Genomic DNA, 144179 nt, shown 5'->3' with positions numbered 1-144179 from the left:
TCTCCTGTTTATCACATCAGCCAGAATTGGTTTCCATTCCTTGCAACCAAAGATCCCTAATTTTTATACCCCCAGAAAAGTGGATGGCTCAGCTCTAGCTGTCTTGGGTGAAGGTGCTGGAAAGAAAGACCTATTGGGATATCAAAGGAGTAAGTACATAAATTACTATTGGTAAAACTTAATTTGTCATATTTACTTCCTTTATGCAGGAGACTAGAAACACCCATCCTCAGGCTTTGCTTAGAAATTGGACAACATGGGTAGCCATGAAGTTGTTCATGCTGGAGACACTGGGCATAGGCAGACAAAGGTTGCATGCATGGGGTATTCAGGAATCTGCCAATAGGCTCTTATATATCTTCACAGATTCTAGATTATTTGAAATAAACCAAGTCTTGTTATGACAGAAGCAATGCCCTACCCATGCTCAGCCTGCCCCATAATGTCTGAGATGATCAAGGGCACCATTTGTGGACAGAGTCCATTAATCAGGAATCTCAAGCTCTGGAAATCTCTGAGGGAGAATGTCGGGGGGACCTTCTGGCTCTCAGGTCTGGGTGACTAGTGACATGTAATTTCACCATTACTAAGATTATCATAAGCATATCTTTTGTGTCCCTTGCAACCAACATAATTCCCAGGTTGCTACCCAAGCTGAGACTACCCAATCACCCCACAAAGAAATGGCAGATGTTGTTTTATTGGCTACTTGGCAACTGTTATGGACTGAATGTTTGTGTCCACTACAATTCATATATTGAAGGCCTAATGCCAGATACGATGATAATTGCAGATGGAGCCTTTTAGATGTAATTAAGGATCCAGAGCCTTAACCAAAAATTGAACCCTGCCAGACCTTGATCTTGAACTTTTCAACCTCTAGAACTGTGAGAAAATAAATGCCTGTTGTTTAAGCCACTCCGTCTACGGGGCTTTGTTATGGCCAGCCCAAGCTAAGGTGCAGCCATTCCCTTTCTTTCCTAACAGCATCCTAATTTGGTAATGGTTGAAACCCCTGGCAACAGAACCCCAGAGAGAAATAGTGATTTGTCTAAGGCAATCATCATATTACCTCCTATTCCCCTTTTTCAGCAACAGGTTTAGGAGGAGGCATGTCAACCAGTCATAGTCAATGAAACCCAAAAGAAAGTTGGCTAGGGATAAAAAGCCATTAAAAGTCCTTTTTCCTCTGCTCCTTGCTCCTTCGTTTCTCTTGTGCAATTGGAACTGCAGCAGCCATCTCATGGCAAGGAAGTAACACATGAGAAGAAAAGCTAATATCCTGATGATGGTGAGGCCGAGAGTGCTTAACAACATTAGTGACCCATTCAACCAACCTTGGGGCTGCACATTGAATATGCAATAAATGTTCTTATTGTTCAGACTTGCTAGTCAGCTTTCTATTGCAACCTCACTGATAAAGGAATGCACCAGACTTCTCCTAGGCAGGCTGAATACCAAAAGGCCTTTATCCAATGTAAGGCTATACCATTTCTCTAGGCCCAAGATACAGCTTCTTGGCAAGTGTGTCCTTCTACATTGGAGGCAGAATGCCCTAATGGTTAAAAACTACAGTTTTGGAATCAGATGCCTGGGTTCAAATCCTGGCTCTTTAGCTTATCAACTATGTGACCCTGATAATATTAGTTAACCGCTCTGTGCCTCAGTTTCTTCATGAAAACCTTTCCCCCTGCCCCCCCCAAGATAGAGTTTCGCTTTTGTCACCCAGGCTGGAGTGCAGTGGCACAATCTCGGCTCACTGCAATCTCCACGTCCCAGGTTCAAGCGATTCTCTTGCCTCAGCTTCCCCAGTAGCTGGGATTACAGGAGCCCACCATCACACCTGGCTAATTTTTTGTATTTTTAGTAGAGATGGGGTTTCGCCATGTTGGCCAGGCTGGTCTCGAACTCCTGACCTCAGGTGATCCACCTACCTCGGCCTCCCGAAGTGCTGGAATTACAGGCGTAAGCCATCACACCTGGCCAAAACCTTATAAACATCAAACGTGTGTTTATCATGGTCTGAGCCTAGAATCCAAGTCAGCATTGACATACAAACACAAAGTCTATTTGCCAAGTTTTAAGAATAATAATAGTATCTACCTTGTAAGGTTGTTCTGAGAATTAAATAACTCCTGTAAAATGCATAGCACTGGGTTGGTATATAGCCTAGCATATAATAATCACTCAAATGTTAGCTATATCCCATGACAGAAGATGAGATACAAGGTCTCCAGTATTTAGTGGACAATAATGTCCAGCATGGATTCCAACCCTTGATTGTACAAATTGAGAAATCAATGGAGCCTTCTGCTCTAGTACATCTTTTTTTTTTTTCTTTTTGAGATTGAGTTTCTTTTTTTTTTTTTTTTTTTTTGAGACGGAGTCTCGCTCTGTGGCCCAGGCTGGAGTGCAGTGGCGCGATCTCGGCTCACTGCAAGCTCCACCTCCCGGGTTCATGCCATTCTCCCGCCTCAGCCTCCGAGTAGCTGGGACTACAGGCGCCCGCCACCACGCCCGGCTAGTTTTTTTTGTATTTTTAGTAGAGACGGGGTTTCACCATGTTAGCCAGGATGGTCTTGATCTCCTGACCTCGTGATCCGCCCGCCTCGGCCTCCCAAAGTGCTGGGATTACAGGCTTGAGCCACCGCGCCCGGCCGGAGTTTCATTTTTGTTGCCCAGGCTGGAGTGCAACGGCGTGATCTCGGCTCACCGCAACCTCCGTCTCCTGGGTTCAAGTGATTCTCCTGCCTCAGCCTCCCAAGTGCTAGGATTACAGGCATAAGCCCCCGCGCCAGGCCCCCTTTTTTTTTTTTTTTTTTTTTTTTTTTTTAAGATGGAATCTAACTCACCTAGGCTGGAGTGCAGTAGTGCAATCTCAGCTCACTGCAACCTCCGCCTCCTGGGTTTATGTGATTCTCCTGCCTCAGCCCCACTAGTAGCTGAGATTACAAGCATGCACCACCACGCCCAGGTAGTTTTTGTATTTTTAATAGAGATGGGGTTTCTCCAGTCTGGTCTCGAACTCCTGAGATCCTCCCACCTTGGCCTCCCAAAGTGCTGGGATTACAGGTGTGAGCCACTGTGCTTGGACCTGCTCTCAAACATCTGAGGAGTCTTATTTACAAAGGAAGTGAAAGCTCAAGGTAAAGATAGGAATATAGTTTGAAACATTCAGGCATAATTTCCACCTGTTTGTCCAGGAACATTACCCACCTCTTCTGATAGGTCAGTCACCAACCACAAATGTTCATTAAGCTGAGACTCTGGGGAGCCTAATTTGGAACAGATCTACAGTACAATGAGTAGAGAGGCCTTGAAGACCTGAGAGAGTTGGCTCAAATTATCATGCCCATCAAATTACCTTGATGGCCATGGATCATCTAGGGTTTCATGAATGCAAACATAAATGGCTTATAGCCTGGAAGTTATCCTCTATATTGATGGTTCTTGACCAAAGTGACAGCACCTCCTAGAGGAATGTTGGAAATTTGTGGTGTTATTTTTGGTTGTCACAGTGACACTATTAGCATTTGATGGTCAGGGGCCATGAGTGTTAGACATCCTACAATGCACAGGACAGTCTTGCAAGACAACGGATTGTCCTACATCCCCCATGACTTTATAATATCAAAATGGACATTCATGTATAAGTAAGATATGTTTTTAACAATCTGAGCCTAGAATCTAAGTCTGCTTTGACATATAAACACAAAGTATTTTTACCCAGTTTTAACATACTCTAGATTTAAAAGGGATGTCATTATTGTATAAATGGAAGAGTGATTGTACTGTACTCTGTTTACCACTTTTAGCACATATTGTTTTACCACTTCAAAAAAATCACATCATCACTATGTAATTAAGAGCCTTCAGCCGGGTGCAGTGGCTCACACCTGTAATCCCAGCACTTAGGGAGGCCAAGGCGGGCAGATCACCTGAGGTCAGAAGTTCGAGACCAGCCTAACCAACATGGAGAAACCCTGTCTCTACTAAAAACACAAAATTAGCTGGCGTGGTGGCTCATGCCTGTAATTCCAGCTACCCAGGAGGCCAAGGCAGGAGAATCACTTGACCCTGGGAGGCAGAGGTTGCGGTGAGCTGAGATCGCGCCATTGCACTCCAGCCTGGACAACAAGAGCGAAACTCTGTCTCTGTCAAAAAAAGAAAAGAAAAGCCTTTTTTTTTTGAGATGGAGTCTCACTCTGTCTCTCTGTCTCCCAGGCTGGAGTGCAGTGGCTCAATCTTGGCTCACCACAACTTCTACCTCCCAGATTCAAGCAATTCTCCTGACTCAGCCTCCCAAGTAGCTGGGATTACAGATGCCCGCCACCATGCCTGGCTAATTTTTGTATTTTTAGTAGAGATGTGGGTTTCACCATATTGGCCAGGCTGGTCTTGAACTCCTGACCTCAGGTGATCCACCCACCTCAGGCTCCCAAAGTGCTGGGATTACAGGCATTAAGCCACCATGGCCGGCCAGGGCTGTTTCTTTTTAAGTAAGCTTTAGGATGAAGTAAACACACATACAGAGAAATACACAAATCATGAGTGACTATTTAATGAATTTCTATAAATTACCCATTTCTTACCCAATTTAGACATTTATAAATTAAATGTTATAAGTTACCCATCTCCTCGGTTGGACCCTAATACTATCATCCCCTTTCCAGCCACTTCCCACCCACTATCCTGACTTAAAACAACAGAGATTAATTTTGCTTAACTTTAGAACTTCATGTAAATAACCATCCATAATCTTTACTTATGTCTGGCTTATTTTTTTTTTTTTGGGTGAACATTATATTTGCAAGAATCATCCATGCTGTTGCATGTAACAGTAATTCATTCATTTTCGTTGCCAATAATATTCTATTTTATGAAGAGAATAGCTTATTCATTTGACTATTGATGAATGTGTTAAGCTGTTTTCACACTGCTGTAAAGATACTACCTGAGGCCAGGCACAGTGGCTCATGCCTGTAATCTCAGCACTTTGGGAGGCCAAAGCTGGCGGGTCACTTGAGGTCAGAAATTCGAGACCAGCCTGGCCAACGTGGTGAAACCCTGTCTCTGATAAAAATACAAAAATTAGCCGGGTGTGGTGGTGCACACCTGTAATCCCAGCTGCTCGGAGGCTGAGGCACGAGAATTGCGTAAATGTGGGAAGTGGAGGTGGAGGTTGCAGTGAGCCAAGATCGCGCCACTGCACTCCAGCCTGGGCAACAGAGACTCCATCTCAAAAAAAAAAAAAAAAAGACTACCTGAGACTGGGTAATTCATAAACAAAAGAGGTTTAATTGACTTACAGTTCCACATGGCTGGGGAAGTCTCAGGAAACTTACAATTATGGCAGAAGGCAACAGGAAGTAAGCACCTTCTTTACAAGGTGGCAGGAGAGAGAGTGCGCTCAGGGGGAAACTGCCACATTTAAAACCATCAGATCTGGTGAGAACTCCCTCACTCTCACAAGAATGGCATGGGGGAAACCACCCCATGATCCAATCACCTCCCACCAGGCAGCTCCCTCGACACATGGGGATTACAATTTGAGATGAGATTTGGTTGGGGACACCGAGCCAAACCGTGTCAATGAACATTTTGGTAGTTTCCAATTTTGAACTGATAGGAAGAGTTGCTCCCATGAATGTTTGTGTACTTATCCTTTGGTAAACATATATACACATTTCTGAGATAGACCCGAGAGTAGAATTGCTGGATCGTAAGTATGCACTGCTGAGTTTTAATGGACTCTGCCAAAGAGTTTTCCAGTGGTTGAAACAATTGGCACTCCCACCCCAGTAATAACTTGCTCCACACTTTTGTATTTAGACATTTAAATTTTTTTTTTTTCTAACACCATGTCATAAAGAATATTGTCTAAGTGACTTTGAGATGTTGCTATGTGAAACTACGAAGGTGGGAGTATGGCCACCCCAGCATAGAGTTCCTGTTCCACATCATGTATGAATGTACTCAAGGTTGGGTGCCACTTAGTGGAATTGGTGGCAAGTTCTAGGAGAAAGGCCTTGGCTGAGTCACAGCCAAGGGGCTCTGTCTCATACAGAGGATGATTCACTCCATGCCCCTCCTAGTAGAAGGAGAGGTTGTTCAAGTGCTCCTTGCCTTCAGCCCAGTCAAGGCAGCTGGAGTAAGGCAGGGCTGAGTGTGCACAAGTGGAGGAGTCTGGAGTAGGCAGAGGAAAGGGAAATGAGGGGGCTGTCTGACAGCTAGAAAGCAGATTCAAGGTAGGTGGGAGTGGGGGAAGCTAGGGTACAATGACTATATTTCTAAGATGTATGCAAACCACACGTACTCAGAACTAGGTTTTTATTGAAAACTTGTTCATCATACAGGGAAAACGTTTCCCTAACCATCACAAAAGGGCACATAATGAAAAAATAAAGTCTTTTTTACCTCTTAGATTCACAGTTCTCCAGGCTATTTCCCCTAAGACAGGCACAGTCCCTCCAGAAGCAGTCTGTATTTACACAAGCGTAAACACAGGTATCTTCAATAAGTTATTCAATTTCTTTAGGTGTCTTAGTCCCTTTTGTACTGTTATAACATAATATCACAAACTGTCTAATTTATTATAATGAGCAGAAATGTATTGGCTCACAGTTCTGAAGGCTGGGAAGTCCAAGATCAAGGTGCTGGCATCTGGGCTTCTTGCTGCGCCATCAAATGGTGGAAGGCAGTATGCAAAGAGAAACTGTGTCTTCACATGGTAGAAATGTGGAAGAGAGAGAATCCACTCCCACAGGCTTTTTTTTTATAGTGGCATTAATCTATTTATGAGGGTGGAGCCCTCAGGTGGGCTTAAACACCTCCAATTAGGCCCTACCTCCGTATACTGTTGCCTTGGGGATTAAGTTTCCAACACATGAGTTTTAGAAGGGACAAAAACTGGGCTTCAGCATCCTTATCCTTAGAATGATGAGGCTGGGCAGGACATTTCCCAAACTTACTTCCTGGTACGAATCACTTGGGAGGACTTGTTTAACATGTAATTTCTCCAACCAAAAGCCCTGGGATTCTGATTTAGTGAAAATGCAGTGGGATTTAGGAATTTGTATAATTGGAAGAATCTCTAGGTGATTATTATTATTAGGAATTTGGAGAAACACTGGATTTAGAGAGTCTCTAACAGTTAAAAATTTTCAAAAGCCTGTAATATTCTGCCCTTTAGAAATCCTAATGTGATATTATGTTGTAGAAATCAGAACTAATGAAGAAAGAAGAAAGGTGCCTTTATGGGAGCATAGTAAAATGACTGAAAGCCATCATGTGGGCCCTTTTCCTATAACAGTGGGGAATGTTGGCCCCTCTCCTTGGTCTTGTTGCTTTTGCATGCATGGAAGTTTGTAATGGTGATTTAGTTTGCTCTGATGACATGGACTCAAGGAAAGGAGCATCTTTTCCGGGCAATTCAGTGAAGATTAGAGAGACTGGATCAATCCAGAGAGGAATGTACGGGACTTCTTCTATAAAAGCTGGGAAGTAAATGGAGATGGCTACAGACAACACAAGGCAGTTAAAGCCTTCCCCAGGGTTTGGCTGGGTTTTAATCCAAATCTCAGCTTGAATGGATAACGTGACCCAAACACTTGGAACTTAGGACTAGAAATGTAGCCCACTACAAAAGGACTTCTTACAGCTGAAAAATCTCTCAAATAGTGCAAACAATCTCTCACGTAGATGCATTCATTTCCCTACATGGACTGTACCTTTTGTAGGGCCTTCCCTGGCTTGAGTGTGTTTGTGGGCACAGGCACACATATGTGCATGTGCACATCTGCATGCATGTGTATGCAGGCTGTATTAGGCCATTCTTATGTTGCTATAAAGAAATACCGAAGCCTAGGTTATTTACAAAGAAAAGAGGTTTAACTGGCTGATGCTTCTGCAGGCTGTACAAGAAGTGTGGTGCTGGCACCTGCTTCTTGTAAGGGCCTCAGGAAGCTTTCAATCATGGTGGAAGGCAAAGGGGGAGTAGGCATGTCACATGGCGAGGGCAGGAGCAAGAGAGGGAGCAGGGAGGTTCCACACACTTTTAAACAACCAGATTTCGTGATAACTCCCCATTGTCAGGATAGCACCAAGCCACTCATGAAGGATCTGTCCCCATGACCCAAACACCTCCCACCAGGCTCCACCTCTGATATGGTTTGACTCTATGTCCCCACCCAAACCTCATCTTGAATTGTAATCCCTATGTGTCAGGGGAACCTGGTGGGAGGTGATTAAATCATGGGGCAGTTTCCCCCATGATGTTCTCCTGATAGTGACGGAGTTATCATGAGATCTGATGGTTTAAAAGTAGTTTCCCCTGCTCTTTCTCTCTGTCCTGCTACCATGTAAGACGTGCCTTGCTTCCCCTTCACCTTCCGCCATGATTTTAAGTTTTCTGAGGCCTCTCCAGCCATGTGGAACTGTGAGTCAATTAAACCTCTTTCCTTTATAAATTACCCACTCTCAGACAGTTCTTTATAGCAGTATGAAAATGAACTAATACAGAAAATTGGTACTGGGATAGTGGGGTACTGCTATAAGGATAACCTGAAAATGTCAAAGTGACTTTGGAACTGGGTAAGAAAGAGGCAGAGGCTGGAACAGTTTGGAGGGCTTGGAAGAAGACAGGAAGATGCAGGAAAGTTTGGAATGTCCTAGAGACTTGTTGAATGGTTTTGACCAATATACTGATAGTGATATGGAAGTCCAGGCTGAGGTGGTCTCAGATGGAGATGAGAAATTTATTGGGAACTGGAGCAAAGGTCACTCTTGCCATGCTTTAGCAAAAAGACTGGTGGCATTTTGCCACTTCCCTAGAGATCTGTGGAACATTGTTTTTTGTTTGTTTGTTTTGTTTTGTTTTGTTTTGAGACAAAGTCTTGCCCTGTCACCCAGGCTGGAGCACAGTGGCCCAATCTCAGCAAACTGCACCCTCTGCTTCCCAGTTTCAAGCTATTCTCCTGCCTCAGTCTCCTGCATAGCTAGGATTACAGGTGTGCACCACCACACCTGGCTAATTTTTTGTATTTTTAGTAGAGACAGGATTTTGCCATATTGGTCAGGCTGCTCTCAAACTCCCAGCCTCAAGTGATCCACCTGCCTAAGCCTCCCAAATTGCTGGGTTTACAGGCATGAGCCACCACGCCCAGTCAAGATCTGTGAAACTTTGAACTTAAGAGAGATGATTTAGGGTATCTGGCAGAAGAAATCTCTTTTTTTCTTTTTCTTTTTTTTTTTTTTTTTTTTGAGACGGAGTTTCACTCTTGTTGCCCAGGCTGAAGTGCAATGGTGTGATCTCAGCTCACTGCAACCTCTGCCTCCCAGGTTCAATCAATTCTCCTGTCTCAGCCTCCTGAGTAGCTGGAATTACAGGCGCCCACCACTCCACCCAGCTAATTTTTTGTATTTTTAGCAGAGACAGGGTTTCACCATGTTGGCCAGGCTGGTCTTGAACTCCTGACCTCAGGTGATCTGCCCACCTCAGTCTCTCAAAGTGCTGGGATTACAGGCATAAGCCACCACTCCTGGCCAATTTAGGGTATCTGGCAGAAGAATTTCTAAGCAGCAAAGCATTCAAGAGATAACCTGGCTGATTCTGAAAGCATTCAGTCATATGTGTTCACAGAGAGTTTATCTGAAACTGAAACTTATGTTTAAAAGGGAAGCAGAGCATAAATGTTTGGAAAATTTGCAGCCTGACCATGTGGTAGAAAAGAAAAACACATTTTTCTGGGAAGAAATTCAAACTGGCTGCAGAAATTTGCATAAACAAGGAGGAGTCGAATGTTAATAGCCAAGACAATGGGGAAAATGTCTCCAGGGCATGTCAGAGACCTTCACAACAGCCCCTCCCACAGGCCTGGAAGCTTAGGAGGGAAAAATGGTTTCCTGGGCCAGGGCTTGGCCCTGCTGCTCTGGGCAGACTCAAGACTTGGTACCCTGGGTCCTAGCTGCTCCACCTCCAGCAGTGGCTAAAAGGGATCAAGGTACAGTTTGGGCTGTTGCTTCAGAGGGTACAAGCCCCAAGCCTTGGCAGCTTCCACATGGTATTGGGCCTGCAGGTGTGCAGAAATCAAGAGCTGAGGCTTGGCAGCCTCTGCCTAGATTTCAGAGGATTTATGGAAATGCCTGGATGTCCAGGCAGAAGTATGCTGCAGGGTCAAAGCCTTCATGGAGAACCTCTACTAGTGCAATGCAGAGGGAAAATGTGGGATTGGAACCCCCACATAGAGCCCCCAGTGGGGCACTGCCTACTGGAGCTGTGGGAAGAGAGCTGCCGTCCTGCAGACCCCAGACTGGTAGATCCACCAAAGCTTGCACTGTGGGCCTGGAAAAGCTGTGGGCACACAATGCCAGCCCATGAAAGCAGCCACAGGAGCTATACCCTGCAGAGTCACAGGGGTGAAGCTGCCCAAGGCCTTGGGGACCCACCCCTTGCATCGGGTGCCCTGGATGTGAGACATGAAGCCAAAGGAGATCATTTCAGAGCTTTAAGATTTTATGACTGCCCCATCCGGTTTCAGAATTGTATGGGGCCTGTGGCCCCTTTGTTTCGGCCAATTTCTCTCATTTGGAACAGGAACATTTACCCAATGCCTGTGCCCCCATTGTATCTAGGAAGTAACTAACTTGTTTTTTGTTTTACCGGCTCATAGTGGAAAGGACTTGCCTTGTCTCAGATGAGACTTTGGACTTTGACTTTTGGGTTAATGCTGGAATGAGTTAAGACTCTGGGGGACTGTTGGCAAGGTATGACTGGTTTTGAAATGTGAAAAAGACATGAGATTTGAGAGAGACCACAGGTGGAATGATATGGTTTGGCTGTGTCCCCACTCAAACCTCATCTGCAGTTGTAATCCCCACATGTTGTGGGTGTTGAGGGAGGGACCTGGTGGAAGGTGATTGGTTTCCCCCATGCCATTCTCATGATAGTGAGGGAGTTCTCAGAAGATCTGATGGTTTAAAAGTGGCAGTTTCTCCTGCTGTCTCTCTCCTGTCACCATGTAAGATGTGCCTTGCTTCCCCTTCGCCTTCCACCATGATTGTAAGTTTCCTGAAGCCTCCCCAGCCATGCAGAACTGTGATTCAATTAAACCTCTTTCCTGTATAAATTACCCAGTCTCAGGCAGTTCTTTATAACAGTGTAAAAACAGACTAATACAACCTCCAACATTGGGGATTACATTTCCACATGAGAATTTTTTTTTTTTTTTTTTTTTTTAAGATGGAGTCAGCCTGTCTCAGGCTGGAGTGCAGTGGCACAATCTCGACTCACTGCAAGCTCCACCTCCTGGGTTCACACCATTCTCCTGCCTCAGCCTCCCGAGTAACTGGGACTACAGGTGCCCGCCACCACACCCGGCCAATTTTTTTGTATTTTTAGTAGAGACAGGGTTTCACTGTGTTAACCAGGATGGTCTCGATCTCCTGACCTCGTGATCTGCCTTCCTCGACCTCTCAAAGTGCTGGAATTACAGGTGTTAGCCAACGCACCCAGCCCCATGAGATTTTGAGGAGACAAACATCCAAACTATTTCACAAGCTAATTTCCACAATCATTACTGAAAGATTCTTGTGTTTTTACTTAGTTTTGGTGGTGTTGGGGGAAGGCAGGGTGCAGGCTCTAAAGAACCAGCATCTATTTTTTCTGTTATTCCTGACATAAAGAGGAATAAGGGCACTTAATTTAAGTTTATTTTGCCAAGTTGGGAGTTGTTATTACTCACACTGATCATCAATAATAAATATATACGATGAAATGGCTTTGGACTGGAAATCAGATATGTCTTGATGTGGCACTGCCACTAAGGAGCTATGTGACCTTAAGCAAGTAACTTACATCTCTAGACCTGATTCCTTGTGTAAATAATGAAAGTGTAGATTAGGTGGTACCTGATTTTGCTTATTCTAAGGTGTACTTTTTTCACATTTTAATATTTCTGAACTTGGGATGCATCTTATAATCAATGGGTGTCTCACAATTATTGGCAGACTTTTCTTCTTGGCTGCCTTTACAATCTACAGCATATTAGATTCAATTAAATACTGTACTTAGCTCTATGAGTAGCTACATAATAAAGCCTTACGTTTGCACATTAATATAATACTCAGCCATCTTCCAATTATGTTCTAAATACTCATTCATGCATTTCTAGAGGACCCCAGATTGGTGGTTTTCAACTTTGGCTTCCCAGAGAAGAGGTGAGCTGATTCTTAGAAAGGAAGTGTCACTTACCTGGCAGGCAGAAAGGAATGAACAGAAGAGGCAAAAGGAGGAAATATGCGGGAAGTCACAAAGATGTAGAAAAACAAGACACATTTGGAAAATGTCAAGTGTCTTGTATGGCTGGACAACAGAGTACACATTGCTAGCTAGCAGATGAGGCTTTAGGAGGACATAGGAACCAGATTGCAAGGGTGCTGGGTAACATCCTAAAAAGTTTGGATTTTTATCCTCAGGGTTAAGGGTGCTGAAGGTTTATAAACAACGAGGAAATCTATCTGGATTCACATTTGAAGTTCAGGAAAATCACTCTGGTGGTATGGTAGATTGTCATTTAAAAGGATGAGGGAGGCCGGGCACGGTGGCTCATGCTTGCAATCCCAGCACTTTGGGAGGCCGAGGCGGGTGGATCACAAGGTCCGGAGATTGAGACCATCCTGGCTAACATGGTGAAACCCCGTCTCTACTAAAAATACTAAAAAATTAGCCGGGCATGGTGGTGGGCGCCTGTAGTACCAGCTACTTAGGTGGCTGGGGCAGGAGAATGGTGTGAACCCAGGAGGCGGAGCTTGCGGTGAGCCGAGATTGCACCACTGCACTCCAGCCTGGGCAACAGAGCGAGACTCAGTCTCAAAAAAAAAAAAAAAAAAAAATGGTGAGGGAAGTAAGATGAGTTAAGAGGTTATTGACGTATTCAGACGAGAAATGATGACAGCTTTAACTGCCAACTGGTAGGAAAATGAGGGAGAAGAAATGAAGCTGAAAGATATTCATAGAATGTTGACCAAAGAGATGCAGAATATGAGGGAGGGATCAAGGATGATTTCCAAGGCTAAGCATGGGGGCTCATGCCTGTAATCCTGTCACTTTGGGAGGTTGAGGTAGGAGGATCACTTGAGCCCAGGAGTTTGAGACCAGCCTGGACAACCTAGGGAGACCCTGTCTCTACAAAAAAATTTAAAAATTAGCCGAGCATGGTGGCTGCACCTGTGGTCCCAGCTACTTGGGAGACTGAGATGGGAGGATGGCTTGACTCTGGGAAGTCAAAGCTGCAGGAAGTCCTGTTCACACCATTGCACTGCACTCTACTCCAGCCTGAGTGACAAAGACGGACCCTGTCTCCACAAAAAAAAAAAAAAAAAAAAAAAGGAAAAAAGAAGTATAATTCCCAGGTTTCTAGACTAGCTGCCTAAATGAACAACAGTGCCATATAAAGTTGGGGCCTTGAGAAGAGGGTTTGAAAGGCCAGAGGAGTTGTGTTTTGCTTATGTTGATTTCGGGGTGCCTGAGAGAAATATGCAATTGAAGATGTTCACAAAATAAGTGAAAAATAAGTCTAGGTCTCAAACAAGTTTAACTCTTACGACATCTTTAGGTAAAAATACTTCTATTTATTTGCTCCTCAAAATCTACATTCCACCATTCTCCACCCTTCTCTGTGTCCTGGGAGGCTGAATTGTATGGATTACAGAGGCTTCTTGTTAAGGTTGGCCAATTTGGAGCTCTGGCAGATCAGAGAGAGAGAGAAAGAGAGAGGAGAGTCAGCTTGAGGTATTTATTGTCTCCTGTCTCCCTCCCTCCCAGGTCAACAGCTCCTGTCTGGTGGCCTTCTCCACACAGCTCTCTCAAGAGTTCCTCAACTTATCCCTTCCCTTGATCATTTACGCCAAATTGCCCAATTTGAATATACTTTCTGTTTCCTTTTGGGGTCCTGGTTAGTACAGTATAATGTACCAGGAGTGGCTAAGGAAGAAGAAATGGAAAAAATAAATTGGTTTGCACACATATTTAAGAAGTGCATGGCACTTCACCTTACCCAGGGGAACAGGAACATGAATAGTGCCAGGCATTCAATGGTATCACAGTTTCTCACATCTGACTGGTGGGTGGCATGAGATGAAGTGAAGGGGTAGGACAAGGCATTGGGAAATCAACTGACTCCAACTGAGAAAATACGTTGTCATTCAGAAATCTTCAATGGCAGTTTTGACAAAGTCCCCCATCTCCTATGAGGTCACAGGGAAAGAATGGCTGAAGATCAACTTTAGGGCCTAACGGTTAATGGTAAGAGTTGCAGAGTTTCAGCACTAATTAAAAGCTGAATGTTGACAAGTGTTTAACTAAGGCTAGGACACCAGTGGGGGAAGAGTGGAACCTTGAGACACGGGATGGGATGGGACCTATGGGAAGAGATAATCAAGGCTAAGAATTCTGAACCCCAAGTCCCCTATACCACCCTTGGTTTCAGAGCCAGCCTTCCCTGCACAAAAGCCCTTTAAGGCTGTATTTTGGGACCGCTGCCTTATCAGCCAATGCCTCTTCTGAGGACCCACATCCACACACCTTATTCCCTCAAGGCACAGGGCTTGGTGGACATCTTTGGATTTTTTAAAAATCCTTTGGCCGGGCACAGTGGCTCATGCCTGTAATACCAGCACTTTGGGAGGATGAGGCTGGTGGATAATCTGAGGTCAGGAATTTGAGACCAGCCTGTCAACATGGCAAAACTTCATCTCTACCAAAACTACAAAAATAAGCTGGGCATGGTGGTGCATGCCTGTAAGCCCAGCTACTTGGGAGGCTGAGGCTGAGGCAGGAGAATAGCTTGAACCTGGGAGACAGGGGTTGCAGTGAGCTGAAATCGCATCATTACACTCCAGCCTAGGCAACAAGAGTGAAACTCCATCTCAAAAAAAAAAAAAAAAATTTCGTCTCTCCCCTCCCTCTGATCTTTGGATTTTTGAGGTAATATGGACCACATTTGGGCATGCTGCTGTAATCCACTTAGTGGACAACTCATAAGGCTACAGATTTTGAGTGTAGTCAGTTAAACAAAGACTCTGAAGCAAGTCCAGGCTGTCATCCCAGCTTCCCTGTCACTGGGCTTTATAACCCAAGGATACAGTGGTCCTGGAAATTTCTGTGTCAGCCAAAGATGCTATATGTAGCCCCTAGCATGCCCCAACAGGAAAATCAAACACAAATCCCTAAGGTTTTGGAATTGGAGGACCATGTCTGCCAATGAATATTCTTCCACTTGAAAAGTAGCTTTTAAGAGGCTCCTGAGCCCTTGTAGAGACTTAACACCTGAATCTGGGACCCCATGTGCCTATGAAAACTGCCCATCATGAACTGAGTATTCATGATAGGTAGTTAACTCACAATCCATCAAATCATATAATTAAACATGCACAGTAGCATTCCAAATAGAAGTGATCATGTATGAGACCAGACTGGAACAGCCCAGAAGGCACCATAAACTATCACAAGCAGGTGGCCCAGAAGCCCATGGTACCTGTTCCTTGTACCTTCCTCCAGCCATCCTTACACCCTCATGGGGAGTTCCCTGTGGCCAGTTAATGAAAGAGGCAGACAAGGAAGAATCAAGGGCCTCCATCATTGATCAATCTGCATGGCATGTTGGTATGAGCTGAAATTAGACAACGGCTACCTTACTGCTCCACTCAAGGGGGCCCTGAAATATAGTGGTAAAGGACAGGGTTGGGGGAGGACACTTTATTATCTACTTCATGTGTAAATAAAGATAGGCTGAGTACGGATCTGTACTTACAAATGGGGACTGGCTGGTGGGTTGTTAACTGATCAGTACCTGGGAAAGAATTAGGCTAGAAAATTGTGACAATAAGATCTGGAGGGTGGAAAGTACATGAATGGACCTTTCAGAATGGTCACAGAATGTGGAGCTATGTCTTATACATCTTAGGCCCTCAAACCTAAGAATATGTCATCTTACATGGCAGAAGGAACTTCGCAAATGTGACTAAGGATTTGAGACGGGAAGAGTATCCTAGATTATCCAGGTAGACCCAATGCAATCACAAGGATCCTTTTTTTTTTTTTTTTTTTTTTTTCAAGACACAGTCTCCCTCTGTCATCCAGGCAGGAGTGCAGTTGATGCAATCATAGCTCACTGCAGTCTCAAACTCCTAGGCTCAAGCAATCCTCCCACCTCAGTCTCCCATGTAGCTGGGACCACAGGCACATGCCACCATGCCAGGCTAGTTTTTTACTTTTTGTAGAGGCAAGATCTCACTATGTTGCTCTGGCTGGTCTTGAACTCCTGGGTTTAAGTGATCCTCCCGCCTCCGCCTCCCAAAGTGCTAGGATTACAGGCATGAGCCACTGTGCCTGGCCACAAGGATCCTTATAAGAAGAAGACAGGATTGTCAGAATCAGAGAGAGATTTGAAGATGCTATACTGCTAGCTTTAAAGAAGGGTTCATGGCTGAGCGCACTGGCTCACACCTGTAATCCCAGCACTTTGGGAGGCCAAGGCAGGTGGATCACCTGAGGTCAGGAGTTCAAGACCAGTCTGACCAACATGGTGAAACCCTGTCTCTACTAAAAATACAAAAAATTAGCCGGGCTTGGTGGCAGGCACCTGTAATCCCAGCTACTCAGGAGGCAGAGGTAGGAGAATTGCTTGAACCTGGGAGACGGAAGTTGCAGTGAGTGGAGATTGCGCCACTGCACTCCAGCCTGGGCAACAGAGCAATAGTCCATCTCAAAAATAAATAAATAAATAAATAAATAAATAAATAAATAAATAAATAAGAGTTCATGAGCCAAGGAAGGTAGGCGATCTCTATAAGCTAGAAAAAACAAACAGACAAACATGCATCCCTGGGAGCAATTTGGTTTTTTTGTTTGTTTTCCTGTTTTTTGAGATGGAGTCTCACTGTGTTGCCCAGGCACAGTCTCGGCTCACTGCAGCCTCCACTTCTCAGGTTCGAGCAATTCTCCTTGCCTCAGCCTCCTGAGTAGCTGGGATTACAGGCACCCACCACCACACCTGGCTAATTTTTGTATTTTTAGTAGAGAGGGGGTTTCTTCATGTTGGGCAGGGCTGGTCTTCAACTCTTGACCTCAAGTGATCCACGCCCCCCGCCCCTCAGCTTCCCAAAGTGCTGGGATTACAGTGAGTCACCATGCCCAGCCCCTGTTGCCAATTTGATTTTAGCCCAGTGAGGCTTCTAAACTACAAAATTGTAAGATAATAAATGTGTGCAGTTTCAAGCCAGGAATTCTGTGGTGATCTTTCACAGCAGCGGTACGAAACTCATATGCCATGTAAATGCCCAACAGAGAGTGTTCCCAGTGGAGGGGGCACTCCATCAATCAGGTGGGCAGACGATTTGCTTTACAGATGGCAGTCAGCCTTCATTTTTTTCTCAATTAGCAATAATCGCTCCTCCGATAAACCCCATTGTCTATGATACTGCCACTGCATAAAGCTAGCCTTTTTTTATTTTTATTTTTATTGTTTTGAGACAGAGTCTCATTCTGTTGCCCAGGCTGGAGTGTAGTGGTATAATCTCTGCTCATTGCAATCTCTGCCTCCTGGGTTCAAGCAATTCTCATGCCTCAGCCTCCCAAGTAGCTGGAATTACAGGCATGCACCACCATGCCTGGCAGATTTTTAGTATTTTTTGTAGAGATGGGGTTTCACCATATTGGTCAGGTTGGTCTCAAACTCTTGGCCTCAAGTGATCTGCCCACCTTGGCCTCGCAAAGTGAGGTAGGATTACAGGTATGAGCCACCACGCCTGGCTGCAGTTAGCCTTTTAAAAACAATTTTATTTTAAATAGAGACAGGGTCTCACTCTGTTGCCCAGGCTGGTCTTGAACTCCTCGGCTCAAGTGATCCACCCTCCTTGGCCTCCCGAAGCATTGGGATTACAGCTGAGCCACCATGCCTAGCAACAATCAGCCTTTTTCCCCAGCCACCTTAGTGCTAGCCTGATGGGTTCATGTACAAAATATGTATTTAGTTTTTAATCCTCTTGTCAAATTATGAAGTTAGTACTATTATTATTTTTCCTGTTTTGTAGATGAGACCAGGGCATGAGAAGGTTAAGTAAATTGGCCAAAGTCATATTGTCAGTAAGTAGTAAAACCAGGATTTGAACATAGGTCATCTGACTCTAGTACTATATTATCCAATATGGTAGCTGCTAGCCATGTATGGGTTTTTAAAATTAAATTAAATTAAAATTTAGTTGCTGTCACACTACCTCCATTTCAAGTGTTCAATAGCTACACATGGCCAGTGGTTACCACATTGCACAGCGCAGAGAGAACATTTCTATCTTTGAAGAAAGTTCTATCGGATAGTGTTGATCTAGAGTGTGGGCTTTAAACCAATATGTTCTTCAGCATCTCCCATTGATAATCATATCAAACTCTAAATCAGGTCACAGTGTGGCTGAGACTCTTCTCCAAGCTACTAAACAGCTACTCCTATGGCTGCTTTGAGTCCTGTAGGTTCTTCAGGTTCCTATGAATATGTTACTGACACAAAGAAACCCTTATAACATTGGTGTTGGGGGTTCAAGCTTGGCAGCAAATAGCATGTGCTAGAATGTCAAGGGAGCTCCAAGGACTAAAATAGGTTGGCATCTGCATTTGTGCCTGGTACCATGTCAGATGGTACTTGGGGGAGGCAGAAGAAAGATATTAAAGACCTATATCATAAAACCGTTGCCCTCAAAATGTGGACACAAGACTAACTTCATTCATCCCCAAAATATTTATTAAGTGCATACTGTGTTCTAGGAATGGTTCTCTCTTTTTAATATTTTATTTTTTGACACAGCATCTCACCCTGTCACTCAGGCTGGAGTGCAGTGGCATGATCTTGGCTCACTCCAACCTCCACCTCCCAGGTTCAGGGGATCCTCTCACCTCAGCCTCCTGTAGCTGGGACTACAGGTGTGTGCCATCATGATCAGCTAGTCTTTGTATTTTCTGTAGAGACAGGGTTTCGCTATGTTGTCCAGGCTGGTCTGAAACTCCTGAGCTCAAGTGATCTGCCCATCTCGGCTTCCCAAAGTGCTGAGATTACAGGCATGAGCCACCATGCCCAGCCAGAATGGTTCTCGGCATTGGAAATTCACTGGCAGATAAAACAGACGTGGTTCCTGACTCTGTGGAGTTTATGTCCTTTCCTGGGGGAAGAGAGATACTGAGTAAGAAATGACCAGTCTGATGAGTGTTACAAAATGGGAACTATAGGATGCCTTGGAATGAAATAATTAAAGAACCAATAATGTAAGTGCTCTAGGAGTTCATAAATGAAAAATAGCCATGTGCACTAAAACTGGAAACACAAAGGTGACTCCAGTGACCCACCAGTAATAGGACATGTTCTTACTTTAGGCAAGTGTGAATCTTCACAAGATTTTTAGCAGGGTAATGACATGTTCAGAAGTGTTTCAGGGAAGCAGTATGTCGCAGAGGTCAGGCATTCTGGAAACAGGTAGGTATAGTTTAAATCCTACATTTGCCACTTATTACCCTTGTGAACTCACTTTCACTATCTCTAAATGGGATAATCATAATAGTACCTACCTTGTAGGTTTTTGTAAAGAACAAATGAGACAATGCATTATAATGTACACTGTTATTACTACTACTTTTTTTGTTGTTGTTGTTACAGAGTCTCACTCTGTCGCCCAGGTTGGAGTGCAGTGGCACAATCATGGCTCACTGCAACCTCTGCCTCCTGGGTTGGAGCAATTCTCCTGCCTCAGCTTCCTGAGTAGCTGGGATTACAGGTGTGCGCCACCATGCCAGGCTAATTTTTGTATTTTTAGTAGAGATGGGGTTTCACCATGTTGGCCAGGCTGGTCTTGAATTCCTGACCTCAGGTGATCCACCCTCTTCACCCTCACAGAGCACTGCGATTACGGGCATGAGCCACCGTGCCCGGCCTTATTTATTTATTTTTTTAATCTTAGATCCTTAATCATTGTGTAGAGGATAGATTTGAGAGGATTAGATTCTTGGGAAGAAAGACCAATTAGTGGGCTGTTGAAGTAGACTTTGGCAAGAGATGAACTAGAGTGGTGGTTGTAGAGAGGAAAAGAATGTCAGATATTCAGAGAGTTTGGAGGAAAAAGGTATACCAGCAATTCCACTCCTAGGGATATACTCAGGAGGACTGAAAACATCTGTCCACACAAAAACTTGTGTATCAATGTTCATAGTAACGTTATTCATAATAGCCCAATAATGGAAGCATCCCAAACATCCACCAACTTATGAATGAATAAATAAAATGTGGTATATCCAAACAATGGACAATGAAATTTGAAAACACTGAAAGAAGCCAGACACAAAAGGCCACATTATTGTATGATTCCATTTATATGTCCAGGATAGACAAATCCATAGAGACACAAAGTAATTTTGCGGTTGTTAAGCATTGGGAAGAGGTAGAAATGGGGAGTGAGGGCTAACGGGTACAGGATTTATTATGAGATGATGAAAATGTGCTTACAATGAGCCGGGCTCTGATCTAAGAGCTTTACATCTAGGAAGTCTTTAACCCCTACCAACGATCCCCTGATGAAGATACTACTTTTACATCTCTATTTACAGAGGAAGAAGAAAAATGAAGCAGAGAGATTGTGGCTGAGGTCACAGAGCAGAAAGTCACAGAGTGTGGATTTGAAGTCAGGTGTGTCCAGCTTTAGAGTCCTTGCTCTTATTCATCTCACTATACTCCTCTTGGTATAGAGTAGCTAGTATCATATCCTTTCTGGCTAATTTATCTGTATTTTATCAAGGTCTTTCAGGATACCACACCTTGACTCAAAGGTGTGACAGAAGACAACTATTATAGATGTATTTTTGGTGAGTTTAGGGGCTGGCTTTCTCAGGCTAGCTCTACCTTGTGGCTAACTGACTGCCAATGACATTTCCTAGTTTACTTTCAGATCCTAATTGAGTTTCATAATTATGACTCTGAGGCACTACAGGTTCTTGAACTACCTTCTGAATCATGAAAGAAAGATTAAACTATGCGCAGCATGGTTCATTCATTCCATAAGTACTTACTGGGTGCCTACCACCAGGCACCCAATATTGGCAACCTGCCCTCATGAAGCTTATAGTTTGATGAGAGAGAGAAATATATATTAGTCATATAATCACACAGTAAGTATAAGATTGCAACTGTGACAAGGACAACTAAGAAGAGATGTCTGCTGCTCTGAGAGCATAACAAGGGTTTGACCCATCAAGGTCACAAGGGGTTGACTGAGTTGTGATCCCCAAGAATGAGGGTAAACCAGGTAAAGGGAAGAAGGGAGAACATTGTAGGCAGGGAGAACATGCAAAGCCCCCTGGTGGGATGGAGCATGGTGAACAGGAGGCCAAGGTAGCTGCGATAGAGTGAACAAGGAGGAAGATGCTGAAAACACAGGTGAGCCAGGCCACAGGGTCTTGTGGGCCACATGGAAGAATTTGCTTTATCCTGGGAGATGAAAGCACAGAGGATTTGATCAGATTTGCATACCGAACCAGTTCTGGACATGAAGGATGACAATCCCTATTATAATCGGTTGCCTCTGGTCAAGTATTTCATCTTTAATTGTTGACCCAGAAGACTATATACAGCCATGTTGCCTACACCAGGAACTCTAGAACATAAACTCTTCCAGGGCAGAGCCACCTACTTTTGACTTGCAGGTGTGGCTTGCACAGGGCATTCACTTACTAGAAGGCTGATTTTAAAAGACTGACAATTGGCCTGGCATGGTGGCTCACACCTGTACTCCCAGCACTTTGGGAGGCCAAGGTGGGCAGATCACTTGAGGTCAGGAATTTGAGAACAGCCTGGCCAACATGATGAAACCCTTCTCTACTAAAAATACAAAAATTAACTGGGTGTGGTGGCGCATGCCTGTAGTCCCAGCTACTTGGGAGGCTGAGGTAGGAGAACTGCTTGATCTTGAGAGGGGGAGTTTGTAGAAAGCTGAGATCGCGCCATTGCACTTCAGCCTGGGTGACAAAGCAAGACTCTATCTCAAATAAATAAATAAATAAATAAATAAATAAATAAATAAAGGACTGACAATCATCTAGCCTAGTTCTTTTTACATCAAAAAGCTAGGTGTTAGGCCAGGCATCGTGGCTCACTCTTACCAGTAATCCCAGCACATTGGGAGGCCGAGGTAAGCAGATCGCCTGAGCTCAGGAGCTGGAGACCAGCCTGGGCAATGTGGCGAAACTCCATCTCTACAAAAAATACAAAAATTAGCTGGGCATGGTGGCGTGTGCCTGTAGTCCCAGCTACTTGGGAGGCTGAGGTGGGAGGATTGCTTGAGCCCAGGAGGTTGAGGCTGCATTGAGCTGAGATCGCAACACTGCACTCACCCTGGGCGACAGAGTAAAATCCTATCTCAAAACAAAAAAGCTAGATGTCTTACATAAATGCTGCCTCATTTAAACCCCACCAGAGTCCCGTCAGGAAGATGCTATTGTTATTCTTGCCGTATGGGTTTAGATAGGTTAAATAACACGTTCAGGTTATTCCACTACTAGATGCCCAGGAAAAATATTCAAGACCCCTCCAAAACTCCTTCCTTAAAGAAGCCCAAGTCAGGGGCAAGTAGGCACTGTACTGAAAGGCTGTTTCTACCGGCTGCATCTTTGAGAGTGCTATTGTAAATAATTTTCACTACTGCCACACCTACTTTGACCCCTAAGAACCAGGAGAGAGGCCCCATCTTCCTCTTTCTAGTTATGTGCTTGCTCACTGGGGTGTGCCAGCAGCACGCCGGCCTCCAAAGTCCTGCCAAGCAACCAAGCATAAAACTGGCCTACACAGACTCTTTTTAGGCAAGTAATTAACACCTGTCTTTTCTTCTCCAGTTTTATTCAAATAGCCTAGTAATAGAGCCGGTTCATCAAAGCAGTTACAGTCAGTGTCTTGAAGCTTGACTGCTCAACGAAGTTCAACGCAAAGTACCTTTAAAATACAGTTCTAATGTCCTACGTGTAGGAGATATTTCTTCCTACCAACATCCCTGGAGCACAAATAACTTTTGCCTGGGAAAATATCAGTATTCTCAAAAATAATGACACTGACTTTTCTCCAAGGTTCTACATTTTCTCTTTTTGAAATGAATAACAGGACAAATCAGACAGGTTCTGAGAGCCTGTACTTTTGTAGGAGGCGTGGGGAGCAAGGTTGGCACAAGAAAGAATTGAGGCATTGTTTCTGCTCTGGCACAAGAAAGTAGGACAAAGCCCTGAATTTCATGGGTAGGTTCTGATTCACCCTTTGCATTTCTTTTTCTTTTTTTTTTTTCTTTTCCTTCTTTTTTGGTTTTGTTTTTTGTTTTTTTGGTTTTTTTTTTTTTGTTTTTTGGTTTTTTTTTTGAGACGGAATCTCACTCTGTCGCCCAGGATGGAGTGCAGTGGTGCGATCTCAGCTTACTGTAATCTCCACCTCCCGGGTTCAAGCGATTCTCCTGCCTCAGCCTTCTGAGTAGCTGGGGACTACAGGCGCGACGTTTTTTTTGTTGTTTTTTGTTTTTTTTCTTTTCTGAAACCGGGTTTCACCATGTTAGCCACTGACCTCACCTCGTGATCCACCCGCTTCGGCCTCCCAAAGTGCTGGGATTACAGGTGTGAGCCACAGCGCCCGGCCAGCATTTATTTTTAACGTTCATATCCAACAATGAGGAGAGATGAGGAGCAGGGAGTCGGGGGGATGGGCATGGAGAAGGTAAGGAAGAGGTGAAATGCAGGCAGTGGGTATGCATTGATGGAAGACATGAAACAGAGAAGGAAAGAGAAACTAAACCATCAGAAGAGGAACTGGAAGAGGAAAGAGAATGGTTGAAAATGCACTGAGAAACTAAAGGAAAAACAGCGAGAAAACAGAGGGAAAGAAGAAATGCTTACATGGGAGCAAGTACTGTTATGTCCTTACCACGAAAGATCTGGCACGTGATCTGGTCTCGCTCTCACTTGACTCCAGCCAGACTGATCTCGCTCTTGAACATTCCTGCATCTGGACCCTTCTAGTTGCCGCTCTTCCTGCAGGCATCTCCCAGGCCTGTCCTTCTTCCTTCAAGTAGTCTCCTTAACCACACTCTACGTGAAATAGCACCTCCCTTATCCTTATTTTCCTTACTCTGCTTTATTTATGCTTGAAGCTCCAGTCACCATCAGACAGACTTTCTGTGTTTTGGCTACTGGCTGTTGTCTGACATATACCCGCTCCTAGAACGTAAACTCCACGGGAACAGGGACTTTGTTTTATTCCCTGTGGTATCTCCAGCACCTACAACAGTGAATGACACCCTGTTGGGTGACCGATATACGCCGGATGGCTCAGGGCGTGGGTGCAGGTCGGGGAAAGGGTATAGCAAGAGGTGTGTCCGGGAGGGATGTTTGGGGTGTGCTTTTAGTCCAACAAAAAAGCACTTTCTATCCTTTTTCTATTTCTCTCCTCTCCTTCTCCCTCCCTCCGCACTTCAGAGGTTGGAGAAAAGCTGCGGGAAAGCAGGAAATAAGGAAAAATCCTAAATTGTCCAGCTCGAATTCCAATGAAAAATTCATGAGCGAGGAAGACAGGGAGACAGAGAATAAATGCACACGCAAAAGTGAAGGAAACCAGTGGAAAGTAAGGAAAAAGGCGACAGACGTCACTCTCTCTGGTCACGCTCCCCGACTCCCCCGAGGCCGGGCGAGGCGCTCCTGGCACGCGCCCCAGTCGCCCGGCGGCCGCGCGGCGTCAGCACCACTTCAGAGAGGGCCAGGCCCCTCTTCCCCCGCGGGCTTACCCGCACCCGCACCGCCGAGGCCCCGGCAGCACGCGCCCAGGGCAGCCGCGAAGTCGGCGGGGACTACAGCTCCCAGGATGCCGAGCACGGGCGCGCCTGCGCAGTGCGGCCGGAGGCGGCGGTCTGTTCTCCGCTGAGGAGGAGCGGGGCAGAGGAGGGAGGCAGCGGGTGAGAGTTCAGAGTTCAGCAGCAGCAGCCCGAGCCCATGATTCCCATATGCCCTGTAGTTTCTTTTACCTATGGTGAGTCTAATGTGGCCCGCGAGGCCTCTGCCCGGCCCCCTCCCTGGCCCCGGGCAGCGGGGAGGCGCGGGGGTTGGGGCAGGCTCCGGGGAGGAGGCGGCGGCCGCCACCCGGGCGTGCGAGTGAGTGAGGGAGTGCGAGGCGGGAGGGGGAGGCGGCGCGGCCGCGGCCCAGGCCCCGCCAGGGCTGCTCTCACGGCGCCTCTCTCTCTCTCCCTGCGCTCCCTCGGCGTCTCGGCTTCTCTGCGTCTCTCCTCCCGCCATGGGACCCGACTCTCTGTGCCCGCCGCAGTGCCCAGCCGGCTGGGGGAAGATGCCAAAATGGCGACCGGCAACTACTTTGGATTCACCCACAGCGGGGCGGCGGCGGCGGCGGCTGCGGCCCAATATAGGTAACGGCACCCTGCCTTCTCCCTGCTCGCCCCTTGCTCGCCCCTCGGCCCGGATCCGGTCGACGCGACGCCCCCGCGTCCGTCCCCGGCCAGCCCAGAGCTCCGGCCCGCTGCAGGCCTGGCCCGGCCCAGCCCAGCCCCGCGGCCTCTCCCGCCCAGCCCCGCCTTGCCCGGCCCGGCCCGCGGCGGGGAGCGGCCCCCAGTAGGGGGGAGGTAGAGACGGCGGAGGTGTAGGGACGTGGAGGCCGCAGGGCCCTTCGGCGGCCCCTTAACTAAAATGGCCTCCTGCGGCCGCCGAGCGGAGCCGCCACCGCCGCCCGGCAGGCCCCCCGGTCCCCGCCTCTGCGCGTCCAGCCCCCACCTCCCATCTTCTTCCCACTTGGAGAATGGAGAGGGTGGCCGAAGGGACCTCACGGGGAGTGCCGTGTCGCAGGTCCACTGGCTTCTCCTGCGACGCTTCTCTGCGTCGTCGCCTGGTGCTTCAACCCCCGGAGCCCAGATAACGTGTCGTTGTCTCGGGTACCTTCTCCTCCGTCTTGGGGCTTCTTCCCCAGACGCTCCATTGCTAGCGAGTCCTGCTGACAAACTGCGGGTGTCACTGCTTTCATCTGGTTCCTTTAGTTTTTCCTGCAACGAGAGAGGTTCACATACCAACCACCTGTACATTGTGTAGTTCTTAGACTGGAAAAGATGTGCGAAGTTTCTAGTGCTGGTAAATGAGTGCACAGCCTTGTTTGAGCTATGGAGTTTAGGCCCCAGGTAGGCCTGTCATTCTCCTTGCGGGGGTCTTTCCCCTGCGGGGAATGATGGGGAGGGAAGAAGATGAAAGTGAGATTGTACTGAGTCATTGTAATGCACCGGATGAAATCCCTACCTTAAGGGAAGCTCTCATTTCTGAAGTCTGTAGTTCGTTATACATCTTATCAAAGACAAACACATACACAACGCTGGATTTTTAAATTGTTACTTTTGAGTCAGTCTAAGACTTTCGGTTCAGGCCATAAGCGCACACGGCTCCTGCGTGATGTGCTTTTTATGTATATTAGATGTTGGTTAAACCCAGGCAGTTTTTTTCATCTGATTTTCTTCAGGAGGCACATTGTTTAATGGAAAGGGCATCATTGGGAGCCAGAAGACCCGAGTTCAGTCTCTTTTGCTCTTGATTTGTTGTTGTTGTTGTTGTTGAATAAATAATTTTTCTTACAGAGAAAGGGTATATCTCGAACTCTTGGGCTCAAGTCCTGCCTCAGTCTCCCAAAGTGCTAGGATTATAGGCATGAGCCACCACACCTGGCCTCTTTTGTTCTTGATTTTATGACATTGGGAACATCATATAGTTGGGTTTTCATTTCCATCATCTGTAAAACGAGATGCTGGGCAAACTATCTTTTTGGGCTGAAACTTGTGGTTTTGAGAAACCAAGTTACTGTATTCCATGGCATCCTAAGATGCCATTTGTTGTAAAAGGTACCATTATTGTATGTAGTACTAAAAAAAAAGCTGCCACTTAAGACACTGCTTGAGACTCCATTAAGAGATGTCAAAATGTATAAATGTGCATCATATTGGTGAAACTAGCTTTTACTAATTGTTTAATGCTATGTGGCATTTTACAAGTGTTTTTTCATGAGGCCTGCATTCCAGAAAAAGCACCGAGATGACAAATTATAGCAAAATCTTGGAGCATTTCAAGTATTAGCAAATCTTTTGCTTACAGTTTTTGATAATTAAACAACTGAAAAAGTTTCAGCTACTTTGATGAAACTTTTTAGGGCTTTTAAAAAATTCAACAGCTTTTGGGGTACAAGTGGTTTTTGGTTACATGGATGAATTATATAGTGGTGAATTCTGAGATTTTAGTAGGGCTAATGATTTTCAAGGAGAGAAAAAAACTATCTTTTTCTGAGAAGAGATAGCTAATCAGCATCTGTGCCATAAATCTGCTGGCAAGTACTAGTGTTCCACCTAGAAAATATTGTATTTAACCATTAAAATTTTACTTGTTTTACTCAGGTTTTTTCTGTTTTCCTAATATGGGCTGAGTGATAAGATTTGTTGGATTACTAACTTTATTTACTGTAAAGTGGTGGGTTCTTTGTGGCACTTCTGAAATTTTTTTTTTCCTAAATGTAGACCTACAGATAGAAATGAAGGAAGGAAATGCTGATTTAAAGATAATAATTTTCTGATAAAATATGTGATTGTTTTATCCCAATATAGGGAACGGTGACAGAATTTGTTTCTAATAATTTTTTTTTTTTGGCCTTGAAACTCAAAAGTTTAACAACAGTCCAGGTGACTAAATAGATTAAATGTACATCTGATGAGAAAAGACTAGTCTTTTGACATTACTTATATTGCTAAAACTTGGACACTCTTGTACATAAGGCCTTCTGTATAAACATAGTACATGAAAATATCGTTTGCATTTAATGGCAAGAAACCAGGCCCAATAATACTGGGAATTTTGGCAAGGAAGATGAATAACATTAATAACAAAAGCACATGCACAAAGTATGGTGGTGATGCTAATATTTCTTCCTGGCTGGAAATAATTATAATGGAACTTTTAGAGATGGAAGACCGAGGTCTGCTGTACTAATATTTTTTCAAATTTGAAAGATCTCAAACTCAGGAAAACCTTAAGTACAGTTCACGCCTGAAAACATATGAAGTTTTTTTTTTTTTTCCCAGTCAAATTTGGATAGAAAATAGAGTATTCATGAAGGGCCAACTTTTTGTATTCGCAGGTTCCACAGGGCCTACTGTGGGACTTTATGTATGGAGTTTTGTATACATAGCGGTCCTGGAACCAATGCCCTGCTTATATTGAGGGATGACTGTATTTATGTGTGAATGATGTGATTTAATTGCTTCACCTATCAATGAATACAGATAAAGTAAGCATCCTACACCTAAATGTAATTCCAGAGGCCAGGCGCAGTGGCTCACGCTCATGATCCCAGCACATTGGGAGGCTAAGGCGGGTGGATCACCAAAGGTCAGGAGTACGAGACCAGCCTGACCAACATGGCGAAACCTGGTCTCTACTACTAAAAATACGAAAGTTAGCTGGGTATGGTGGCAGATGCCTGTAATCCCAGCTACTCCAGAGGTTGAGGCAGGAGAATCGCTTGAACCCAGGAGGTGGAGGTTGCAGTGAGCCGAGATTGCCGCCACTACACTCTGGGTGACAGAGACAGACTCCATCTCACAATAAAATAAAGTAATTCCAGCTCTTAGTTTTCTTGATTACAGCTCTGTAAGGTATTTGATTAAATTTATTTTAGATTTAGACTTTTTAGCTTGTTAATATTTGAAATTCATAATGGCACACTAAAGATCAGGTTCTTGAAGATGTTATAAAGAACTGTAATAGTGAATTTGTCAAGTATGGCTACTGGTAACTTGTAGATTAGTTACCATGTTTTTAATTTGTGTTAATGCACATTAGACAATTTTGTGGTAAGCATTTCTCAGTCTTTGTGTTCTAAGTCGCATAAACTATGGAATGTTTTTTTTTTCCTATTCCGTATTTTTTGTTTTTTTTGTTTTTGTTTTTGAGACAGAGCCTCATTCTGTCACCCAGGCTGGAGTGCAATGGCGCGATCTTGGCTCACTGCAACCTCTGCCTCTCAGATTCAAGTGATTCTCCTGCCTCAGCCTCCTGAGTAGCTGGGATTACAGGCATGCGCCACCACGCCTCACTAGTTTATGTATTTTTAGTAGAGACAGGGTTTCACCATGTTGGCCAGGCTGGTCTCAAACTCCCAACCTCAGGTGCTCTGCCTGCCTCGGCCTCCCAAAGTGCTGGTATTACAGGCATGAGCCACCGCGCCTAGCCTTGTTTTGTATTTTTTTAAGTCAAGTAAATACGCCAGTTAAGTATTTTTATGTGTTTACATGTTTACGTTTCTGATAGTGTATTAATTTGAGGGTGCACAGGAGAAAGCAGATTTCAGACGTGGTGAAAATGTAAGGATGGCTTCATGGCCAGAAGGGTTAGGTAAATAACCTGTTAGAGTAGAGTACCTTTTTTGTTTGAGGAAATGTACTTACATAAATCTAGTTTTATTTTAAAATAAATCTTGGGGAAAGAACTATTATGACAGTTCTAAGGACTTTAGGGTAGCAAAGAATATGAGGAAAGATAATTCTCAGCAGAAAAAACTTCCTAATAATTTCATAGGATCAAAAATCATTTTTTCAAGTTCTTCATTGACAATGATAGAGAAGTTCTGATAGGAATTCTTCAGTTTTTGAGGAGAATTTGTGGCATATACATTTATAAAAGCGTATGTAATAAACATTATAAAATAATCCATTATATCCCACAATTAATGGTACATTAACCCATTTCTTTGAGGGTGTTTTGTTTTGTTTTTTTAAAGACATGGTCTTGCTCTCTCACCTAGGCTGCAGTGTACTGGTGATAATAGCTCACTGCAGTTTGGAACCCCTGAGCTCAAATGATCCTCCTGCGATGGGCTTCCAAGGTGCTGGAATTACAGGTGTGAGCCACTATGCCCAGCCTCGTTGAGATTTGTAAACAGCCACTTTTTCTTTACTTATACTTTAGAGAAACCTTGGACATAGCAGTAAGTAGATTTTGACTATTGCTGGACCTTAAGCATCTGCCAGTCAAAAGAAGGCATCTCATCTAAGGATTTTGAGATGTCTTAGGGACTTCTGTTCCTAAAGGATGTGATAACTTGGGTAGGCTAACAGTAGCTTGGATAGGTTGATAAGCTAATGAGTTTTCCTTTTTTCCTTTTTCTTTTTTCCTTTTTATTTGAATGTAGTGTTAAGAATACTGTGTCTTGAATTTAGGAAAGAGTAAAAGTAACACTAGTAAGGCAGAAAAGGATTAAACACTGAGAAAGTAAAAAAACCAGGTGAACAGGTTTTTGAAACCAACCTTGGTGATGGAAATTTACTGGCTTTACCAAAAAAAGAAATACTGCAACGGCTAATAACATCAATCCTTCCATTGTTGAATCAGAGACCTTAGGATGTATACTGCATGGATAAGCTAGAAATAAGATAATTTTCTTTCCAAAAGGATTGTTACTATTACACTGATGATATAATGGCTATTACTCTTAATAGAGTAGGGTGAGCCAGAATATCCGTGTATAGAATAGGTATCTGCTTGAGTATGCTTTTGTAAACTGCCTTATAGTACACTATGAACAAAAGGACATAACTTTGGAACTAGATAGTTCGAATCCCCAGCTCCATCCCTTCAGGCACCCTCAACTTCTCTAAGACTTGGTTTCCTCATCTAACTTGACTTAAGTTTAAATATAAAATTTTCTAGCCTAGTGCCTGATTATCAGTAGGCATTCCTACCAATACTATTTCTGGTAGAGATTTAAGTAATAATAATTTAAGGGTTTTAGAAGGATTCCTTGGTTAATATCTATCATATATTTATATAGAGTTTCATAATCTCACAGTAAAATGTTTTAAAAGTAAAACATTTGGGCCAGGCGCGGTGGCTCATCCCTGTAATCCCAGCACTTTGGGAGGCGAGGCGGGTAGATCACGAGGTCAGGAAATTGAGACCATCCTGGCTAACATGGTGAAAACCCATCTCTACTAAAAATACAAAAAAATTAGCCAGATGTCATGGTGGGCGCCTGTAGTACCAGCTCCTGGGGAGGCTGAGGCAGAAGAATGGCATGAACCCAGGAGGCGGAGCTTGCAGTGAGCCGAGATCACGCCACTGCACTCCAGCCTGGGCAACAGAGCGAGACTCCGTCTCAAAAAAAAAAAAAAAGGTAAAACATTTGGAGTCCTCATTACTAATAGAAAAAGAAGGAAAGTTTCTATTTACAGGTAACATGATTATTACGCTTGTCAGGCAAAAATGTGAGAACTAGTAAGAGTACAGCAAATTTTCTGGATCTACGATTAGGCAAAGGCCAGGTGCGGTGGATCACTCCTGTAATCCCAGCACTTTGGGAGGCCGAGGTGGGCAGATCACCTGAGGTCGGGAGTTTAAGACCAGCCTGACCAACATGGAGAAACCGTGTTTCTACTAAAATTAGGCAGGCGTGGTGGTGCATGCCTGTAATCCCAGCTACTCGGGAGGCTGAGGCAGGAGAATCGCTTGAGAGCCAAGATCACACTATTGCACTCCAGACTGGGCGACAAGAGCGAAACTCCGTCTCAAAAAAAAAAAAAAGGCCGGGCGCGGTGGCTCAAGCCTGTAATCCCAGCACTTTGGGAGGCCGAGACGGGCGGATCACGAGATCAGGAGATCGAGACCATCCCAACATGGGCTAACATGGTGAAACCCCGTCTCCACTAAAAAATACAAAAAACTAGCCGGGCGAGGTGGCGGGCGCCTGTAGTCCCAGCTACTCGGGAGGCTGAGGCAGGAGAATGGCGTGAACCTGGGAGGCGGAGCTTGCGGTGAGCTGAGATCCGGCCACTGCACTCCAGCCTGGGCGACAGAGCAAGACTCTGTCTCAAAAAAAAAAAAAAAAAAAAAAAAAAAGAAAGAGTCAGGTAAAGTCAGTAGCATTCTTGTTTCATCAATATTGAATTAGATTATTAAATTTCAAATAAGTCCTGTTTATGTATAGCCACCAAACCTATTCAGTAAGCAGGAATAAAACAAATGAGATATTCAAAACACAGAGGAGAAAATGCAATAGGATAAAAAAGTCATAAAAGATGACAAAGATGGACTGTGTTCACGAGTGAAAAACCAATGCCATCAAATTATTATCTCCTAATCTCTGTATATTTAGTGTTACTCCAATAAAAATCTCATAGGATTTTTGCTATAACTTGATAAAGGGATTTTAATGTATATAGTGAGGAGAGTGATCAGCTAAAAATATCATGAAGGTCTTGCAAAAATAAGGAAGGACTTGTAATATCAGATACCAAAATATTATTAATAGAAAAATGTGATATTGGTACAGGGATAGACAAATAGATCATTGAATTAAAGTAGACATCCCAGAGATAGACATGCTTATATAGGTAGTTGGGTTAGAATATATATCTAATATATATCTGTTTAAATAGATGTGTATATTAAAAAAAAAATCAGCTGCATTATTACTCAGAGACATAGATCATCAGGTTAATCAAAAGACCATTCAGGCTTTTAAATGTTGTAATTGATGAAGTATATTAGAATTATTTGGATGGATCTTTAGTCTGCTTATTAAAGGTACTTGTCTTTTAATTGTCCATGACACCACTCTTGTCAGAATACAGGATTAGAGTGATTGTTCTGAGTGTATCATTTCTTAGTATTTCATGAAAGCCATGTACAGTACAGCTTTTATTCATACAGAGATAAAATGAATGAAATAAACTTTGGGCTTTTTTGTTTTATTTGAATATTAGTCTTGTATATTAAAGTGCATTTGTAGGGAGTAATTCACTTATTTAATATTTTATGAGCATCTACAATATGCATAGTCCCTGCTCTCAGGGAGTTTATACTTCTGGGGTATGAGGGTGGAGACAGATGCATCTACAAATAACTACGCCATTATAATAAAGTTTAATGAAATACTAAAATGGGAAATTGGAGGATTTTGACTATGGAGTTTGAGGTAGACTTCGTGTTCTTTCATTCTGAAAATCAAGGGAATGTCATTTTAGACAAAGGAAAAGTATTGAGCCAAGACAAATATCTGGATTGCGTGATATAATAGAGACTGGTTTGGCTCTGAAGTCAGACTACCTGAGCTGAATCTGGCTCCTCCTATTACCTGCCATGTGACCTTGGGCAAACAGTCTCTTGTTAGTTTTTTGTCTATAAATTGAAGATAATAAATTTTCTTTGCCTCATAGGAAAACTGCACATGTAAGAGGATAGTTCAATGAAATGTCGTAAACCCAATGTACCTGTGTAACTTGCACTTAAAACAAAAACAGAACATTATCAGTATCCCAGTAGGTTTTTACATTCTCCATTGTATTGTTTTGAGGATTCAGTATTATTTGTAAAGTGGACCTGGCAGTGACTCACACCTGTAACCCTAGCACTTTGGTTGGCCTAGGCGGGAGGATTTTAATCCCAGGAGTTTGAGACTAGTGTGAACAGCAAAGCGAGACTCCGTCTCTATTATTAATAAAAGAAAGAAGAGAAGAAAACATTATTTTTGAAGTGTTGAGAACAGTATCTGGCATATATTATATCCCCACCATTATTCAGTAGGTGGCTGGTGAATATGGATGAAAACAGAGAAAGTACAGTGCCTGGCATATATCAAGCATTCAGTAGACATGTTTTGAATTATTTATAGAAAAATAATACAACTGTGGGGCCGGGCACGGTGGTTCACACCTGTAATACCAGCACTTTGGGAGGCCGAGGCAGGCGGATCACAAGGTCAGAAGATCAAGACCATCCTGGCTGACACGGTGAAACCACGTCTCTACTAAAAATACAAAAAAAAAAAAATTAGGCAGGTGTGGTGGCGGGCTCCTGTAGTCCGAGCTACTCCGGAGGCTGAGGCAAGAGAATGGTATGAACCGGGGAGGTGGAGCTTGCAATGAGCCAAGATCGCACCACGGCACTCCAGCCTGGGCGACAGAGCGAGACTCCGTCTCAAAAAAAAAAAAAAAAGGGAATACAACTGTGGTTACCAGCTTTAAGGTAGGACCAGGGAAAGAAATAAATACTTGGTGAACAGAGAGCCAGGAAAATTTAGGGTCATGAAAACCAAAAGATGATAGCGAGGTCATCAGCTTTAGAGATGCTGGATTAGGGATTTAGTACAGTTACCAAATTACTGGTGTAATTTTAATGAGTAGCCTTTATAGGGAAACTAGAATCTCATCACTTGGAGCTACAGAAAAAATAGCATAAAATTTTACTTAAAATAAGTTTGTAGTCTAGTGTTCACATAAATACTTAAGAATTCCAGAGGTCACATGGGCTTAAAGTATTGGGAAGCACTGTGATTGAAATCAATCAAATGAAAATAAATTTTCGGAATTCATATTTCTGGGAAAAGCTATAGTATAAAATACACTACTAGTACGGTAGTCAGCATTAAATGGGCAAGGCATGTGTTTGAAAATAGATTTGAAGAAATATGACACTTTTTTATGGGAGAAACAATAAAACTGTTCAAATAATAACCATGTAGATGAAAGCAAAGAGTGCTGTGATTTATGAAAGTGGCTTTATAGCTTCTCTTACTTCCCCAATCCTGCCCATTCCCAGACCGTTTTATGCTATAAGCATAATGGTCTCTATGAAATGTAAATTTAATGATAACACTCTTCTGTTTAAGTTACTATCAGAATATCTGGTTATCCTAGTTTTATAATTAGAAGTCTGTAATGCTTCACCCACATTTATGAAATTCACACACATCTGAAAATATTCGTAGTAAGCTTTTAAAATCTTGACAGTAAAAATTAAATTGACAGGTTAGCTTTTTTCCCATCTCACTCAGTGTGAATATTCATACCTTTCCTTGAAGAAATGTTAATACTTTTGAGAAATGATGAAGGATTTGTTTTTCGTTGAGTATAAAAAGTTAAAGAGGTTGGATGTGGTGGTTCATGCCTGTAATCCCAGCATTTTGGGAGGCTGATGTGGGTGGATTGCTTGAGCCCAGGAATTCAAGACCAGCCTGACCTCAAGCAATCCACCCGCCTCTACAAAAGTTAGCCCCTTATCATGGTATACGCTTGTGGTCCCTGCTACTCAGAGGCTGAGGTGGAGCATCACTGGAGCCTGCGGAGGTCGAGGCTGCAGTGAGCCTTGATCAAGCCACTGCACTCCAGCCTGGGTGACAGAGTGAAACCCTATCTTTAAAAAAGAAAGAAGGAAAGTTATAGAGCACTTCATTTTAATTAATTTATGGTATCCGTCAGGCTTTATTGTACCCAATCAATAGTTTCTTTTTTGAGTAGTTCTAGTTAGAAGAATTGACATTCCATGACCTTTATTCTTTCTTAGAGGCCTTCCAAAGAGCAAAGAAAACATTCCCCTTCTTTTTCAAAATGAAATAAAATTCATCCTGTCTAGCAAGATTTACATCATGGGATCTTAAACATTTTGCTGTTTTATCATTTTATGAATTATTTCCTCTATCACGTATTCCCAACTATGTTAAAGACAAATATAATTGGAAAATGAAAGAATGTTGGAATCACCTACAAGGGTGGTACAGTAGTGAAATAACTGGATGATACTGCATTGCCCAAGTATCATATCTTCTTTCAAGAAGCTAAGAAGAAAGTAGAGATACTAATTTCATAGTTGGCTTTTAGTTTTCCTTCAACACAGTTGAGAATGCAGAATTGTTCATTCTCTGCCCATACCAGCAAAGGAGAAGAAAGTTGACACAGGAAAATGTTTCCCAGTTATCAGATATCATAAGATGAATGCCAAAAGCACCACTCTAGACTAATGATAATGTTGAAATTGTGTAAGCAAAAAATCTCGGTCTGCAAGTCTTCAGCTGATAATGTCCTACATGAATTTTTCAAACTCAATCAATAAATAATATATTTCTAAGGAATAAAAAAGAAATATGCCATTCTCATTCAGTTCGTCATTCACTAGAAGGGACTTCGTTATATAATATAATTGTGACAAGAACCAGAACATCCTATTTTGCTAAGCAGATACTTGGCATAATTCTTTCATCTTTTTGTTGTTGTTTTGAGACAAGGGTCTCGAACTCTAGCCCACGCTGGAGTGCAGTGGCACAATCTTGGCTCACTGCAGACCTCTGCCTCCCAGGCGCAAGTGATCCTCCCTCCTCAGCCTCCAAGCATGTGCCACCATGCCCAGCTTATTTTTGTAGAGATGGGGTTTTTGCCGTGTTGCCCAGGTTGGTCTCAAGCTCTTCGATTTAAGCAATCCGCCTGCCTTGGCCTCCCAAAGTGCTGGGATTACAGGCCTGAACCACCATGCCTGGTGAATTCTTTCATCTTTTGTGAAGTTTGTGGAGTAAAATATACTTGATATGGTTCATTAGTGGACAAGTGCTGAAAACAGATGCTTTATACAAAAGGGATTGGAAAAAAGTAGTTGGTGTAGAAATGAGTTATTAGATTAAACATTCCAAATCTAAAATTGAAAATGTTTTGCAGTTATGGAGTAAAGAAGATGGCCATCTCTTTAACAAAATATGAGCCATCAGACGTTTCAGAAAAAAATTTTTATGGATTGTATTTTGACCCTGCAAGTGCAGGAAGAGGAACCAGAGGTAATGATGAACTGCAATAGAACATGTTAGAGATACATTTCAAATCTGGAGTCAGCATTTGTGAGATGGGCGTGTTCCAAGTTTGTGCATCAAAATTGAGCATTTAGCTGTGTTTAGAGAACATGGTCCATATACCTTTGAAATCAGGGCAATATGGAATAAAAATTTGGGCTTACTATAATTTTTTAACTACTGTAATTCTTATTTATAAAAGTTTCTAATAGTTCTTTTTCATTATGCTTTATTTTAATGGAAATTATTTGTTAAATGACTGTAATTAAAATAACTTGAAAGATCCAGTAGACGCAGATGGGAAATGGTGATAGCTGTCTCTCCTGGTGAGTTAAAGATTACAAGAAAATTAAGAACTTTCATACGACATTTAACCACCTCCCTCTCTTGTGGTCTACCATTCTCGTGAGTTGGTAGGAATTATAGGATAAGCTATCTTATTCTAGTTTTTAAGAAGAAAGCAAGCGACGGGGCACAGTGGTTCATGTCTGTAATCCCAGGACTTTGGGAGGCTGAGATGAGAAGATTACTTGAAGCTCGGGAGTTTGAGACCAGCCTCGGCAGCATAGCGAGACCTCATCTCTACAAAAAAAAAAAAAAAAAAAAAATTAGCCAGGCATGGTGGAGTGCACCTGTGGTCCCAGCTACTTAGAAGGCTGAGTTAGGAGGATCACTTGAGCTGGGGATGTTGAGGGTGCAGTGAGCTGTGATTGCACCACTGCACTCCTTCCTGGGCAACAGAGTGAAAAAATAAAAAGAAGAAATGGAGCCTAAATTTAAATTTCTTCTAAAATTCTATGGTAATAAAATTATTATTATTATAACGTTGTAAAGATAATGGGAGCATGACATTACAACATCAAGAATAAGGAATAGCCAGGTGCTGTGGCTCACACCTGTAATCCCAACACTTTGGGAGACTGAAGGGAGAGGATTACTTGAGCTCAGGAGTTTGAGACCAGCAATATATAAAGAACTCTGAAAACTCAACAAAAGTCAAATAACCCAATTTAAAAATTGGCAAAAGACTTAAATAGAAACTTTACCAAAAATGACATACAGATGACCAAAAGGCATATGAAAAGACGCTCAACATCACTAATTATCAGAGAGACGCAAATCAAAACCACAATGAGCCATCACCTCACATTTAGTGAGCTATCTCCTACATTATAGTAAACCCAAATTTTTATTCCGTATTGCCCTGAAGGATAAATGAACCATGTTCTCTAAATACAACTAACTGCTCAACTTTGATGCACAAACTTGCAGTGGCGAATCACAGCTCACTGCACTCTCAACATCCCCAGCTCAACATAGCGAGACCCCCATCTCTACAAAAAATTACCCGGGTTTGATGGCAGGTGCCTGTGGTTCCAGCTACTCAGGAGGCTGAGGTGGGTGGATCGCTTGAACCTGGGAGGTTGAGGCTGCAGTGAGCCACTTTTATACCACTGCCCTCCAGCCTGGGTGACAAAGTGAGACCCTGTGTCAAAAAAAAAAAAAAAATTGCTGGGCATGGTGGCACACATGTGTAGTCCCAGCTACTACTCAGGAGGCTGAGGTGGGAAGATCACCTGAGTCCAGTCTGCAGTGAGCCATGATCTTGCCACTGCAGTTACTGGGTAACAGTAAACCCTGTTGCATTAAAAACAAACAAAAAAAGGAATAATTAAAATTGCTTTGTCTTTGGGGTGATTCTGTGAGGAAGTTTGACTTTTTTTTTTTTTCAATGTTACACCAAATTTAAAGACATTTAAATGTCAGTAATTTCGTAGATACGTAAAATGTCACAATTTGACCTAGAAAAGTCCAACACTGTTGAGCATTAAACTTGGACTAAAGGGAAGGTCAGATTGTGTTTTGTGTGCCATGAAAAAGAAATGTTTCATCAGTTACTTTGCTGTTTTACCCAAAATTGAAACATGCACACACACAGTATGTTTTCTAAGGTACGAAAAGCACATCTAATGTGAGTAACAGAAGCTGTCTGTGTTTTCTTCAGATTTTTCCCACTTCATTCTTTATAACTGCAGAAATACAGTATTCTGTTTCTGCCTGGTAGTGGTTCCTCTAGAAATTTAACATGACTGTTTCACTTAGTCTAAAGTTAGTCATTAGTTTTATTCCCCTAACCAATAGACTTAAAATGCCTTAAACTTGATCAGTCCTCCTGATTTTGTGCTCTTGTTATACAATAGCTCAGATTTTTTTTTAACCCCATGACCAATTACTGTTGGACACAATTATTTGTTTTATATGGTGATTATTTGTTTTATCAGTGATTATTTAAGTTTACCTTCATATTTACCACTCTTTTTGCTCAACATTCATTCATTCTGAAATCATTTTTATTCTTAATTAAATCTTTGAGAATTTCCATTACTGTGAGTCTAAAAAACAGGTTTTTCTCTTTTTATCTTTTTTTGAGACAAGGTCTCACTGTGTTGCCCAGGCTGGAGTACAATGGTGCAATTTCAGCTCACTGCAGCTTCAACCTCCCGGACTTAAGCAATTCTCCCACCTCAGCCCTCTGAGTAGCTAGGATGACAGGCAAGCCACCATGCCTGGCTAATTTTTGTATTTTTTAGTAGACAGAGTGTCACTGTGATGCCCAGGCTGGTCTCAAACTCCTGGACTCAAGAGATCTGCCTGCAATAGCCTCCCAAAGTACTGGATTACAGGTGTGAGACACCACAACCAGCCTGAGATTTTTTTTCTTAATCTTAAAATATCTTTGATTCTCCCTCCTTGAATAGTCATCACTTAATCTCTGTAGGCAGTTTTTTCCCTCTGGCTGCTTATAAGAGTTTTTCTTTATCTTTCATGTTTATGGTTTCATTTAGATATATCTTAGTGTGAATTCTCGTTTGCTAGGGTTTCTTGGGGCTCCTGAATCTGAACATTGTTATCTTTCATTAATTTTAGGGAATCTCTGACATTCTTTTTCTATATTCTCTCCTAGTCTTTCTCTCCATTTGTAATTCCAATTAGATGTAAGTTACCACTTTTTATTTTATCTTGCAAGTATTTTAACCTCTTCAATATTTTTCATCTCTTCCTCTCTCTGTGCATTCTGGGTAATTTTTACAGATAATTTTCTTATTCACCAGTTTATTGCCAGCCATGTCTAATTAGTTATGCAATAACCTTTCTGAGTTCCTGACTATAATTTGTCAGTTGATTTAGTTTTAGAAGTTCATTTGGTTGTTTTTGACCCATCCATCTTGTTCCTTAGTCTGAGTTTTGACAATCTCTTTTACTTCAAGTGTGCTTACATTTTGTATCCAATAATTCTAATGCCTGTGGTCTTAAAATTTTTTTTTTTAATTCTGTAAATTTTTGCTTATAGTAGTGTATTTCGCTTGGGTTTTATCGTGATTTTTTTTTTTTTTTTTTTAAATAGGGTCTCGTTCTGTCACCTAGGCTACATCCCAGTCAGCGTCACCCAGGCTACACCACCCATGATTGCAGTGGTGCAGTCGTGGCTCATTGCAGCCTCAACCTCCTGGGCTCAAGCAGTTCTCCTGCCTCAGCCTTCAGGACCCCACCATACCTGGCTAATAAGACAAAAAAAATTTTTTTTTAAAGGCAGGGCCTCCCTTTATTGACTAACCTAGTGTCAAACTCCTGGCCTCAAGTGATTCTCCCCCTTTGACCTCCCAAAATGCCAGGGTTACAAGCATGAGCTACTGCGCCCGGCCTCTTAGGATTTTTTTGATTGAGGTTTCCTGTTTGTTGGGATGTTATTTGCAGCATTTGCAGAAGAATATGTATTTTGTGCCACCTGGAAGCACTGTTAGCCTAGAGTTACACAGGTTGAGTATTTTCGGGTTAGACTTGCTCAACGGGTAAGTGTAATGCAAATATTCCAAAATCAGAAACGTCTGGTCCCATGCATTTTAGATAGTAGATAGTCAGTCTGAATTAAACTAACTTTTTGGGTGGGAATTTGCCTGGTCAGATAATGTAAATTCTAGAGCCCAAACCTAGGGGAAGACTGTCTTGTACCTAAGAACTGTCAGGAAAGTCTTTTCTCTTCTTCACCCATGCCTGGCTAATTTTTGTATTTTTTAGTAGAGACAGGGTTTTACCGTGTCTTGTGCCTAAGAACTGTCAGGAAAGTCTTTTCTGTTCTTTACCCAGAGCCAAGACTGAGCTAGGAAAAAGGTTCCTTACAGTTCTCTCTTAAAGATGGAAGAAGAGCACAATGGCTCAAGCCTGTAATCCCAGCACTTTGGGAGGCCGAAGCAGGCGGATCACGAGGTCAGGAGATCGAGACAGTCCTGGCTAACACGGTGAAACCCCATGTCTACTAAAAATACAAAAAAATTAGCTGGGCATGGTGGAGGGTCCCAGCTACTCAGGAGGCTGAGGCAGGAGAATGGCGTGAACCCGGGAGGCGGAGCTTGCAGTGAGCTGAGATTGTGACACTGGACTCCAGCCTGGGTGACAGAGCAAGACTTCGTCTCAAAAAAAAAAGATGGAAGAAGACTTTTTTCTAATTCACTTAACTGTGGTGGTTCGTTTGGGAGCCCCAGAGTTCTAAACTGTTGCTTCCCAATTCTTCCATGTCTCTGCTGACACAGAAAGTGATATTTGTTCGGTAGCTTGCTGTACAAACTGAGAGATTGGAGTCTTGGGTAAGGGATATTGCAGCTGCAGACAGCAGAATCGGGGCCTCCCTCAGGTCACTCATGCACTATGCATTCTCCCTGAGAACTAACACCAACATCTGGTGGGAATCTTTGCTTTTGTACTACTCAGAGTGTGGTAGGCAGAGTGATGCTGCTCTGTGACTTCTCTTGTTACTGCCTCATAAAAGGTATTTGTAGGATAATATAAGTCAACCAATTGCTAAACATACTGTAATTGTTTGTTTTGAGACAGAGTCTCCCTCTTCACTCAGGTTGAAGTGTAGTGGTGCAGTCACAGCTCACTGAAGTCTCGAACTCCTCCTAGGCTCAAGTGATCCTCCTGTCTCAGCCTGTTGAGTAGCTGGGACTATAGGCATGTACCTACATGGTAGGCTAATTTCTTTTTTTTGAGACAGAATCTCGCTCTGTCGCCCAGGCTGGAGTGCAGTGGCGCGATCTTGGCTCACTGCAACCTTTGCCTCCTGGGTTCAAGCGATTCTCCTGCCTCAGCACCCCGAGTAGCTGGGACTACAGGCATGTGCCACCATGCCTGGCTAATTTTTGTATTTTTAGTGGAGACAGGGTTTCACCATGTTGGCCAGACTGGTCTAGAACTCCTGACTTCTGGTGATCAGCCCACCTTGGCCTCCCACAGTGCTGGGATTATAGGTATGAACCACTGCACTTGGCCACACAGAGGTTTTTAATTTTGATGTAGTCTCATTTGTCTATTTTTAATTTTTTGCCTGTGCTTTTGGTGTCACATCCAATAAATCATTGCCAAATTTAATGTCATGAAGCTTTTTCCCCTGTGTTTTCTACTGAGTTGTGTTGTATAGTTTTAGCTGTTACATTTAGATCTTTCATCCATTTAGAGTTAATTTTTGTATATTTTGTGAGGTGAAGCTCCAGCTTTTTTCTTTTTCATGTGGATATCCAGTTTTCCTAACACCATTTGTTGAGAAGACAACTCATTGAATGGTCTTGGCATCCTTGTCAAAAATTATTTGACTGTATATGCAAGGCTGTATATCTGGGTCCTCTGTTGTATTTCATTGGTCTATATGTCTGTATGCCAGTACCACACTGTTTTGATTATTATAGTTTGAAATTAGCGAGTGTGAGACTTCCAACTTTGTTCTAACATTTTAAGGTTGTTTTGGCTATTAGGGGTCTCCTGAGATTCCACAGGAATTTTAGGATAGATTTCTTTTCTGGCAAAAAAAAAAAATCACTGGGATTTTTATAGGAATTGCATTGAATCTTTAGATCACTTTGGGTAGTATTAACATCTTAACAGTAGTTTGCCTTCTAATCCATAAACATGGGATGTCTTTCCATTTATTTGTGTCTTTAAATCTTTCAGCAGTGTTTTGTAGTTTTTAATATACACATTTTTCAACTCCTTGGCTAGGTTTATTCATAAGGTTTTTTGTTTTGTTTTGTTTTTTCGTTTTTCTTTTCTTTTCCTTGTTGTTTTTTGTTTTTTTTTTGTTTGGTTGGTTTTTTTTTTTCGTTTTTTGAGACAGAGTCTGGCTGTGTTGCCCAGACTGGCATGATCACAGCCAGCTGCAGCCCTGACCTCCTGGGCTCAAGTAATCCTCCCATCTCAGCCACCCAAGTAGCTGGGACTACATGCACATGTCATCATGCCCTACTAATTTTTTTTTGTATTTTTTGTACAGATGAGGTCTCACTATATTGTCCTCCCACCGTAGCCTCCGAAAGTGCTAGGATTACAGGCGTGAGCCAGCCACAGTGCCTGGCCCAAGTTTTTTATTCTTTTTGATGCTATTGTAAGTGGAATTATTTTCTTAATTGCCTGTGTATTGTTAACGTATAGGAATGCAACTGATTTTTGTATCCTATAACTTTGCTTATTTCATGTATTAGTTCTAACAGTTTTTTGTGGAGTGTTTAGTGTTGTCCATGTATAAAATGATGTCGTTTGTGAACAAATGGCTTGATCTTTTCAATTAGGATGCCCTCTTTTTTTTTGAAAGAGTGTTTCTTTGTTGTCCAAGCTGGAGTGCAGTGGCACAATCTCAGCTCACTGCAACCTCTGCCCCCTCGGTTTTTAAGCAGTTCTCATGCTTCAGCCTCCCAAGTAGCTGGGGCTACAGGTACATGCCAGAATATGTGGCTAATTTATTGTATCTTTATTAGAGACGGGGTTTCATTGAGTTGGCCAGGCTGGTCTCGAACTCCTGGACTGAAGTGATCCACCTGCCTTGGCCTCCCAAAGTGCTGTGATTACAGGCATGAGCCACCAGCACCTGGCCTAATTTGGATGCCTTTTGTTTTTCCTGCCTTATTGTTTTGGCTGGAACTTAAGTACTATGTTGAATAGAAGCAGTAAAAGCATGCAGCTTTGTCTTCTTCCTGATCTTAGAGGAAAAGCTTTCAGTGTGTCATCACTGAGTGTGAGGTTAGCTATGGGCTTTTCATAGTTTTTATTATATTGAGGTTATTTCCTTCAGTTCCTAGTTGGTTGAAGTTTTTTTTTTTGTTTGTTTGTTTTTAATCGTAAAAGGATGTTGACTCTTGTCAAATGCTATTGAGATGATATTTGGGTTTTGTCCTTCATTTTATTAATGTGTACTACATTGATTTATATGTTGAACTTGTCACTATATTTTAAACTGTTTAAGAAAACAAGTGTTGTAGGGAGTGGATGTGATGGATAAGAGCACATACACACTGGGGCCACACTGCTTAGGTTCTGGCTTTTGCTCTGCCACTTACTAGTGATTTCATGATATCTTGGGTTTAGATTAAATAATTTTCTGCTAGGTTTCTATTAATTATAAACCTTACTTTGCTGTAATTAGTAGTTTTTATCAATGAATTAAGCAATTTCATTTTCCTGTTGCATGATAGAAACTTTTTGTGTAAAGGGATAATAAATAGAGACCAAGAAAATGAATGGTGAATAACCATTATAGACTCCAGGTTAATGGTCTGCATCATGGAATGAAGATTCTCAAACTTTTGGGTTTCAGGATTCCTATAGCACTTCTAATTATTCAGAACCCCAGAGTTTTTGTTTATTTGGGTTATATTGATATTTACTATATTAAAATTAGGCTTGGCGCAGTGGCTCACGCCTGTAATCCCAGCACTTTGGGAAGCCGAGGCGGGTGGATCACCTGAGGTCAGGAATTTGAGACCAGCCTGGCCAATGTGATGAAATCTGTCTCTACTAAAAATACAAAAATTAGCCAGAAGGTGGCAGCTGCCTGTAATCCCAGTTACTCAGGTGGCTGAGGCAGGGAGCACTGCTTGAACCCAGGAGGCGAAGGTTGCAGTGAGCTGAGATTGTGCCACTGCACTCCAGCCTGGGCAACAGAGTGAGACTCAAAAAGAAAGAATAAAACTATTATACATTAAACAAAAATATGCTTATGAAAAATTAGTTTCAAAAACAGATGAGAGGCATTGTTTTACATTTTTGCAAATCTTTTTAATGTGTTAAATTAAGAATATTGATTCTAAAAATTTGCTTTTGCATTCAGACTGTTGCAGTAAATTATATACGAAGGCAGCGTCGCTTCACACCAGTGTATAATTAAAAAGAGAACAACCTTGTGTGGACCTCCTGAAAGAGTATCAGGAACCCTCAGGGGGGTCCCTGGGATCACATTGAAAACCACTGTTGTATACAAGTTAAAAACTCTGACTTTCAAAGCATTCTGCTTTTATTTCTTTTGGTACTAACCTCCACATCACTGAATAGTATTCCTCTTTTGCTATTTTGTAATTTATCAACTTTATGCATATATTTTTATTTCCTACAATCACAGTTTAGGACTACATTGCATATGCTCTCTTCTCATTTCTTCTCTTCCCAAATTCAGACTATGTCTGTTAATTTAGACAGTATACTCCATTTCTAGTTCCATCAAAGCTAGACAGTATATCAGTACTCTGTACCTTTTAAGAATTCTTGAAACTCTTGTGCTTCACTTCTCTTTCCCTACTTCACTCCCCAACTTAATGTATACTCTTATTTGTGATAACGTTTACATTATGTTCTATAATCATAGTTTATCTTCTCTAATTTAGGTTGATTCTAAAACTTTACAGCAAAAACTTTTATCAGTAGTAGTTATTGTGGAGCCTAGTACCATTCTATGATTATGATTTCTAATATGTTCCATTTTACAATCCTATACCGCTTATTAGAAAATCTTCCTAGGCTCAAGTTCAAATGGATTTTTTCCTTTTTTTCATACCATACTGATTACTTAACTATAAAGGCTTTTACTGGGATCATGCCTTTCTTGAGCAGTTTACATTTCCTGAATTCATTCATTACCTTTTTTTTCTTAATCATGTTGTCATTTATTAAAATTTGTCTAGGCTCCCTGTCTACTGGCTCTGTGCCCAGTCCCCTGTTTTTCTGGATATCTTTCTCTGAGAGGCTTCTGTCATTCCTCTAATTCCAGTCTATACTCACTGCTCTCTGGGCCTGCTGCCACAGCTGCTGACCTAGGCTTTCATCTTTTTGCAGGATCCCGTGTTTTCTTGGTTTACTTTTTGTTTTAGATGGGATACATCTTCAGGTAGCTTGCTAAGAAAAGACGTTATAGTAGGTAAACTCCTTGCATCCTTGAATGGTTAAAAAAATCTTTATTCTGCCTCCATAGTTTGGCTGGGTACAAAATTCTACATTAGTAATCATTTTCCCTTGAATTTTGAAGATAATACCTTGTCTTCTAGCTCTAGTGTTACCAGTAAGAAGTCTAATTTTCATTTAGTTGCTGGTGCCCAGTTTTTCCCTCTCTGGAGACAGGATATTTTTGTCTTGAAAAGTAAAATACTATGTCTCTAGGTTTAGTTTTTTCACTCTGTTTTGCTCTCTGTGAGCCTTTTGAATTTGAAAACATGGTTCCCCTCAGGAGTGGGAAATTTTATTTCTTAATTTTTTTGATCTGTTTTTTTCTTTTCTGTCATTCCTTCAGGCTGTACATTGGGCCTCCTAGACTTATCCTTTCTTTTACATTTTTCGTATATTTATCTTGTCAATTTCCCAACTGTATCTTCTCTTCTAGGTAGTATAAAGTTCTTGTTTTATAGATACAAATTTGAGTTTTCGAAAATTCTCATCTGTTGCCTTCATGTGTTCATTTCCCACATGGTCATTGTTGCGTGTTTTGGCAGTTTATAATAGGCTTCCTTCCGATATGTGGTGATTTGTGTTGTCTGTTGATTTTTTAAAACTTTTTAAATTAAAAAAAATTTTTTTGAGACAGGGGTCTCACTCTGTTGTCCAGGCTGGAGTGCAGTGGTGTGATCTCAGCTCACTGCAACCTCTGCCTCCTGGGCTTAAGTGATCCTCCTGCCTCAGGCACCCAAATACCTGGGACTACAGATGCATGCCACCACACGCAGCTGATTTTTGTATTTTTTGTAGAGATGGAGTCTCAAACTGTGTTGCCAAGTGTGGTCTCAAACTCTAGATCCAGCCTTTTTGGCCTCCCAGAGTGTTGGGATTACAGGTATTCCGTGGCCAACTTGACTGTTATTTTTTTAAGCAATAAGATTGCCTGGAAGTCTTGGAAGTCTTATTTTTTGTAGTGAGTCCCTGGCTCACTGTTTTTTTTTTTTGGTTTTTTGTTTTTTGTTTTTTTTTGTAAATAGGTAAGGAGCTGGCCATTTCTTGAGTAAGAATGTAGGGTGTGTGTACTCTGTAATAATTGCTTTACATACTTTGTTTTCCTGTTTCTCCTCAGGGAAAGTACTCTTCCATTTATATCTGACGCTTGAAGTGTTTCTTGGCTTCTTTTTCTTTTTCTTTTTCTTTTCTTTTTTTTTTTTTTTGAGACAGGTTGTACTCTGTCATCCAGGCTGGAGTGCAGTGGCACAATCATGGTTTACTGCAGCCTCAACCTCCTCTGCTCAAGTGATCCTCCCACCTCAGCCTTCTGACTAGCTAGGACTACAGGCACACACTACCATGTGTGGCTAATTTTTAAAAAATTTTCTGTAGAGATGGGGTCTTTCTACATTGCCCAGGCTGGTCTGAAACTCCTGACTTCAAGCAGTCCTCCTGCCTTGGCCTCCCAAAGTGCTGGGATTACAGGTGTCAGCTACCATGCTCAGCCTTTCTCATGCTTTTGGTAGAAGATAAGGTTCCAGTCCAGATAATGAGTAGGGACCTGGCTATACAGAGCAGAGTTAGACAATGCCAGAGATGTGTAAATAGCAATTGCTAAATCCACTGGCATCTTTTTCATATGGTTCCTGGGACTGGTGACTGTATAATTTATTGTTCAAACTGAGACACATAGGAGAGTGAAAAGTGCTAAAAGTAATAATTCCACCAGCAGTAGGCATTAACCAGAACATACAGTCATTCCTTCTTGAGTCTATGGACATTTAGGGTGAGGATCAGAGGCAGTATAAGAAATTGCCTGCCTGCCTAGTTGACTCAACATTCGCATCCTATTCCCACCTGCTTTTTGTCTAATAGGACATGTTTTGGGGACAGATACTAAATAAGGAGCAGTGGGATGAATAGAAAGTCTTTTATATAACCAAAATTACTCTTAAGTGGTATAGTCTGGATGTATTTAATCTTATCCTATTAGTAAATGTTAAATACACGTTTCACAGACCTGTTGTATTTTAAAGGTTTTTTTTTTCAGTTCTAGGAATTTGAAAAAGTGTGACATGTTACTGTCATTTTCATACGGATATGGAGTTGTTCCTAGAAAATGTTATTCCCAAACAAGTTTTTCACTGTTTTAATGTAAACTTTTCTTTTCCTGTCATATTGGCATATATGTAGAAAGTGTTAGTTTTATATCAAAATATGGAAACCTCATCCAGATAGAAATTATACGAGTTTCTTTGGACTCTGTTCTAAGTTTTTTTGTTTTTTGTTTTTTGTTTTCTTTTTCATATTGGACTGAAATCTGCCACCCTGTAACTTCCAACTATTGGTTCTAGTTCTGTTCTCTGGAGCAGCATGGAGTAAGTGTCTTCTATTAGAAGGCATCTATCACCTTTTCTAGACTGAATTTCTCCGGTTGTCCTCCCCTTTTTATATGAAGTTAAAACCCATATTTCTGACCTTCACATTGATTCCCTTTGGAATCTTCTAATCTAATATAAACATCCTAGTTTATCAGTGTTTTCCATAATACAGTTAAAATATAGCCCCAAATTTTAATTCTATACTGTATTTCTATGGCACTATGCACACCAGTGCAGAATACCTTGCACTGTAGCCCGTTAATCAGAGACTGAGTTAATTAGTGTAGCTTCAACATTTTTTTTTCTTTTTCTTAGCTATTCTCAGTTGTCAGCTCATACTAAAATGTGGTCAGCTAAAACCTACCAGCTAAATAACTGTTGGGGCTGTCCTTTTTCTAGTAGGTGTTTCTGCCTTAGTAATATAGCTTTATCAAGTGGAATTGAGTGTATTATTCAGAAAACCTAGAACAAGAAATAAACTTTTATATGTTAACATCTGTAGGCCTTTGGTTTTAGTGATACAGGCTTTCAATTTAAAAGTTAAAATAAACATATTGCTCTAAGAACTTTAGCTAGAAATTCATTTGATTGCTGTTTTGGAAAATGTTTTTGTCTTTGAGGTTTAAATGGTTTTAACTGCAAAGCATCTGACTTATGTCTTCTTTTACAAAGCATGCTATTATATTTTTAGAAGTAACTTTGTATAATGAAATGCTCCCTGTAAGCTGGAACATGTATCTAAAATAATAGATATTCCATTGTAGGTTTTGTACCCTAGAACAGGACTTCTCAACCCTCAACACTATTGACATACTTTAAATAACTCTTTGTTATGCACGGCTGTCCTGTGCATTGTAGGATGTGTAACAGTATCCCTGGCCTCTGTCCACTAGATGCCAGTAGCTCACATATCACCACCACCTCTGCAGTTTGATCATCCAAAATATATGCAGATATGGCCATATGTCCCCTGGGGGAAAAATTCCCCCAGTTGAATACCACTGTCCTAAAGCAACAGAAGTATTTTTTTAATCAGCTAGTCAGTAGTTTCTACCTTAAATTTCTTCTGTAATTGGGCTAGAATAGAATATTTTTCTTACAATTTCTTTGTAGAGATTTGTAAAACTACAACATAATAAAGAACTTTACATGTAACGAACACCGAAGTTCCTAATTTGGTCAGTTTTTTCTTTTCTTCCTATTACTGTTTTTTATTCTAGTTTTTAATTCCTATTAATGTGATACAATCTATGATGTGAAATGTGTGACTATATAATGTATTGAGATTAAAGAATGAAAATTACAGAGCAGTAATAAATATGATGTTGAATAGGAAGTTCATTGAGTTCAAATACTTGACCTTTTGTGGTCCAAGATTAAATTACTTAAAAATGTGCTTTTTATTTCAGTTGATAAATAGCTTTTAATTGAAGTTGATTAACTCCTGGATATTAAAATTGTATTATATTTATTCTTGTACTCCACAATGTAGCCAGCAGCCAGCTTCGGGTGTAGCCTATTCTCATCCAACTACAGTTGCTAGCTACACTGTCCATCAGGCTCCAGTAGCTGCTCACACAGTTACTGCCGCCTATGCACCAGCAGCCGCCACAGTTGCAGTTGCCAGGCCTGCTCCAGTAGCTGTTGCAGCTGCTGCAACAGCTGCTGCTTATGGAGGCTACCCCACTGCACACACAGCAACGGACTACGGTTATACTCAGAGACAACAAGAAGCACCACCACCACCACCCCCAGCTACTACACAAAACTACCAGGTAAGAAAACTACTAGTTTTGGTAGCCTTATCGTGCGGGTTTCTTTGTCCTCAGTGTATAATGTAATGCCCTAGCCATTGCTTCTCAAACTCGAGGCTTCCAAAATACACATGTACTGATAGAGAAAAGTAAATGAGTATTCCTTGGTAGTTGGGGACATACCAACCATTAAGTTCCTTGCTGACCTGGCGCGGTGGCTCACACCTGTAATCCCAGTACTTTGGGAGGCTGAGGCGGGCTGATCATCTGAGGTGAAGAGTTCAAGACCAGCGTGTCCAACATGGCAAAACCCCGTCTCTACTAAAAATACAAAAATCAGCCAGGTGCAGTGGTGCACACCTATAGTCCCAGCTGCTCGGGAGACCGCGGCACGAGAATCGCTTGAATCCAGGAGGCAGAAGATACAGTGAGCCAAGATCATGCCATTGTATTCCAGCCTGGGCGACAGAGCAAGACCCTGTCTCAAGAAAAAAATATATATATTCCTGGCAATGAGCTTTGTATTAATAATCCTTCTTCCCACCCCCCGTCTATTTGACTCTATTATTTATAGCTGTCTGTTAAAAACTTTTACATTAATTGCTAATTAAATATTTCATAGTTTACCCCACGTTTGTTTGTTTGTTACTGTTTTAACTGAAGACATAGAAAAGACTTCCCTTGTTTGTATTAGGGCATTATTCATCTGGAACACAGGTATGTCTCCTATTTTGAGAATATTTTGAGAACAGGACAAACATATTACATATTTTCTTCTTGAAACTTAGCAAAGGTGGAAGTTCTGTCCCCTTTACATTTATCCTGTAAAGATGTTCTTTTTTAATACACATTATAACAAAAATTGATCGTGCTTTTATTCATCCAGTTGCCTCTTATTCAGTCTTACAGGAATTCTACATTCTCTTTATTATGTTTGAAAACAGTACTAGATTACTACTTGCTTTAATCTGTTTTTTTGCTTGTTTGCTTTCAGGATCTGTTTTTTAAACTTTGGTCTTTCTGAACTTTCCCTGGTTTTGCTATATTCTTTCTAAAGCATAGGAATTTATGCAGTAAAAAAAAAAATTGAAATGTAAGTCAACAATATTAGTATTTGCTATTAATTTTAGGCAGGTTACTAAATGAAATTCCTTTTGAGGTGTGATTGTTTATGCTCAGAGACAGAATATAATAAATTTTGTTGTTTTTAATAGTGTCTGTGAAACCCAGTGTTTTCTGGTCCCTGCCTGCTTCTTCAGCCATTTCACCTACATACCTTTCTACCCCTCTTTACTTCATGAACTGCCAGAATTCACTCAGCTCACCTTGATCTTTCTTGAAAAAGAAATACTGAAAAGAAAGCTGGAGCAATTACAAAGCTTAGTAATGCAAGTGTTCTTTTGTAGTATTGTGGGATCCATCTTTAAGGCAAAACTGCCATACATTTTTTAATAAAATTAATGTTTTCTTAAGTATTATTTTGAAATGTTTTGGTGATTGTTCTGATTGTAAAAGTTAAACGTGCTGCTTGAAATGCTTTTGATATATTTTTTTTTTTTTCTTTTTTTTGAGACAGAATCTTGCTCTGTTGCCCAGGCTGGAGTGCAGTGACGTGATCTCAGCCCACTGCAAGCTCCATCTCCCGGGTTCCTGCCATTCTCCTACCTCAGCCTCCCAAGCAGCTGGGACTACAGGCGCCTGCCACCACGCCCTGCTAATTTTTTGTATTTTTAGTAGAGACGGGGTTTCACCGTGTTAGCCTGGATGGTCTTGATCTGCTGACCTTGTAATCTGCCTGCTTTGGCCTCCCAAAGTGCTGGGATTACAGGCTTGACCCACCACGCCCGGCCTTGATATTATTTTAATGAAGTACAAAATGAATCTTCTGTGTATTTAATTTGATTATTTTATGTTTAGGTCTGTCATGAAACTACGTATTTAGTGTTTTGTTTTCCTTTATTGCACTTTTATACAGTAAGTATATTTTTTCCTTCCTCTTGTCTCATAGCAAGATTTTCTTTCATTCCTTTTCTTTAGGATTCATACTCATATGTAAGGTCCACAGCTCCTGCTGTAGCTTATGATAGTAAGCAATACTACCAACAACCAACAGCAACTGCTGCTGCTGTAGCTGCCGCTGCCCAACCTCAGCCTTCTGTTGCTGAAACTTACTATCAGACAGGTGGGTTTTCTTAACTACATAGTTTCTTTGTAAACTATTGAAGTATATGACTTACTGTATTTTTTAATGAAGATAAGCTTTTGAGTGCATCTAAGTTCGTATCACATCATCTTAGGAGGCAGGTTCTGGACATGTCCTACTAAATGCCTTAGAGTCACAATTCATAATCATGCCTTTCTCTCCTGGAAATGTACTCCATTTCTGGACTTTCAGCCCACAATTCCATTCCTGCTGAAATAAGGTGTACAAAAGAAGCTGTGATGATAACTTCTGAACACATTTTTATCTTTGCCAGAAATGCCCAGAATATATGATATTGCCAACAAACAGCCTTAGTAACCAGTAGAGACTCTTTAATGGGCCCATATTTTTAATTAATCTTCCTCTGATCTCTAATGACAGTTGGTTCTGTTATCAGCCACCAATCATGTTAAATACAGTATCTAGGAAGCATTTTGTTTGCAAAGAAACCTGCGTATTTATAGACGTTAAAAGATGGATTTTTTTGAGAGAGAGAGATTTGATAATTTTTAAAACAAAGCTTTTGAAAAGTGGGCAATTCCTTCAATTTTTTTTTCCAAAACTGTGAGGGTGTGGGTGGAGCCTTGGCTTGGAAGAGTAGAATTGGCTTCCAGTACTGGCTTTACTGCTAATGTGGGCAAGTGATTTCTTTCACCTCTCATATCTCTGTTATCTTATCTGTAAATGAACTAGTTGACCCAAATTTCAGTAGGACCCCTTCTGTTCTAAAATTTTATGAGTCCCTTAAAAGTGGTTTTAACATGTTTTGAATTATAGTGACTATCTGACTATTCCTGCGGTCTCTCTTTTTTTTTTTTTTTTTTTTTTTTTTTTTTGAGGTGGAGTTTTACTCTTGTCGCCTAGGCTGGAGTGCAATGGTGCGATCTTGGTTCACCGCAACCTCGGCCTTCTGGGCTCACATAGTTCTCCTGCCTCAGCCTCCCGAGTAGCTGGGATTACAGGCCTGAGCCACCGTGCCCGGCCCTGTGGTCTCTTCTCTATTGATTTCTGTGTATAATAATCTATAGTAAACTTCCTGTTGAATTACCAAGCTTAAGTTGTGCTTGAGTGCTGAATTATCTAAGAGAAGATCTTGATTTAGTCTAACTCTGGTATTGACTCTGACTTTTGTAAGTTATTTAGCTCTTGGATATTAGTGTCATCTCTATAAAGTATTATCTTTTTGTGTTATGTGGATCAAATTTCATAAGCAGGTAAGTTCTGCTTGAGATAAAAATTCTACTTCGGAGGCTGAGGTGGGAGGATTGCTTGAGTCCGGGAGTTTGAAGTTGCAGTGAGCCATGATCACACCATCATAGTTCAGCCTGGGCAACAGAGTGGGACCCTGTCTCAAAAAAAAAAAAAAAGTTCTAAGGTACCTTAACTGAACATAAAATGAGCTTAGCCCCTTGATTTTGGGCCTTTTTCATAAATAACATTTATGTCTAGTGATCATTTACAAGTGATTATTAATTTAGTGATAAGCCTTCTAAGACTCTTTCAGAATATACATTGTTTTGAGTATGTCAGGCAGCAAAGAAGTTCGACAGACATCAGTGGCAGCCATTTAGGAATAGCTGCATTCAAGTTACTGACATTTGAAAAATTATATAGTTCCTTATTAGATTGTAGTTCACTATGGAAAAATCAGTAAAAATGCAGTGAATGAACAAATTTCATATGATTAAACATTGAAGTTTTCACTGTGAATTGAAATATGTACATTGTAACTCATTCTATCCTGTTTCCAGTGTTAAACCTAACTGAAGTAGACTGACTAGCGCGCGCTTGCGTGCGCGCACACAGACACACACACACACACCCCTTTTCAGAAAACCTTGTTTACTGGTAACACTGCTATTTCAGTTAGTTGTACATTTTGCCAAAATAATCATTTTGGAAATACATAGAAAGCATTTGGCAGAAGATAGTATATTAATTTATATATTCTGTTCATATTGGTAATAAGAGTTTTATACCTTTTGCTAAGGAGAAATTGCTGGCATAAAATTTATAGTTAATGATGGTTGTACCTATTCTTTCCAGCTTTTAAGGATACTGGTACAGTAAATATAGTGGCTTGCTCTTCTAATTTTCTGGTGTCTCTTTCCCACTTCAGCCCCTAAAGCAGGTTATAGCCAAGGTGCAACTCAGTATACTCAAGCCCAGCAAACTCGACAAGTGACAGCCATAAAACCAGCCACACCAAGTCCAGCTACTACTACTTTCTCCATCTATCCTGTATCCTCCACCGTACAGCCAGTAGCAGCTGCGGCTACTGTGGTGCCATCCTATACTCAGAGTGCTACTTACAGTACCACCGCAGTTACTTATTCCGGTAAGACTGATAAACTGTGTTTAAATGAGTAAACAAATTAGGAAGAGACTTAGTGGAAACTCTCTTGTCTATGAAATTACCTTACTCCCAATAATAGAAATTAAATTAATTGATAGACATAAATATAGGTACATAATGTGACTGTACTGTAAATTGTATGCTTTTTCTGGGGGTGGGGGTAAGAGAAGATCTTAGAATAATATAAATTGTTCTTGGGGAGTTTAAAGCTCATTATGAGTATGAGTCTTGGGCTTAGCATTGCAATTAAAGGAAGTAACACCCAGTGTTCTACAGGATTGTTTCCTGCTTTTCCAAATGAAATTGAAAACTCAAGATTAATACCCAGAGAATGCCACAGACAAATTATTTGTTTATTTTGGCCCTCGAAGAGCTATTTCTTTATTATCAGAAATAATTCATCATGGAAATGTTGGGTAGCCCTTTCTAAACATCCATAAGATGGTGGTTATGTACCACACCTCTCTTGGAAGAACAGAGTAGCTTTATTTTTCTTCAATAATTATATATTTCTCCCAGAGAGGTACAATGGCTAAAACCTTATTGTGTCCACTGCTGTTGCCAATTTCTAGCTGAGGAAGTTTGCATTATCACAGTGATTAAGATCACACATTGCCTTTTTTGTAGACACTCAGCTTTTGTATTCCTCCCAGAAGATATGCTGTGAACGACTTTTTTATTTCTCAGGGATTTTTTATCTCTTACTCTAGGGTGCTAGGGATACAATGATGAATTAGGCATGCATGGAGTGTTTGGGAACTGCAGTTCATTGTGGCTGGAATACAGGATATACATGGGGTAAATGTCAGTAGATGAGGTTAGAAGTGTCAGTATGTAAAGCCATGTGTGCTCTGTTATGGTGTGTGTCTTTATCTTGTGGGCAGAAAGCAGAGGCTATATTAAGAAATGGAGCGGTGTGAGCAGATTTGTAAGTTAACCAGACAACCACGTGGAAATGAATTGAATGAGGAGATGTTATCGTCTGAGAACTCTGGCTGGAGTGGTGAATGATGATGCTCATCATTCACCAGTATGAATGATGGTAGAAAGACATTTTATAATCTATTAAAGGCATAGTAGAGGAGATTCCTTATTTAGGAAAGAAATCTTTTGTTAAGATCTCAAGAAAATACTGAATTTATTATTCCTAGATCTGTCATTTAAGATTTCTCGGCCGGGCACGGTGGCTCACGCCTGTAATCCCAGCACTTTGGGAGGCTGAGATGGGTGGATCACGAGGTCAGGAGATCGAGACCATCCTGGCTAACACAGTGAAACCCCATCTCTACTAAAAAAAAAAAAAAAAAAATAGAAAAAATTAGCCGGATGTGGTGGCGGGCGCCTGTAATCCCAGCTACTTGGGAAGCTGAGGCAGGAGAATGGCGTGAACCCAGGAGGCGGAGCTTGCAGTGAGCCAAGGCTGCGCCACTGCACTCCAGCCTAGGCAACAGAGCAAGACTGTGTCTCAAAAAAAAAAAAGGATTTCTCAGATACGACTTATCTGTCTCTCCCTTTTTGGTTGACTAGTTATAATTGTAACTAGGATTATATTATTACAATGAAATCTGATTCGACACTTTTTTTTTTAAATGTCCACATTAGCTTCAACAAAATAGGAAGTTCCAGAGTAGCCTTTGCTATTCATTGTTTCTCTCTCACATGTGTTTCCTTTCCTTTCTCTTTTCTCTCTCTGGTTGCTTATACAGTATGAAGATAGTTTTTATTTACATAAGTAGTATATTATTATTTAAAAATTAGAAACTATTTTTTTAGAAAGAGAAAAAATGTTAAACCACTAGATTTTTACTTCTAGACACTAATTGTCATTAACGTTTTAGTGCATATCTCTGTCTACTTTCCTTCCATGGAATATACATGTATAAATAACAGTTTATAAAAATGCATTTTTCTTACACGTGCTATTCTGTAAACTGCTTTATTGTTACTGTGATTGCCTTCGTGTCACTAAGTATAGATATATACCTTTAATGTTTTTTTCCCAACTTTTTATATCAGGTTTTTATTTTATTTTATTTTATTTTATTTTATTATTATTGTTTTTTTGAGGTAGAGTCTCACTCTGTCGCCTAGGCTGGAGTGCAGTGGCTTGCGCTCAGCTCACTGCAACCTCCGCCTCTCGGATTTAAGTGATTCTTCTGCCTCAGCCTCCCAAGTAGCTGGGACTATAGGCGTGCGCCACCACGCCTGGCTAATTTTTGTATTTTTAGTAGAGACAGGGTTTCACCATGTTGGCCAGGCTGGTCTGGAACTCCTAACCTCAAGTGATCCACCCTTCTCGGCCTCACAAAGTGCTGGGATTACAGTACAGTCATGAGCCACCATGCCCGCCCCAGAAAATTTTAATTCTGCAGAAAAGTGGGGAAAAAAAAGTTCCAATAACTACTTTTTATGCCATTCACCTAGGTTCACCAATTAATAATTTTTCAAATTTGCTTTATCTCTTCTTTCTCTTAAAGGCTATTTTCAAATGGCTCAGCAATATGTTTTATAAGCAATATGCTTTACAAGTTGTAGATGACATGGTACTTTGCCCTGAACTCTTCAGAAGGTATTTCTCAAGAATAAGGACATTCTTTTTATGTAGCCACAATGGCAACGTTATGAAAAGGAATTGAACGTGGATACTATACTGTTTAATACATAAATTTATCCAGTTGTCCAAAAATGTATTTTATGGCTGGGCTTTGTATGTATTTGGTGTATGTATGTTTGTGCTTGTGCTTTGTTTTGAAATTTAGAATCCAGTCAAGGATCATGGATTGTATTTGGTTGCCATTCTTTGTTAGTTTGCTTTAATGTAGAACAGTTCATTATTTTTATCTTGTCTCTCATGGTAGTGACATTTTTGAAGTGTTCAGGCCAGTTGTCTTGTAGAATGTCCCATATCTGGATTTATCTGATGATTTATGTTTAGATTCAGGTAACTTTTTAGACAAGAAAATTACTTGACCAGCCTTCCATTTCATCACATCAGAAGCATGTAATAAGTAATGTTCGTTTATTCCTTATTGATGCTGGCTTTACTGGTTAAAGCTGTGCCTATCAGATCTCTCCGTTACAGAGATACCTTTTTCCTTTGTAATGAACAAGTAATCTGTGGGCCTGTTGCTCAACTGTCTTTCACCCTGTGGTGGTAGATCCTTTGAAAACTGAACGAGTTTCTACAGTGGTAGTTGCAAAACCCTTTCACATTGATTCTTAGGCATTCTTCTCTAGAGTCCCCTCCTTCTACTTCTTTTGTTGTTGTTGCTATGAACTTGCTCATTTTTATTCAATGTACAGTCGTCCCTTATATCGATGGGAGATTGGTTCCAGAGCCCCGATTAATACCAAAATTTGTGGATGCTCAAGTCCCATATATAAAATGACATAATATTTATCTCTAACATACATCCTCTTGAATATGTTAAATTATCTCTAGATTACTCACAATACCTAATACCATGTAAGTGCTATATAAATGGTTGTTAAGCTGTACTGAGTTTAAGTAGCTGGGATTACAGGCATGTACCACCATACCTGGCTCATTTTTGTATTTTTAGTAAAGATAGGGTTTTGCCGTGGTGGCCAGACTGGTCTCAAACTCCTGACTTCAGGTGATCCACCTACCTCAGCCTCTCAAAAGTGCCGGGATTACAGGGATGAGCCACCGTACCAGCCTCCAAATATTTTCGGTTCATGGTTGATTGAATCCATGATCGCTGAACCGATGGATACAAAGAGCAACTATATTATAATCTGTTACTCTCATTTCTCTCTTTGAGGCTCACACAGTTTTAAAGTTGCCCAGTGGGATCCGCTTAAACCAGCTCCTGAGTCTTTTTGACATATTCTCATTCTTCTTTGAGCACATCTTTTCTTTTTGCCACTGAGGGTTATTACAGATACACTTTGAGCTTTCCCTGCCCTAGGGTCACAGTCAGCCATGTCACAAAGGAGCCATGACTTCTTGTAAATGCCAGGAGTATTTAGAAACGATTCTAATGGTCACAAAGTATTTTATTGTATGGATGTAATATATTTTAAAGTGTGTATCTGAGGACATTTAGTTGTGTATGAGACAGAAACTGGAAACAGCACTAGGTAGAATATCCTTACATGTAAAGATTTGTACATTTGCCCACTTGTTTCCCTAGGATAAATTTCTAGTTGTGGAACTGTTAAAGAGTATCTGCTTTTTAAAGACTATGTGATACACAGTCCAGAGTTGCCAAATCAGAGAAACCATTGTTAAGGCTTCTGAGTTCTATATCTGCAATTTTTGGCAGCTACAATTTTGGTCAGCTATTCTCTTTATCTTAATAAAATGAGTTCTAGAATATTGCTACCTACTAAATGATGACTTGTAGCATGATGAATTTACTACTGAAATGTTTTTTGTTTGTTTGTTTGTTTGTTTCTGGTATCATACATTTAGAAGCTATATGCCAGCTATTCTAATATCATAGCTTACTAATGGATTTTTTTTTTTTTTTTTTTTTTTTGAGACTAGGTCTCATTCCATCACCCAGGCTAGAGTGCAGTGGCACCATCCAGCTCACTGCAACCTCCACCTCAAGCAATCCTCCCACCTCAGCCTCCCAGATAGCTGGGACTGCAGACATGAGCCACCATGCCTGGTTAATTTTTTATTTTTGTATTTTTTGTAGAGATGGAGTTTTGGCATGTTGTACAGGCTGGTCTTGAACTCCTGAGCTCAGTCTGCCCACCTCAGCCTCTCAAAGTGTTGGGATTACAGGTGTGAGCCACCACACCTGGCCTTGATAAACATTTTTAATGAAAGTACTTTTTTTGTTTTTTTGGAGACAGTGTCTTGCTCTGTCACCCAGGCTAGGAGTAGAGTGGCACAATCACAGCTCACTGCAACCTCCACCTCCTGCACTCAAATGATCCATCCCGCCTCAGTGCACGCCACCACACCGGCCTAATTTTTTGTATTTTTAGTTGAGATGGGGTTTCACCACACTGCCTAGACTGGTCTTGAACTCCTGGGCTCAAGTGATCCACAAGCCTGGCCTAGTAAAAGTACTTTTTAAATGACACTGTTTTAGTTTTCAAAAATTGTGCTTTTACTTAATTTATAGACACAGATTTCTTTTTTTTTTTCTTCTTTGAGACAGGGTCTCATTCTGTCACCCAGGCTGGAGTGCAGTGGCACTATCATGGTTTACCGCAGCCTCAACCTCCTACCTCAGCCACCTGAGTAGCTGAGACTACAGACGCACAACCGCGCTTGGCTAATTTTTGTATTTCTTTGTGGAGACGGGGTTTCGCCATGTTGCCCAGGCCAGACACAGCCTTATATTTGTTTTCCTACAATGCTTTTTACAGGAAATGTACATTTGTTTGCCAATAGTTATAGGAGAATTTAAGATGCCCTTTAACAGAGTTCCAGAATCTTTAGCCCACCTTTCAGTGCATGCTTTGATTTATTTTTACAGCCAAGTAGTAAGTTACAATTAAACTTGACTTTTATTAGTTTTAAACTACCTATGTGCAAGTAGAGATTATTTTATGAATATTAAGCTTGGTGATTTTTATGGTTAAGTTAGCTCAGTGTTTAAAGGATCCTCCAATTTCTAAACCCGACTTTTCTCATATTTAAGGATAGTGATACTTGCCTTATAGATCTGTTCTAAAAACTACATTGTGTCTGGCACACTGCTTCCTGTATTGTGAACTCTTGATTTAAAAAAAAAAAAAAAGCCGGGCGCGGTGGCTCAAGCCTGTAATCCCAGCACTTTGGGAGGCCGAGGCGGGTGGATCACAAGGTCAGGAGATCGAGACTATCCTGGCTAACATGGTGAAACCCCGTCTCTACTAAAAATACAAAAAACTAGCCGGGCGCGGTAGCGGGCGCCTGTAGTCCCAGCTACTTGGGAGGCTGAGGCGGGAGAATGGCGTGAACCCGGGGGGCGGAGCTTGCAGTGAGCCGAGATCGCGCTACTGCCCTCCAGCCTGGGAGACACAGTGAGACTACGTCTCAAAAAAAAAAAAACAAAAACTAGAAGACCTATTCTTTCAGCACTGTTGGCCTCTATTGTCCTTATTCTGCTTCATGTTTTCTTAATACATAATTCATAAAGTTACATTTCTGTGGCATTTGTGTAGTTTCTATATAGAAGAACTAAAGTCATTTGGAAAATGTCTGTTATAAAGATTTTATGTAAAAATCATGATCCTACTTGGTAATAAACCTAAAAACATCTTTATTATTTGTAATAGGACCATTTTGTGGTATTTCTCTATAGTAAAATTTAAACTATACATGTTTTTGCCTGTAAGCTTGAAAACGTTTGGCTGTGAGCTTATGTTCTTTTATCACATTCGTAAGTAACAGAGGACATTTGTAGGACTGCCCAGTAGAGTTTATTGGTTTATAGAAATTTTCCTTTAAGCAATTATGTCAATTGCTTTCTCAGTTTTATCTGATCATGTATATGCTTTATCATTGATAGCTACCTGTTTCTATTTTCATTTCAGATGTTTTCTTGTCTATTATCACACTTTCTGTCTTAAAACTTTATATACTGCAATTCTGGTTTTCCATGCATTTTAGCTCCTACCATTCCAATTTATTTTTCCTTCCCTATGTGTATAGACATACCGGAGTTAGGGAGTCCTAAGTCTTTCAGTATTGCAGTCTGCATTTGAGAGACTAAAAAGTTTAGTTCTCTGTAAGCAGTTCTTCTGTGCTATTCTGTCAACTAGGGATCTCTCTCAAGCTTTATATCACTCTTTGCCCATCCATTACCACTTAAAGGAATAAGGAAACTTAACTGAAATATGGTGAATAGGCAGTCTACCAAATTTCCAGAGATCTTAGTTTAGAAATGGTCAGTTTACCAGTTTTCAGGATAGGCTTATAATGTAAAATCCACAGCTTTCAAATTTAAAATGTTCACAGATTTAAAAATCTGTAAATCACTGAACATAAACAACATGTATGCATTATATAAATAGCTTGCATAATGTACTTATTCAGTAGAGTCTCTGAACAATGGAAATGGGTAGAATTCATACATTTAACCAGAAAACACAGTGCTTTTTCATCTTTTGGAAGATGAGAACCATTGTGTTGGTCCCTAATTCCTAAATCTTTTAACAGTTGTTCTATATTTTCATCTGAACTTCAGTTCCACATCACAAACTTCTGCTAAACTTTATTTACCTTGCCTCCCCAGACTAGCGTCTGTCAGCTTCTTAGTTCTAGCAGTTGCACAACCCATCAGTTGATCTCTGGGGCTCCAGATTTTAGTGTCATATTTGTATGTTTTCCTCTTCTTTTATCGCGTTTGTCCTCTTAGCTACCAAGCATGTCGAATCTTACTTTGATGAGTTTTTGTTTTTCCTATCTAGTATCCTACTTCAGATTCTTCCTCAAATCCAACACTTCCTAAATTTTGTTCACAGGATTTTATTCGGGGACATATTACCAGATTCTGTAAACAGACAAGTTTGTGAAACACACTATAACATCTCTCCAATTAAACTATAAGCTTCTTCAAGGCAGAGACCAAATTTGACACTGTCTTTATACCTCTATAACACCTGGCATGTGTTGAGTAAATACTAGTTGATTACTTTCTTAGAAGGAAAATAAGCTTTTTTGTGGTTCTGTGAGATATACGTTTGTTAATATGCACACGTAAATCTATCTTTATTGGCAGGATTAATTTAAATTTGTACATTTTAACTTGTCCTCCTATAAGTATGTAACATAATTTTTGTTTGATTTCATTTGTAAGGTACATCTTATTCAGGTTATGAAGCAGCAGTGTATTCAGCTGCATCCTCCTACTATCAACAGCAGCAGCAGCAACAGAAGCAGGCAGCAGCAGCAGCTGCTGCTGCTGCTGCAACAGCTGCCTGGACAGGGACCACCTTTACTAAAAAAGCACCATTCCAAAATAAACAACTGAAACCAAAACAGCCTCCCAAACCACCACAGATTCACTACTGTGATGTTTGTAAGATCAGCTGTGCTGGACCACAGGTACTTATGTTGTATGTTTTACCTTGAGTCTTCAGGTGTTATTAAGTGTAGTTGGTATTTTAACTCCTGAGCCTACAAAGAGGTTTACATTTTTTCCTGTTAGCTTTTAGCCAATGCATCTTTTAAAAGTTACTTGTATTGTGGCATGAGAATTTTCAGGAAAAAAAAAAAACTGTAAAGATGATTCTGAATGTAAATGATAAATAGGCAAATTGAGCTTTTTTTCCGGAAGGAGACTTTGCTCTTTAAAATTTAAATTTAGTTTAAAAGTTTTGTAGTCAGATTGCGACTTGGGTAAGATTGAATTTTTATTTCATTTCATTTTTAGCATCTATAACTTACTTGCCAGAGCTTTTATTCAAAATTCTTCAACTTAATATAACGGGTTACTGATAATCTATAATTTTCAGTATTGCATTTCTAATGAGACTGACTTTGATACATACTTTATGGCATGTTACTTTTTTCTGTAATCTCTTTCATAAGGAGAGTAGGAACTTCGGGAACAAGGAAGGTGTAAGGAAGCGTGTTTTTCAAAAATACCAACTAATGAGGCATGTAAATGTAAAACCCTTATTCCTTTTTCGGTATTGTATTGTTTCTGGTTGCTAAACGTTAAAATGGATGATTATGACATGATTCTATTTATTAAGATTAATGGATTCAACTCCCAGCCTTATTATTATGCTTAAGAGTGTTATTTTTATATTAAAATTTGGTACACAGCTTGGCAGATAAAAGGCATGTTATTTGGAAACAACTAATTTTGACTCTCTACTAGTTTCTCCCAAGTTATATCCTTCTCTCATTTGCCCTACCTATGTAACATGTTTTTAACTTTACTGGATTAATTTTTTCTACTTCTGAATTTTGGGGAGTATTTTCAGTTACTAACATTCCCTGTGTTATACCAAATTACAGAACATTTTAATATATGTGGCTAGATATATAAAACCCTCTTTTCCCCTGTTTTGGGTATGGCAGGAAATAGTTTTGTTGTGGATTACATGGTTGGCAGGAGGTGATGGGAGGCAGGTGTGGCACAGGTGGGAAATGTTTGCAGGGACCTGTAAACATAAAAGGGAACAAGAATGGTGGGCGATCTTAGTATTTAAGGAGCATTTCCTACTCTGTGTTGACTGTTCAGAGGGGTTAGTGTCATGAGTGCCAGACTTGGACATAAGAAATTTATTACCTGGCTTATATGAAAGTATACAACGTGACACTTGGGTGATAGGTTAACAGCAGCAGGTGGAATGAGTGTATATGAGGCTGGCTGGTTTTGCTGTGCTGGGTGGTTACAAAAAGAACAGGCCACAGGTATTTCTGCAAGTCATCAGTGCCTTAAGGGGGTGGTTAATGAACCTTAGCGAAAAATGTCATTGAGATTGAATTAGAGTTCTAGATGTATACATAAGAAGGAAAAGAATAAGTTGATTCAGCTTTTGGGGGCCAAGATTGCAGTCCTGGCTCTGCCACTAAGTTTGTAACCTTGGGCAATTTAGAGACCTGAACTTCTTTGGGCTTTTATTTCCTCGCTTTTCTGTAACAAGGACTTGCCTAAATAATTGAGGCTTAGACTGCTTGGTGGAGCTATTTCAGGCCACCGCAGATAATGAAAGTCCCATCCAGCTCTGAAATTGTATGATGAACATATAATTTTATGCTAATTATTTGTCAGTTTACAACTGTCTTTTAAGAGGCAGTTTTAAAAAAGAGAGTTTGAGACCAGCCTGGGCAACATGGCAAAATCCCATCTTTACCAAAAATATGAAAAATGAGCTAGGCATGGTGGCAGGCACCTGTGGTCCCAGCTACTCAGGAGTCTAAGGTGGGAGGATCACATGAGCCTGGGAGGCAGAGATTGCAGTGACCCAAGATTGTGCCACTGCACTCAAGCCTGTGTAACAGAGTGAGACACATCTCAAAAATAAATAAATAAATAAATGTATGAGAGAGGAACCATTTGGTCCTACTCACGAAATTGTCTAGTTGTTCTTACTAATTTCCTCTCGTTTTAATTAACTGCCTTCCTCAATCATCTGCATTCACAATGATTTTTAATATATAATTTCACTATTTTATTGGCTAATATTACTATAATACTATTTTTGCTTGCAAGTGTGTACAATATTGGCCCTTATGTATTTTAAGTAAGCTTTCTTTTAGGGGTCATGGATTCTAATACAGATTCTATGTCAAAACGTATTCTGAATTAGAAAAGTCAGTTTTATAAACATAGCTGTTTGTAAAGAATCTTGTTACCATACAGTAACTTTTCCTTTCTTCTAATGATACAGGCACATCTCCCCCACCTCATCTTAACCCTGTGACTAAATATAATTTCTTTATGGAATGATCACCGTCTCTTATCATTCTCTGTCCAACATTTATATAAGCAACAAAAGATAAATTTTTAAAACTGAAAACTGTTGCCTTATATTATGGCTATGTATGAAGGTACTTTGTAACTCAGTGTTAGATAATATTCTTGATAAACAAGATACAGAGAACCATAAATATGTCACATATATAAGGAATGCCACATGCCCTTTTTCAATTTAAATTTGTTTTGGTCTCATTTTTAAACGAGTATTAGAGATTTCTTGAGAATTGAATAATCTTAAATTATGTATAAAGAAAATTAGTGAAGCAAAATGTTTGCTTTTTATTTGAAACAGACTTATAAAGAACATTTAGAAGGACAGAAACATAAAAAAAAAGAAGCTGCATTGAAAGCCTCACAAAATACCAGCAGCAGCAACAATTCTACTCGTGGGACTCAAAATCAGCTACGTTGTGAGCTCTGCGATGTGTCTTGTACAGGAGCAGATGCATATGCTGCCCACATTCGTGGTGCTAAGCATCAGAAAGTAGGTGTTTTTTTCCCACACACCCTTATGTCTTGATTCTGTTATCTTTTACTTTTTCAAAGGGAGTTAGATAAAGGTAACTTCAAATTTTGAAAACTTTTAAGTGCATTATAAGCCTTGCTTATGTGCTAATAATACCTAAAGGTGACATCAAATAATCATTGCTAAAAGAGGGAAAGACTGGAGACCTTTCTTTAAATTGAACTAAACCATTTGTTTCACTAACTGGGAATTGTCATGTGATTATTTTTAATGTAGCCAAGTCTGTTCATCTTTCTCTGCCTCCGTTTCCTCACCTAATAGTAGATGAAATACATATCCATATTTGCTTCACAGAGATTACCTTGAAAGTAATGAGTTTTGTATATGTGTGTATATACAAAAACATATAGCAGAAAAAATACAACAAAGAAAAACATGGTTTAGATTTTCATTTTATAATGTTCCAGGCAGACTTTTCAAAATCTACTATTTGAGTTTCCTGACAAATAAGTGTGCTTTTGTTTTATAGGTGGTTAAGTTACACACAAAACTTGGTAAACCCATTCCGTCAACAGAACCAAACGTTGTTAGCCAAGCTGCTTCTTCAACAGCTGTATCTGCTTCAAAGCCGACTGCCTCTCCTTCAAGCATTGCAGCAAACAATTGTACTGTGAATACATCATCAATTGCAACATCTTCAATGAAGGGTCTTACGACTACAGGAAACTCGTCTCTTAATAGCACATCTAACACTAAAGTATCAGCAGTGCCTACGAATATGGCTGCCAAGAAAACATCTACCCCCAAAATAAATTTTGTTGGCAAGTACTGATATTCTCTGTCCCTGCTGACTCTGTCAAAGTGGTGTTTCTCTATTGCAGCACTAACGCTTCTGCCTGTGTTCTTGGACCTGTCTCCTCCCTTCTCTCTGGGACCTTGTTTCTTCATATATCTGCCTCGTGTGTGTGTATTTTTAATATTTAGTCTATCGTCTACTGGTTTCTTCCCTTCAGTCATACAGATACATCTGTGTCTTAATCTAGTCATTTAAAAAAAAAAGATCTGCACACACACAGACCCTTTCCCATTTCTGTAATCTTAAGGTAACCTGATTGGTTTTTTTGTTTGTTTGTTTGTTTAATTTTTGAGACAGAGCCCCCACTCTGTCACCAAGGCTGGAGTGCAGTAGCATGATCTTGGTTCACTGCAGCCTCAATCTCCAGGGCTCAAGTGATCCGCCCACCTCAGCCTCCTAAGTAGCTGTGACTATAGGCGTGCACCACCACACACAGCCAATTTTTTTTTTTTTTTTTTTTTTTGGTAGAGATGAGGTTTCACTATGTAGGCCAGACTGATCTCGAATTCTCCTGAGCTCAAGTGAGCTGCCCGCCTCAACTTCCAAAGTGCTTGGGTTATAAGCATGTACCACAACCCATGGCCCTGATTTTTTGTCTGCTTCTGTACTTCCTGCCCAATCCTCAGTCTGCTGTAGTGTTTCTACTCTACCTTTTTCTGAAGGTGCTTTCAGTAGTCACCAAAAACCTAATTGCCAATCCAGTGGCCAGTTCTCAGTTTCATCCTAGTGTCTCTCCTAATACTTGACACAGTTGACTGCTGTACCTTTAGGCTTAAGATACATCTCTGTCTCTCAATTATATGTCCGCCCACCCCTTTCTCAGTTTTTGTTATTGGTTCTCCTGCCTATGTGTTCATTAAATGGTAGTGTTACTAAGATTATAACCCTGGCCCACGTCTCACTGTTCGCCAGTCTTAATGGGTGATCTCATTCATTCCCATGTGGGCAGTGACTTTTAAATCTTTCCGGTGAATTCAAAACCCCCACCTGAGTTGGACAGCCACATTTTAAATATTCCCTAGTCATCTTCTATATGGCTGTGTAGATGCCTCCCGGTGTGGCTCATTCTAACCCATTAATTCATGAGAAGAGTACCATGAAATAATGTCATAAAATTGTCGATTTCTCAAGTGGAAAATTCACTAACATTATTTCTTCGTATTTATTGCCTCCTCCAGCTGTTTACCTAGTCGTCTTGTTTCTATCTCTATAGTATTTCTACAAAACCTGTCTTTTTCATTGCCATTACCTTGTTTTTTAGGCCTTAAAAGTCTCCTTGGAGCTTTATTTCTTACTGTACCCAATCTCAACATATTCTCCACACTCTTGTTATTTTATTAAAATACGTGTCTATTGTGTTAGTCTTCAGCTCAGCAGCCTTCCACTGTGATAGGATAAAATCTGTAGTCCTTATTTGTCATATAAGGCCCATCATTACCTGACCCGTGCCTACCTTTCCAGCCTCATAACTCATCCCTTCTACCTATGTAGTAATTCATATTGAATTACTGGCTCTTCCTTGAGTTTAGCATAGCCTTTTTCACACCATGTTGCTGTGCTTTTATGTACATGCTATTTTTTTCTTTTTAAACATCGTTCTTTTCTTTCTGACCAGTTCATATTCATTCTTCTTTCAAATCCCAGTTCAAATATCACACCCTTTGTGAAACCTTTCCTTACTGGATCATGTAAAAGGGCGGTGGCTCCTTTCTTCTAAATTTCCACAGTATTCAGTCCATACTTATTGTAGTGCTTATCACATTGTATTATCGTTATTTGTATCGTCCCGTAAATTGGGCACTGGAAAGGCAGCTACATTGTCTTCTCTTTGCTGTATTACCAGAACTTAGTGCAGTATCCAGATTGTCATAGATACTTAAGAATATTTTTGAAAGAAAAGTTTAAAAGTAGGAGATTCACAATTAACGGGGTATTCTCTTAGACAGTTACTTGAAGTGTTAAGTTTAATTGATGATAAAAATGAAAACTATCATTTATAGTCACTTCTGCATCAGTTTCTGAGGTTCTTCATACTTTCAGTTTAGAACAATAATAGAAAATCTTTTGTAAATAACTCTTAGTGTAAATTCATGTCTCATTTCAGTAGACAATAAGTTAGAGGAAATAAACAATGATAAAACCTAAATTGGTTCTATTTCCTTCCCTAGTGGGAAACTTTATTTGGACTAAGTTTGCAAAGAGATCTAATCATTGAACTTACCTTTTTTAAATTTTTCTAAATTGTAGGGCATGACCTAGACATTACCCCCGACTTTTTTTGGAGACAGGGTCTGTCCAGGTCTGGAGTGCAGTAATGCGATCTCAGCTCACTGCAACCTCTGCCTCTTAGGCTCAAGCAGTCCTCCCACCTCAGCCCCACAAGTAGCTAGGACTACAGGCGTGCACCATTGCATCCAGCTAATTTTTGTAGTGACCAGGTTTTCCATGTTGCCTAGGCTGGTCTCAAACTTCTGGGCTCAAACTCCTGGGCTCAAGTGATCCTCCTACCTCTGCCTCCCACAGTGCTGGGTTCATAGGGCATAAGTCACCACACCCAACTGGAAGTTAGCATTTTTTAAAGGAATAAATACTACTCATTTCAGTCACTTGCCAAGGAACTCGGGCTACAAACATGAATTAGTCTTAGTCCTTACCATTTCAGGTACTTGCTATTCATTTTGAGGGGGGATGAGGAAGGTGTTGGGTGTTCCAAGATGGAAAAGAGAAAAATTCAGAAATGTATTTCACTAATAGGGTAAAAAAAGCCAAGTAGTTTATGTAGTTCTTCAAAATTCTCATCTGTTGTATGTCAGATAGGAGTTTTGACTATTAGCAGAAAAGAACTTTATCTGAAGTTTTCGTCTTATCAGGTATATATGTTTATACGAAATTAAAATTTGTTATAACTTTTTGATGCTTTTCTAGGTGGTAATAAGCTGCAGTCAACAGGAAATAAAACAGAAGACATAAAAGGAACTGAATGTGTTAAAAGTACTCCCGTCACTTCTGCTGTGCAGATTCCTGAAGTAAAGCAAGACACAGTGTCAGAACCAGTCACACCTGCATCTCTTGCTGCCTTACAGAGTGATGTGCAGCCAGTGGGCCATGATTATGTGGAGGAGGTAATTGATTTGAGAATACCATTGCTGTGAAATTGGATAAAGGGAAGAAGTGCGTTACAAGTGTGTGTTACACGTAAAAGTGAATATACTTTATTTTAGATTTAGCTTACTTAATGAAAGGATATTAAAGGAATCTTTGTTACAAGAAAGCATGTCCTTTAAGCCTGGCTAAGTGACATCACAATGATTTTTTTTGCTAACTTTTGTATTATTTTCCCTGTATATTGTCACTGTGGTGTGTAAAGTAACTTTCTATTTACCAGCAAGCATTCTTGTAATACATCCTTCAACTATCATAAAAGTTTAAAAGTTCTGAGAAGCAAAAATGTTGATGAAGAGAACCAATACATTTATTTTTGAATAGTCAGTTTTGTGATAAAATTAAGTTTGCTGATTTAACAGAATATATTCATTTGGTTTCACAAGTGGAGTAGAAGACTGTTGCTGTTTTACAGGTAAAGTAAACTCAGTAAAATAAAGGAGTGAAGGGATATCAGAGCAGACTGGATAAATACCTGCTGTTAGCAGAAAGACATACAGTGGCATATGACTACTATTTACTTTGACTTTAGAGCATATATATCTTTCGAGCTTCAGTGTCGATATCTATAAAATTGGAATATTCCTTAACAAAGTTGTGAAGAGTAGATGCCATGGTATCTGGCATCTAGGAGGGGTTTTGTTTTTGTTTTTGTTTTTTGTTTGTTTGTTTTGAGACTTGTCGCTCAGGCTGGAGTGCAGTGACACAGTCATGGCTCACTGCACTTCTACCTCCTGGGTTCAAGCAACTCTCCTGCCTCAGCCTCCCAAGTAGCTGGGATTACAGGTGCATGCCACCACCCCCAGCTGATTTTTGTGGTTTTTTTTTTAGTTGGTGGGGTTTCACTATGTTGGCCAGGCTGGTCTTGAACTCCTGACCTCATGATCCACCCTCTCCAGCCTCCCAAAGTGCTGTGATTACAGGTGTGAGCCGCTGCACCTGGCCTAGTAGGTTTTAAATAAATATTTGTTCTTGCATCCTTTTTCCTATCAAGAAAAATTACATATTGATGGCCAGGCACTGTGGCTCACACCTGTAATTGTTGCACTTTGGGAGGCCAAGGTGGGTGGATCACTTGAGGCCAGGAGTTCAAGGCCAGTGGTTGTGCACCCCTGTAATCCTAACTACTCAGGAGGCTGAGGCACAAGAATCACTTGAACCTGGGAGATGGAGGTTGCAGTGAGCCGAGATCACACAACTGTACTCCAACCTGGGCGACAGAGTGAGACTCTGTATCACAAAAAAGAAAAGAAAACAAGAAAAAGAAAAATTGTATGTTGAATTCTTTGTTTACAAGGTGGACAGCTGGGTTATGGAATTTATAAGTAGTTCAGAAATAATTCTGACTTTTAAGTTTCATCTCTTACAGGAGTAAGATTTGGTTATCTCAAAAAAGCTCTCAACCAAAACACCTTAATTTTTTATGATACTGTTTAATCCTAAACTTCAGAGAATTACACTCAGAACATTTCTTAAAGCTTGCACAATTTGAACTTAATATTCATAATAGAGTTCATAGTAAGACTCAAGTTTACTTGTCCTCCTATAACTGTTCAGTTAGAAAAAAATTCATCTTAATTTTCCATAAAGTTACATACTATAAAACCTTGGGCTTTGAGAAATTTTGTATACCAAAATAATGCTATTAATCATCTTTATTTTCATTTTCAAGAACAGTACTTGGCCAGCAGCAATTATTCAGTAACTATTAGAAAATTTAAGGCATCTGGCTACATTTAAATGTGAATGCTTACATATGGACAAAAATATTAAATTGAAAGATAGTTATAAGAGCCAATATATGCTACCACATCTTGCATACTAAAATTCCAACTTTTCATTCCTATTTCTACAGTTTCTATCCTTTTAAAAAGTAATAGGCCAGGCGCGGTGGCTCATGCCTGTAATCCCAGCACTTTGGGAGGCCAAGGTGAGCGGATCACGAGGTCAGGAGTTTGAGACCAGCCTGGCCAACATAGTGAAACCCTGTCTCTACTAAAAATAAAATAAAAAATTAGCTGGGCATGGTGGTGCATGCCTGTAATCCCAGCTACTCGGGTGGCTGAGGCGGGAGAATCGCTTGAACCCAGGAGGCTGAGGTTGCAGTGAGCTGAGATCAAACCACTGCACTCCAGCATGGGTGACAGAGCAAGACTCCGTCTTGGGGGAAAAAAAAAAAAGTAGTACACATTGCCACTTCTTTCTAACTGTGTACAGCTTCATCAAATAATATGTGGGGGTTTATGAATGATATCATCTTCAACTATGACATTCCTGTTTTGATTCTTGAATTTTTTTTCCATGCCAAGGTACGAAATGATGAAGGAAAAGTAATTCGCTTCCATTGTAAATTATGTGAGTGCAGCTTTAATGATCCCAATGCTAAGGAGATGCACTTAAAAGGGCGAAGACACAGACTTCAATATAAAGTGAGTAAAATTTAAGCTATTACCTTCTTTAAAAAAAGAAAAAAAAAGAGCATATTATATGCAAAATAAAGCATCTAAACACAACTTGCCAAGTCCATGATGTCCCATTCTAAGATTAGCATGTCATGTTGACAGACTCAGATGGATGTTTGGTTTTTATTTATCCATTTTTATACTTAAATAAGAATAACATTCTCATCGGTTTTAGTAATTGTGGCAAAACTGAAGCATTGCCTGGACCAAGCAATCATGTAAAGATAATTAATGTTTGAAAAAAGTCTCAACTCTTTATCCACCTTCTTCATCTTGGTAGAATTCCCACCAAAATGAACTTCAAGATGAGTTGATACGTTGGAAAATCCCTTCACTTATCTTAGCGCAGGAATTCTTCATTGAATACACTTCAAATGTTAAGATAAATCAGATACTGTATTTGAAGTTTTTTTTTTTTATTTTGAGACGGAGTCTCGCTCTGTAGCCAAGGCTGGAGTGCAGTGGCATGATCTCGGCTCACTGCAGCCTCTGCCTCCTGGGTCCCTGTTCAGGCAATTCTCCTGCTTCAGCCTCCCGAGTAGCTGGGATTTACAGGCATGTGCCCCCAGGCCCAGCTAATTTTTGTATTTTTAGTAGAGATGGGATTTCGCCATGTTGGCCAGTTTAGCTTGAACTCATGACCTCATGATCCACCCTCCTTGGCCTCCCAAAGTGCTGGGATTACATGTGTGAGCCACTGTGCCTGGCCTGTATTTGAAGTTTTTAACTAGGCTGGATTAATATACTAGATCCATGTTTTCTGTTTTAAACACAGAGGAGGTGAAAATTAAAACATTGTAAAAGGGTAGTGCTTAAATATGAAAAGAAACTTTTTAACCCCAACATAGACATTTAGAGTCATCTGTTTATAAACAGTTACAGTTGACCCTTGAACAACATGGAGGGCAGGGACCCCTCATGCAGTCATAAATTTGCCTATAACTTTTTTTTTTTTTTGAAATGGGGCCTTGCTCTGATGCCCAGGCTGGAGTACAGTGACATGAGCATGGCTTACTGCAACCTCCCGGGCTCCAGGTATCCTCCCACCGCAGCCTCCCAAGTAGCTGGGACTACAGGCACGTGCCACCATGCCTGGCTAACTTTTGTATTTTTCTAGAGAGGAGGTTTCACCATGTTGGCCAGGCTAGTCTCAAACTCCTGGCCTCAAGTGATCTGCCTGCCTTGGCCTCCCAAAGTGCTGGGATTCCAGGCTGCTTATAACTTTTGACTCCCTAAAAACTTCTAAAAACCTACTGTTGACCAGAAGCCTTACTGATAAAGTTATTGTTATATTAATACATATTTGGTATGTCATGTATATCTCATATGTACTGTATTCTTAAAGTAAGCTAGAGAAAAGAAAATGTTATTAAGAAAATCAGTGAAAAAATATATTTACTATTCATTAACTGGAAGTGGGTCATCATATAAAGGTCTTCATCCTCATCATCTTCAAGTTGAGTAGGCTGAGGAAGAAGAGGGTTGGTCTTACTCTCTCAGGGGAGGCAGAGGCAGAAGAAACTCAGCAGCATAGATGTAAGTGTACTCATACACTTCAAACCCTTGTTGTTCAAGTGTTAAATGTAAAGTAAAATTAAATATCCATTAGTCTTTCTAAGGATTTCATGACTTTTTGTTGGTCAGCACTAAGTTATATAATTTTTATTAATGTATTTTGAATCTTTGATTCACCTTAATTATATTGATTTTACTCTGTAGTGAAACTAAAACTGAAACTAAAAGCCTCCATGATTAAAGAATATGTGTAATTGTATGATTAAAATTACACGAAGATTGTTTCGGGGCTGCTATTTTTTTAATATCTTATTTGTATTAATAGAAAAAAGTAAATCCAGATTTGCAAGTAGAAGTAAAGCCTAGTATTCGAGCAAGAAAGATTCAAGAAGAGAAAATGAGGAAGCAAATGCAGAAGGAGGAGTACTGGCGAAGGCGAGAAGAAGAAGAGCGTTGGAGAATGGAAATGAGGTAATACGTTTAACTTTTGATAGCCTCGTAAGTGGTTCAACCTTTCTTAAAAACTTAGCCATTCTGGGGATATGACTCCCATTCAAAGCAATCCAGATTTATTTACTTTCAATTTTCACTCAAGAAAGATCCTAGGTCTGGGAAAGACATACATTAAAATTGTTACTGGCTATACTAATATTTTACTGTGACCTTGGTATTAGAGTTACATGTTTAATTGGCATCTTTTATAAATTAAACATATGAAGAAATATTTCATTTTATAAGTAAGTGCCTCGGTTTCAAACAAGCAAAACAGACATACGTTACCTGATAGAAATATAAGATTTGATAGATTCTACACATTAATAATGTCAATTAAGAAACTTTAGTGGCTATAGGGAAGGAGAATTGAGAAAACATATTTCAAATATTTGTTTTTATATATATATACACATATAAAAAGATATAAAATGAATGTTAAGTTTTATTGAAATATATCTTCTAAACTTATACAGTTACAGAGTTGTGCAACAATCACCACAATCAATTTAAGACAGTTCATCACCCTCAAAAGAAATCACAAACCCATTAACAATAATTCTCCATGTGGCCGGGCGCGGTGGCTCAAGCCTGTAATCCCAGCACTTTGGGAGGCCGAGACGGGCGGATCACGAGGTCAGGAGAGCGAGACCATCCTGGCTAACACAGTGAAACCCCGTCTCTACTAAAAAATACAAAAAAACTAGCCAGGCGAGTTGGCGGGCGCCTGTAGTCCCAGCTACTCGGGAGGCTGAGGCAGGAGAATGGCGTGAACCTGGGAGGCGGAGCTTGCAGTGAGCTGAGATCGTGCCACTGCACTCCAGCCTGGGCGACAGAGCGAGACTCCGTCTCAAAAAAAAATAATAATAATTCTCCATGTGTCCCCCATACCTAGTATCTCCCCCAGCCCCAGCCCTAGACAACCTCTAACCTTTCTGTCTCTGTAGATTTGCCTATTCTGGAGATTTCATATAAATGGAGTCATATTAGGTTAATGCAAAAGTAATCGCGGTTTGTGCCAAATGGCGATTTGAATTAATAAATTCATTTGGTACAAACCGCGATTACTTTTGCATCAGCTTAATGCAGTCTTTTGTGTCTGGCATCGTTCGCTTAGCATAATGTTTTCATGGTTCATCCAGATCGTGGCATGTATCAGTATTCCATTTTCTTTTATGACTAAATGATGCTGAATAATACATCCTTATGTACCACATTTTGTGTTTTTGTTCATTAGTTGATGGACATGCAACTTGTTTCCACATTTTGGCTATTATGAATATTGTCACTGTGAATATTTTTGTACAACTTTTAAAATACAGTTTTAGCAGAAACATACCGTATACATATTTTCATAATCCACTTTTTTCATTTACATATCTTCAACTTTAAAACTAAATTTGGATTTTGTTTTTCATAAGGACATAGTATTTTTTGTGCATATGTAAAATTTTCTTTATAACCAATCCTTGTTGTTATTGTTTAGATATTTAGGTAGTTTCCAGTATTTCCTTATTATAATTATTAATATATTGACCCTCCTTGAGGCAGTTTTTTGTTTCTTTCACCAAGTATGTGAACCTATTGAGGCGATATCAGTGCATACATTATTGTTAGTTGCTGCTGATAATAGAATATTGGAAATAGAAATGTTTGAAGGATACTCACCTGTCTGCCTATACTGGATAGCATAACTCAGTGGTTCTCAGACTTTTTGGTCTCAGGATCCTTTATCCTCAGTTATCAAGGACTCCAAAGAGTCCTTATGTGGGTTGTATCTGTCAAGACTTACTGTATTAAAAATTAAAACTGGCTGGGCACAGTTGCTCATGCCTGTAATCCCAGCATTTTGGGAGGGTGAAGCGGGTGGGTCACCTGAGGTCGGGAGTTCAAGACCAGCCTGACCAACATGGAGAAATTCCCATCTCTACTAAAAATACAAAATTAGCCAGCCGTGATGGTGCATGCCTGTAATCCCAGCTACTCAGGAAGCTGAGGCAGGAGACTCGCTTGAACCCAGGAGGAGGAGGTTGTGGTGAGGCAAGATCACGCCATTGTACTCCAGCCTGGGCAACAAGAGCGAAACTCCATCTCAAAAAAACAAAATTAAAAACTAAGAAATTTAAATATTTATTAATTCATTTTAAAATGACATTTTATTTTTTGAAATATGGTTACATGTATATTTGTTTAAATATTACATGAAATATATTAAATCAAGAAAATACAGTAAAAAAATTAATAACTATTTCTTCCACAGAATAGTGGAAAGAGTTACGCTGTTTTCCATTTTTATACATCTCTTTAATGTCTAGTTTTAGAGAAGGCAGCAAAATTCTCATGTTTGCTTTTGTGTTCATATGTGGTGAATAACACATGTTGCCTCTGGATAATTTCACTGTACACTTTGAGAATGAAAAAGCAAATATGTGTCTTAGTATTTATTATGAAAATATGAAAATAATTTTTTTTTTAAAAAACAGAGTCTCACTCTTGCCCAGGCTGGAGTGCAATGGCACGATCTTGGCTCACTGCACCCTCTACCTCCTGGGTTTAAGTGATTCTCTTGCCTCAGCCTCCCAAGTAGTTGGGATTACAGGCACCTGCCACCACACCTGGCTGATTTTTGCATTTTTAGTAGGGATGGGGTTTCCACCAGGTTGACCAGGCTGGTCTCTAACTCCTAGCCTCAAGTGATCTGCCCGCCTCGGTCTCCCAAAGTGCTGGAATTAACGTGTATGAGCCACCACGCCTGGCCTTATTGTAAAAATAATTTCAACCCCATGGATCTCCTGAAAGGGTCTCAGGGACCACTGGAGCCCTGGATCGCACCTAGAGAACCCCTGCTACAGCTTAATAAAATCTCTACCAACTAAATGTGATAGCCGTTTTGTTTCACTTTGAATTGTTTTCATGCTTGGCTGTTTATACTTCTTTTGTGGTAAATTGCTTGTTTTTTTTCTTACCTGTTGATTTGTACAGGCATTTCTTACATTGTTATTAATCCTTTTTTATGGGTTACCTTTAAATAGTTTTTACTATTATGTATGTGTTGGTTTTGATTTTTATACATTTATCAGTTTTGTCCTTTATGAAGTTTCTGCCTTTGTAACATATTGGAAATTCTCCTCTATAGCTAGATTATACAGTGCTTTCCTCTTTCACCGATAATATCAACTATTTATTAAGCATCCACAATGTGCCAGGAACTGTATTAGGTAGTAAGCACAAATTGGTAAACAATGGATAAAGGTCCCTGCCCTCATTTGACTTAAACGTCGTTAGCAACAACAGTAAACTATTAGAAACTGGAATGAATAGGATTTTCCAGAACCTTTAAGCTATTTTATTCATTTTTTTCCTCAAAACCTAAATAACATAGATAGAAGAATGGTTTCTGTCAGTCCATAGTTGGTTGATCCTAAAAAGCACTGCTGGCTGGGCACGGTGGCTCACTGCCTGTAATCCCAGCACTTCGGGAGGCCAAGGCAGGCAATCACTTGAGCCCAGGAGTTTGAGACCAGCCTAGGCAACGTGACAAGACCCCATCTCTACAAAAAATAGGAAAATTAGCCAGGCATGGTGGTGCACGCCTGTATTCCTATCTGCTTGGGAGGCTGAGGTGGGAGGATCACCTAATCGTGGGAGGTCAAGGCTGTAGAGACCGGTGATCATGCCACTCACTGCACTGGGCAACAGAGTGGGACTCTGCCAATTTAAGAAAGAAAAAAAAAAGCACTGCTTATTCCCAACCTGAGGAAATTGGTAGTTTCTTTAATGGTAGTCAGGAAGCACACTTGTTTCTTTTGTTTTAACAGATTACTTTGTAGTCAGACCTTAACCTAATTGTTAACAGAATTTGCTGTAGACACATGGTTTCCCTTGGGAATTATTGGTATCCTAGTTTGAAGTTGAAAGTGAGGAAAGAACTGGAAGGGCAGAGGGGAGGAGATTGTAAAAAAAAAAAAAAAAAAAAAAAGAATAGATTCTACAAATGTTGGTCAGTAAAGAAGAGGCTATACACTAGCTCCTCACATTCTGAGTTCAGCTCAAAGGTGTTATATTTGGTATGCATAGTATTTTGTAATCTGAACCAGCAATCATGAAGTTTCACAAAAATCCTGGTGACCTCAGCAATACAGCCTGTACAGCAGTCCCCCCTTGTCCAAGGGGGTTACGTTCCAAGACCTCCAGTGGATACCGAAAATCGCAGGTTGTACCAAACCCTGTATATACTATATGTTTTCCATCTGATAACAGTGATAGCTACTAAAGAACTCATAGGCTAGTAGGGTGTATACTGTGTGGATATGCTGGACAAAGGGATGATTCACAGGTGGGATGAAGCCGGACAACACAAGATTTCATCACACTGCTCAAAATGGCACAAGATGTAAAACCTATGAATCGTTTTTTTCTGAAACGTTCTGTTCAATATTTGTATGCCGTGGTTGACCATAAGTAACTGAAACCACAGCGATGAGGATGGTGGGGACTATTGTATTCCCTTATGGCAACAATTAATAGGAGCTGAGTTGCAGCAGCTATTATCTCTAGCCAGAACATGCTCTTTCTATTTTGCCATAATTCCGAACACCCTTAATGTGTCCCCAACAATGAGACTGACTATGATTTGCCATTTATTACTGCCTTGCACTGTTTTTCTTCATAGTAGAGACATAGGAAAGAGCATGTTTCTTTGAGGACATGAAGAAAATTCCCAAATGTGATATGTGCACTTCAGGTCATTTACTCACAGTGTTGGCCTGCCTCCTTTAGGTGGCATTGGGTTTCCAGTTCATACTTAAAGCAGGAGAGAGACTATAAGAAACTGAGGTTTCTGATGCCTGTTCTTTTTACTTTTTCCTCTGGCTGAAATTTTCTTCGGCTTTTCTCTTTGTTCTCTCATGCTCTCTTTTCTCTTTCATTTACTTTGCAATGAAAGCAAACATGGAAAATTAGATACATTTGGGAAGAAATTTTAGCTAGACTGATGTGGGTGGGGTTTTTTATTGCTTTTTATTGTCACTGTTGATGCAAGTTCTTGGGCTGTATTTTTCCTCATATGCTTATAATGTCATTTATGTTTCAGACGTTATGAAGAGGACATGTACTGGAGAAGAATGGAGGAAGAACAGCATCATTGGGATGATCGCCGCCGAATGCCTGATGGAGGTTATCCTCATGGTCCTCCAGGCCCATTAGGCCTTCTGGGAGTCCGACCAGGCATGCCTCCTCAGCCTCAGGGGCCTGCAGTGAGTATCCACATTGGTGATATAAGGAGTGAAAGTTTGACTGGTTCAGCATTAGAAGAAAACAATTTTGGAGGGGCTAATTTTTAGACTTAATACTTGTAATCTTGACAGTTTTTTTGAGACAGAGTCTTGCTGTGTTGCCCAGGCTGGAGTGCAATGGTGTGATCTCGGCTCACTGTATGCAACCTGCACTTCCCAGGTTCAAGCAATTCTCCTGCCTCAACCTCCCAAGTAACTGGGATTACAGGCGCTCACCACCACACCTGGCTAATTTTTGTATTTTTAGTGGAGACAGAGTTTCGCCATGTTGGCCAGGCTGGTCTTGAACTCCTGAGCTCAGGAGATCCATCCACCTGGGCCTCCCAAAATTCTGGGATTACAGGCATGAGCCACTGCACCCAGCTTGATACAAGTTTTTAATGTGATTTAGGATCTTTCCTCCATTTTTCACAGGAAGGAAATATATGTTTCCTGTGTCTTCTGTATAAGGACCTCATAGAATTTCTGGGAATCTTTCTTATTTTCAGTATATGCTAAATGGGAACAGAGCTTTTTATGCCAACTGTTCTTTCACATGAGACTCTTGCCTTTGGTTTTCCTTACATTAGCAGGAACAACTAATTTTTTTTCTTGTTTCTTTTCTTATTTTTCCTCTGGAGTGCAGTGGCATGATCATAGCTCACTGCAGCCTCAGCTTCCCGAGTAGCTGGGACACAGGCATGAGTTGCTATATCTTTCAGGAACAACTGATGTCAAAGGCAACTGCTTTGTCTTTAGAGTTATTCTTACTGGTCTGGGTGCAGTGGCTCATGCCTATAACCCCAGTCTACTTTGGGAAGACCAAGGTGAAAGGATGGCTTGATGCCAGAAGTTCAAGACTAGCCTGGGCAACATGGTGAGACCCAGTGTCTATTTTTAATAAAAAGAAATGTATTCTTATTTTTCCATTACCAGTGGCTTAGAATCTTTTTTTCCTTCTTCCAGTTTTGACCATCTAAAACCTACTACTTCTAAATTGAGTGAAAGATAAGGGATAGATAAAATAGTTTAAGATAAGCCCCAGAGTTGATGTTATTAAGACTATAGGAAAAATCTGCATCTTGAGAGTTTGTGTTGTACAGAAGCTGGGTAAAAGGGACATCTTGTGTAAGTTCAGTCTACCAAAAACAAGATTTGTTTCTCTGTAGAGCAGTTACAAGAAAAAAGTAGACTTCTCTTCTTTAACCTATTCTCATTTATCTTTGCTCAGAGGGTTGACAGTTGTAAGACTTAAACTACTAAAAGCAAAGTTTCAGAATCACTGGTTTTTAAAGTTGAGTAAAGAGCATTTTCATAGCTTTAGGTTTATATGTATTATAATGTTACCTGTTTTGAGGCAAAGGCAAAGTGGGTATACATGCATGCATGCATACATACATATAGTCTTGATGGTATAACTTTCCATAGTTTGCATTTTCGTTTTTACTGAAATGGAAAAAGAAGATAAAACCTTTCTTATTGAGAAGATACAACAAATATGTATAGTTGAAAAATACCATTTGCTTTTGCTCAGGAAACATTTTTTTAAATTGAGCAACTTTGTTTCTCTGCAGCCCTTACGTCGTCCTGACTCATCTGACGACCGTTATGTAATGACAAAACATGCCACCATTTATCCAACTGAAGAAGAGTTACAGGCAGTTCAGAAAATTGTTTCTATTACTGAACGTGCTTTAAAACTGGTTTCAGACAGTTTGTCTGAACATGAGAAGAACAAGAACAAAGAGGGAGATGATAAGAAAGAGGGAGGTAAAGACAGGTGTGTTTTGAAAGTTATTTACCATATCTATAATTTTGTTTTTTCTTATGTGGACTTCTTACATTTGAAATATAGCTTATGACTGATAACTCTGGTGTGAGTTCTATGTATTTTAACCATGCCTGTGTTAGATATTTCATGTATTCAGCTGCTACTTGCAAAAATAGAAATACACAGTTCCACAAACACATGTGGTCTCTAACCTTGTAATTGTACTCATTTTAAGTTTATATAAACTATTTTGAGTATTTCAAAGCAGCCATTATAGTTTTACAGTTGTATTCAGCTGCGATTTTTCTGTTTTGATTTATTTGTTGCTTCTGCCCCACACTCAGTCTTTGTTTTAATAACTATTCCCTTAAAGCACTGACTGTAAAGCATGAGTAAGCCTAAGCTTTAGCAATGTCTGTATATCAAGTTTGCATTATTAGCTGTAGCTTTTTATTTTCCTTTTACCATTTGAAAATATTTTTGTATTACATTAAACATGGCTCTTATTATTCTGACTTGTGAAATAAGAAACAGAAGTGTTAATGTCCATTGCTTTGCAGTTGTCTTTCTGTAAAGAACTTAGCTCTTTTTTTTTTTTTTTTTTAAATCCACATTGCTTAAATGAAGTATAGTTCTAAAAATGCTGGATGTCTTTCTACTGCAGTTGGTGGAAATTTTAATGGTATAAAAGTTATTTCACTTACTATTGTATGTTTACAGAATATTATGCTTCTGGTTAAGCAGAGAAATATCATAATATAATTTTATTTTACTGCAGAGCTTTGAAAGGAGTTTTGCGAGTGGGAGTATTGGCAAAAGGATTACTTCTCCGAGGAGATAGAAATGTCAACCTTGTTTTGCTGTGCTCAGAGAAACCTTCAAAGACATTATTAAGCCGTATTGCAGAAAACCTACCCAAACAGCTTGCTGTAAGTATTATGGAAATGTTAATTTTTACCCCTTGTCTGGTTCAGAAGTTTTTGGCAGGACTGACTGTGCTTCAGTTTAAACCTAAGCCAGCCTTTAAAATTTTGGCTTGACTTTCTGTATTGAGTTTTTTTGTTTGATTGTGCAAACTGATGAAACTATTTTCTACTTCATCTTTTTTAGGTTTTATAGTGATTGTATTTGGCATGAAACCATCTTGCTGATGTATTTAAAAATGTAAAATTGCAGCAAATGCCTTCCTTTTCTTGTTCTTTTTCCAAGACTTGAATCATAAGAAGGCAGTTGTGGCCGGGCGCGGTGGCTCAAGCCTGTAATCCCAGCACTTTGGGAGGCCGAGACGGGCGGATCACGAGGTCAGGAGATCGAGACCATCCTGGCTAACACGGTGAAACCCCGTCTCTATTAAGAAATACAAAAAACTAGCCGGGCGCGGTAGCGGGCGTCTGTAGTCCCAGCTACTCGGGAGGCTGAGGCCGGAGAATGGCGGGAACCCGGGAGGCGGAGCTTGCAGTGAGCTGAGATCCGGCCACTGCACTCCAGCCCGGGCAACAGAGCGAGACTCCGTCTCAAAAAAAAAAAAAAAAAAGAAGGCAGTTGTTAGGACAAAGTGATTTTAAAAATAAAATCCCATGTGTAGCAAGGTTAAATTTTTTAAATTCATGAACCTCTTGTCTATTTGAATGCTTTTAATAAAATATAGTAACTAAAGTAGTCTTTCTGATTTGAATTTCCCCAGTTATATTGTGAATATTTTCAGTTTTCTGCATGTTTATAATGGTAGGAAATACTTCTCTTGTCTCCATCCAGCAAAACATGGCAATGCAAAACTAATAGAATATTTTATTTGGGTCCTACAAAAGCAAACTTTTTGTTAAGCTTAAATTTACAAAAATTTACAAAAATTTTATATAGGCCGGGTGCGGTGGCTCAAGCCTGTAATCCCAGCACTTTGGGAGGCCGAGGCGGGTGGATCACGAGGTCAGGAGATCGAGACTATCCTGGCTAACATGGTGAAACCCCGTCTCTACTAAAAATACAAAAAACTAGCTGGGCGTGGTGGCGGGCGCCTGTAGTCTCAGCTACTTGGGAGGCTGAGGCCGGAGAATGGCGTGAACCCGGGAGGCGGAGCTTGCAGTGAGCCGAGATCACGCCACTGCACTCCAGTCTGGGAGACACAGCGAGACTCCGTCTCAAAAAAAAAAAAATTTTATATATTAGCCTTGTCAGAATGAGATTTAAAGTAGTGATTCCTTTAATAATTGAGGGTATAAAACTTGCAATTTAATGAAGCATTCTAAATTCAAGGAATCAGATTTCATTGGTAATGTGGGTTCTGCAGTAGTGAATTACAACAGTACCTTACTGTAGCAGAGCAGCCTATGACAAAAGGGACAGTGAAGCACACTATTAAACTTAAAACTCTGACAACTCTGGCACTTGCTGTTGCTTGTTTTATATTACTATTATTCCAGATGGGAAATTTTTTATTGTAGATGAGTCTTTTTTTAAATTATCAGGAGCCAGCAGAATTGGCTTTGTTGTGTGTTACTTCGTACTCCTGTTGAGGCTGCTAGGGCAATGAAGGGGGAAAAGAAAAGGTTTGGAGGCCTTGGAAGAATCATAGAATTTGCGATAAACATCTTGATCCTAATTGTGGTGCTTAGTAAAATTGCAAACCAGGGAATATATCATAACTAAATAACTAACAGCCAGTTAAGCTAGAAGTGAAATACTCTTCAAGTGGATAAGCAAGTGAACTAAAATTAATTTATAGTTAATACTTACATAATACTATATTAAGTGCTTTATATAGTTGATTCATTTAATCTTCCAGCCACCCTATAGGTTAGGTACAATTATTTTCTCCATCTTACAGAAATAGATGCAGGGTAGTTAAATAATTTGTCTGTCATCGCATCACTGGTAAACTATTAGAACTAGGATTTAAACCTAGATACTATACTGTAAATACTGTATGTAGTTTTTGTAGAGTCTTCATTTGTTCATATAAAACGGAGCTTATGTGTCTACCAAATTACAGCAAATCCTGGTTTTTCTGGATATTGACTGAGACTTTCTGCTCCCTGATAAAATGAGGATTTCACAGAAAATGTACAATATGGCAATAGTTAAATTGTAGCTTCTTTTAAGGTCAGGTAGCTATTTTAGCTTCATTCAAATTATGCAAATATGTTATAAATATGACAGTGTTGCTTTTATCCAAGAATTTATCATCTAAGACATACGTATGTACAAATAACTCACAATACAAACAATGGTAAATATTCAACACAGCATTCTGAAAGTTGAAAGTAAGACTAATAATACTGGCATGTATGGCAGGGCTTCCTAGAAGGAGCAGTATATGATCTAGTCCTCATATAGAATGGTTAGGCTAGTGAGAGAGTGAAAGAGCCATAATGAAACTGCTTTTGTTTGTTAATACAACAGATCCAATCCAATTTGTTTCTTATAATCTTCATTACACAGGTTATAAGCCCTGAGAAGTATGACATAAAATGTGCTGTATCTGAAGCGGCAATAATTTTGAATTCATGTGTGGAACCCAAAATGCAAGTCACTATCACCCTGACATCTCCAATTATTCGAGAAGAGAACATGAGGGAAGGAGGTTGGAAAGCCATTAAATTTTTTACTTTCTATTAACTTTTTTTTTAATTTATCTACTCTTTAAGATGGTATTAAGCCCTAGAAGGCAACATGCTGGCATTACATGTGAATTTGATAGATTTGACTTATTTAGCAACCGGTTTTGCCTAAGTTAATTTCCCACAGAGTAAATGCTCTTTTTAGTGATGTATTTTTATATAAAACACTATGGTATGATTGATTTTCTTGATTTCTTTCTTTTCTTGCTAACCTCAGATTTCTGGAAAAAAACTTCAAAATTATTTTTACTGGCATAGTCAGTGCATGAAAAAATGGTTTTAAAATGTTGCTAGTGACTAGGGGGACACAACTTTAACTTGGCATTAAGAAGTTTTTGCTCTTGCCTTGTCTTACAAAAAAGACAAGAGTTTTCACAAACAAAATTGGCTAAGTATTCATAACACATGTTTTTAAGAGGCATTTTTAGATATGTGATAGTGGATTTGGCTTGTCCTGTGGTAAATATTTCTAGTTCTCTGAGGTTGCTCTTTGGCTTGGAGCGCTTTCATAAATGCAGAACATCCTAATGCAGGAGGATTTGGACATTTGACCCTAATATCACACTTGAGATACTGAAAAATAAACTGTAAATGTAGATAGTGAGTCACAGCACAATTCAGGGTTTTTAAACTTAATTTACAACTATAGAATATGAAATCCTGCTGGTGCCAGCAATGTTGCTTTAGGGACTATTCTGTAACATTTTCAGAGCTTCAAAAGCTTTTAAGCTGAAAAGCATGATCAGTGTCTGCAGTATGTTGGTTCTGTTGTTTTATGGGTCAGATAAAATTTACTTTGTTTCCTTTCATGTTTTTATACATCTTGTTGAGTATGGAGTAACAGTCTACACTAATATTTCTTTGTGATACAGGTTGAGGAGGAAGAGGGTACTACATACTTAATATTAAAATTAATTTGTATAAAATAGCATCAGTAGTCTCTCAATTACTGTTTCTTTAAATTTGTTTTCTTAGAGCAATTTTTTTAAGACACTGGGCTTTTCACAACCCAGGAAAAGAACATTTTACCAAAAATGCCATTGGGAGATGTCTAATTTTACATACTTTGCATGTATACCATAATCAGATGATATTTATATCTTAAGCTTTGCATCTTAAATGAGTTTTGTGTAAAGGATTTTCTTATGTGAACATGAGTTTCTACTCAAGGTCTGGCCATGGGTGTCGCTGGAGAGACAGTTCCTGAGTCAATCTGGTCAGGTCATATACAGCATATGGGATTTGATAAAACTAATATGACATATTATAAATGTTTCTATATTTAGTGTTAAATTATAACCATTTAACTTTATTTCAGAATACATTTTGTTCAGTTATATTTATACTTAATTAAATTTGTACAGTATCAAGCCATTTTATGTTGTAAAAGTCTAAAGTGAATAGTATCATATTTGCAGTAAATTATTTGATAACCTATCCCTTCTAAAGGAAACAAAATTATATTTTTGTCTGACCCAGACTTGAGTTAGAATTATTGTTCTGAATTTCGTAAATATGACGAGGAAAATGGTCAGTCCAAAATGGAGAGATTTTGCTTCAAGACACTGAGCTGAAAAGTTGGATGTGTCAAAGTGTAGAAACATTGATAGTGTTCCTTGCTGCAGATAACTGCAGTAAACCATGTCTTTAGCTTCATTATGAAGATTGCTTCTTTCTTGCTGCAGAATAACGGTATGTATTCTCTCTCACTGCAGCTCCCAATGCTCTGTGTCTTAAAATCATTTAAAGCCTATAGCTTGCTTTGGGGAGTTAGTACAGGGGTTAAGGAAGGCTTTGCCGGAAGAACAATTGTGAATCATGAGAGTTACTACTTGCGCATTGTGTGGTAGCTTCTTTAATGCATAATGGTCCTTTTTAATACCAAAAATTATTTAATAAAGGAAATGATTACATTGTCCAAATAACTGTTAAACGCATGACAGATCTGTTTTATGATACTGTGTTTGACAGTTAAACATTAAGTAAACATTTAATTGACTTTAAGCTTGAAATGTTCAGAATGCTCTAACCCTTGCTACAGAATCTTTTCTGCAGCAAGTTAAGTATTGTGTGTGTTTTTTCCCACCTGTAGCTTATCAGGCCCGGTCCAAAGCCTTCTAACAGAGGGGATTGATCCTGTCAGGGGTTGCTGCCAAGACATCGGAAGGATTTTTGACCAAGGTTTTCAAAAGCTCAGTGTCACATCTGCCATTTGATAAAGGAGGGATTTTGGATGCAGAGCCTGGCATTTATTGTCCTTTGTGTGACTGTTTTGTTTGTTTTGTCTTCGTCTCTTCTAGAATTGAGCAGTGTTCACACTAGTTTTTAAATGGTTGAGTGGGTTATATATTTTACATGACCATGTTAATTTGAATTAATATATTCCCATTAACATTTAATCATAAAATAGTGTGGACACAGCATGTCTTCTAATTGGTGATTAACCCCTTAAAATCTGTGAAATACATTCATGTAGAACAAGAATTAGCATTTTGTTTTTATAAATTAACTGGTTTTTGTTTTGCTTTGTTAACTGGGTGTTAGGCAACAAATATGATTTTAGCAGAATATATCTAAGGGGTTAATCTACTTGAAATAGAAAATGGGTACAAAAATCCACACTAAATTTAACAAAAATTTTCTACTTATAGCTGTATTTTGTTTTTAAATTGCAATAGGTATTAGCTGGGCGTGGTGGCAGGCGCCTGTAATCCCAGCTACTCGAGAGGCTGAGGCAGGAGAATTGCTTGAACCCGGGAGGTGTAGATTGCAGTGAGCCGAGATCATGCCATTGCACTCTGGCCTGGGCGACAAGAGTGAAACTCCATCTCAAAGAAAAAAAAAAATTGCAATAGGTGTCTTGGCATCTTTGAATTTATATCATGGATTAAAATTTCCAAAGTTATGAATGCTTATGTGCAAAACAAAATTTTCTTGCATATTGGAGGAAATAAAATTGTGAATTAACATTAGAAATTTAGAAACATTTTAGAAAGAGATTGCACATTGTCACCTATTTGTATTCTAGCTTTAGCAAATGTAAGTAAATAAGGGACATAGAAAGAGGTCCTTTAGCATGTTATGCTACTGCTTTGGGGAAGTCAGCTTTTTCTTTTTTGTGTGTGAGGGATTTTGTTTTGTGTTGCTTTGTTTTGTTTTGTTTTTGAGACAGTTGCTCTGTCACCCAGGCTGGAGTGCAGCAGTACAATCTCGGCTCACTGCAACCTCCACCTCCCAGATTCAAGCAATTCTCATGCCTCAGCCTCCCAAGTAGCTGAATAGCTGGGACCACAGGCACATGCCATCACGCCCAGCTAATTTTTGTATTTTTGAGTAGAGATGGAGTTTCACCATGTTGGCCAGACTAGTCTCGAACTCCTGACCTCAGATGATCCACTTGCCTCAGCCTCCTAAAGTGCTAGGATTACAGGTGTGAGCCACTGCGCCTGGCCTTTTTTTCTTTTTTAAAACTTCATAGTTAGCTGTGCTTTCTTGTGTCCCTTTTCCTTATCTATTCCTAACAGACTAGTTCATTTCTTATGTTCAGGTTATTTCTAGGTTCAATAGTTGGTCTTACAAGTTTTGAAAGTACTAATATTTTTGTCTTGATAGCTTCTTTTTAGCACCAAATTCCTCTTTTAGTGTTTATTCTCAAAATGCCACACAGTTTTCCTTGATTATCTGTAAGTCTTTCCTCTAAATATATCTTCTGAAAAATCTGTGGACACAGATTTTCATCTGATTACTTGAGGAGTAAAAAACTAAGAAAAAGAAACCTTAGAGAATGGAATTCTGTCAGTTTCAAAATACGTTTTTTATATGTAATCTACTCAAAATAAGAACAAGTTATCTTTTAAGATACCTGAATGCTTATAATGAGGTATGAGTAACTTGACCAGAACTGCAACTAGTACTCTTAAGATAATTCACTTTTTCTTACTTTTATCATGCAGTTTTTCTTTTGTCCATATTCGTTTTATATACTCAATTATTAAACTGTATTCTAAATGCCTCATAATTTCCAAAGGACTATTATATTTAATAGATAATATAATTTTTCTATACTGAGAAAATATTCATACTATTTAAATCACTGAGAGCTGTGAGTTAGATTGGAATAATTGCCATTTGCTTATTAATAGCTTGATTAGCAGATTTGCTGTTAATATACACATTTTACAGATGTTTAGATGGATATAAAGATAGCCCTTTGTCTACTTTTATGAATGACTTATTAATGTAAAGTTAACTTCTTGTCCTGGTTTAGTTTCATATATTCTCAAGTTTTGTGTAGCTCATTTATGTTTTAATTAGCTTAAAGACCCTACACATCTATCATCACAGGATGCTGTTTGTTGCATCTTTTCCACTCTTAATTCTGTTTAACCATGCTAGTTCCTATTCCCTGTTCTGCTTGCCTATTGTTTCTCTTCTATCATTTTTTGAAATACTTTATGGGAACTTTAAATTTTAAAGGGCATTTCATACTCTGATAACTAAAATTTTCCTGTGGAAGGGAGAGCGTTAAACTTTTAGAAATGCCTGTTTTGGGCCGGGCGCAGTGGCTCACGCCTGTAATCCTAGCACTTTTGGGAGGCCGAGGCGGGCGGATCACTTGAGGTCAGGAGTTAAAAAACAGCCTGGCCAACATGGTGAAACCTCGTCTCTATTAAAAATACAAAAAATTAGCCGGGCGTGGTGGTGCATACCTGTAGCCCAGCTACTTGGGAGGCTGAGACAGGAGAATCGCTTGAACCCAGGAGGCAGAGATTGCAATGATCTGAGATCGTGCACTCCAGCCTGGGCAACAGAGCGACACTCTTTTTCAAAAAAAAAAAAAAAAAAAAAAGAAATGCCTGTTTTGGGTTCTTCCTTTTTTTCTGTAACTACAACTATTAAGCATTCTATATTTATCATCAGTTCTTTGTTATATTAGCTCCGGAATAACTTAGGACCATTTAGAGTACTGAACAAACTCAGTAGTTTATTGTACATTCTCATTTATTAAGGTGGATTTTTGTGTTCCCTCTTGTCTTGTTGTCTTTGTGCTAGTGCACTGTGTCCAGTAATCTTCCCTTCAGTTTTCGTTTTGGTGGGTAGGGTTTATATTTCCAGAAAATGTTTATTATATTACTAAATTAAGAGTTTAAGTTAACCTTTCTTTTGTTCCTCATACTGGATTATGTAAATTTGTTGAAAATATCTCCGTGGGTATATTAAAGTGCTGACAAGCTCTCAAATGGCTCATGTGACACTGATGCTACCTTAAGGAAGTGTCTTGCTCACCTGGTCAAACACCCATTCCTCACTGCATTTTGCCAATTCAATCCATTTTAGATGTAACCTCGGGTATGGTGAAAGACCCACCGGACGTCTTGGACAGGCAAAAATGCCTTGACGCTCTGGCTGCTCTACGCCACGCTAAGTGGTTCCAGGTTCGGAACATCATTTTACTTTTTTCTTGTAGCCTTATGAGAGAGTAGTTCAGTACAACATGTTTAACTGTGCTTAAACATTTCAAAAGACTGCCCAAGCGATACTATTTTAAATATCAGAAAATATGTTAACATAGAAAGCTGGGTATGATGATCTGCATATTGCAGTTATTATTAATTTGACAATGAACCTAGGTTTGGGGAATGTTTTGTAGTTGGGGTTTTTTTATTTTTTATTTTTAGTGGCTATATTTAAAGTTGACTTGTTTAGGAACATCACATGTTTGTGTATATATATTATATTCCATAAGGCTGCAGATTAACTTTGCTTTAAATAATGGAATATGTGTTTAAAGCTTTGTGTATAGTTTTAAGATTTTTTTCCCCCTCTTTCTCTAAGTTAATAAGTGTAGGGAGTGAAAGGTGAGGAAGCAGCTGTTTGGTTTAGTGACTTTGCAGTCATGCAAAGGCACAGAAGGGAAACCAAACAGATTTCCTTAACCTTTCAGTCCCTAGACAAACTTTTTAGCTCTTTACTTTTTCTTTTATTTCTCATGTAGGCAGACTTTTTTTTTTTAAGTTTACTGTTTTAAATGAACACAGGTCAAGGTTCACAGGGGATCAAGAAATATTATTCTTGTATAATCTGTTTACTTTGACCTAAATACCAGCTTTTAAATACTAACCCTGGCATAAAATACTGCTGTAAATGGCAGCTCATTGAACCCAATTTTAAGTGTGATTGTTTTTGTTTTTATCTGAGCTTCCATTGAACGGTGGTATTTTAACTTTTTTTCATCAAGGGATATATTCAGTATTTCTAAGATTAATTCAATTGGTTTTTGTGTTGCTCTCAAGGCTAGAGCTAATGGTCTGCAGTCCTGTGTGATTATCATACGCATTCTTCGAGACCTCTGTCAGCGAGTTCCAACTTGGTCTGATTTTCCAAGCTGGGTAAGTAGTATGTAACTGTATAGTATAAAAACATATAGGAAATAATTCTGCAGTTTTTATCCTCTCAGTTTACATATGATTATCAGCCTTATTTGCATTTACTAAATATAGTTTTTCTCTTCAGATGAAAAGTCCTGGGGGAGTCTTAGAATGTTTAATTTTCTCAAATGTGATAAAGATTTTCATTGATGCTTCTTTTTGTGTGTTTTTTCTTTTTGCCATTTTCACAGTATTTTTAAAAAATATTACAGCATTTATTAGTTGGTTTTTACATATAATACACAAATGTATAAAGAAGACTGAAAAACTTAATTATCTTATGCAGGGACATTTTTTAAAATAGTTTATGTGGTTGGGAACTGTAAAAATTCAGAAATATATATAATTCAAAAATAATACAAAAAAATAGGAAATTCAGTAACACAGAAAGCTACAAAATAACCAAAAACCTTATTTAAAGGCAGATTATCTTAATCTCCTGTGATTTCTTCTAGGAGAAAAAAATTATACCTATTACAGTATATATTTCTATCTTTATGTACATTACTTTTAGAAACTCTGATTCCTGAAGAGCAAGAATTCAGATAGGGATTCATTAAAAAAAAAAAAAACAACCTATTGACTCCATAGTTGAATTAATGAGAGTGAATAGGCAAGATTACCTTAGTTCTCTCTCTCTTTTTTTTTTTAATCTCTTTTAACACAAGCATGGCCTTGCTATCACAGTTTAAAACTGTAGTTCAAAACTTTTAACAAAGCTCATCTTAGAGTTCTTTGAAAAGGCAGTCACATCTACTACATTCTTTCTATGGACATGCCATATTTTATTTAACTTATATTCATTTGATAGACATTTGGGTTTACAATCTTTTGCTATTAAATCCTTATTATACCTCATTGTATATATTGTCAAGCTTTTGAGGGCGAAATAAATTGCTAGGGCTGAAATTTCAAGGTCAAAGAACATGTACTAATTCTTCACCAAAAGGTTGGGTCATTGAAAATTTCAAAAAACTATTAGACTGATTATATTCTTTACACTCTCATAGGTCTGGGATATTATCACACTTCTTAGTTAACAATATGATAGGCAAAATATGGTGTTCGCCAAGCACAGTGGCACACGCCTGTAATCCCAACACTTTGGGAGGCCGAGTCGGGTGGATCACTGAGGTCAGGAGTTCAAGACTAGCCTGACCAACATAGTGAAACCCCATCTCTACTAATAATACAATTAGCTGGGCGTGGTGGCGGGTGCCTGTAATCCCAGCTACTCGGGAGGCTGAGGCAGGAGAATTGCTTGAACTCAAAGGGCAGAGGTTGCAGTGAGCCGAGGTCGCACCACTGCACTCCAGCCTGGGCGACAGAGTCTCAAAAAAAAAACTAATTTAAAAACTATGGATAGATAGATCAAAGATCAACCAGTCGTGGTCTAGTGGCTCATGCTTGTAATCCCATTATTTGAGAGGCTCGAGGCAGGAGGATCACTTGAGTCCAGGAGTTGGAGACCAGCCTGGACAACAGGGTAAAACCCTTTCTCTAGAAAAGATGCAAAAATTAGCCAGGCATGGTGGCATGTGCTTGTGGTTTCAGCTACTGGAGAGACTGAAGTGGGAAGATCTGTTGAGCCCAGGTCAAGTCTACAGTGAGCCATGACTGGGTGAGGGCACTCCAGCCTGGGTGACAGAATGAGACCTTATCTCTTTTTTTTTTTTCTTTGAGACATATCTACAAATGATATTTTGCCTTTCCAATACTTTTTTTTCTATTTTAATTAAAAAATAATTCTAGAGTAACAAATACGGAATAAAAGAAATACTGCTTGACATGTATGGTATGTTCCTGATTGTACTGAAAATGTTCTGGTCTATAAAGTATATTAAGCATAACGGTATATAGCCTTTTATTTGAGATATTTACTTGTCATGTTGAATTATCAGTCTTTTTCCAGTTTAAGTAAGTTTTGAATCAGTAAAGGAAGTTGAACTTTTATCACACAATTTTTTAAGTCTTATTAACATGAATGTATAGTTTTTCTCCTTCAACCTGTTAATACTGTGTAAATAGATTTCTTCATATTGAGCTACCTTTGCATTCTGGGAATGAGTCTTCATACATATGAGAAAAGTGTTTTAGTTTGTTTAGGAATTTCTCAGTGACATGAAATAAATATTTTAGGTTTTGTCTCTGTGCTCTTTGTCAAATTTAGAAGCAGTGATCATTAACTCTGTAAAAATAATTTAGAAGCTTTTCTTTAAACTCTGAAGCAGTTTTAGTAGCATCAAAACTTTGTTTCTTGAAAGTTTATAAAAATTGATATGACATCATCACTTCCCAATTCCTTTTAAGGGAATAGTGTTTTCTCAATTTCTTCTATTGTAATTAGTCTCTCTCTTGTGGTTAATTTTGGCAATTTATATTTCCCTTAAAAAAATCAACCCATTCAATAGTGTTACACTATTTTAGGATTTTTTTAAATGTTTTTGTATCTTTATTCTTTCTCTCTCTCTTTCTCTCTCTGGTTTGTTTTTGTTTTTTTGTTTGTTTTTTGCTTGTTTGTTTGCTTTTAATTCTTCTTTGTGTCATTGATTAGACTAGCCAGTAAAGCATTTGCCAGATGGGAGCAAAATTACAATGTGGGTGTTTTAGTATTTAGGGGTTTGGAATTTATTCGATTCTTAATAGATTTTAAATACAGTAATTTGTAGGCATTGTATAGCTTCAAATTTGTTTATTTATTTTATTTATTTTTGAAATGGAGTCTCTCGCTCCCAGCCTGGAGTACAGCGGTGCTTTCTTGGCTCAATGCAACCTCCACCTCCCGAGTTCAAGCGATTCTCCTGCCTCAGCCTCCCACATAGCTGGGATTACAGGCATGCACCACCACGCCTGGCTGATGGTATTTTTAGTAGAGACGAGGTTTCACCATGTTGGCCAGGGTAGTGTAGAACTCCTGACCTCGAGTGATCTGCCCGCCTCGGCCTCCCAAGGTGCTGGGGTTACAGGCGTGAGCCACCGCGCCTGTCCCAAATTTTAAAAATGTATGGAAATACAAGCATTGTACGTCATCATCCTGCTTCCTGCTTTCTTAGACTTTGGTTCCCTCTACCCACCCAGGGTGTCCTTGAAGCTATCTCTGTTGTTGTAAGTCCACGTTTTGTTACTTGTATGAATAGACTCTCAAGACCACTGCGTCTGGGCCACTCTTGGTGTCTGGATTTTCAGCACTGCAGATTGGTCCTACCCAGGCCTTCTTTGAGTCACCCATGCACTTCACAGGGTGTTTTCTTCTTTGAGGGTGGAAAGCCATAAGAACTGAGAAGACAAGAGAATGCACAGGTCGAAGGAATTGAAGGAGCATTGACCATGGCAGGGGAAATGATTGTGAAGAAAGTCAAAAGTGAAAAAAGCTGCTGGCTGATCTTTGAAATCATTTACATATAACAACAAATACATTAGTATTTTGGTACTTTTTAAAAACACCAAAATGTCAGTATTTTGACATTTAAAATTCGCTGCTCGTATTGTATTCTTTAGGCAGTGCTTTATCTGTTTTACTGCTTTTTTGTCTCCTCAAGATCAGCTCTATTGTAATCCTCATTAATAATTTATTACTTTATGAGTTTATCTTTCTATATTTATTTTCCTCAGGATTTTCTGTTATTATTTTACAAACTTCTTGAGTTGGATGCTTGATTCACTGATGTATTCTGTAGTTATAGAGGTTTTAAAGCTGCAATTTAAAGATGAACACAAAGTTTTGGCTGTATAGGTAATGCTTTGTAATTTGTTTTCATACTATCTTTAAGCCAACAGTAGTTTTGAGGGAATTTTATTTTCCCACCCTCTCCCTGAGACAGAGTGTTGCTCTGTCTCCCATGCTGGAGTGCAGTGGCTCGACCTCAGCTCACTGCAGCCTCCACTTGCCGGGTTCAAACAATTCTCCTGTCTTAGCATCCTGAGTAGCTGGGATTACAGGCATGCACCACCACACCCGGCTAATTTTTGTATTTTTTAAGTAGAGATGGGGTTTCACCATGTTGGCCAGGCTGGTCTTGAACTCCTCACCTCATGATCTGCCTGCCTCAGCCTCCCAAAGTGCTGGGATTACAGGCGTGAGCCACGGCGCCCAGCCCAGGGAATTTTTATATTCTGCTTGGTTGAAGGAGGTTTGCTTTTGTTTTTGTAAATAATATCTAGTTTTTATGGCATTGTGATTCAAGAAATGTAGTCTGCTATTTGCAATTTTTTTAATTTAACGTGTTTTTTTTGTTGCCTAATATATGTTCAATTTTTATAAATTATGGTTATTTAAGAGATCTGCTCTCAACAAGGTATAATGTATACCTCTTAATTTTTGAACTTCATCAGTCATTTTGTTCCTTTTTTTTTTTTTTTTTTTTTTTTTTTTTTTGAGACCGAGTCTCACTGTGTCTAGAGTACAGAGGTACGATCTCAACTCACTGCAACCTCCATCTCCTGGGTTCAAGCGATTTTCCTGCCTCAGCCTTTCGAGTACCTGGGATTACAAGGGCGCACCACCATGTCTAGATAATTTTTGTATTTTTAGTAGAGACGGGGTTTCACCATGTTGGCCAGGTTGGTCTCAAACTCTTGACTTCAAGTGATCTGCTCCCCTCGGCCTCCCAAAGTGCTTGGATTATAGGTGTGAGCCACTGTGCCCAGCCCTCAACTTCTTACTGAGTAAGCTGAGGGTGAGGAAGGAAGGTTGTTGTTGCTGTCTCCAGTGGCAGAGATGGAAGATAACACCCGTGTAAGTGGATCTGTGCAGTTCAAACTCAAGGGTCACCAAATAGAGTCCCACATATCTCCTGCCGTCACACATAACAACAGCCTCCCCGACACTAAAGTAGTATGTTTGTTACAATTAATGAACCTACATTGACCTGTGACTATCACCCAGAGTCCCTACAGAATAGATTTTTATCTCTAGTTTTCATGCTACGTTCCACACAAGTACAAAGATGTCATGCAAATCTGTTCTCACCTTTTTTGATAACTCTTCTTTTCCTTCCCCTGTGAGAGATGATTGGATGATTGCTTATGAAAAGGAGTAGGATTTGGCTACCCACAGCCTTGTTAGCAAATGTAGGCTGTATTCTCCTGTGTCTTTATCAGATAATACTGTGGCACTCCAAATGTGATGGATTTTATTGCCACCCCTTCAGTTTCAAGTTTCAACCCAAGAATGGACTCCTAGAGCTTTTGTCTTTGCAGGATTTGCTCCATTTGTTTCCTGAACCTATTTTACCATTTCCTTTCACTAACAATTTATATTCCCCGGAACCAAGAGAGCATTTGGGTATGTGAAGTTAATTTGAGGTTCTATGAAGTTGTTTTTTTTTTCCTACCTCTTATTCCTTTGGAAGATCTTACCTTTATTTTTTCTTTAATCTGCATTTTAGCCAAACGCATTTATTATTGGAAATAATTAGATGTGAATAATTACCATTTTTCTGCTCTTTCCTGACTTCTTCTGTTCTTTCCTGGTTTTCAACATCTTCAGGATAGCAAATTCTAGTGTTTTTCTTTTCTCTACTGAGAGAGAAGATGGTCAGATGGAGTTTTTACTTTTAGGAAAATTTCTTCTGGAACTGCTTATAATGTGATTCATTTTACCTTTCTCCAAATTGAAAGTGATTGGTGAAATTTTGGGGATTTGTTGAATCAGCTGTCATCCCCACCCTCATCTCTCTGGAGAGCCAAGTTAGAGAGTTGCCTAAGCAGGGTAAACACTCTGTTCTTCAGGAATGTTCTCTGTCACTGGCCTTTTCCTCTGTTTGATTCAAGCTATTACGTTTTTTCTTGAAAGGCAGTAGTGTGTATATTGTATCATTTGTTTTTGAGACAGGGTCCCACTCTGTCACCTAAACTGGAGTGCAGTGGAGCAACCCTGGCTCCTTGCAACTTTGAACTCCTGGGCTTAAGCATTCCTTCTGCCTGAACATTCCTAGGACCTGTGACGACAGGCACATGCCACCACACCTGACTAATATCTTTATTTTTAGTAGAGATGAGATCTCACTATGTTGCCACATCTGGTCTTGAACTCCTGGGCTCAAGCGATCCTCTCACCACGGTCTTCCAAAGTGCTGGGATTATAGGCATGAGCCACCATGCCTGGCCCTAATATATTTCTTAATCATGTTTTGGAGGCAAGAGATCTTCAGGTTGGGTCTGTGCTATTGCCATAAACAGTAGTAACTTTTTTTCTTTTATCAAATAAATTTGAAATTCTTATGAACTGTATTATGTTTAATTTTATTTAGCATTCAGATTACTTACTTTGAACAAATCCTTAAGTAACAATACCTGCTTTTGTGGCCTTTCCTTTACCACTGCAATGAGGATTGAAAATGGTGTTCTGCCTTCAAATTAGTTGTTGTTTTGTCATGATTCCATGGTGATAAAATAAAGAAAATATAGGTAGAGTTCTGTTGTAATGTTGCTCTGACATCAGAATTGCTGTGTGCTATCTAAACCTTTACAATAGTATAATTGCAGTAACTTGCAAAAGGCATGTAATTTTTTAAATGTTTATTACAGGCCTAGCACAATGGCTCCTACCTGTAGTCCCAGCACTTTAGGAAACTGAGGTGGGAAGGTCACTTGAGGCCAGGAGTTCAAAACCAGCCTTATTTGTATAGCAAGACCCTATGTCTACAAAAGACAAACTTAAAAATTAGCCGGATGAGATGGCGCATACCTGTAGTCCCAGCTACTCAGGAGACTGAGGTCAGAGAATCACTTGAGCCCAGGAGTTTGAGGCTGCAGTGAACTATGATTGCACCACTGCACTTCAGCCTGGGTGGGAGGGCAAAACCATGTTTGTCTGTGTGTCTGTCTGTCTCTTTCTCTCTCTCTCTCTCTCTCCCCCCCCCACCGCCCTCTGCCCCCCACCCCCTCTCCCTCCCTCTCTCTTACACACAACACACACACACACACACACAATGTTTATTATATATTTTATTTCTAAACAGTGTCTTATGATGAGTGTTTCAGCAAAAAAATCTGTTACTGAGGTGGGCACAGTGGCCCATGCCTGTAGTTCCAGGTACTCAAGAGACTGAGGCAAGAGGATCTTTTGAGGCCAGCCTGGGCACATAGCGAGACCCTATCTCAAAAAAAAACAAAATCTGCCACAGTACTGATGAAGGTTGAAAACAGTATGCTAAGTGCAAGAATCCAGGCACGCAAAAGGTCCCGTGTTGCGTGATTCCATTTATATGAAATATCAAGAATATATAAATCCATAGAGACAAGTTGCTTAATGGGTAAGGGGGTTTACTTTGGGGTAATGGAAATGTTTTGGAACTTGATATGCACAACATAGTATAATAATGCTGCTGAATTATTCACTTTAAAATGTTTAATGTTATCTTTTTTGAGACAGAGTTTCACTCTGTCACTCGGGCTGGAGTGCAGTGGCATGATCACAACTAACTGCACCCTCGACTTCCCAGGTTAAGTGATCCTCCTAACTCAGCCTCCCACGTGCATAGGACTATAGGTGCATGCTACCATGCCTGGTTAGATTTTTTTTTTAATTTCTTGTAGAGGTAAGGTCTCACTATGTTGCCCAGCCTGGTCTGAAACCCCTGGATCCAAGGGATCCTCCCAACTTGGCCTCCAGAAGTGTTGGGTTTATAGGTGTGAGCCACCATGCTTGACCAGTTTTTTTGTTTCTTGTTTTAAGAATGATATATCAAATGTAAAGGAATCATTCTCAAAGAAAGGTGGAGAAAACTGCTGTAATTATTCTTCCTGCCCAAATACCAGTTGAAATACATTAACATTTCTTTTCACATATTTTACTGGCTTTCAGAGGTATTTGTAAGTAATACAGATTTTAGTGGTGGTGGTTTGTACTAGTAGTTCTCCTGGCTGTTGCTGATAGAACCAACAAAGAGTTCTAAAATGATAGGACACTGACATCGCAGGACAAAGAACAAACAGTCTCAGCTTACAAAAAAATCCGCAAACGGCACATGAACTAACTCAGCCTTTAGATAACCCCTAACAAAAATCATCTATTTAACTGTATGCACACCCCCAAATCACTAAAAGCTGTAAGTAAACCTTTTCCCTGCAAGACGTGACCATTTTTAAGACTTTCATATATTTCACCATATAAAATAAAGTGCTGTGAGTAAATATATTACAAAAATGCAACAACCTGCAAATGGGCTTACAAATCAAAGTCTGTTGTGCATATATCAATAGTGATCCTTGTCAACTGGACTATGTAAGTGGCTTTTGTATATACAATTGCCTATTGTTATGGTATTCATAAAATCCTATTTTAAGAGCATAAACATCTTAATTTGTACAATGGGAATGATAGTCATATCTACCTTCAGAATGTGATAATAATGATTAGAATTGGTTAATACTTGTGAAGACTTAAAGCATCACTTAGCAAGGATAAGCACTCAGTAAGTGGTAGCTATAATGAAGAGGATAACTGCTACTACTATTATTCAGCCAGAACTCCTAGTGCTAGTGATTGTTTCTAGTTTGTTACAAATTAAGAGCTGGGCAGAATATTTTTTTGTGCTTTCGTTATGTAGTAGTAGCCCTATTGTAAATCTTAGTACTGCCATTGCTGGGCTAATTAATGTGTATCTTTGAAAATTTTGTGGCCAGGTGCAGTGGCTCACACCTGTAATCTTAGCACTTGGGGAGACTGAGGTGGGCAGATGACCTGAGGTTGAGAGTTTGAGACCAGCCTGACCAACATGGAGAAACTCCTATGTCTACTAAAAATACAAAATTAGCCGGGCGTGTGGTGGCTTATTCCTGTAATCCCAGCTACTTGGGAGGCGGAGGCAGGAGAATCGCTTGAACTGGGGAGGTGGAGGTTGCAGTGAGCTGAGATTGCGCCATTGCAGCCTGGACAACAAGAGTGAAACTCCGTCTCTTGTTGGGGGAAAAAAAGGTTTTGGTACAGTTTGTCACTTGTGCTTTAAAGGAAAATTTTACTGGTTTACACTCCCACCAATGAAAGTGCCTGTGTTACTGAAATCTCATCAAGTGGCTTTTTTGTGTTTTTAGTAGGGACAGGGTTTTGCCATGTTGGGCAGGCTGGTCTCAAACTCCTGACCCCAGGTGATCTTCCCACCTTGACCTCCCAGAGTGCTGGGATTACAGGCATGAGCCACCACACCCAGCCGGCTGCAGTGAATTATAATCACACCACTGCATTCCAGTCTAGGAAACAGAGTAAGACCCTGTCTCTCAAAAAATAAATAAAAAGCAAATATTACAGGGGAGTGCAGTGGCGTTCACTTGTAGTCTCAGCTACTGGGGAAACCGAGGTAGGATTACTTGAGCCCAGGAGTTCACGCTCAGCTGCAGTGTGCTGTGATCGTGCCTGCAAATAAGTACTGCACTCCATCCTGGGCAACGTAGCGAGAATGTGTCTGTAAAAAAAAAATTGGCCGGGCGCGGTGGCTCAAGCCTGTAATCCCAGCACTTTGGGAGGCCGAGACGGGCGGATCACGAGGTCAGGAGATCGAGACCATCCTGGCTAACACGGTGAAACCCCGTCTCTATTAAGAAATACAAAAAACTAGCCGGGCGAGGTGGCGGGCGCCTGTAGTCCCAGCTACTCGGGAGGCTGAGGCAGGAGAATGGCGTGAACCCGGGAGGCGGAGCTTGCAGTGAGCTGAGATCCGGCCACTGCACTCCAGCCTGGGTGACAGAGTGAGACTCCGTCTCAAAAAAAAAAAAAAAAAAAATTAAAAATTTTTTTAAAGCAAATATTATAATCCTTGATTTTTTGAATCATTTAATATGGGATCTTTTTCCATCTCCAGTTATAATAAATCTTAATAAGTTACTATCTTATATAATTATAGTTACCAAGACCCTTTACATTACAACCTGAAGTGTTGTAATCCTTAATTTGATTCTATTTATTTTTGATATTATCTTTTTACTTTTGAATTATATTCTTCCATTTTCATTGCTCTTTTAACTATAGATATCTGCTTGGAGAACAGCTGTGTTCTTTAGAAAATTAGTATGTTTTAATTGCTTACTTCACAGCAAATGGTGTCAGAGACAGGTAGTTTACTTAGTTTTATTGTGTGTGTTTAAGTATATTGACTTTTGTGTTCCATGAATAATTCATTTCTTGACTTTTAATTAATTTCTGCTTTTACCTGCTGATATAAATCAGAAATGCCTCATTCTTAAAAGTCAGTCAATAAACAGATTTTGAAAAAGCTTTGAGTCACTTGAAACACATTTTTATGTCTTGACATACCTGAACTGTAGCTGATTATTTAATCTTCACTTTTCTCATAACATTTGCTAAAAGTACTCAGTAAAAATTTGAAGCATTTATCGAAAGTTGCGTATTTTATGACTTCAATTTTGTGTTTTAATCACAACATCAGTATTTTGCTAATTATTACTCTTGGTTTATTTTATCACTGAATTGTCAGGATTAATTCTCATATTCTTTCCAAAATCATTCCATATCATAATCATTTACTAAGTATTTACAAAATTCTGGCTACTTGTACTAGGCAGGTGGATTCAAGATGAGTAACACTGACCTTATCCTCAAGGGTCACAGTCCTTTTGCGTCTTAAAATATTCCATACATAGGCCGGGCATGGTGGCTCATGCCTGTAATCCCAGCACTTTGGGAGGCCGAAGCGGGTGGATCACGAGGTCAGGAGGTTGAGACCGTCCTGGCTAACATGGTGAAACCCTGTCTCTACTGAAAATACAAAAAAATTAGCCGGGCGTGGTGGCGGGCACCTGTAGTCCCAGCTACTTGGGAGGCTGAGGCAGGAGAATGGCGTGAACCCGGGAGGCGGAGCTTACAGTGAGCCAAGATGGCGCCACTGCACTCCAGCCTGGGCGACAGAGCGAGACTCCGTCTCAAAAAAAATATTGCATACACATGCATATTCCATAAATATACATAGAGTTTTCTACATGACTGAAGCTTGTCCCTTAAAATATTAAAACTTCACTTTAAAATGAAAATCCATAAAAAATGAAAAATGTCTTGAGGGTCTGTGTGCTGTGATGCCTGTAATCCCAAGGCTTTGGGAGGCCAAGGCAGTTGGTTTACATGAGTCCAGGAATCCAAAACCAGCCTGGACAGCATTGTGAGACTCCATCTCTGCATAAATTAGGCATGGTGGCTGCGCCTATTGTCCCAGTCGTACAGTGGCAGGACAACAGCTCACTGCAACCTCAAGCTCTTGGGCTCAAGAGATCCTGAGTTGAGGTGGGAGGATCACTTGAGCCCAAGAGCTTGAGGCTGCAGTGAGCCATGGTCCTGTCACTTCATTCTAGCCTGGGTGACAGAACAAGACCCTTTCTCAAAACAAAAAAGAATCTTGAACATCTTCCTGCTTTCTTCAATGGAATAAACTGAGCTGTCTTAACTTTTTAAATTGTGACTTACATTTATCATTATTAATATCCATTATTTTCAGGTTTTTTCCAGTCATGCTGGAAGCTATCATTTATTTTTCATAACTGTTAATGTGTACTGTTTCTTCACATTGTCATCTCTTGAAATGTAAAGAGTCTAAGAAATGGCCTTGGAGTGAATAGGTTGACATAGTTTTTACCTCTGATAAGTCCATGAGCTTTTTTCGTGTGTAGCCAAAAGTATGGATTCTCATTCTCACTAATGTCTTTTCAGCTTTCATTATCATCTTAAGGATTTCATAGTGGTTCCAAACTAGTTTCTTTGAATTACTGTTAGTAGTCTTATTTAAACTTTAAGTAAAAGCTACAACATGGATAAACCTTAAATATTATGTTAAGTGAGAGAAGTCAAACACAAAGCCACATATTACATGGTTCCACTTGTATAAAACGTCCAGAGTAGGCAAATCTGTATAAACTGGAAGTGATTTAGGGGTTGCCAAGGGCTAGAAGAAAGGGAGAATGGAGAATGACTACTAGTGGGTATGTGGTTTCTTTTGGAGATCATGAAAATGTTCTGGGATTAGGTAATGGTGATTATTGAACAACTTTGTGAATATGCTGAAAACTACTGAATTGTACAGTTTAAAAGGGTGAATCTTATATGTGAATTATATCTCAATTTTAAAAAATCTAAATACAAATTTTTCCCATGAGACCCTTCAAAACACCACTCCCTGCATTGGGTTTTTGTTTTGTTTTTGTGTGTGTGAAGAGAGATGGTCTCACTCCATCACTCAGGCTGCTAGAGTGCAATGGCGCAATGTCAGCTTACTGCAGCCTCAACCTCCCAGGCTCAAGCGATTCTCCCGCCTCAGTCCCCCAAGTAGCTGGGGCCACCGGCACGTGCCACCACATCCAGCTAATTTTTGGGTGTTTTTTTTGTTTTTTTTTTTTTGTTTTTTTTGTTTTTTTTTGTAGAGATGGGGTTTTGCCATCTTGCCCAGGCTGGTCTTTAACTCCTGAGCTCAGGCAATCTGCCTCCCAAAGTGTTGGGATTACAGATACGAGCCACTGTGCCCTGCCTATTCCTTAATTTTGAATGTTTTTACATTATATATGATATTTATTTTCTGTTTTTGTGACTTGGTCTATGTAGCTTTTTCAATCTTTAAAATTTTAGTTTGTCATTCTAGTGTTTGAAAATGAGTAATTCCTTTGGTAAGCTGTTAAACACATTTTTATGTTGTGCTTTTAGGCTATGGAGTTGTTAGTAGAGAAAGCAATCAGCAGTGCTTCTAGCCCTCAGAGCCCTGGGGATGCACTGAGAAGAGTTTTTGAGTGCATTTCTTCAGGGATTATCCTTAAAGGTAACTTTTACTTTGTTTCTAATGAAGTAAAATGAAGTTTACTCATTTGCTGGTTGAGTAATTTTTTTATAAGTGGACAATGCAGATGATTTCCTCTCCCTGTGATGATTGCTATAGGTAGTCCTGGACTTCTGGATCCTTGTGAAAAGGATCCCTTTGATACCTTGGCAACAATGACTGACCAGCAGCGTGAAGACATCACGTCCAGTGCACAGGTACTAGTATTCCTAAATCCAGAGCCCTATTGGGTTACTCCATTAAGGTTTTATTTTTCTGTTATTGTCTTAATGAATATTATAAGTCACTATATAATATTCATTCTTCTTCTTCTGTAGTAAGCAAGCCCTTAGAGAGAATATTAAAATAGCTTGCCCAAAACTAGATTTCACTAATAGAATTTAAAATTTTATTATTTAATTCTGTGGGCATTTCTAAGTGTATTATACAAATACAGCAATATTTTCAGTGTCTCATTAAATCTGGGTAATAGATTATATATCAAAATCAACAGAAATTCTTATGTCCTCTGGTTGTACAAAAGTAATTTGCTGTGGTGTTTATGGTCATTATTGTTATAATTTAACCTTTCCTGCCTCTGTCAAAGTAAATAAAAATGTTGGCTCTGGAGACAGACTCCCTGGATTTGATTACCAGCTCTGCCATCTCATCTGTAATATGGATATAAAAGCAATATATGTCTCAGACAGGATTGTTGAGGAGATTAAATGAGTTAATATGTGTAACCATCTTAGCACCTGGTATATGGAAGGATATTAAATGTTAGCTAGTATTATCATCATCTTATTAACCCTATTGAATAATTATGAAAAGGAAAAAAACATTGACCCCAATGAATGAATGGAAAAAAATTTTCCTTTGTTGATTCCAGAAATGTGCTGAGTAGGGGGAAAAAACATACTAGCCATGAACAGTAATCCACTCTAAGATGCTTGGGAGTTGTTGGATTTAAGATCTTCATTGGTTATCTTGAATAATTTGGAATTTGAAAGATGTCAGGATCAAAGTAAATTGTTATGCCAGAAATGGTATTGGGGGAGAGAGATTAGTAATAGAACATTATGAATATCTTACAGACTCACAACATGACCAAATTCTTATGCATTCGATGTTTTTATTTCTTTCATTTTATATTCTAGGGAAGAAGATAGTTGCCTTAAGTGTCTGTTCTTTCTCCCTTTAATACTTAAAGGAATTAGTTATAAATTTAAGGGAAAAGAAATTCAGGAGGAAACACACGAAAACTAACAAAATTCATCATTAAGAAGAATGCTTACTTTTCTAAAAATGTGACCTTAAAGAAAGTGGTCTGGTTTTAGGAGGACGTTTAGGAGAACATTTAGAAATGTTCTTACTAAAAGTGAAGGAGTTACATAACATGTAATGCATTTATGTAGCACTCATGACAGAATAGTTGCATGAGAAGGAAAACAGTGTTTCCTACAAGTTAAGGATAGGAAGAAGGAATGGCATGGCTCTAAAGGGGGTCTTGTGGCAACAGAACAGTTAACCATCTTGATTGTGATGGTAGTTACATAAGGCGGCACGTGTGATAAAATTGCATCGAGCTATTATGCGTGCACACATAAATTAGTGCATATATAACTGGTGAAATCTGAAGTACCAATGTCAATTTCAGTTTGTTTTTGGGGGGCCTATAGTGCCCATGTTAATGTCCCTCTTCCTTCCTTTGTCTCTGGAATGATTGCATATTTCCTTCCACAATGTCTGCCTTTATTCTTGTATGCCACTATATGTCTTTTCTCCAGTGATCCTTTTCAAGTTGCTTCTCCCAGATACAGCCTTTGTCATTTATTAAAATTCCTTCCTATAGGTAGGTATACATAGTTTAACATACCTTTAAAAGGGCAAAATGTATAGGGTTAATCATCCTTTCCCAAGAAGGAAATGGATTATAAAATAAACCTTTAATCCTCGATGATGATTAAAATTCCAAAATGTCTTTGTATGGGAATAATTTGTATCAATCTTCAAATTTAGTTTGATGCTAAATAATTGCTAGTAATATGGTAGAATTTTCTCTTTGTCAGACCTTAGAAATACCTACAAACTACACGCAGAACAAGAGATTGTAGGGTGCTCACTCAAACCTCAAATGCTATGTTGGTTTTACTTACTGGAGTATTCCTTCATTTAGAAACTCATAATATATTAGCATAGGCTGGGCTGGGTGCAGTGGCTTATGCCTGTAATCTCAGCACTTAAAGAGGTTGCGGCGGGCGAGCCACCTGAGGTCGGGAGTTCAAGACCAACGTGGCAAAACCCTGTCTCTACCAAAAATACAAGAATTAGCCGGGCGTGGTAGCATGAGTGCCTGTAGTCCCAGCTACTTGGAAGGCTAAGGCACGAGAATCGCTTGAACCCAGGAGACACAGGTTGCAGTGAGCTGAAATCGCACCATTGCACTCCAGGCTGGGCAACAGAGTGAGACTCCATCTCAAAACTAATAATAGTTTTATTATATATTATTATATATAATATAATATATATTATTATAAACAATAATAGGCTGATGCTTAGTAAGAATATCTCTGGTAAAAATATATAAATATTCATTATTATAGATGAGTTATCTTTAGATAATTTCTATTAATGTAGAAGAAAACCCTATTCTGTTATCTTTAGGAAGGACCTTTCATAAGTCTCTCTCAATAAAGAATTAGTATATTATGATAAATAATAGTAAATTATGACAATAAATATTCGTAGTTCTCACTTAAGTAGAGAAACACTCAGTACTGGCAAAAGTCCCTAATAATTGTAGACTAAGTAGAATGCTGTATCAAATCCTGACTGCAGATGACTTTGAGACTTTCAGGATTTTCCAAGCAGGTGTATGAGCCAGAATTCTTAGGAACTAGAATTATCTAACTTAGGGGAAAAGTTTTGGAGCAATAAATTCCCATGTGGATGACTACAACCAGTAACTATCCTTTATCTCAAAATCAGAGCAGGGATTTAAAATAGTGTGAACAACAGTCACTTTGAAAAACAGGTTAGGGCCAGGCACAATGGCTCACGCCTGTAATCTCAACACGTTGGGAGGCTGAGGCAAGAGGATCGGTTGAGCCCATGAATTCAAGAAAGACCTGGCAACATAGCATAACCATATATCTATAAAAAAATGTTTAATTAGCTCTGGGCATGGTGGCATGCACCTGTGATCCCAGCTACTTAGGAGGCTTGAGGTGGGAGGATCACTTAAGCCCAGGAAGTTGAAGGTTCAGTGAGCAATGGCTCATGCCTGTAATCCGAACACTTTGCAAGGCTGAGGTGGGAGGATCTCTTGAGCCCAGGAGTGCATTACCAGCCTGAGCAACATAGCAAGACCTCATCACTTAAAAAAAGGAAAAGAAAAACAGGTTAGCAGCTCCTCAGTAAGTTAAACATGGATTGCTATATGCCTCAGCAACTCTTTGATACCTGGATATATACTCAACTGAAAAAAATATGTCCCCGCAAAAACTCGTACACAAATGTTCAAAACAGCATTATGTGTGATAGTCAAAAAGTAGCAACAACCTAAATGTCTATCAATTGATGAATGGGTAAATAAACAAATACAGTCACACATTAGAATATTATTCAGCCAGCCATTAAAAGAAATAAAAGTACTGACACATGCTATGATGTGAATGAACCGTAAAAAGTTTATCCTCATTATCTCATTTATATGAAATACTCGTAATAGGCAATGGTAGTTCTTAGGACCTGAGGATAGAGGGGTTGGGGAGTAACTGCTGTTGGGCTTGGGGTTTCCATTTAGGGTAATGAAAATGTTCTAGGATAAGATAATAGTGATAGTTGAGTAACTTTGTAAGTATTCTGAAAACTTCTGAATTTTACATTTTAAAGGCGTACATTTTAAAGGTATGTGAATTTTACCAGGAAAAGAGTCTAGTTACATTGAAGGCTATAACTATGTAGAGAAAGTTGCTGTTTAATCAAGTGACTGTAACATTTCCTTGAATTAGGTTAAGTGGGTATATCCCTAGAAATGGAGGGATAGATTAAATCATGTCTCTGAAGTCCTCCTAGTTTCAAGATTTTAAGAAATCTTTTGAAATTGGTGCCAAAGATATTCTTACATAGACATGGTCATGTAGTGAAAAATTATTTTTATTCATGAAGTAACAAGGAATTTCTTTTCTTTCTTTTTTTTTTTTTTTTTTTTTTCTTGAGACGGAGTCTCGCTCTGTCACCCAGGCTGGAGTGCAATGGCGCGATCTCAGCTCACCTCCGCCTCCTGAGTTCAAGCGGTTTTCCTGCCTCAGCCTCCTGAGTAGCTGGGATTACAGGCACGCGCCACCACCCCCCGGATAATTTTTGTATTTTTAGTAGAGACCGGATTTCACCATGTTGGCCGGGCTGCTGTCGAGCTCCTGACCTCGTGATCACCTTGGTCTCCCAAAGTGCTGGAATTACAGGCGTGAGCCACCGCACCCGGTCAAGGATTTTCTTTACTGATCATAGTGATTTCAGTCATACACAATGTTTCTGTACTGATGCAAATATTTTTTTGTGTTCTAAGGAAGGAATCTTTTGGCATTGGCTACTATTAGGGAGCAACTTACACTCATTGAAAACCAGCTGCAGTATCAGTACATTTTTAAGATTGCATAGTGAATGGCACATTCTTCTGGCTGAAAGTAAACAACCCATTAAATAGATGTTAGCATGTCTTTAAACTTTAGGGCAGGGGTATCCAGTCTTTTGGCTTCCCTGGGCCACATTGTAGGAAGAATTATCTTGGGCCATGCATAAAATACACTAACACTAGTAATAGCTGATGGGCTAAAAAGAAAACAAATCTCATAATGTTTTTAAAAAGTTTATGAATTTGTGTTGGTCCACATTCAACGCTGAGGGCCACAGATTGGACAAACTTGCTTTAGGGGTTTTTTGGTTTTGTTTGTGCTGTTTATTGAGACAGTCTCACTCTGTCACACAGGCTGTAGTGCAGTGGCACCATCTGGGCCCACTGCAGCCTCAGCCTCCCTGTCTCACACCATCCTGCCTCAGCCTTGCAAGTAGTTGGAATCACAGGTGTGTGACACCATGCCCAGCTAATTATTTGTAGAGACAGAGTCTCCCTGTGTTTCCCAGGCTGGGCTCAAGTGATCTTCCCCCCTCCACCTCCCGAAGTGCTTAGCCACCATGCCTGGCTAAGCTTTAGAATTTTAATAAATTTATTTTAATAAATTTTAATAAAAGAAAAAAGTAAAAACACAAGATAAGATGATATGATTCAGTGCCAAAGTTTGCCTTCCCTTCCCTTATCTTGGAAAACAATAGGCTCTTTTTGACTCTCAGTTCTGCTGATAGTTCAATATGCCCTTCAGCCAAGAGCATTAATTAACATTTGATCTGAACTTTCCCGTCTCCCTTTTTTTTTTTAATTTAAAAAAACGTTAATTAAAATTTCAGGGCCGGGCGCGGTGGCTCAAGCCTGTAATCCCAGCACTTTGGGAGGCCGAGACGGGCAGATCATGAGGTCAGGAGATCGAGACCATCCTGGTTAACACGGTGAAACCCCGTCTCTACTAAAAAATACAAAAAAAACCTAGCCGGGCGAGGTGGCAGGCGCCTGTGGTCCCAGCTACTCGGGAGGCTGAGGCAGGAGAATGGCGTAAACCCGGCAGGCGGAGCTTGCAGTGAGCTGAGATCCGGCCATTGCACTCCAGCCTGGGTGACAGAGCGAGACTCCGCCTCAAAAAAAAAAAAAAAAAAAAATTAAAATTTCAGAGGGAGAAGAGGATAGAACTTTAAAAATTGATTAAAATTTTCTTTTTTTTTTTCTTTTTCTTTTTCTTTCTTTTTTGTTTTTTTGAGGTGGAGTCTCACTCTGTCCACTCAGGCTGGAGTGCAACCGCCTCCCAAGTAGCTGGGACTACAGGCACCCGCCACCACACCTGGCGAATTTTTTGTATTTTTAGTAGAGACAGGGTTTCACCGTGTTAGCCAGGATGGTCTGGATCTCCTGACCGCGTGAGCCACCACGCCCGGCCTTAAATTTTCCTTTTTTTATTTTTTGAGACAGAGTCTCTCTCTGTCACCCAGGCTAGATTGCAGTGGCACAATTTTGACTCTCACTGCAACCTCTGCCTCCCAGGTTCAAGCAATACTCCTGCCTCAGCCTCCCGAGTAGCTGGGACTACAGGTGCACGCCACCATACCCGACTAATGTTTGTGTTTTTAGTAGAGATGGGGTTACACCATGTTGGCCAGGCTGGTCTCAAACTCCTGACTTAAGTGATCGGCCCACCGTGGCCTCCCAAAGTGCTGAGATTACAGGCATGAGCCTCCACACTCAGCCGTTTTAATTTTCATTTGAAATTGGAAATACAAGAGAATTGCTAAGAAAAGTTCAACTCTACCAGATAGCAAAACATCCTAGAAAGCAACAGAAATTTAAACAATGTAGTTATGGCACAGAAGTAGACAGATAAACCTTTGGAATGGAAGAGCCTTGAAGTAGACCATTAGATATAAGGGAATTAATGTATGACAGACCTGATGCTTCAAATCAGTGGGAAAAGATGAATCAGTAGCAAAGTGGTATTGAGATAACTGGCTAATCATCTAAGGAAAACACTGAACCATACATATATACAAGTAAATACCAAATGACTTAAGGAGCCACACATAAATTATCAAAGTATTAAGAAAAATAATTTTCACATAGGCAAGATCTTTTTAAGAAGTCTGTAAATACAGGAAGCCATGAAGGATATTATTGGAAATTTCATGTGGTATCTTTAAGCTTAAGCAAATGAGCCAGTAAAAATATGCTGCACCTCACTGATTGATTAAAAAATACAACTTGGCTGGCCCTGGTGGCTCACACCTGTAATCCCAGCACTTTGGGAGGCCGAGGCAGGCAGATCTCCTGAGGTCAGGAGTTCAAGACCAGCATGGTCAACATGCTGAAACCCCATCTCTACTAAAAATACAAAAGTTAGCCTGGAGTGGTAGCACACGCCTGTAATCCCAGCTACTTTGGAGGATGAGGCAGGAGAATTGCTTGAACCCGAGAGGTGGAGGTTGCAGTGAGCCGAGATAGCGCCACTGCACTCCAACCTGGGCAACAGAGCAAGACTGTATCTCAAAAATAAATAAAAAAATAAATACAAGGTATAGCCAGGCATGAAGGCATATGCCTGTAATGTTGGCAGGTGCGCAGAGTTTGAGACCAGCCTGGGCAACATGGCGAAAATACCCCATCTCTGTGGAAAATACAAAAATGAGCCAGATGTGTTGGTGTGAGCCTGTGTTCCTGGCTACTTGGGAGGCTGAGTGAGATCTGAGCCCAGGGAGGTCGAGGTTGCAGTGAGCTGTGATGGCACCACTGCACTCCAGCCTGGGCGACAGAGTGAGACCCTGTCTCAAAACTGTTGTAAATAACAATTAGATACTGTTTTGCCCATCATACTTGTGAGAATATTTTTCCGTTTATAGTATCCAGAAGGGGGAAGCAGACTTGCATACATATTACTAGTGGATATATTAATCAGTATAAACTTGGGGGAGCTTCATTTGTTAGTATTCACCACTTTTATATGTTTAGCGGTCCTACTGATTAATAAAAGTTCTTTCTCCAGGACTTGTCACGTAAGTGCACAGAAACATCTTAAAACAGGCACTCATTGTAATACAGTAATGAAAATACTGAAACCAGCCTAGGGTTTACCAGTAGAAAATTAGGTAACTAAGTTTGGTACATCCACATGAGTATAATTACAGTTCTTAAATTGTATGCTGTCTACCAAATGCCTAGGAAGGCCATCAGCAACCATTCTGTTAAAGCAGGTAGCTGCCATTTTTCTTTGTTTTCAACATCCTGCTTGTTTCTTTGATGTCACTTCTCATAATTTTTGTAATTTCGTGTGTGTTAAAGATTTTTTTTTTTACTTAATGTTTAAGAAAACAAAATGGCATGCACACAGAAAAGCTAGGAAATAAAAACATGAGCACATACAGATTATTTCAGTTGTATAAGTAATTCCTTTAAATGTGTCTTTCATTACACATGCTTTTTTATGTTGCATTTGGAGGGAGGTAAATGTAGTAAGTATTGCTACTTGGGGTTTTTCAGTTAACTCAAAATTCTGACTCTTTTTGTTGCAGTTTGCATTGAGACTCCTTGCATTCCGCCAGATACACAAAGTTCTAGGCATGGATCCATTACCGCAAATGAGCCAACGTTTTAACATCCACAACAACAGGAAACGAAGAAGGGATAGTGATGGAGTTGATGGATTTGAAGCTGAGGGGAAAAAAGACAAAAAAGATTATGATAACTTTTAAAAAGTGTCTGTAAATCTTCAGTGTTAAAAAAACAGGTGCCCATTCGTTGGCTGTTTTTCATTCATAATAATGTCTACATTGAAAAATTTATCAAGAATTTAAAGGATTTCATGGAAGAACCAAGTTTTTCTATGACATTAAAAAATGTACGGTGTTAGGTATTATTTGAATGGAAAGACACCCAAAAAAAAAAAAAAAAGTGCTCCGACTAGGGGGAAAACAGTAGTTCTGATTTTTTTCCCATTATTTTGATTTTGTTTTCTGGTTGCCCTAGCTTCCCCCCCTATTTTTGTGTCTTTTATTAACTAGTGCGTTGTCTTATTAAATCTTCACTGTATTTAATGCAGGATTTGTGCTTCAGTTGCTCTGTGTATTTTGATATTTTTATTTAGAGGTTTTGTTTGCTTTTTGACACTAGTTGTAAGTTACTTTGTGTTATAGATGATATCCTTTACCCCATCTTAATATTTTACAGCAGTACGTTTTTTTGTAACGTGAGACTGCAGAGTTTGTTTTTCTATATGTGAAGGATTACAACACAAAAAGTTATCCTGCCATTCGAGTGCTCAGAACTGAATGTTTCTGCAGATCTTGTGGCATTTGTCTCTAGTGTGATATATAAAGGTGTAATTAAGACAGATTTCTGTTAATCTAATCAAGTTGGCTGTTAGTTGTGCATTAGCAGTATAAAAGCTAATATATACTATATGGTCTTGCAACAGTTTTAAAGCTTCTGCATAATAATAAAAATGCATGACATTTTTGTTTTTAATAGACTTTTAAAATTATAACTTTAGGTTTAACACGTAGATCTTTGTACAGTTGACTTTTTGACATAGCAAGGCCAAAAATAACTTTCTGAATATTTTTTTCTTGTGTATAAGTGGAAAGGGCATTTTTCACATATAAGTGGGCTAACCAATATTTTCAAAAGAACTTTATCATTGTGCAACTAACAACAGTAACTAGCCCTTAATTATGGTGACAGTTCCTTATTGGTGTGTGTGAGATTACTCTAGCAGCTATTTACAGTATAACACAGATGATCTTCTCCACACACCCCATCACCCAGATAATTTACAGTTCTGTTAACAGTGAGGTTGATAAAGTATTACTGATAAAAAATTAAAATTAAGATTATCTAAGGAAAAAAACAGAAAATTATTTGGTGTGGCCATCTTACATGCTTATGTCTCCTACACAAAGCTAAATATTCTAGCAGTGATGTAATGAAAAATTACATCTTACTGTTGATGTATGTATGCTCTGGTACACAGATGTCATTTTGTTGTCACAGCACTACAGTGAAATACACAAAAAATGAAATTCATATAATGACTTAAATGTATTATATGTTAGAATTGACAACATAAACTACTTTTGCTTTGAAATGATGTATGCTTCAGTAAAATCATATTCAAATTTATTGAGTACTACATCTTGTTATTCCTGACAAATGTTTGTTGCCTAAGCACATAATTTTCAGAAAATTTTGTAATTCAATACTATATTGGCTTAATTTCTTTCTAGGGTCAGAATCTTCCCCCAAAGTCTTAGAGGGCCAGGAAACCATTGGAGACCACAAGGGAAACAGAACAGGAGACTCAGCCTTTTCTCCCGGATTCGTGACATATAGATTATCTAATCTAAAAATCTGAAAAGATCAAAATCTGAAACTTCTTGAGGGCCTACATGACGTTCAAAGGAAATACTCATTGGACCATTTCCGATTTTCAGATTAGGGATACTCAACTGATATAAATATTCCAAAATCCAAAACAGTTCTGGTCCCAAGCATTTCAGCTAAGATATACTCAACCTGTACTGTCTGTTTAACTTGGACAAAACTTTTTTTCCCTTTTTAAATTTTTCTGGGTTTCATTTTACTCTTCTTTAGAGTTTTGTTTCTCACAGTTCTCTTGGAAGAATGCTGACCTGGCACGATGGCTCACACCTGTAATCCTAACACTTTTGGAAGCCGAGGCAGGCAGATCTGCTTGAGCTCGGGAGTTTGAGACCAGCCTGGGCAACATGACAAAACCGTGCCTCTACTGAAAGTACAAAAATACTGGCTGAGCGTGGTGGCACATGCCTGTAGTCTCAGCTGCTCGGGAGGCTGAGGCAGAAGGATTGCTTGAGCCTGGGAGGTCAAGGCTGCAGTGAGATCACGCCACTGCACTCCAGCCTGAGGGACAGAGTGAGATCCTGTCTTGAAAAAAAAAAAGGAATGGGAACTGACCTTTACTACATGTTGATTCTAGACCTTTACTACACATTGATTCTAGGCACCATGCTAGGTTTTTTAAATATATTTTCGCATTTAAATCCCATTTAAAACTATCATAAATAAATTGTAGGCAGTATACGTCGTAATTTTTTAGATGAAGAAACAAGCCCAGAATGGCTAAGTGAAGATTATACACCTTACGTCACTGTTTAAGTGACAGTTTCAAAGTTCATGGTCAGCACTTTGCCAGGCTGCTTCCTTCACCCTGCAATTACATACTAAAGATGTTTTCAGCCCATCTGGGACCAAAATTTTGCGTTTGGTTTGAGTGTCTTCATCCAAAAATACAATTGGTACCATTTAAATTTTTTACTAAAATAATTATTTCTGTGTTTTTTACATAGCTTGTTTTCATAGCTGTTGCTAGACCCACATTAGTTATATGAAAGAGTAACTTGGATTGAATATTCCTTAGTATCCTCTGCTTTGACAGTTCTTTCGTTTTGTTGTTTTGTTTTTTGAGACAGGGTCACGCTGTGTCCCCCAGGCTGGAATGCAGTAGCATGATCGTAGTTCACAGCAGCCTCGAACTCCTGGGCTCAAGCAATTCTCCTGCTTAAGCCTCCCAAGTAGCTAGGACTACAGGTGTGCGCCACTACACCCAGCTTTTTTTTTGTAGAAATGGAGGCCTTGCTATATTGCCCAGGCTGATCTTGAACTTGTAGTCTTAAGCAGTCCTTACCCACCTTGGCCTCCCAAAGCACTGGGATTACAGGCATGAGCCACCACACCTGGCCTGATTTTTTTGTTGTTTGAGACAGTTTCACTCTTGTCACCCAGGTTGGAGTTGAGTGGCGCTATCATGGCTCACTGCAACCTCCGCCTTTCAGGTTCAAGTGATTCTCGTGCCTCAGCCTCCCAAGTAGCTGATATTACAGATGTGCACCACCACACCTGGCTAATTTTTGTATCTTTTGTAGTGACAGGGTTTTGCCATGTTGGGCAGGCTAGTCTTGTGAACTCCTGGCCTCAAGTGATCCACCTGCCTTGTTCTTCCAAAGTGCTGGGATTACAGGCTGGCCTGATTTTTTTTAAGTCAACAGTATTGTAAGTAATTTTTCTGCTTCCTGAAAAAAGCAGAAGTCTTGTTTTTGCATGGTCATTACATTATTATGTGTTACGAATTTATAAGCAGTTCCTTTAGAGGAGCCACCATTTTTTGAATTTGACAAAGCCATTTTATTAAAAAAAATTTCCCAATAAAGGACAAATACTGGCTGGGCGCGGTGGCTCATGCCTGTAATCTCAGCACTCTAGGAGGCCAAGGTGGGCGGATCACCTGAGGTCAGGAGTTCAATGCCAGCCTGGCCATGGTGAAACCCTGTGTCTACTAAAAATACAAAAATTAGACAGGCGTGGTGGTGTGCACCTGTAATCCCAGCTACTCGGGAGGCTGAGGCAGGAGAATTGCTTGAACCCGGGAGGCGGAGGTTGCAGTGAGCCGAGATCATGCCACTGCACTCCAGCCTGGGCAACAAGAGTAAAATTCCGTCTCAAAAAAAAAAAAAAGCACGAAGGACAAATACACAAAGATGATAATGTTCATAGCAGGGGGCTGAAACTTGATTGTTCATGAGTCATCTGACGAACATCCTAAAAGTTAAGATTTCCAGTCAGGCATGCCTGTAATCCTAACAGTTTGGGAGGCCAAGGCAGGCAGATTGCTTGAGCCCAAGAGTTCAAGACTAGCCTGGAAAACGTGCAAAACCCTGTTCTAAAAAGTTAAGAGTTCTAAACCCCAACTGCAGAGATTCTTACCGAGACAGGCCAGAAAAGCCTGAGAATCTGCCGTTTGAGATGACTTTATGTTAGGTAATTTATTTGAATGGGTGGTTCATACACATGATACTTAAAAAGTTGACAGGTATAAAGTGGTACATAGCATAAAGCAAGTAGTTTCATTTACCTTACCTTCCAATTATGTTATTTCCCTTCCAAGAGGGAGTGTTGGCTCTTTGTGTGTCCTTCCACAGATGATCACTGTATGTGTTAGCATGAATGGATGCATCGTGTTTGTTGTTTACAAAAATGATAGCATACTGTGTATGATCTACACCTTGCTGCTTTTTATTTAATGTGTCTAGGAGTCTTGGAGGTTATTATGTATCAGTACACATAGAGAAACTGCATTTTTAACAATTACTATAGGATTGTTCCAAATTAGATTTTTTTTTTTTTTCTTAAATTTTATGTGGGAGACCACGCCATTGCACTCCAGCCTGGGCAACAAGAGCAAATAATCCATCACAAAAAAAAGAAAAGCCGGGCACGGTGGCTCATGTCTATAATCTCAGCACTTTGGGAGGCTGAGGCGGGTGGATCTCCTGAGGTCAGGAGTTTGAGACCAGTCTGGCCGACATGGTGAAACCCCATCTCTACTAAAGATACAAAAATTAGCCGGACGTGGTGGCAGGCACCTGTAATCCCAGCTACTCAGGAGGCTGAGGCAGGAGAATGGCATGAACCCAGGAAGCGGAGCTTGCAGTGAGCCAAGATCGTGCCACTGCACTCCAGCCTGGGTGACAGAGCAAGACTCCGTCTCAAAAAAAAAAAAAAAGCCAGGCCACGGTGGCTCACTCCTGAAATCTCAACACTTTGGGAGGCTGAGGCGGGCAGATGACAAGGTCAGGAGTTCGAGACCAGCCTGACCAACATGGTGAAACCCCGTCTCTACTAAAGATACAAAAATTAGCCGGCTGTGGTGACACACACCACTAATCCCAGCTACTGGGAAGGCTGAGACAGGAGAAAGCTTGAACCCAGGAGATGAAGGTTGCAGTGAGCTGAGATCACACCACTGCACTCCAGCCTGGGCGACAGGGCGAGACTCCATCTAAAAAAATTTTTTTTTTTTTTTTTTTTTTGGAGACGGAGTCTCGCTCTGTCACCCAGGCTGGAGTGCAGTGGCCGGATCTCTGCTCACTGCAAGCTCCGCCTCCCGGGTTTACGCCATTCTCCTGGCTCAGCCTCCCGAGCAGCTAATGTACATGGTTCTGATACAAATTGTGGATCATGCTTTAATAAATGCTGTATAGCAATGACCATAATGTACTCTACAGTGCAAAACTAAACTATATTTTAAATTTAGTATTAAGGGTATTTTGTTATCAGCCAAATTGTGTATATGTAGTTATCAATATGTTAATTGGAACATTAAGCAAATCGTAATATCCCCATTCCCTAAGGAATTTTATTGATTACCTGTAGTCTAGGTAATTTTAGTCTTCCTTTATCTTGCTTAGTGTAGTAATATTGGGTGTAAAATAAAATCTGGACATATGAAACAGTTATATGACTAACTTAAAGTCTGAATTTTTTTTTTTTTTTTTTTTTTTTTTTTTTGAGAGAGTTTTGCTGTGTCCCCCAAGCTGGAGTGCAGTGGTGCAATCATGGCTCACTGCAACCTCCACCTCCCAGGTTCAAGCCATTCTCCTGCTTCAGCCTCCCAAGTAGCTGGAGTTACAGGCAGGTGCCACCACGCCTGGCTGATTTTTGTATTTTTAGTAGAGACAGGGTTTCACCATGTTGTCCAGGCTGGTCTCCAGCTCCTGACCTCAAGTGATCTGCCGGCCTTGGCCTCCCAAAGTGCTGGGATTACAGGTGTGAACCATGATGCCTGGCCTGAAACATATTTTTTAACATTAATTAAGCTGATTCTATGTTAAATACAAAGCTAATATATTCACCTCATTCTAATATAATCCCAAGTGAGACATGCTACTTAATATTAAAGAAATTGGGTCTTTAGTTTGGAAAGGACTATCCAGTTTAGCAACAAACCTAATGTGAAAGCCTTTTTCTAAAAAAAGGAAGCAACCTATTGAATAAAAGTATGAAAAGGTGATTAAATTGATTGTAGGAACTGATTACTCTAAAAATACATGAAGATTAAGAGTTCAGGCTGAGTACACTGGCTCATGCCTGTAATCTCGACACTTTGGGAGGCCCAGCCGGGCAGATCACCTGAGGTCAGGAGTTCGAGAACAGCCTGGCCACCATGACAAAACCTTGTCTCTACTAAAAATACAAAAATTAGCCAGCGTGGTGGTGCATGTCTGTAGGCCCAGCTACTCGGGACGCTGAGGGAAGAGAATCTCTTTAACCAAGGGGGTGGAGGTTGCAGTGAGCCAAGATCATGCCACTGCACTCCAGCCTGGGCAACAGAGCAAGACTCCATCTCAAAAAAAGAAAAATAAAAATGAGAAAACTTGATAACACAGGGCTTGTGTTTCTACATGGTAAGAATTAGCTAAAGCTGAGAGTAGGAGCCACTCCCTTTAGAAGATAAATTTTAGACAAAACCTGTTCTGAACAGTTTACCACAGCCTCCATCATTTCCTATTTGTCTACCAGGCTAACCCTGTTGGCATTTGATTTTATTATATCTCAGACCCCAGACATTTTACCTATGTGTTCTTCCAATTTAAACATGGAACCATATCTGTTAAGCTTGGGAACAATCTCTAGTTATTTTCAGTTCTAAATTTTTAAATTCTGTAATCAGGTATTTCCTATACATTAGGATATTTAATGCTCCTCCACTTAATGTAACAGCCACAGAGAAACACTTGATGCACTTTCTTCACTGATTTTTTTCAAAAGAAATATCAGGAAGGCCTGAAATTTAAGCAAGCTATAACCTTAAGGAAATCCATCCTTTCATTGGAGAGACCAAATCCATTTACCTTTTGAAAATCTCAGTCACATTGGAGTAGCCTGCCTTTCATCCTGTCTGCTCTCTGCACTAAGAGAAAGAGGTAGAAGAAAGGGCACTGGGAGTTGAAGAAAAAGAAAACATGGATGAACTAAAAGGAAAATAAGATGTTTCTAGATGACAAAATTTTTATTGTATTGTTACTGAAAAGGGGTCCCAATTTCTTGAATCTCACGCAAGAAAGAATTCGGGGCAAGTCCATAGAGTAAGGTAAAAACAAGTTTATTAGGAAAGTAAAGGAATAAAGAATGGCTACTCCATAGGCAGAGCAGCAACCTGGGCTGTTCAACTGCTTATACTTACTGTTACTTCTTGATTATATGCTAAACAAAGGGTGGATTATTCATGAGTCTTCTGGGAAAGGGGTGAGCAATTCCTGGAACTGAGGGTTTCTTCCCTTTTTAGACCATGTAGTGTAACTTCCTGACATTGCCATGGCATTTGTAAACTGTCATGGTGCTGGTAGGAGTGCCTTTTAGCATGCTAATGCATTATAATTGACGTATAATGAGCAGTGAGGATGACCAAAGGTCACTTTCATCACCATCTTGGTTTTGGTAGGATTTGGCCAGCTTCTTTACTGCATGCTGTTTTATCAGCAAGGTCTTTGTTACCTGTATCTTGTGCCAACCTCCTGTCTCTTCCTGTGACTACAAATACCTAACCTCCTGAAAATGCAGGCCCAGAGGTCTCAGCCTTATTTTACCCAGCTTCTATTCAAGATGGAGTTGCTCTAGTTTGAATGCCTCTGACATATTTCCCCTCTCCCTTTTATAAGAAAACCCTTAATCCTGAGTTCTAGAGGGACAAAGCTCCATCTTCTGTAACTTCTTCAGGGTGAATAAGGGCAATGATATTCCTGCCTAACAAATTAGGATCTCTTGTATTTGTGGTAGAGAGGCATTCAGTCAGAAAGCATCAGTGTGGTGAGGGCCATTCACAAATTTGAGTTCCAACAAAAGGTGATATCTAGAAGATTAATAAGTGTTCAATTTAAGAAACCATTCAGTAAGCTTATCCTGCACTCCTACACAAAGAATACAACAGCAATATATTCCACAACAGTAAAGCAAAATAAGTAAAATTATCCCAAGTAAACTAAATAGAAGGCTTTCCATGAACTGGGCAACCGTTGGAACCAAGCTGATACAGGGTCGCCAACTGATTCCAATATGTGCCTAGAATTGGAATACTTATCCAGACTTTTTTACGGTACCCATCCATCTCTCTTGTTTCTTCTAAGCTGTAGCCAAAGATCACTGGTTGGTTCACAGGAATAAGCAGTCGGTCTAAATTGCAGAAAAATAAAAAACTTAAAAACTACTAGAATCTAATCACAGGTGTACCATAGTTCTTGAAACATAATTTTTTCACTTTCCAGTCTCCCATTTTTACTAAAGACAAATCATACTAAGATGGGTTTGCTTGCAAAAATAAGCTTTTTTTGAAAAGATAAATCAGGTAGAGAGAAAACAAATATACTCCAAATTTTGTTCACGGGAATATACTTTACTCAATTGTTAAAAGCTGTAAATAGTTCAAAAGAAAAGTTGCCTTGACTCTGGAAAAACAAAACAAAGGGTTACCAACATTTTAAGCAAAAGGTTAAAAAAAAAAAAGATTACTTCCGTCTTCTATTAGTTCAGTACATGTAGTTAACTCCTGTTGATACTCATGAACATTTCAACTCTCCATGAGAGTCCTATTTTTCCTCTATTCTAATGTCACAATCTTCAAAGTTGTCAGAAACCTGCATTCAACTTTTTTTTTTTTTTTGAGACGGAGTCTCGCTCTGTCGCCCGGGCTGGAGTGCAGTGGCCGGATCTCAGCTCACTGCAAGCTCCGTCTCCCGGGTTCCCGCCATTCTCCTGCCTCAGCCTCCCGAGTAGCTGGGACTACAGGCGCCCGCCACCTCGCCCGGCTAATTTTTTTTTATTTTTTAGTAGAGAGGGGGTTTCACCGTGTTAGCCAGGATGGTCTCGATCTCCTGACCTCGTGATCCGCCCGTCTCGGCCTCCCAAAGTGCTGGGATTACAGGCTTGAGCCACCGCGCCCGGCTGCATTCAACTTTTTGAAGAGGATTAAAACAAAACAACAATAGTCTGTGGATGACAAAAACTCTTAGAACAGTCATAATTTAAGCCACAGTGGATTAGGAATTTTGGTTACCTCTGTGGCACACAATAATTTTACATAACAATTATGATTATTAATAACATACACTAAGTCATATCAGAATTTTAGGAGTTTCCCATAATTTTGGAATGCATACCAATAATGTACTTATACAAATATAGTTCAAAGAAAGCTACCATTTCATATTTGGCAATGCTTCCTATTTTTATACCAAATAAGTCAGTTTCACCTTTGCATTAATGTACTGTTAATGTTAAGCCCAATTCTATTTTTTTTTTTTTTTTGAGATGGAGTCTTGCTCTGTTCCCCAGGCTGGAGTGCTGGAGTGCAGTGATGCGATCTTGGCTCACTGCAAGCTCCGCCTCCCGGGTTCATGCCATTCTCCTGCCTCAGCCTCCCGAGTAGCTGGGACTACAGGGGCCCGCCACTATGCCCGGCTAATTTTTTGTATTTTTTAGTAGAGACAGGGTTTCACCATGTTAGCCAGGATGGTCTCGATCTCCTGACCTCGTGATCCACCCACCTGGGCCACCCAGAGGGCTGGGATTACAGGCATGAGCCACCGCGCCCGGCCAGGCCCAATTCTTAATAAAACCTTGGCTGGGCACAGTGGCTCATGCATGTAATCCCAGCACTTTGGGAGGGATCCTGGCTAACATGGTGAAACCCCATCTCCACTAAAAATACAAAAAATTAGCCGGGCGTGGTGGTGGATGCCTGTAGTCCCAGCTACTCAGGAGGCTGAGGCAGGAGAATGACGTGAACCCAGGAGGCAGAGCTTGCAGTGAGCAGAGATCACACCACTGCACTTCAGCCTGGGCCTGGGTGACAAAGCAAGACTCCATCTCAAAAAATATGTGTATGTATATATATACATATATACACACACACACACACACATATATATATATTTTTTTTTTTTTTACCAAAACCACATTTCACTATTCTTACACACCTTGCATGTAAAACAGTTTTTACTTCCCGAAAATTACTTAAGTCATGTGAACTAAAAGACATAACACTTTTTACTTTTCTGACAAAATATTTTAATTCAGCTCTCATTTTACAAGCCAATTAATCAAAGCTCTTTCATATATAAACATCACACACAACACATATAAATAAGCAGACAGAAGAAGACCCAGTAGTTGTAAGATTTTTGATTTGCAAGTTTCTTTTTCTCCTTTTTTTTTTTTTTTTTTTTGAGACAGAGTCTTGCTCTGTCACCAGGCTGGAATGCAATGGCACAATCTTGGCTCACTGCAGCCTCCACCTCCCGGGTTCAAGCGATTCTCCTGCCTCAGCCTCTCAAGTAGCTGGGATTACAGGCACACGCCAACACGCCCAGCTAATTCTTGTATTTTTAGTAGAGATGGGTTTCACCATGTTGGCCAGGATGGTCTTGATCTTTTGACCTCATGATCTGACCACCTTGGTTACCCAAAGTGCTGGGATTATAGGTGTGAGCCACTGTGCTCGACCTTTTTTTAGAGACAGAGTCTCGCTCTGTTCCCAGGCTGGAGTGCAGTGGCACCATCTCAGCTCACTGCAACCTTTACCTCCCAACTTCAAGCGATTCTCATGCCCCAGCCTCCTGAGTAGCTGGAATTACAGGTACGCGCCACCATGCCTGGCTAATTTTTTTTTTTTTTTTCTTTGAGACAGAGTTCTGCTCTGTTGCCAGGCTGGAGAGCAGTAGTGCAATCTCAGCTCACTGCAACCTCCACCTCCCAGGTTCAAGCAATTCTCCAACCTTAGCCTCCCAAGCAGCTAGGACTACAGGCATGTGCCACTACTCCAAGCTAATTTTTGTATTTTTAGTAGAGACATGGTTTCATCATGTTGGCCAGGCTGGTCTCAATCTCCTGACCTCATGATCTGCCTGCCTCAGCCTGCCAAAGTGCTGGGATTACAGGCATGAGCCACCGCGCCTGGCCAATTTTTTGTATTTTTAGTAGAGACAAGGTTTCACCATGTTGGCCAGGCTGGTCTCAAACTCCTGGCCTTAAATGATCTACCTGCCTTGGCCTCCCAAAGTGCTAGGATTACTGGTATAAGCCACCTCGCCCAGCCTCATTTGCCAGTTTCTTCATTGGATTATGGGCTTCAGGGTAGAGCCCTTGGAGGGGAAGTCCAGGAAAGCATACAGTTTCTATGACATGCACAGCTGGAAGACAAAAGCATATCCCCAAAATGAAGGGTCCCATTTTTATACTGAATCCTGGATCCCCAAAAGAGAAACGCAACAGAACAAGACAGTGCAAAGATTTTAGCATGCATTTCTTTGAGTCTCACTCTGTCGCCCAGGCTGGATTGCAGTAGCATGACTTCAGCTCACTGCAACCTCCACCTCCCAGGTTCAAGCAATTCTCATGCCTTAGTAACTGAGATTACAGGCGTGCACCACCATGCCTGGCTAATTTTTGTATTTTTAGTAGAGATGGCATTTTACCGTGTTGGTCAGGCTGGTCTCCAACTCTTGACCTCAAGCAATCTGCCTGCCTTGGCTTCCCAAAGTGCTACAATTAGCAGGTGTGAGCCACCACACTTGGCAACTTACATTTCATTGCAAAACAATCCAAAGCCAATTAGCCCATTCCCCATGGGAGTCTTATCTCTCAGTGTTGGCGGTGGGATATTGCCCTACCTTCCAGGTGGCCAAGAGCATGCTTCTCTAATCCAAATGTACAAAGAGCTGAGTATCCTCCCATAACTGCCATTAGCCATTCCCAAAGTAAATGTCCTACCTAGCTATTACACAGCAAAGCACTCTCATAAAATAATTTCTGATACCCCCAAAAATAAAAAATGACAGATAATACAATGCAAAGCAGAACAGAGCCTTAGATTTTGAAAAGGATCTATTCACTTCTAATTCCTGCGATCTCATGAGGAAAACAGATGTTTTTCCCAAAGCAGGGTCCGTAGTGCCTCCTCTGTTTTTCCCAAGGAGTCCCAGACTGTTACAGCTTGAATAAGCTGACTTTTATCAATAGAGCTCTTAAAAAAAAGAGAGAGAGAGAGAGAGAAAGTCCTTTTAAATATCTTGCTGCCCGAATTTAGCCAGACCAACCTGCCAATATTTCTGGCTTTTGAATTTTACCAAAAGTCACCTCACAGGTTACAGCATTGGGCAGTTTCCATTACTCTTTCCAGAAGGGGCTTAGAGCAATCAATTTTGAGCTTGCAATGGCTTTTAACTGCTCACGATAATTTTTAGAGCTTACTATGACATGAATTCCAAATTTGTGGTCCACTGAACGGCAGAGACCAAAAGAAAGTACTGCCACGTGGTTACAAACTCAAGCCACTCAGAGTGGGGTGGAATGATCCTCTGACCAGGAATTTCAACATGTGGTCTCTGGGTAAGATCAAAGAGTGGACAGTTGCCCTGAGTAATAGAAAAAATAGAGAAAGGGAAAAAAGCATTTCCTGCAGCAGGGTGGGGAAGGCAAGGTCAGAGAAACACCCATCCACTGCAGCAACACTGAATCAAGTCAGGCAGCCACTTGTCACTAGCAAAGAGATCTTCTCTAGCATCCCATTAGCTCTCAAGTTTACCTCTTTGGGAAGAAAAAGGTTCTCTATGTCCCGTGATCCTGAACATGCCTAGTCCCATCACCCATAGGTGTCACTTCCCTTTTTTGTCTATAAATCTTCCACCACTTGGCTGTGCTGGAGTCTCTCTGAATCTGCTGTGATTCTACCTGATGGGTTATTTAAACATTTATAAAGAGATTTCCTTCAATCGTCATTTTCAATACATGTTTTCTGGTTATATAAAAGCTTTCCCATACAAGAGGACTGATCTTATAACACTAAATTATTATGCCACAGTATATTTTCACCAGGTAAAGAAAACTTTTTATGGCTCACTGAGGACAATCAACTCCTTCACAATCCAGAACCCAAAGATTGGTTCTTCTGAGAATATCAAAGAAAGACCCTCCTTGCCATTGAGGACTAAGCTCTGATTATTTTTATCTTGCCCAAATTCTCATCCAAGGGATCTAGGGAGTCATGCCCTACAAACCATAAATTCTCATCAGATGGGTTTTATTTAACCCTATATATCGTGACTAACTTTCCAACCTGACTCTGGCATTACAAGACAAACAAGAAAATCAAAATATTGTACCCCAAAACATGTTTATTTGCCATATCTTGAAATGGCCCTGAAAATCTGTCCTTTGTGGGGGAAAATTTGCGTCTGTAAAGAATCACTATTAATATAGCTAAACTTTTTTCTTCCAGGCCCTCCCAATCCTAAAGAGATTAACTGAAAGTCTAGCACCTTTTAAAGATCTGAATAGGAAACACTTGTCATCTATTGTCTCTAAGGGCAGCCACTATAAGACTTCAAAAGAACCTTGGTCTTCACAATCTTTTATCTTAACCTGAACATTTCTTTTCTCCTGATCCTAGGTCTTTAGACAAACTCAACCAATTGTTAACCAGAAAATGTTTAAATTTACCTATAGCCTGGAAGCCCCCCGCTTTGAGTTGTCACACCTTTCTGGATCAAACCAATGTATTTCTTAAATGTATTTAATTGATGTCTCATGCCTCCCTAAAATGTATGAAACCAAGCTGCTCCCCGACCACCTTGGGCACATGTTCTCAGGACCTCCTGAAGGCTGTGCACAGGCCATGGTCACTCATATTTGGCTCAGAATAAATCTTTTCAAATATTTTACAGAGTTAGACTCTTTTCATTGACACCATCTACACTGCAACAAAACTTCAAGACCTTGAACTTTGAGTTTATAATCTCACAACTGAGAAGAGTTCCTCCACACTCTCAGAACTGTACACTCATTAGAACCCTGAAGGTAAAACTAACCAGGGAAATTTCTCCCCAGAAAAAGATGAAATCCTTGATGTAAACAACTTTTCCCAAGATCACAGATCAAGACTTCTATCATGAGACTCTTATCTTTGAATACTTTTTCCTTGTTTATGCCTCTGTGAACAATAGAAATGAAAAGGGGGTCTGTTATGCACACTTATGGGATATACATTTATTTGTAAATGACTTTACAGCCAGCCTTATACACAGATAACCTTATACCTTGGTAGATAAAAGATAAAGACCCAAGGTAGGTGAAAAACTTTAATGGTACATATGTTGCCTCATTATCAGTCAGAAACAGAACATTGATTCACTCCTGTTAATCCATATCATGGGTTAAAGATAACATTGCCAAGAGGCCTTCACTCTTCTAAAAATACAACATTTGTTAGGTTCTTTTTCCATGGTTTGGAATAAAAGAAACAATGATTAGAAATCTATCCCTTATGATAGGCTCTATAACGAGTTCTACTGTAAAGAGTATAGTTACCCAACAGAGTTTAAACTCTCTTGTAAAAGTTATACTAAATTGTAGAACTGACTAAATAGGAAAGTATCTGTATGGCTACTGGCACTTGTGGACTATACAGAAATACATTAAATGTAAATTACCAAAATTCAGTTGTAGGGAATTAATGAAAAGACCACTTAGATGAGTAGACTCTTCATGTAACTCATTCTTTGATCTATTTGATTTTAGCTGGTTTCATTTATAGAGACCCTGAATAAAGAACATACTCCAAACTTTTGGTATTATCCTCCCAGTAGTCATAATAATAGTCTCCCTGGTAGATTGTATTCTCTCAAAGGTTTTAAATGTTTACATACAGCCATCTCTAAAATGTCAAATAGTCTCTCTTCAACTGGAATGACAAAAACTGAAAGAAGTGGCCATGAGGACACTGTAACCTATGAAAGACATACTGAGATCAGAAACGCAAAATGGTAGTAACTGAGAGTGACACTGAGGCCCTAAATTATGGTCACACTCTCACCTAAGTGAGAACCTGACTAAAAAGGGGGAATTTTTAAACAAAATTATGGGAGGCCATTGTTTTGGACTGAACTCATACACTAGACCCCAAACAGACCAAACTAAACAAAAATGGAGTCACTCATGCTAAATGTGACATAATCAAACTAAAATTTAAAGGAAACACATAAACACTAAACCAGAACACACCAGGTTTTGTTTTTCTTCTAAAAACAGGAATTTTCTTTTTTTTTTTTTTTTTTTTTTGAGACGGAGTCTCGCGCTGTGTCACCCAGGCTGGAGTGCAGTGGCGCGATCTCGGCTCACTGCAAGCTCCGCCTCCCAGGTTCAGGCCATTCTCCTGCCTCAGCCTCCAAGTAGCTGGGACTACAGGCGCCCGCCACCACGCCCGGCTAGTTTTTTGTATTTTTAGTAGAGACGGGGTTTCACCATGTTAGCCAGGATGGTCTCGATCTCCTGACCTCGTGATCCGCCCGCCTCGGCCTCCCAAAGTGCTGGGATTACAGGCTTGAGCCACCGCGCCCGGCCTAAAAACAGGAATTTTCAACATAAGGAGGTACCCTCTACTCAGTCCTTGCTCCTACCTTTGCAAAATTCACTGTTCTCTTTCCCAGTGGGTTTCAAAATAAAATAAATACATTCACGATGGTGATAGTGATATCAATGACTAAAGTTTTAGTCAATCTCTTAAAATTGAGAAAATGACCAAAAGGAGGGAATTGTTAAAGCAAACTAAATATGACCTGAGAAGGACTCCATACTTCTATATTTGAGTCCTTGCGGACGTACTGTTACCTAGCTTAATAGATAGACAAGATTGAAAATCTAATTCAGGAGCATGAGTGCTTGTAACATTAGCTGAGTCTTGGCCAATTCCAGTGGCCACACTTCAACCCCTCATAGACTGCTGCATGTTCAAACTGTGTTCAAATAAGACAAACGCCAACCTATAACCATTCCAGCTGCTGCTTTTTTTTTTTTTTTTTGATAGAGTCTTGCTCTGTTGCCCAGGCTGGAGTGCAGTGGCACAATTTCTGCTCACTGCAAGCTCTGCCTCCCAGGTTCACACCGTTCTCCTGCCTCAGCCTCCCGAGTAGCTGGGACTACAGGTGCCCGCCACCATGACCGGCTAATTTTTTGTATATTTAGTAGAGACGGGGTTTCACTGTGTTAGCCAGGATGGTCTCAATCTCCTGACCTTGTGATCCACCTGCCTTGGCCTCCCAAAGTGCTGGGATTACAGGATTACAGGCCTCCCAAAGTGCTGAGGCCCCGCGCCTGGCCCAGTCCAGCTGTTTCTGTCCTTCACTTCCCATTCGTGTATGTCATTTCCCTTTTATTGTCTATAAATCTTTTCCCACCACTTGGCTGTGCTGGAGTCTCTCTGAATCTACTGTAATTCTGGGAGCTGCCCAATTTGCAAATTGTTTTTTGCTCAATTAAACTCTTTTAAATTTAATTCCGCTGAAGTTTTTCTTTTAACAGTGTACAGAATTATACATTCCTATATATTTACTGAAGCATTATTGGCAAGTGTGCAGCATTAACAGCAATTGAAATTGTCCCATAAGGACTTTAATGAAATACAGCACAACCATCTAAATTAATATATAGACCAGTAACTCAAAAGGGGAGTGCTGGCTGGGTGTGGTGGCTCACACTTGTAATCCCAGCACTTTGGGAGACTAAGGGAGGATCACTTGAGCCCAGGAGTTCGAGACCAGCCTGGGGACACAGTGAGATGTCATCTCTGCAAAAAATTTTAAAAGTTATCTGGGCATGGTGGTATGAACGTGTAGTCCTAATTACTGGGGGACTGAGGTGTGAGGATCCCTTGAGCCTGAGAGGTCGGGGCTGCAGTGAGTCATGATTGTACCACTGCACTCCAGCCTGGGTGACAGAGTGAGGCCCTGTGTATATATTAATTAATTAATTAAAGAGGAGTGTCTCATTTTTAAATATCACTCCTTTTTCAACCCCTGTTACTCATGAGAAGTGTCAACTCCTCAGGAACGTGAGGTCAGGAAAAGACAAAATAACCATGTAGGAGAAAAACACATGAAGAAATCTACTTTATAATGTTTGATGAAAAAAAATGAGGTCATAAAACCAGGTATAGGTTGGGCGCGGTGGCTCACGCCTGTAATCCCAATACTTTGAGAGGTCAAAGTGGGTGGATTGCTTGAGATCAGGAGTTTCAGATCAGCCTGGCCAACATGGCAAAACCCTGTCTCTATTAAAAATAAAAAAATTAGCCGGGTGTGGTGGCGTATGCCTGTAATTCCAGCTACTCAGGGGGCTGAGGCAGGAGAATTGCTTGAACCTGGGAGGCAGAGGTTTCAGTGAGCCAAGTTCGCACCAGTGCACGCCAGCCTGGGCGACAGAGCCAGACTCCATCTCAAAACAAACAAACAAGCAGGTGTAAATCATTATTCTTTTTTGTTTGAATAGATACGAATATATATATAGACCACTTTTCCCCAAAATATTCTCGTGGTTACCCTGTGTAGTATGATTATGGCTTGTTTTGTTTGGGGTTTTGATTTCTATTTGATTAAAATTGCTAATTTCTAGTTTCTAGTATTTCTGTGATTATTTTTCCTACTTAATAGTGAATTAATTACTTAATAATTCTTAAATAATGACAACTTAATAATTCTCTTTTTTTTTAAGCTGTAAGCTTGGCATGGTAGTGCATGCCTATAAGGCCCATCCACTCGGAAGGCTTAGGCAGGAGGATGGCTTGAGGCCAGGAGTTCAAGACCAGCCTGGGCAACATAGTGAGACATTGTCTCAAAATAAAATATAAAATAAAATTTAAATTTAAAAGGTGTAAAAAATATCCTAAGGACAAATCGCAAATTTTTTAGCATGGTATTCAAAGCCCCATCAACTGTGGCTCCAACCTGTCCTTCTCGTCTTGTCTTTGACTTCTCCCTGTGTTATAACCAACAGTAATCTCCCGAGCAAAGTCCTTGCTCTCACCTCCCCATATATGTGCATGTCCTGCTTTCTCTCCGAGTTCAGCCTCACAGACCTTTGTGAGGTGCTTCTTCTCTGACCGAGTGTGACAGGGTCTTTCCTTTGGGATGGGGAAAGGTCCTGGTGACATGAAGAGACCAGTAAAAAAGTAGAACAGAGCTTTCTAAAATGAATGGATTACTTCTCTGCCCTTTTGTGGTTCCAAACTGAGTTTCTCTCGTTATTTTCTTTTCAGTTGATGTCATCTCATGTGAGGTGAGAAAATAAATGGACTCCCCACCGCCCTGCCCCCTTTCTGGGCTCCCAGTTCAGCTAAGCCATAAAACTTCTTTTCAGACAACTTAAACGTGTGTAAGACATTTGCAGCATCTGAGGTTGCCTTGTTTGGTGCTGTACTTGGCCGCTCTCAGAACCCATTCCAGAGGCCAGGTGAATGAATGGTGAATGGACTCCAGTGTTCTGGAGGGAGGTAGGGGGACAGGGAAATGGCTGATCATGAACAATGCCCGAGCAGAAAAGTTACTCTGTAAAATACGGAGATGTTTCTTTGCAGCTTAACAATTTCTATTCCTTATGTTCTCTTTTTTACCTTTGGACAAAAAGGATTTTTTTAAAATGTGTTTGATTACATTTTAACCCTGAGACAGATGACCTTTTCAAATATTAAACAGTGGGCCTTTCACAACCTCTGGGTTCTTTTACAGCCACCTGAACAATAAGCCTTTCAGCTCTTCAGTGAGTGGGAACGGTTAGCCAAGCTCAAAACAGGTCTGACTGCACTTGGAGCAAAGATCAAATATCCCAGCAGGGAGGCACGCCTGGCCTGTTTTTATTTGAGAAGGTTTTCCCAGCCCCTAAGTCAGCAACAGCTTCCTTCTTTCTAAGATCATTAGGCTCCAAACCCCAGCAGCCCTCCTCTGTGGAAAAGAGGTGTCCTCTCATTGTTCTTCCAGATTTTCACACCCTATTCAGCCCTGAACAAAACTTGGAAGGAAGAGAAGATTGTCTCAGTGTCATCTTCCTTCAGCTTGAAGAACAGACAGCCTGGTGGTTCTCACCTTTCCCTGATCAGCTCAGCCCAACCAGAAATTCTCAGATCTAAACGTAATGCTTTCATCTCAGGTAAAATCCAGAAGGAAGAACAGATTGTGTTTATTTGTGATGCACAGCCTTTCTTTGATTGAATGACATGTAAAGCATTTAATTGTGTCAATCTTAGTAATTTGAGACATCAACGAGCTTCTTCATTCCTCCCTCCTGGATGGAGATCATCCCTAAGTCAGATGCCTGTACTTGACCTCTATTATCCTGGAATGAGTCAAGAGAAATTTAAATGGGGAACACAACAGGTTTTTCTGGCTGCTACTTCCCTCGCCCACAGCCCAACTCTCCTTCGCTCCCAACATGACCGCGCACACATACACATACACGCGCCATGAGGGCTCTGAGCCAGGAGAGAGACAAGTCTGGAAAGAGCAGAGGGAGAAGGAGGTGGTGTCCTTGCACTTACCCCCTCCCCACAGTTTGCCTACCATTTGGGGGATATGAGAGAAGAATGGGCCTGAGTCCCGCACCTCTGTCTGCGAGTTTTGTAGCTGGTGGACCTGCTGACCAACTCCCTCGACCCTGCCACATACGCGCACACACACACACTTGCATGCACACACACACATGCACACATGTGCACACATGCACACGCATGGTATAGAGTGGTTGAAATGGAGCCGTGGCCTTTCCAGGTGCTGCAGAGCTTGTCTCTATGTCTTCCAAGTTTTCCACAGCCCTCAAGTAAGACACAGCAAGTAATTAGGAGAGAGAGCCAAGGTGTGACTGGGAGGCCGCCCCACAAAGGAAATGGGCACACCAGTTCAAGGACATGGCATAAGCCAGCCAAAGGGTGAGAAAGGACTTAGCTGCATCTCTGAGGAATCACCGAGCCAGCGAGCTGCACAGGAGCAGGAAGGAGTGACGGCAGGCCCGAGTTAGCACCCTCTGAGCCAAGCACCTTCCCTGCCAAGGCACAGGCAAGCCCAGCCCTGGGACCCAAGTCAGGGAGATGGGCAACCCCACCCATCCCACCTCAGATAGAGGCTCTGTGCACTCCTAGAGCCTTCAGTTCAGCCCAGAGGGGAGAGGGAGGAAAACAGAGAGAGGACAGGAGCTGGAAATGAACTGGTTCATAAGGCCCAGATTGACAAAGAAAAAGCTCAGAAATAACCGCATTCAGTTGCCTGCATCAGACCACTTGGCTTAGAATCAGAGTTCAGAAGTCACATGGTCAGAGTGTGTGTCAGGGTGGCACTGACCAGCACTGTGATCCTGGGCGAGTTGTTTTACTTCTCCAGGCCCTGTGACCCAGCCTTCAAAATGAGTTTTCTCCCAGCCCTGGGAGTGTACAGTTCTATAGCTCCCAGGGCGGCCCGCAGCTGGCTCAGGCCGAGCTTCTACTCCATGCCTCTTGGTTGTGGGCCCAGAGGAGGCCTGGCGACAGAGGGCAGGGAAGGACCGGGCCCAGCCTCCTTTGTCATTTTCCTTTATCCTGTGCAGCTACATGGGAGAATTTCCCAGTCTGTGCTGAGAATACCTCCCTTGTCCCCACTTTTGAAATCGTCCTGTAGAGGGCACAGTGTCCTCATCCTGGCGGCTTCCATGGTTAGTCAAGTCCTGAAGGCTTTTCTGTCCATCTGCTGATCTACACAAAGCACTGAGGATGGCACTTTGGGAACAGGCATATCAGGGAGCACAGGAGGGGCCTTTGACTGTGAGGAGCTCACAGTAGCTCTCAAGAAGAAAAGACACGGACCTATTCCAGTCAACCAGACACATATTCATGTGGACAGGCTAAGATAGCAAACAGATTCTAGATGCTTAAGAATTCAGAAGGAGGCCAAGCATGGTGGCTCAGGCCTGTAATCCCAGCACTTTGGGAGGCCGAGGCGGGCGGATCACCTGAGGTCAGGAGTTCAAGACCAGCCTGGCCAACATGGTAAAACCCCGTCTCTACAAAAATACAAAAATTAGTCGAGCATGATGGCGGGTGCCTGTAATCCCAGCTACTCGGGAGGCTGAGGCAGGGGAATCGCTTGAATACACAAGGCAGAGGTTGTAGTGAGCTGAGATCATGCCACTGCACTCCAGCCTGAGCGACAAGACTCTGTCTCAATTAAAAAAAAAAAAAAATTCGGAAAGAGGGTTGGACACAGTGGCTCACGCCTGTAATCCCAGCACTTTGGGAGGCCAAGGCGGGTGGGTTGCTTGAGGCCAGGAGTTCGAGACCAGCCTGGCCAACATGGCAAAACCCTGTGTCTGCTAAAAATACAAAAATTAGCTAGGTGTGGTGGTGCACATCTGTAATCCCAGCTACTTGGGAGGCTGAGGTGGGAGGATCACTTAAACCTGGGAGGCAGAGGTTGCAGTGAGCCGAGATCATGCCACTGCACTCCAGCCTGGGCAACAGAGCGAGACTCCATCTTAAAAAAAAAAAAAGAATTCAGAAAAAGTCTAACTCTAGAGCATTTCCAGCAGTCTCTAACGAAGATATTAAAAGAGCTGGTAGCACTGGGAGTAGACCTTTTGGATGGGATGACTTGGTGACCCACACCAAGACAGGCAGAAACAGAAAAAGGTAAATTCTTGGTAAAAGCTCTTGTTTTTATGTTAAAATTTAGATTATTTTAATTCCTACTATAAAATGGCTAATATTATCTTACACGATTTTCACCTCAGTTTAAAAAAGCTACATTGAGACAGCAAAAAATATTAATTTATTTATTGTCGGGGCTAGCTAATAATTCTCATGGCTCAAAATCCAAAAGTTAAAAAAGGGCATACATTTTCGTTTCCAATAATTTCTCCAAACATCCAGTTTCCTTTGTTTGTTTGTTTGTTTGTTTTTTTGAGAGAGAGGCTCACTCTATCACCCAGGCTAGAGTGTAGTAGTGTGATCTAAGCTCATTGCAACCTCCACCTCCTGGGCTCAAGCAGTCCTCCCACCCCAGCCTCCCAAGTAGCTAGGACTACAAGCATGTGCCACCATGCCGGGCTAATTTTTGTATTTTTTGTAGAGACAGGGTTTCACAGTGTTGGCCAGACTGGTCTTGAACTTCTTTTTTGTTTGTTTTTTTAGACAGAGTCTCACTCTGTCTCTCAGGCTGGAGTGCAGTGGTGCAATCTCGGCTCTCTGCAACCTCCACCTTCCAGGTTCACAACATTCTCCTGTCTCAGCCTTCCGAGTAGCTGGGACTACAGGCGCCCGCTACCACACCCGGCTAATTTTTTCTATTTTTAGTAGAGACGGGGTTTCACTGTGTTAGCCAGGATGGTCTCAATCTCCTGACCTTATGTTCTACCTGCCTCAGCCTCCCAAAGTGCTGGGATTACAGGCGTGAGCCACCACGCCTGGCCTCGTCTTGAACTTCTGAGCTCAAGCGATCCACCTACCTCAGCCTCCCAAAGTGCTGGGACTACAGGCGTGAGCCACCATGGCTGGCCCAGTTTCCCTTTCTAAAAGCAGTGAATGTCATAGTTCCCTTTGTATCTATCCAAAGATGTTCTATGCAAATATGAAGAGATAGGTACCACTGTGGGAGGCCAAGGTGGGAGGATCACCTGAGGTCAGGAGTTCGAGACTAGCCTGGCCAACATGGTGAAACCCCGTCTCTACTGAAAAATACAAAAATTAGCCAGGCGTGGTGGTGAGTGCCTGTAATCCCAGCTACTTGGAAGGTTGAGACAGGAGAATCATTTGAATCTGGGAGGTGAAGGTTGCAGTGAGCCAAGATCGTGCCATTGCACTCCAATCTGGGCAACAGAGTGAGACTCTGTCTCAAAAAAAAACAAAAACAAAACCGAGATAGACATGTAGTCTATAATCTACCCGTTTTTACAAACGCATACTGCTCTGCACCTTGCTTTAATCACTCACTACATCTTGGCTCTCATATCATATAGGTCAACACTCTAAATACTTTATACTTATTAACTCATTCAATCCTGTGAAGTAGTTGCCGTTATCATCCTCACAACCATCATTTTTATAGGTGAGAAAATTGAGGTCCAAGAAGATAAATGCATCATTAAGGGTCACATATTTAGTAATTGGTGGAGGCAGGACTTGAACCTGGGCAATCTGAATCCAGAATATCTGCCTTCAACCATGAAACTTTACAACCTTTACACAGGTATATCTGTAGGCTAAACTGTCAGAAGTTGAAGCCCTGAGACGATTTATTTATTTATTTATTTATTTTTGAGACAGAGTCTTGCTCTGTCGCCCAGGCTGGAGTGCAGTGGCCCAATCTCAGCTCACTACAACCTCAGCCTCCTGGGTTCAAGCGATTCTCCTGCCTCAGCCTCCCAAATACCTGGGATTACAGGCACACGCCACCACACCTGGCTAATTTTTATGTTGTCCAGGCTGGTCTCAAACTCCTCACCTCAAGTGTTTCCCCCAACCTTGGCTTCCCAAAGTGCTGGTATTACAGGCATGAGCCACTGCTCCAGGCCGTGAGACAATTTTTGATGGACATTGCAAAACTACCTTTCCTCTTGCCCTGTCAGTTGACACTCACACCCTAATGGATGAGAGTCCTCATTTCTCCAGTCCTCACTGAGGGCTCACTTAATATTTTAGTGTCAGTGGTTGGTTAGGTGCTCGTGATAAAGGAGACCATCCCTGCTCTTGAAAACTTCCAGTCTTATTAGGAGAGGCTAAAAGGTGAGTCACAGTGACCACTGGTAACCCCTACTTAATGAATAAACCAACCAGGTCATTAACTGGTGCTTTGAAGAAGGCAGAATATAGATCACAAAGAGTAGGCTCCTCAAGTCGCTGACCATGCGACCAGCTTAGGTTGTGTGTTTTGTGAAATAGCAAAAAAATAAAACAAACAGAAATCAATAAATCACCACAAAGTCTTCCCAGCAGGCCCTCATATTACGACACCACAAGATTAAGAACAATCCAAATGCTTTTTCATCCAGGTCTGCTCCTCTCCATTTTCAGAGGAAGGCTGAAAGACCCTTTGTTGCAGTAAGAGGCTAAGAAATTTTCTAGTTCCAGTGAAAGAAGAGAGAAGGCTACAGACACTAGACCATTTGCTAAAGGTGAATTTTGGCAAGAGGCATTTTAGTCCTTGAATATATATACAAATTATATATACATAAAAACAGGTCCTAGTTTGTATCCACTTAAAAGTGCAGGCAGGAGGTCCCGTGCAGTGGCTCACGCCTATGATCTCTACACTTTGGGAAGCCAAGGTCAACAGATTGCTTGAGCCTAGGAGTTTGAGACCAGCCTGGCCAACATGCTGAAACCCTGTCTCTATAAAAATTAAAAGAAAAGAAAACTGCAGGTCTAACCAGGGTGATAGAGTTTTGGTTTCTGGTTTTTTTTTTCTTTTCTTTCTTTTTTCTTTTTTTTTTTTTTTGAGATGGAGTTTTGCTCTTGTTGCCCAGGATGGAGTGCAATGGCACAATCTCGGCTCACCACAACCTCCACCTCCCAAGTTCAAGCGATTCTCCTGCCTCAGCCTCCTGAGTAGCTGGGATTACAGGCATGAGCCACCACACCCAGCTAATTTTTGTATTTTTAGTAGAGACAGGGTTTCTCCATGTTGGTCAGGCTGGTCTTGAACTCCCGACCTCAGGTGATCCACCTGCCTCAGTCTCCCAAAGTGCTGGGATTACAGGCGTGAGCCACCGCACCCACCTAGAGTTTTAATTCCTGCTTCTGTGCTGAGTCAGTCACTGACCTCTCTGCTTTTCATCTAGTGAATGCCATTTCACTCACTCAGGTGAAAATATTTGTTAAATTCCTGCTATGTGCTAGGCACCTGTTAGATACATATGAGTAAGACACACAAAAAGGCTGCTTCAAGTGACTCCCAACAGGAGGAAATGCAACTGGCTACGCTTCAACCATCTGCCACAGTACAATGCTCTCCCCCACAGCTGGGAGCGTGCTGTTGCCTGTCAGTGTTAGTTGTCCATGGGAAGAAATGGGGCTGCCTTTGGTCTGGCATACATTTCTATGTGAGCTAAGATTTGCTCCTATTTATAATTCTCCAAGAAAGCTTAGGGAAGCATTAGGAGAAAGAAATGTTCATGAAGTATTTTGTGTAAAGTAAAATATTTCAAAGTCTAGGGGCTTCCATCTGTGTTTATGAATAGATGGAAAATTATTTGACCTCAGCATACAGGAATTTGTCAATCAGTTTGGAGACTCTCCCAAGGAGATTTGACCTCACACCCTAAAGACCAAGTGAAAATATGCTGATAGTTGGAGAACCTTAAAAGCAAGATGGAAAATAAATAATTAAATAAATAAATAAATAAATTTTAAAAAGCAAGATGGAAGCAGATTTTAGCTTGTCCTCTGTACTCATTCCTTTTCTGCTCTTTAAAGAAAGTGTGGGAGCCAGGCGCCCTGGCTCATGCCTGTAATCCCAGCACCTTGGGAGGCTGAAGCGGGTGGAACACCTGACGTCAGGAGTTCAAGACCAGCCTGGACAATGTGGTGAAACCCCGTCTCTACTAAAAATACAAAAATTAGGGGGGCGTAGCGGCGCATGCCTGTAATCTTGGCTACTCGGGAGGCTGAGGCAGGGGAATGGCTTAAACCCAGGAGGCAGAGGTGGTAGTGAGCCGAGATTGAGATCGCGCTGCTGCACTCCAGCCTGGGCAACAGAGCAAGTCTCCGTCTCAAAAAAGAAAAACAAACAAACAACAACAACAACAACAAAAGCATAAGTTTTCATTACTGCATCAAAACTGATTCTGGAAGTGAAATGGGAAAAGTTCCCTTGTCTCCCTCGAAGTACATGCGATGGGGGTGTGGCTGGTCTCTTTGGTGCCCCACTGCTCAAACCCCTAGGGGGAGCATGCAGATAGGCAGGCTATGGGGCTCCGACCCCGCGACAGTGCCTAGGGGTGAATGCTTACAGCTCCTGAAGCCCTGGTGGGCATGTGTTACAGGGTGCTCCTTTAGTTTAGCCGTCCATAAGTGGCTTGTGCAGTCAGCTCAGTTAGACCCCCTGCCTTATCGCAAGGACAGACGGCTTTCTGTATCCCAGGGTTTCTTGCCTTGGTGTACCAGAAGAATCAGATCACAGTTAGGCTTTGAGAATGAGCGCAAGGTTTTATTGAGTGGAAATAACTCTCAGAAGACGGGGGAGCCAGAAGGGGATGAAGTGGGAAGGTGGTTTTTCCCTGGCGTCTGGCCACTCAGTGGCCTGGGCTGTCCTCTGACCGCCCCTGTCAAACCCCGCGTTATGCGGGCTGATGGCTTGCTGGCTTGCCGGCGTCTGTCGGTGTGCTCTTACGCGGATGCGTTCCTCTCAGCGTCCAGCCGCTTGTGTTTTCTTCCACTGGTGTGTTTCTCTCGATGTCCAGCCACTTTTTTTTTTTTTTTTTTTTAGACAAGGGTCTCACTCTGTGGCTCAGGCTGGAGGGCAGTGGCCCGATCTCGGCTCACTGAAACCTCCGCCTCCTGCGTTCACACCATTCTCCTGCCTCAGCCTCCCGAGTAGCTGGGACTATGGGCGCCCGCTACCACGCCTGGCTAATTTTTTTGTATTTTTAGTAGAGCTGGGGTTTCACCATATTGGCAAGGCCGGTCGGATCTCCTGACCTTGTGATCCGCCTGCCTCGGCTTCCCAAAGTGCTGGGATTAGGGGTGTGAGCCGCCAAGCCCGGCCGATGTCCATCCACTTATGTGCAAGCTCACTAGGGTCTTGGGGTTTTTACAGGCACAGGACGTGGGCATGGCGGGCCAGGGTGATCTTGGGAAATGCAACATTTGGGCACAAAAACAGAAATGCCTGTCCTCACCTACGTCCATGGGCACAGGCCCAGGGTGGAGCCCTCACAAGCATGCCTTAGTCCATTCCTACTGCTCTACCAAAATGCCTTCGACCGGGAATTTATAAATATTGGAAATTTATTGGCTGGGCGCTGTGGCTCACGCCTGTAATACCAGCACTTTGGGAGGCCTAGGTGGGTGGATTACTTGAGGTCAGGAGTTTGAGACCATCCTGGCCAACATGGTGAAACCCCCTCTCTACTAAAAATACAAAAATTAGCTGGGTGTGGTGGTGGGCACCTGTAGTCCCAGCTACTCGGAAGGCTGAGGCAGGAGAATAGCTTGAACCCTGGAGGCAGAGGTTGCAGTGAGCTGAGATGGCGCCACAGCCCTCCAGCCTGGGACAGAGAGAGACTCCGTCTCAAAAAACAAAAGAAAAGAAAAGAAATTTATTTCACGTTGTTCTGGAAGCTGAAACTCCATGATCAAGGTGCCAGCAGATTTGGTGTCTGGTAAGGGATGCTCTGCTTCTGAAACTGGCCCAAATGTCCTATAAAACTGATGTTTATGGTTTCTTTGAATAAACATAGAAATTGCTCTTCTCAGTATTTTTTTTTTTTTTTTTTTTTTTGAGACACAGGATCTCTCTGTTGCCCAGGCTGAAGGCTGAAGTGCTGAAGTGCAGTGGCACGATCATGGCTCACTGCAGCCTTGATCTCCCAGGCTCAAGTGATCCTCCCACCTCAGCCTCCAGAGTAGCCAGGACTATAGGTATGTGCCACCATGCCTGGCTATTTTTTGTATTTTTCTAGAGAAGGGGTTGTACCATGTTGTTTGGACTGGTCTTAAACTCCTGCCTTGGATCTGCCTGCCTTGGCCTCCCAAAGTGCTGGGATTATAGGCCTGAGCCACGGCATGGCCACATCCTCCCAGTCTTAAAACTTGAGAAAGTTACATTTGTCTTATCTGAGTTCCTTTCTCAGGAAACCAACCATCAGTCCTCCCAGACAGTAACAAGGAACTGAAACTTACCAGATCACCACATCTGGACAATGAGATGCCAAACTCCTCACCTATCATGATTGCCTAACTGACCACTTGCTTCCTCTTGACCAACTTCTTTTTCTTACCCCTCCCTAATTCCTATTTTCCCACACGTGGTCACATTTTTTCCCCACTATGTAAGCCCCTAATTTTAGTTGGTCAGGGACATAGATTTGAGACTGATCTCCCTCTCCTTGGCTGCAGCACCTGAAAAAGTCTTCTTACCTGGCAATACTCATTGTCTCAGTGATTGACTTTCTGTGCTCCAAGCAACAGAACCTAGAGCAAACCCCTGGCATTTTGGTAACACTTCAAGCTTGGTGCCTTCTTGCTGTGTCCTCACATGACTGAAGGCAAGGCAACCCTCTGGGTCCTCTTCTATAATGGCACGAATCCCATCCCTGAGGGCTCTGCTGTCACGATTTAATCACCTCCTAAAGGCCCACCTCTTTTGTTTGTTTGTTTGTTTAATTGAGACAGAGTTTCACTCTTGTCGCCCAGGCTGGAGTGCAGTGGCACGATCTCAGCTCACTGCAACCTCCGCCTCCCGGGTTTAAGTAATTATCCTGCCTCAGCCTCCCGAGTAGCTGGGATTACAGACACCTGCCACCATGCCCAGCTAATTTTTGTATTTTTGGGTTGGCCAGGCTGGTCTCAAACTCCTGACCTCAGGTGATCCGCCTGCCTCGACCTCCCAAAGTGCTGGGATTACAGGTGTGAGCCACCGCACCCAGCCAGAACCACCTCTTAATGCTATCATATTGGCAATTAAATTCCAGCATATCAATTTTGGGAAGGACACATTCAGACCATAGCAAAGCAGCTGGTCTTTCAGTCTTTAAAAACTTTCCTCACTTGTTAGCTATAGTTTTCTGGAAGTGTATGGATCCAGTAGTAGTGTTGATGGCAGCAGCGGGCCATCTGGAGCAGCCGCTGCCATCACACCAGCTGGGACTGGGGGCAGTACAGGCAGTGGCAGCAGGAGTGGCTGTGAGAGTAGCAGTGGTGGCAGCAGGACCCCTGTGTCCCTGAGGCAGCCGACTGTGCTCCCCCACCCTCATACAGCCAGGCAGAACCCACTCCCAGGCCTGGAGCCTCCACTGCTCTGGCCCCTGGCCCCGTGTTGCCACTCTCACCTGCCACCACCACGAGGAGGGTGTGGGGAGGAGGCAGACAGTTCCCAGAGCCTGCCCCTAGGAGCACCCCCACCACGCCGAAGCCTGCTGCCCACTGGCCAGGGAGCAGCATGGTCAGGTATAGAGGGGCAGGCAGAGAGGGGCCCTAAGGTAGAGCTGGGCCCGGGGTGGTGCTGCACTCTAGGGAGCTGGCAGGAGCCAGAAGCAGGCAGGAGCCCCACCCTCCCAGGAGTGGCTGCAGCCACCCAGGTTGCAGCTGCGGACCCAGGCATTTCTGCACTTTTGGCAGCCCAGGAAGGCCCGCCTTTCCCCTGCAGGTTTGGGGGTGTCTGCTCCTGCTTCCTGGCCTCTCCTTGTTGTTGGCACACCCTCTGATCATGGGGTGGAGTTGAGGCTGAGCGTGGGCGCTGTCACAGCCCAGCCAGGTGTGCACACTCTTAAAGCAGCACTGACACACCAGCCCCCTGCCGCCGCAGCCCCCTCCAGACTTTGGGTACTGACAAGCATGAGAGGCCAAGAGGGTGCTGAGGAGAGCCTGGGACTGGCCTGCAGGCACCCTTTGGCATGAACAGCCTGGTCACCCTGAACAGCAGCAGGAGGCAGGCAGGTTGATGGGCAGAAAGGGGTTGGTCCCTGGTGAAGCCCCACTTTCAAACCAGGGAGGGCCTGAAGTCTGGGGACCGGGCCACCAGGCCCCTGGACCAGAGGGGGAACTTGTGGTGCTTTTTCCTGGGCCCGCCCATGGCCTACTACGGACCAGTCAGCCTGCACTTCCTCTCCTCTGAGGCCCATAAAAACCCCCGGACTCAGCCAGACTGCAGCAGAGGATGGAGAAATGATGGGAAATCACAGGACGACCAGCTGCAGGAGAAGCTTTTCTCTCTGCTGAGAGCTAGACATTCATTGGATGACCTGCACAGCAAAGAGGAGCTGCCCTGTCTGCTGAGAGCTAAACACTCATCGGGACACCCTGGCTATGGAGAGGAGCTGCCCACTAAGGATCTACTCTGAGCTATTTTATTGCTCAATAAAGCTTCTCTTTGCCTTGCTCACCCTCCACTTCTCTGTGTACCTCATTCTTCCTGGATGCAGGACAAGAACCTGGGACCCGCCTGTCAGGCCTCTGAGCCCAAGTTAAGCCATCATATCCACTGTGACCTGCACGTATACATCCAGATGGCCTGAAGTAACTGAAGACCCACAAAAGAAGTGAAAATAGCCTTAACTGATGACATTCCAGCCCCACCCTAACTGATACGATAAAGTCTCCCCCGCCCTTAAGAAGGTACTTTGTAATATTCTCCCCCTCCCTTAAGAATGTACTTTGTACGCCTATCCCAAACCTATAAGAACTAATGATAATCCCACCACCCTTTGCTGACTCCTTTTTCAGACTCAGCCCGCCTGCACCCGGGTGAAATAAACAGCCTTGTTGCTCACACAAAGTCTGTTGATGGTCTCTTCTCATGGAGGCATATGACATTTGGTGCCAAAGACCCAGGACAGGAGGACTCCTTCGGGAGGACCGGTCCCCTGTCCTCACCATCACTCCGTGAGGAGCTCCACCTACGACCTCGGGTCCTCAGACCAACCAGCCCAAGGAACATCTCACCAATTTCAAATCACGTAAGTGGTATTTTCACTCTCTTCTCCAGCCTTTCTTGCTACCCTTCAATCTCCCTCTCTCACTACCATTCAATCTCCCTGTCCTTCCGATTCCAGTTCTTTTTCCTCTCTAGTAGAAACAAAGGAGACACATTTTATCCGTGGACCCAAAACTCTGGTGCCGGTCACAGGCTCGGGAAGACAGGCTTCCCTTGGTGTTTGATCACTGCAGGGACGCCTGCCTGATTATTCACCCACATTTCTTTGGTGTCTGATCACCCCGGGAATGCCTGCCTTGGTCGTTCACCCACATTCCCTTGGTGGCAAGTCAACTGTGGGGACGCCTGCTTTGGCTGCTCACCCACCCCTTTCTCTATGTCTCTACCTTTCTCTTTAAACGTACCTCCTTCACTATGGGCAATCTTCCTCCCTCCATTCCCCCTTCTTTTCCCTTAGCCTGTGTTCTCAAGAACTTAAAACCTCTTCAACTCACACCTGACCTAAAACTTAAATGCCTTATTTTCTTCTACAATACCACTTGGCCCCAATACAAACTTGACAGTAGCTCCAAGTGGCCAGAGAATAGCACTTTTGATTTGTCTATCCTACAAGATCTAGATCATTTTTGACGAAAAATGGGCAAAAGTTCTGAGGTGCCTGATATTCAGGCATTCTTTTACACATTGGTCCCTCCCTAGTCTCTGCTCCCAATGCGACTCGTCCCAAATCTTTCTTCTTTTTCTCCTGTCTGTTCCTTCAATCTCCACTCCAAGCTCTGAGTCCTTTGAATCCTTCTTTTCTACAGACTCATCTGATCTCTCCCCTTCTCCCCAGGCTGCTCCTCACCAGGCCAAGCCAGGTCCCAATTCTTTCTCAGCCTCTGCTCCCCCGCCCTATAATCCTTCTATCACCTCCCCTCCCCACACCTGGTCTGGCTTACAGTTTCATTCCGTGACTAGCCCTCCCCCACCTGCCCAACAATTTCCTCTTAAAGAGGTGGCTGGAGCTAAAGGCATAGTCAAGGTTAATGTTCCTTTTTCTTCATCGGACCTCGCCCAAATCAGTTAGCGTTTAGGCTCTTTTTCATCAAATATAAAAACCCAGCCTAGTCCATGGCCCATTTAGCAACAACCCTTAGACATTTTACCGCCCTAGACCCAGAGGGGCCAGAAGGCCCTCTTATTCTCAATATGCGCTTTATTAACCAATCCCCTCCCAACGTTAGAAAAAGCTCCAAAAATTAGATTCCGGCCCTCAAACCCCACAACAGGACTTAATTAACCTCACCTTCAAGGTGTACAATAATAGAGTAGAGGCAACGTATCTCTGAGTTGCAATTACTTGCCTCCACTGTGCAGGAAACCCCAGCCACATCTCCAGCACACAAGAACTTCAAAACGCCTGAACCACAGCAGCCAGGTGTTCCTCCAGGACTGCCTGCCCCAGGATCTTGCTTCAAG

At 40.9% G+C, this 144179-nt stretch overlaps 1 protein-coding gene across 2 annotated transcripts; it reads left to right on the top strand.

Moving 5' to 3' along the window:
• Positions 1 to 24942: 24942 nt before the first annotated feature.
• Positions 24943 to 113595, top strand: ZFR (zinc finger RNA binding protein). 2 transcript variants are annotated; one of them, XM_025388047.1, is made up of 20 exons: positions 24943 to 25082; positions 25374 to 25473; positions 49803 to 50085; positions 52102 to 52246; positions 54387 to 54605; positions 62393 to 62640; positions 65322 to 65513; positions 66025 to 66316; positions 69277 to 69473; positions 71823 to 71942; positions 73816 to 73961; positions 79075 to 79237; positions 80830 to 81035; positions 81805 to 81955; positions 84465 to 84606; positions 89981 to 90078; positions 90937 to 91032; positions 103712 to 103823; positions 103941 to 104038; positions 111990 to 113595. In XM_025388047.1, exons 1-20 carry the CDS (start codon positions 25046 to 25048, stop codon positions 112167 to 112169), a joined length of 3225 nt encoding a protein of 1074 aa, XP_025243832.1. In that variant the 5' UTR covers positions 24943 to 25045; the 3' UTR covers positions 112170 to 113595. The 2 variants fall into 2 exon arrangements, 1 of the variants encoding a protein (XP_025243832.1); XR_003119839.1 differs by lacking the exon at positions 89981 to 90078.
• The last annotated feature ends 30584 nt before the right edge of the window (positions 113596 to 144179 follow it).

The sequence above is a fragment of the Theropithecus gelada genome, chromosome 6 (genome assembly GCF_003255815.1).
Source record: "Theropithecus gelada isolate Dixy chromosome 6, Tgel_1.0, whole genome shotgun sequence".
In the NCBI taxonomy this organism is placed as follows: Eukaryota; Metazoa; Chordata; class Mammalia; order Primates; family Cercopithecidae; genus Theropithecus; species Theropithecus gelada.
This window is presented reverse-complemented; position numbering and strand designations above follow the sequence as displayed.

Excerpts from the sequence above, each read along its gene's own strand:
- ZFR (XM_025388047.1), top strand. The coding sequence starts at position 25,046 with ATGATTCCCATATGCCCTGTAGTTTCTTTTACCTATG. Across the intron at positions 25,083-25,373 it reads TGTAGTTTCTTTTACCTATG|TGCCCAGCCGGCTGGGGGAA; the intron begins GTGAGTCTAATG and ends TGCCCGCCGCAG. Across the intron at positions 79,238-80,829 it reads CTCAGCCTCAGGGGCCTGCA|CCCTTACGTCGTCCTGACTC; the intron begins GTGAGTATCCAC and ends GTTTCTCTGCAG.